At 37.9% G+C, this 144,179-nt stretch overlaps 4 protein-coding genes across 7 annotated transcripts in view; 2 read left to right on the top strand and 2 right to left on the bottom strand.

Annotated features, from left to right (window-relative positions):
- Positions 1 to 874, top strand: part of ANKRD46 (ankyrin repeat domain 46) — a 21,277-nt gene extending 20,403 nt beyond the window's left edge. For all 3 annotated transcript variants that reach the window (XM_032222627.1, XM_032222629.1, XM_032222626.1), the window contains one exon: positions 1 to 874. This exon is cut by the window's left edge and continues 1,042 nt beyond it. The gene's annotated coding sequence lies outside the window, so the exon portion shown is untranslated.
- A 56,423-nt stretch (positions 875 to 57,297) lies between these two features.
- Positions 57,298 to 95,862, top strand: RNF19A (ring finger protein 19A, RBR E3 ubiquitin protein ligase). The gene is given in 17 exon segments (XM_032222745.1): positions 57,298 to 57,546; positions 61,196 to 61,317; positions 77,501 to 78,279; positions 81,107 to 81,315; positions 82,623 to 82,767; positions 84,170 to 84,332; positions 86,218 to 86,332; positions 90,814 to 90,975; positions 92,064 to 92,274; positions 93,028 to 93,171; positions 93,745 to 93,956; positions 93,959 to 94,030; positions 94,033 to 94,095; positions 94,098 to 94,126; positions 94,128 to 94,178; positions 94,180 to 94,227; positions 94,229 to 95,862. Coding segments are annotated over 15 exon segments (2,424 nt in total). The 5' UTR covers positions 57,298 to 57,546; positions 61,196 to 61,317; positions 77,501 to 77,683; the 3' UTR covers positions 94,433 to 95,862.
- A 9,365-nt stretch (positions 95,863 to 105,227) lies between these two features.
- On the bottom strand, positions 105,228 to 135,304 carry SPAG1 (sperm associated antigen 1). Its single transcript, XM_032222987.1, is given in 37 exon segments — positions 105,228 to 106,574; positions 106,679 to 106,797; positions 106,800 to 106,843; positions 106,845 to 107,044; positions 109,094 to 109,258; positions 110,977 to 111,103; positions 111,675 to 111,696; positions 111,699 to 111,766; positions 111,768 to 111,811; positions 112,457 to 112,514; positions 112,516 to 112,632; positions 116,801 to 116,808; positions 117,197 to 117,291; positions 117,294 to 117,340; positions 119,673 to 119,715; positions 119,718 to 119,768; positions 120,239 to 120,274; positions 120,277 to 120,316; positions 120,318 to 120,410; positions 120,412 to 120,467; positions 120,470 to 120,658; positions 121,650 to 121,739; positions 121,742 to 121,802; positions 124,650 to 124,666; positions 124,669 to 124,737; positions 124,740 to 124,754; positions 127,263 to 127,389; positions 128,712 to 128,821; positions 129,520 to 129,585; positions 129,588 to 129,628; positions 129,932 to 129,980; positions 129,983 to 129,995; positions 130,542 to 130,667; positions 131,172 to 131,188; positions 131,191 to 131,326; positions 131,864 to 132,006; positions 135,117 to 135,304. Coding segments are annotated over 36 exon segments (2,817 nt in total). The 5' UTR covers positions 131,990 to 132,006; positions 135,117 to 135,304; the 3' UTR covers positions 105,228 to 106,442.
- A 1,057-nt stretch (positions 135,305 to 136,361) lies between these two features.
- On the bottom strand, positions 136,362 to 141,091 carry POLR2K (RNA polymerase II subunit K). Of its 2 annotated transcripts, none has more exons than XM_032223027.1 (4): positions 140,854 to 141,091; positions 138,592 to 138,676; positions 137,995 to 138,087; positions 136,362 to 136,494 (listed from the first exon to the last, which is right to left on the bottom strand). In XM_032223027.1, the coding sequence occupies exons 1-4, from the start codon at positions 140,857 to 140,859 to the stop codon at positions 136,472 to 136,474; spliced, it is 207 nt and encodes a 68-aa protein (XP_032078918.1). In that variant the 5' UTR covers positions 140,860 to 141,091; the 3' UTR covers positions 136,362 to 136,471. The 2 variants fall into 2 exon arrangements, with proteins under 2 accessions (XP_032078918.1, XP_032078919.1); XM_032223028.1 differs by lacking the exon at positions 140,854 to 141,091 and adding an exon at positions 138,827 to 139,003.
- Between the last annotated feature and the right edge of the window lie 3,088 nt (positions 141,092 to 144,179).

Raw genomic sequence — 144,179 nt, 5'->3', positions numbered from 1 at the left:
GAATTCATTGTCCTAATCTCTTAACATATGTATTGTTGTATATGTAAAATGAGACCTGACTTAAAACTCTACTTTGAAGTAAATTAATAATATACCTAAATATAGGATCTCATTAATAACCTCGCTAAGATTATCTAACTAAGATTGATAGTTCAGGCACTTAGTGGTGCAGGAAGTAATGTCTGGTTTTTTGCTGAACCGAAAATTCTGAAAATGGATCCAGATGTGCTGGAGCATACACTGTCTCATCGAGTTCTATTTATATCCAGGCAAGAGAGAAAATGATTGCTGACCTCTCTTCTTATATATCCAAATAAGTAATTAATAAACCATATTTAAAATTTAGAAATTGAAAGAAGTGATCGATTTGCTTATCTTACACTTTCTTCACCCTCATTCTAATGAAATATAATTTTGTGGTAAGGTGTAGTATTCTATGTAAAATGCTTTGTAATATATTTTGTAGTTCACTTAACATTGGAGGAAACATTGGAAATAGATACCCCAGTTTTAGAATCTTTTTTAATGTTAACAAAACATCCTAAACACAATCAAGCCAAAGTTCTAACTTTTTAAGGACATGTGGATTTTCAATTTAGCATTTCTTTTTTTGAAGTTTGTAGGATTTTGTTTAAAATGATAAACAGCAAATTCAATACTACAGACAGGAACAAATGAACTACTCAAAAGTGAATGCAGCAGAAATAAGATATAAACTATTAGAAGAATTATAGCCTTGGGATGTCTTTTTGTAAAAAGTAAACTTTCATGTTATGTTATTTCTTTTCTATTTTACACTGCATAATTATTAATTTAATTATTAATTGTATCCTAAGCATGCCAAGGTATTCCAAATAAACTTGTATAAACTACATGTATGTTTCTATTTATGATACAGTTTTAAATCAAGAAAACTCAAGAAAGCAAATAATAAAATCTAGTTCTTCATGGTCACTTTTTGTACAGATCCATTACAGATTTCTCATCTCTCAACATCAAATTACAGTAATTATGATTGCTTGTTAAAATTCATTTTAAGAAAACATATAATTAAATATTAATATAGCCAGTTTCATTCAGAAGGAATGCATAGCAATTTCCGAATAATATTAATTTAACTTATTTGATCCATATTATAAGCAAAATAAGACATAAAACAAAGATACCAGCAAATTCTAGGATTGCAGCTGATTTTTCCAATGAACCTGTTTTGGGTATTTACAATGTATTTGAAAGAATTGGCTATAAAAAGATTATTCTTTTTGTATTTTGTTTACATTTTGGAGAGTTAGGCAGTCTTTAAGCATAAGGCAAATATTAGCCAAGAGTAGGAAGTAAATGTACAGATACATCTACTGTCTGCTAAGGAACTTGGTGACATAGTTACTGAGCTGGTAACTGTGTGGCTGGTGAAATTTTCTGTTGCATCAGTTTTAGAGATGATTGCTTTCATTAGGCAGCAAGACAAGTACAAACGTTTAGAGCAGGATTTCTTAAGTTGACCTCACTACATACCACAAATCAGTTGAAGGACAAAGCAAGGGGAAGTCAAAAAATCAAATATTTATATTATCTTTAAGGATGTTTGTCACTTCTTTTTTGTTTTTCTTTCTAAATATTTATAATTTATAAACAGTAACACAGAGATTTTGTCATAAAGTTTAAAAAAATCATCTATTTTTAGTATTACAAAAACAATTTGATGTACTTTGTTTTGTACATTGAGCATCAGTTCTACCATCATAATTCCCTCTAAAGGGTTTATAGTGTTTGTCTTTTTTGAAAATATATTTCTGCTTTAAGTAAAAAAAAGTTTCTCAATTAGGTAATGAAATCAAAAGGCTAAAGCTGAGCCCTGATAGCAAGAGTATTCATGAGTAATCTGGACATGTTAAATTATCCCCTTTATGGAAAGAATCAGGGGAAAAGAAGGTGAGGGAATGACTCAAGGAAACATGAATTTAAAGCAATTTCTGCATTCTAAAACAAATAGCACACTAAACAATTTTAACATCTAACTGAAAAGAAAGGTTATTACCTAAACTATCATATAGCATAGTAAAGGATATAATTTCAAAGATTGAAAATGTCTTTATCATCTGCTTTTCCAGAGTGAATTATGCCCTTAATCCACATCACATTTTCAAAATACTGTCCCAGCAGGAGGATGTTTCATAATAAACTAAACAAGAAAAAGACAAAATATCAGTATTACCTGATTTGTTATCTGACCCGCATAATTCTTAGAAGGGAAAAGCTAATGACAAACCTTTATAGTTAGTGACCATAATTCTGTTTGAAACTAAGATGGGACTTTCAGAAGAAGGCTCTCCCATAGGTTATAATTTCCAAAGAGCTTCTTCATTTCTCGTGCAAAAATTCAAGTCCAGCTATGTGCATACCAATGTCACTATAATTGCATGGCACCTGTTTTACAATCAGTGTAGTTGCCGGTAAATTTCCAGATACAATTCAAATACTAGTTTTGACTTGCGAAGCGTTATATGGTTTGATGCTAAAGCACTTACAAGATCACCTCTGCATAAAGGTGATCTGTCCAATTAATCCAGGGTGAATCTCTCACTGTCACCTTTTAATGAACTTGCAGGTGGGGACACTTGCTAACAATCTTGGTTGTGAACTCCATATTATGGGACATTCTCCCTCTTGAGATTAGATTGGCACCTTCATTGCTGGCCGCCTGGGAGCACATAAAATTGACTTGCTTTAGTTCCATTGGAGATTAAATTGTAACCATCACACTTAGTGTTTTATGGTTAGTTTTTTATTAGCTTTTATATTTCTACATTGAAACTTGCCAGGAAGTATTTCTTGTTGAATCTGGCAATATATGAACACAAAGAATCAAAATATATAAAGACAGTACAGGCATCAGTTACATTAATTGTCACATGAATGACGCCACAAATCAAGTTGCTTGTTTAGTTTCTGCTTGGTGTTTAAGCAATTGAATTCTTGTTTTTAAACTATCATTTAATCCTATGTCAATCCTAAGTCAAAACTAGCTTACCACAATATGTAACCCCAGTTTTGCATTAACAGTCTTAGTGCACTTCTAGTTCTGTTTTACTGCTATATGAAATCTCAACTAGAAGAAACTAGCTGCCAGGAATGCTAAAATTTAACTGCTACTGTATATCGCATCTTCATAGCTATGTTTTAATCACTCCAATTAAGGTATCAAATGAGTATTTGTTACTATGGTAACCAAGGAATTAAATAGCCCAGTGATATATTAGGCTTTCATTTTTCCATTGAAGTAACAAACAGACCTATTAGTTTCAGCTGTAATTAAAGGGTGACTTTGCTTCATCCTTCACAGTTTTTATTATGCTGCTTCTTTTTGGATATTGTTGCCTGGCCTTTTGGCTTTGCAACCCCATTTTTGGATTCCTGAGTGTCCAAGCATCTACATTTAATTCTTTGTTTATTGCACAACAATTTCCAAGAAAATTAGGATATAGCTACCGTATTTATCGGCGTATAACACGCACCGGCGTATAACACGCATCCCCCATTTTAACACAAAAATTTGAGTAAAAATTTTTTTCATTAAAAATAAATGACTTGGAAGCTCGGAACTTAATGTTGGATTAAAATTTATAACATTAGAACATGAATTATAACATTAACTCCTCAACATAAAGTGCCTTCCTTCCTTCCCTCCCTCCCATCCCTTTCTTTATGTTTTCTTCATGCTTTCTTTTCTTTTTCCTCTGCTCTTTTTAAATCCCCCCCCCTTCTTCTCCTCCTCTACATTTAGGTTGGATTAGTTTGTACAACGGTCATCAAACTTCTGAAGTAAAAATAAATAAATAAATCATATTTAAGAAGAAGAAGAAAAAGGAAGACGTTTTTAGTTAAGTCAAACGTTTTAATAAAAGTTTCATCTTTTAAGATTTGTCCAACACATCCAATTGTAACCTTAACAGTAAAGAATATCACCCCAGCTGCTAAAGGTTCAACCAGTCTGAGAACCATTGAAAAGACAACAGTGCAAAATCCAAAAGACACAACTTCCTCACCGCCATTGCTTTGGTACCAAATCTTTGAGGAAGGGGCTCCAGAAAGAAGGAGGAGGAGGAGGAGGAGGAGGAGGAGGGGGAGGAGGAGGGAACCAAAGAGAGGCTTTTACCGAGTCTGCGCCCCACAGCCAGGACCGTCCTTGCGCCTCAAGCCGCGTTTCTTCCCCGCAAAGCCCTTCGGGCAACCCGAGAGTTCCTTTTGGCGCCAGAAGGGCTTTGCAGGAAGAAACGCTGCGTTTCTTCCTGCAAAGCCCTTCTGGCGTCAAGCGGAACTCTCGGGTTGCCCGAAGGGCTTTGCAGGAAGAAACGCGGCTGGAGGCGCCAGGACGGTCCTGGCTGTGGGGCGCAGACTCGGTAAAAGCTCTCTTTGGTTCCCTCCTCCTCCCCCTCCTTCCACAGTCTGTGTGACGCTGCCGCCAGGCTGAGAGCTGCCGCTGAAACAAGTTTGGGGAGGTCCTTTGCAGGCAGCCAGTTCTAGCTGCCTGCAAAGGACTTCCCCACGTTTGCTTTGAAAGAAACCTCTGCGCGGGGGTTTCTTGCCATGTGCGCGGCCTTAGAGGGAACAGTGGACCCGGCGTATAACACGCAGTATCGGCGTATAACACGCAGGCAGGGTTTAAGCTTCCAATTTTAGTTTTAAAACTGCGTGTTATACGCCGATAAATACGGTACTTGCTGTGGGAAGTGATTTAAATTGAGAAAATAAGCAAGAGCTATTTGAGTCAGAAAAAGAATTGTTTCAACATCAATGGGTATTAAAGGACAAATTTCCAAAGGACACTATTTTTTTAAATTTTACTTGGAAGTAAATTATAATACAATATTTCCTAGTTGGCCTTACACAAAATGTGAGCACATCACATCTTAATCCTTCCTGCTCTGATTTATGAACTTCCTGATACCTCTTCCTGTATTCCAAACATCTATATGTCATATGAAATTATAGTAATGAGTGTCTTACTTCCAGAGTTATCATAACATTCATTCATGTTTCTAGCATCCATTCTCTAAATGAGTATTTTTCAGTCTCAGCAATTTTAATATGTGTAGGCTATTGGCTGGGGAATAATGAGAGTTGAAGTCCACACATCTTAAAGTCACTGAGGCTGAAAAACACTGCCCTAAATCATAAGACCATGTTCCAAAAATTTCCAGGAACGTATTGACAACTTTTCAATTGCTTGAATTAAGAAAAGGTGAATCATGCAATTTTAAGCAATATTTTGTTTGGGGGGAAGATACTGTAGATGTAATTCATTCAAATAAATCATTTAAAAAGCTGGAGTTAATTCCTGAGGATTTTGTTCATGTAATTTTCTTTATAACAGTAGGGAAATATTTTCCACTGCCTTTTATCAGGATTTTTAAACATCCCAGTTTAGCCTCACCAATGGAATTTCGTGGGTTTTGTTCAAGTACCAGCCAGGTTAGTACTTAAGCTACCTACCTACAACCAGTTACTGTATGTACAATATATTCATTGAGAAACATTTACTTGGAATTCAATCTCATTAAGCTCACTGAGACTTTATTCTGATAGAGCTAGAAAAACGTAGTTTAGATTATTTTAGTAACCATGTTTAGGTTATATCAATAAATTCACACCATCTTGCTAACTCACTGGGTTCATTCATCATATTTGTTTACATTACAGTGTTTAATGAAAAAATCAAAACCAGATTTCAAAACTATTAAGTCAATAGAATAGTGGCTGAATTTTATATGAGATTCTAAACCAAAATCAAGCCAATTATGGCTTACCATGTATGGACCAGACTATTGTATCTGGATTTAATTTAGTAAATTGTGAAATAAAACTAATTGTTATTTATTCAACAACCTATTGTTAACCTATGTTAATATGACACATGGAATATATACAAATTACAAATGAAATGAGTTGAACATGATATTAGCCATTCAAAACATTGTTAATATTACATGGATTCACAGATACATGCAAACATACAAACACACATTTGCTATTACATTAAAAAAAACACCATTACTTCATGGAAGGTTATTTTTTAAAAAAAATATTTTTAACCATTTAGTTCAACTAACTCATCTAAATTTTCTTTTGGAATCAGTTAAATAAATTAGTATAATATAACACAGCTGAACTCTCAGCTGTAAGAACATAAAACATATTGTTGAACATGCATGTTTATTCAGGAGCAACTTTGCATCCAAAGCGGTTTATTCTATAAATATATAATTGATTACAGTGTAATCTTAACATTGTTTGAAAGCTAGTACTTTTAATATGTTCTAACTTAAAAATTAAATAGAATTGAGTAGTTCTAATTCATATTGTCAGAAAATATATGCTAGATATATGCTATATTATAGACCATTATAAAATCTTGAATGTAACCATTCCAATCATGAGATTCTTCACTTACGGAAGAAGACTTTATATAGAGATGTGCACAGAATCGGTAAATCAGAAACTTGAAACAAAACATTGCATTCTGGAAGATCTGTTTTCACATCTTAGGATGGCTTAGCAGAAACAAAACTAAATATTTGCCTGTACTATATGTAATTGTGGTGCATAAAAACCCCAAACAGTTTTAGATATTTTGACTACCAGAGATAATAGGGTTCAGAACAAGCCTCGTTGGGCACAAAGATCTGAATGACCATTAGATAGCAGCCATAAGCTATATAAAACTCTAGCTCTTCATTATCATCCTTGGTCATTCAGATTTTTGCAGCTCCCATCTGGAACCTTAGTGCTTGCATTCTTTAAACATGCAGCAAACCATTGTCATTGGTCTAAAGCTACAATATTCCAGCCGAAAGGTATGTGAAAAGAGGCAGGCTGACTTCTCTGTCAGAAATCTTGTCTTTCGATCTCACACAAGACCCAGCCTATTCAGTCATACTCCAGGGCAGTATAGCCCAAAACATTACATTAATTCTAGTCAGATCATTATGGGTTATTTTAAAAATTATTTTTAAATTAACCCTTTCAAATTCTATATTGTCTACATACAACCTTAACCTTGCTGACAAGCATGCATTGTGTCCCTCCACTCTAGAATTTGAATTGGTTGTACCTCGTTCAAATATTGTACTAACTTCTAAGCCAACATTTACAGAACAAGCTACAATTGGCTGGGCTTTCATTTCAAGCTAAAGTAAATTCATACAATTGCAAAAAGTGCTGTCACACAAGTTAAACTCATTGGTGGGATTCTAATTTTTTTTTACTACCAGTTCTGTCGGCGTGGCTTGGTGGGCATGGCAGGGGATAGTTACTGTAAAATCCCCATTCCCTCCAGGATGCAGAGAATAGATGGGCCAGTCAGAGGTGGTATTTGCCACTTCTCGGAACTACTCAAAATTTCCTCTACCAGTTCTCCAGAACTAGTCAGAACCTGCTGAATACCACCTCTGGTTAAACCACGAAAACTAACTATGCTTATAAATGTCTACATCCCATGTAAGAAGCACTTCCTAGTCACCACTGTTCCTTGCTCTGCGCTTCGGAAGGTTAATTGCTCTAATATTTTACAGCAGAGATTAAATTGTTTAAGGCAATAGTTCTCAAGTTGCCAACATTTAGAAACACTGCTTTAAAAATGGTGTCACAAGGTGTTGCTCTCGTAAGAGTTATTTCAACTCAAAAAGGTAGGAACAAAATGTCTGGATTGCTTTTGCTCAGTCAGTTTGCTATTTTCAATGCAATATCTTAATCACGGCTCTGTCTGCTAGTTATCACTGTCAGGTATTTTCAGAAGACAAACAAGGTGAGCAGAGACACAAATCTACAAGTGCAAGCCCGTTGCTGAGTGCAGAGGGGGAAAAAAGAGAAAGCTTTTTTACACTATCCTAGAATGGGAAAAGACCAAGGGAGAGAAACAGTTGGGCCACATTTTTCTGTTTGGGCCAGTTATCTTGCCAATCTCATTTCCCGTAGAGCTTTCTAAACCTTCTTCCATTTATGGTGTTTGGTATGAAGAAGCAGATGGGTGGCTGCATTTTTCAAAGGCTTCTTCATCTGGGTGAGGTTTTTTTTTTTTTTTTTGAGCAAGAAGAAATATATAGAGCTAGAACCCAAGGTTTATAAGGATACTTTTTAGATTTCATCCTCAAAACCTTTCAGAATGGTAGATGCCCACATTTTTATTTTAAAAAATGTATCTTTAAAAACAATCTGACTACTATTTATTTATTTACTCACTGGAGAAGAGCAGCGGTGGGTTGCCAATATTTTTACTACCCATTTGGGCACGCTCCCGCGCACGTGTGATGCTTCTGCGCATGTGCAGAAGCATTCGGGTGGGTGACCGGAGACTCCCGCCGCCACTAGTATTGGTTTGGCTGAACCAGGAGCAACCCACCTCTGGAGAAGAGCATAATGCTGGGAAAGATTGAGAGCAAAAGAAGAAGGGTACTGCTGTGGTCCACCAGTAGCCTGCAGAGCTGGCAGCACAGTTGGACAGTGAGGAAGTTGGGGAGGAACATGGGCCAGTCTTGGAGTCTGGGGAAGGCTCGGACGAGGGCTCTACATTGGAGACAGAGACGGGACCAGGGCCATCTGGTAGTTATGTGCTGCCTACGGAGCCTACAGAGCCTCCAGAGTCTGACATCAGCGAAGCAGAACAACAGTGTGAGCCTGTTCCCAGTGTGCTCATGCGCAGAGCTGCCAGAAGGCAAGAACAGTTAAGACAAAAAAGGCGACTGAGGAGTAAGGCTTGGAGATAATTGGCCCCTCCCATAAGACTTAAAAAAGGAGCAAACGGATGTGAGTCTTCGCAATTAGTTCATCTAGTCGGTTCAAACTCTGAGAAGTCCTGTTTGACTCTGTGCTACGTTTGGTCTTGCAAAACTTGGCTTTTTCTCTGTGTGATTAAGGAAAAAATTAGGTGAGGCCAGTTTTAGAGAGTTATTTGATATTTTTATTAACCCCAGATTTAATTTTAAAAAAATGTTTTTACATCAACATTTTACATACAAAATTGCATACAAAATATATAAAGAGTGGAGGTCCTATCGTGATATAGCTGTGTTTCGTGATTTTAACGAAAACCTCATTTGCTGTGGATATCCGACCATGAAAGCATCTTCTCTACCACTGAATTTTGTTTCTTCCCCATACGTCAATTCAATACATTCTGTATGATGGGGTTGTACAGAGCAGACGTCAAAGGTCCAGAGAGAAGGAGAGGTTAAGGAACAGCATCCTCAGCATTGACCTTAATGCCATATGGCTGCTGGCCCCTTTCCTTCATCCCTGTCAAGCATACAGCTGTGTTTTTGAGCATCAAAACAAAATTCAGGAAATAGGAATCAGGACCTGGTAAAAAAAATAGCGGAGCCTGCTTCTTCAGTTAGCATGACAAAAAGAGAAACAAGATGGAGCTACAAAGGGACTTTTGGTCAGATAGATACTAAAACGTGGACAGACAGATTACATTGCCCAGACAACTAAACTCTGCTATCTAATAAGCATCCTAGTGCAGAAGATCAAAAGTTAGGATTAAAACAGGTGCATGTCACTGATAAGGCATTTCTCTTCATTTAAATTCATAGGTCACATTGAACTATAAGTTAGTTCATTTTATTTAGACCAGGGGTGTCAAATTCAAGGCTTGGAGGCCAGGATCCCACCTGTGGGGTGCTTAGATCTGCGGGGCTGCCCTGGAAACAGCAAAGGACCAGTCTGCAATGTCTCTGCCAGCAAAAATGGAGCTCCCCGAGCTCCATTTTTGCTAGCAGAGGTTTGCAGGATGACATCGCAGCTGAAAACTGAGCTCGTGAGGACCACGGGTGGCCCTCCTGAGCTCCATTTTCATTGGTAGAAGGTTGCAGGAAGCTGTCGCAATCGAAAATGGAGCTTGGGAGCCTGTTTTCACTGGCAGAGCTCTCGGGCCATCACAGGGGCCCCCAACATGGGTGATGTCAAGCTGGCCATGCCCAGCCTGATGTGGCCCTCAATGAAATCGAGTTTGACACCCCTGATTTAGACCAAGTATATTGTGCTAACTCAACTAATTTGTCTTATAAAGGTTTTTTTCTAGCACATGGTACAAACTCAACCATTTTAAGAGTAGGTATGTAATATACCTTAAGATCTAGGATGCCATGGCATCTTTGTGCAAATAAGGTGAACTTTGTAACATGTAGCTTAATTGATGTGACATACTTAGCTTACACCATTTGCATTACCATATGTGTCAACATCATGCACATATATTTCTTGACTCATACAGAATTCCATGAGCTTGGTATTTTTACCTTGTTTGAGCTGTACAAAGTATGTGAGCTTTACTTTGTTTGATGCCTGATTCCTTTTGTAGGAAACCTCTCTTAAGGCCTCAATCAATAGCTCTTTCAGGAAGTGATGTACAATATAACTCCATTTAACATTCTTTCAACATTATCAACACATATGTGCAGTTAGAATGCCTCTCTTTTTGAGATGCAGTGCCAGTTTGTTTCTGGGCAAGATTCAAGGTGCCGGTCACTGCCATAAAGCCTCCATGGCATAAGGCCTGGTTGCTTGAGGGGCACCTATCTCTCAAAGTGTCTGCCTGGTCAGTTTGATCTAGCAGGGTTGACAAACTCTGGGTTATATTGAAGCAATGCCATCTGTCTGGACCCTGGTAGCGCACATTCTCTGTAGCAGCCCCTGCTCTCTGAAATGAAATTCTACCCTACTAGTATTTTGAAAGACTTTAAGGACTTGGAGAGGACATCTGATGCCTCTTTCTTTTCTTCTGTTCTCTGGATTTTTACATTTTTATTTTGGTCATCATTTTTTTGTCATGTGCTGTCTTCTTTGTTTTAAAATATTTTAATAGTCGTAAGCCACCCAGAATTTCTTGAGTCAGATGGCATATAAATTTAATAAAATTAACTAAATCAGAGGCAACATATCAGCCATCATCAGGCATAGCCAGAGATTCATTTGCAAGCTTTTTGTATCCAAGTCACAATAGTAACAGTACAATCAAAGCACTTTTCACTCTGTAAGACCTTTTAAAGCTTAACTTGGAAAAAATGTTCTCGAGGCAGCTTTGCATTAAAAGCCTGGATACATTTCATTTCTTTTTAATCATATAAATAATGCAACGTTATAAACCAATTGAGATTTTCAGAAAGAACTCTTAAAGTCTAGGAACATTATGGTGAAACCTGAGCGACTTTGGAAGCTAACCAAAGACTCACATGGAGGGAGATATTAATAAAGCTCCCTTAGTTATATACATCTATTTATTTCTTGTTAATATATGGTAAATTAAATGCATAACTGACCAGCAGTAGGGTGCAAGCATTGCAATCTATTATGAGTTACTAGCACAAAGCATTCTTTGTGGAACAGAATATGAGGCTTTAATACTTTAGCAGTCTCCAGATTCAACTTGTATGATATTATAGCCGCATATCTGGGGCGGAAAGTGTTCTGGAGAAACATTTGGGAAACCAGTTTGGCTCAGACAAATACAAGACTTTTTAAATATGATAGTGGTATTAGGGGAAGGAGATAAAAATAATCTGAACTGTGTTATAGGCGGACAGCAGAAGAAATGGCAGGAAATGATAGGCGAATGAAGGCAACTGTTAGATCGGGTAAAGGAGGCACAAAAGGCTTCAGTAAACAACAGCTCTTTATTGCAAGTCAAGTAAACATCCGGCTGAGGAATGGTCGGACAGCATCCCTTTTTAAAGGGATCTGTCAGACCTCTTAGTCAATGAGATTCAACCTCTGTTCCCGTCAGAACAGCAGACCTTGGTGGAAACCTCTTGCAGTCTGTCAGCAGGGTGGGGAATATCTAACAGCAACTATTCACTGAAGAATAATAATAATATTGTATGGTATGAAATATTGCTGGTATAGTGGAGTGTTCTTCCCTACCTGAATAAAACCTGCATATTCCATACTTCCTGGGAAATTTGGAAACTATAATGTCAAAAACTGAGAGCATAGGATGAACATGCGATAAAATGTTTAAGAAATTGGATTATATATTCCCTGAAGTTCTTCTTAATCTTTATCCATCGGTTAAGGGAATGCCATTGTACATAAAATAATAAAAAATGAATATATTAAATTATATTAATATGCATTAAATTATATTCCTGCTAGCTAGGAAATTCTGAGAATAGAGGGCCACACATCTTAAAGTTGCTACGTTACAGAGGTCCCCCAATCCCTGGTCCGTGGACCAGAACTGGGCCATGGAATGCCAGAAACCGGGCCGTGCAAACAAGCAAAGCCCCATCCAAAAGATGCAGGCAGCACACGAAACCACGCCCCTTCTGATCCATGGGAAAAAATCTCTCTACAGAACCAGTCCCTGGTGCCCCAAAAGTTGGAGGCCACTGTATTAGGGTTAACCATTATTGGCTTTGTTTATAGAACTGTTATAGCAATTATAATTTGACAACGTATCTGATATCTACAAAGAAGAGGGAGTCAAATTATTCTCCAAAGCACCAGAGGGCAGGGCAAGAAACAATGGCTGGAAACTAACCAAAGAGAGAAGCAACCTGGAATTAAGGACAAATTTTCTAACAGTGAATACAATTAACCAGTGGAATAGCTTCAGAAATTGTGGGTGTTCCATCACTGGATGTTTTTAAGAAGAATCTAGACAGTCACTTAACTAAAATAGTATAGGTTCTCCTGCTTGATCAGGAGCCTGGACTAGGAGACCTCCAAGGTCCCTTCTATCTCATTCATTCTATATGCTTGAAATGATTGCATAAATATAAATGTTGTTGTTTTTGATGCTGTTGCGTAAGGATTTTCTCATGCTTAGATTTGTGATCAGTTGCAGAAATGTAAGTCCCCTTGCCAACAGGATCTCTAATACTTCCAAAATAGGCTTTTGAACTCCTGGAATGTGAGGTGTCCTATGAAGAAGCACTTGGTAGAACTTCTTGTTTGGTAGATAGAAGATCACCTGTCAAACAAGAACGCCCAAATCCATTTAATTTGAGAGATACAATTTATATTTGGTGGTATGAATGGTACTTTATGAATTTGGTGGTCATATTTTATTAAGACTATAAGATAAGAACAAAAATGGTATATGATATATTTTAATATAAATAAAATAAATAAGACAAAATTCGCACAGAATAGTTATGTAATTATATTAAAGAAAAACAGCGATATGAATGCCTGCTATTTACAGTATGTATTAAAGGTTACAATTCAGTAGAAACTCTTGTAGGGACATATCAATGGTGGGATTCAAATTTTTTTACTACCAGTTCTGTGGATGTGGCATGGTGGGTATGTCATGGCTTGGTGGGCGTGGCAGGGGAAGGACACTGCAAAATCTCCACTCCATCCCCACTCCAGAGGAAGGATACTGCAAAATCCACATTTCCTCCCGATCAGCTGAGACTTTGGAGACAGAGAATAGATAGGGGCAGGGCCAGTCAGAGGTGGTATTTACTGGTTCTCCGAACTACTCAAAATTTCCATTACCGATTCTCCAGAACTGGTCAGAACCTGCTGAATACCAACTCTGGGACATATGCAGCCTAGGCTATAAGACATCCCCATATTTTGACAGTTCGATCCAAAAATTATACATAACTGAATATTCCTTTATACACAAATTTCTGCTATCAGTATAATTTGCTAATTTGTTGCCTACTTTGATATATTTCTTAATAAAGTTGTCATCAGACAAATGAGGCATGGATACAAAATAAACATAGATTTCATCTCTGTGTTTTGCATTTGATTTGCAAAAATCTTTCACTTGCAATAGCTAAAGAAAATAGTCTTATAATAATATTCAGTCTGAATTACATCATGCCGAAATAAAGAAAATGTGGGGAACTGAAGTAATGTCTGTTCAGTTCTTATTTGCACAACACATTTGGTGACTCACAATATATTTTATGGACAGATTCTGACTAATGAATATCATTGTTGTACTGAAAAATCAGTGCAGATTCCTGAATCTGGCTGCCATTTGATTATTCTTTAGTTCCTTTAAATCAAAAGCAAGAGAGGACTGAGGGACCTTTGATAGCTCAATTTTATTTAAGTTTATTGGGAGGGAAGCTCTTTGTTCAGTGGGATTTAGGTCAGTATGCAAAGGCTTCAGAAATCTTAAATAAATGAAGTATAAGGACCATATCTGTCTTATTCACCAACATTCTAAGAAAAGGACAAATAAATTCCCACTCTCAGATGTTGGGTGGGAGTGGGAGACAGGTTTCACAGGCTTAGAACAATGTGAAATAGACTGTCTCCAAGCTACGTTTTAAATAATAGAAGTAGGTCATCCAACAATAATTTGTGTTTGCTTCAAATTCACTTCTAATTTCCAAATATTTTTAGATGAAAACTTCCATTCTTTGGGCATGATGACTTGCCTTTTCAAGCTATTCTTGCCCCTGAATGTCAGATCAATACTATTTTCTGATTTCACAAAGCAGTGCTTGTATCATGATAGAAACTACTGCAGTTTTGACTTCCAATAATCTGTCCCTATTACATAATCCATCCATACATACAGGGGTAAAATCCAGCAGATTCTGACAGGTTCTGGAGAACTGGTAGCAGAAATTTTGAGTAGTTTGGAGAACCAGCAAATGCCACCTTTGGCTGGCCCAGTTGGGTAGGAATGAAGATTTTGCAGTATTCTTCCCTGCCATGCCCACCAAGCCACACCACTCCTACCAAGCCATGCCCACAGAACCGGTAGTAAAAAAATTGAATTTCACCACTGCCTACATACCTACGCAAGATCAAGGAAGCAGGAGCCTCCTTGATCTTAGTAAAGCATTTTTAGTGCTAAGTCTGGTATAGATACAGCACAGAATCTTAGAAACTTCCCTGACTTACAACAGTAATGCAGTCTGCCAATTACAATCATAAGTTGTGATAGTCATAAACCAGGCCATTATGTGATTTTTGTTTTTGCAGTGGTCATTTATTGAATTTTATTGTCATTAAACAAACTCATTGTTCAATAGAGGCTTTGTCACAAACTGAAAGCAAATGCTGGTTTTTGATGAAAATGTTGTAAATCGCAGTAATGTGATCATGGGATGCTGCAAACAGCTATTGGTTAAAGCTTGATTTAGAGTTGTCCACAACTATATACGGGAATCACTGTGAAGCAGTTGATGGGTAAGCATAGGTTGCAGATGATTGCAGTTGGGCTGAAGGGCACACCTCCCAAAGTCCAACTGTGCATTGTGAGGAGGTGTGCAACCTGTATGCAGATTGGTTGAGCTGACTTCCTGTTCTGTGCTTTGCTGTTTGAGTGGCACTTAGCCAGAATGTTACATTTGCAGAAATATAAATGCAAACGTCCCTGAACCACAGATGCATATGTTCCCTGATGTACAGAACTGGAGGTATCTGTTTGACCCTTAAATTGGGTATTAATTTTTAAAAATACAGAAGGCAATGGCAAACTACTTCTATGTGATTGTCAAGAAAACTACATGGAGATTTCTGTGAACCATCAGTACTTCAATTATATGCTGAAAACACTTTATTCTATATTGAAGTTGTGTACTTCATGAGAAAATTAATCTAGTACTTCTTTATTACCTTTGCATGTTCTACTACAGTATTTGGAGGAAAAATAAAAATCAATTTTCTGTTGACAGCCTTTATGCATAGAGACTACAAGATCTAGGGAAAGAAGCTACCTCCACGGTCCCTACATGAAGATGCAGTATATGAAGACAACAGGGGTGGATTCCAGCAGCTGCTACTTCTGCTTTACTCGTGATCTTGTTGTGCGCCCGCTTGCTTGATGTGCATTGTGCGTGCATACGCAGTACTATAAAAATACCCAAAACAAGATGGTGGCGCCTACAGCATCCCGGGGAGAACCAGTTCGGGGGCATAGCAAGCCTGGGTCGCTACCTGTTCCAGCGACCCAGGCTGCCAAACCATTACCGGTTCAGGCATACTGAGCCAAACCAGTAGGAACCCACCACTGGAAGACAACCTTCTTCAAACTAGAAATAAAATCGGGTTGAGCAATTGGCTCACTCACAGCATACCTTGCTTGGATAAGGAAGTATGGGAAATGGGAAATATAAGAGCAGCTTGGTAGTCATCATAATTTACTTTACTTCTAACTATTATATGCTATAAAACAGAAACAGAAGAGGCGCCTAGTTTTTAGTAGTGTTTTCCTTCCACTGTTTCCTGAGACTGTACCAGACTTTAAAGGAGAGTCAAATTCCTTTCCTTTTCCATTGATTCACCTGGCTCCATGCCTGGGATAAGAGCAAATTCTGCTTGCTGAGTCATACTTGTTTTGTCTTAGAGACTCTGGGGAAAGGCTCAAATAGCTTATTTGTTGACCAAGAAAGCATTTTCTTTTCCTATCTAAAAATGCCAGGCTTCTCTGTTAATGCAAATGGAGTGTAACTAGTGTAACACAGCTGAACTGAAGCAAATGGGTTTTTTTTAGGACATGCACACCTAACTGAATTAGAGGGATAACATTGGCAATCAAAACTGTTATTGGATGAGGCCTTGACCAAGATGCCAGCTTGTGATTAATTCTGAACATGAACTGTACCTCCAAAATGACATAAAACTGGTTTTTGAGCCAGTCTTCTCTGTGTCAATAGACTTCCCTTTGGGCTTAGGGAAAGATGTTGGATAAAATGCTTTAGAATCTTCCAGAAACCTTATCACCCATTTTATAACAGGATTTGGCCAGGTGATGGATGGATGGATAGAAAAATGATTGATAGGTAGGTAGATAGAGAGTTGGATAGGTAATTGATAGAAGAGGAAGATAAAAGCCAATACTTCCCTGGAGTCTATTATCAATACTTCTGTAGAGTCGATATTTCCAAGATGGTCCGGCTCCATATCTCCTTCAAAAGTTTCCAAATACCCATACATTTAAGAATCACTGTCTGAATTTATTTTATCTTTTTATCTTCCTTTTATCTTCCTGTATCAGGTTAATTTATGACCTCTGCATTGTGCAACCTTGAAGTTGGTACCTATCTTAAACACAGTTGCTAGTTAAGGATTTGTCTTGGGTAGCTTATTTCATCTTGGGCTTCCTATTTCATCTGGATTCAGATGGGTTATGCTGATCTTATTCGCTCTCATTTAGGCCTATTAATGGAGACCGGGTCTCCCTGTAATATAGTTCAGGATAGATGGGTGATGTGAAAAGGCATACCTGCCTCATCCATCCCCCACCCCTGATCCCACTGTAGGCCAACATTTTGTGAGCCACATTGAGGTTGTCATTTTTTGTCTGAATAGTAAAAAAAAGAAGACAAAAACCAAGAAATGACAGTCTCAGACGTTACTGTCACCTGATGAGGTAGGAAACAAGATGGCCGCTTCTGGATAACCAGAGCAGACCTCAATATTGTTTATTTGTCCAGCCCAGACACTGCATACGCAAGGAGGACATCAGATTCCATCCAGAATGACTTGCAGAAAAACCAGTGCTATCATATGCAGAGTAATGGTTTTGAAAGATAAAGTACTTCTTCCTTTTTCTAAAGTTTTATATTTGGTTTTGGTTTGGCTTGTTTTTTGTAATTTTGCATAGTTGGATTGATTGAATTGTGGATTAAAGAAAAACCAATCAAAACTAGCTTTCCTATTAATTAATAATCATATTAATTACATCAATGGGCATATTCCAGGCCTGATTGTGGTAGCAACCAGATGATGAAATGTTCCAGGTTGTGACCACAGCAAAATAATAATAATTTTCTTTAGACGAGAAAACATGATTACAAAGTTGAAATAGCTAGGACAAGATAAACCTACCTACCTCAGCTGGCAATGAGATGAAGGTAGCCCCATGCTTTCATAATATTAAAAAATGGTTATGGATCAGTGGTGGGATTCAAACATTTTTGCTACCTGTTCTATGGGCATGGCAGGGGAAGGTTACTGCAAAATCCCCATTTCCTCCCGATCAGCTGGGACTCGGAAAGCAGAGAATAGATGGGAGCAGGGCCAGTCAGTCCATTAAAGTGAAGCAATGTTGGAAAGCCCAAGGGACCTCTGTTAGGAATATAATCTAATGGTTGGGTTGGCAATATATAAAGCATGTAACAATGCTATACCTGTTTCTTTAAATCATACTATAAAATGTGATTGGTTGCTGTTTTCCTCAATCGGCCATAAGAGGGAGCCAGAAAGACTGTTAGCTCTCTGTTCGTTTAGAATGCTGGGCTGATCTGATCTGAGTGCCGTGAGCTATTGTAAGTTTTGCAACTGCTAGCAAACTTTGAGTTCTGAACTGATTATATGATACTGGACTATGTTATTTGGATTATCCCTTAACTGAAAGACATTGATGACTGACTGTCTTATCCGTGTATGACTTGGACTGTTTGATGGACTCTGATACCTCTATTTCCATGAAAGTAAAAGCCTATTTAAACTGCAGTGTCTCTGTATGCTGGTTTGTGTGTTCTCCAACAACACTCTCACAACGCTTCTCTGAACGTACTCGCTTTCCCAATGGGGAGCTTACCTAACACTAGTTATGGGCCCAGCACTCTTCCACTGTGCATAGATAAAACACATAGATGAAACAGATAAAAATTCACAATGTGAAGGGCAGGATTCTACTAATTTGAAAATATATGAAAGCATGGAATCTGCTTTGATAGATCCAGGGTCAAAGACTCTTCACGCTGCTCACCATCACTTATATTTTGCTACCTCCCAAGAGGACAACTGTAATATGCTCTAGAGGAGGCTACCCCCAAAGATCACTCAGAAGTTATAACTGGCCCAAAATGTACTGATGTAGCCAGTTATGGGCACACTTTGCTCTCCTCATATTGCATACTTGGTTTGTGTACTGCCCTGGCTCCCAGTGGATTTCCAGGTCCAGTTGAAGGTCACCAGTAAATCCTTCCATAGTATGAGGTTATTAAGGGGACCTCCTCTCTCCACTCATTTCTGCCCATCCCACTGGATCCAGTGCCATCTATTAAGCACTGCCATTTGGCAGGACTCAAGAAGTGTGCACCGTCTCTGTTGCAGCACCTTTCCATTGGAAGCGCAATTCTGCTAACATTTTGGAACTTCTTGAAGACTTGGACGTTCATGGAGTCTGGAATGGATGGTGAGCCTATCATTGATATTTTGTCTTTTAAGACTGAAGTTGAGTTGGGCCATCATAATTTTTCTTACCATATTTTATTTTCTTTAATAGCAATAGCAATAGCAATAGCAGTAGACTTATATACCGCTTCATAGGCCTTTCAGGCCTCTCTAAGCGGTTTACAGAGAGTCAGCATATTGCCCCCAACAATCTGGGTCCTCATTTTACCCACCTCGGAAGGATGGAAGGCTGAGTCAACCCTGAGCCGGTGAGATTTGAACCGCTGAACTGCTGATCTAGCAGTAGCCTGCAGTGCTGCATTTAACCACTGCGCCACCTTGGCTCTTTAACCTATGTGCACCATCCAGAGTTGCAATTGTGAGAAGAGTGACTATATAAATCAATTAAATAAATATTGTGCAATATCCAATAATAGTGGAACCAATTATGGAACCAATTACTCTAAGAAATGATGAGGTTCTCTTTCAATGTGTCCATAAAAACTAAATAGCCATCTGTTCAAAATGCTATTAATTTGAATTTCTGCTTGGGTAGGAAATTGGTCTTCATTGTTCTGTTCCAACTCTATAATTCTGTTCTTCTCATCATAAACCACAATCAGCTGGGTTTTACCAATACACAAGCCATAAGTCATGCCGTACAGTAGAGACTACTATAATGAATTTACATACATTGTAAAGCAAAACCAAACTACTGCATAATATACTGGACCACAGCCTGAAAGATGGACCAAGCTTTAGCATTAAGGTGCAAGCTTTCTTTGTTCATTATTTAATACAATACAATAGCAGAGTTGGAAGGGACCTTGGAGATCTTCTAGTCCAGAGGTGGGTTCCTACCTATTCGGTAGAACCGGTTCGTCAAATCTACCGAACTGGTTAGAAGAGGTTCCACCACACCTACAGAAGAGGTTCCAAAATTTTTTGAAACCCACCACTGTTTTAGTCCAACCCCCTGCCGAGGCAGGAAATCCTATACCGTTTTAGACAAATGGCTATCCAACATCTTCTTAAAGACTTCCAGTGGGGCACTCACAACTTCTGGAGGCAAGCTGTCCCACTGATTAACTGTTCTATTCGATTGAATCTTATTCTTAGAAAGCCATTTCACTCCTCCATTTTTTTCCCCTCTGGAACTGAAATTAATGGTAGCATTTTTATTTTCAGTGACTGAAATCTTTTCTCTCTGATAAATGTAACTGATACCATCCAGAGTTAGAAAAAAATATTTAGTGTAACTTGAGCTTTAATTCAATATAACTGCATTTCAATTTTCCCCCCTATTCTAGTTATTTTCATTTGGTTTCCTTCATGAACTTTCAGGATACAGCACATTCATTTTCAGTTCTAGTTTCTTTCACAGTTTGAACTATTGTTCCATAATGGGAGAGAGAATGATAAAGTTTGATTCTGTTTGGAAAGACTTAAGACATTTATTCTTCTTTTGTACATTCCAGGAAATGTCGAACTACTTTTTTTTCCCAGCTAGGAAAAGAAGACGCTATCTGTCATGTTGATTGAAGAGGGAGTTAAAGAACTCGGCTCGGGAATTCCCCCTACATAGCTCTGCTGAGAACGTATCCTTGGCCTTTGAGTTGTGCGTTATTTAGCCCATTGTGTTCAGGAATGCTTTATAATTAGTTTGTCTCTCCAAGGATAGTACGTTAAACTGCTTTCACTTGAGAATAAGAAGTACAGAAAAAAATGTAAACAGCCATTTCATGTCCTCTGAATCTGTTTCATAAGCATCTATTTATTCAAGTCCTGTCTTAAGAGTAAAAGAAGCATCGTGTTCTTTAATAGTGCTTATCTGTTCCAGTTGAATGGGTCAGTTGCCGAGTCTAAAAAATGAAATCTGCACTCTCGGCTCTGTTTCTATTTATCTTTGAGCCAAAACTGAGCCTCTAGTGTATTTTAAATAAACAAATGGGTTTATTTCTCAAGCATTAACTTCTGAGTCTATAAAGACCAAATAAAGCATGCTTGTGGGTTCAATTCTATGTGAAGCAGTCTTACCACATATGAAAGAGCAATTTTGTCAAATCCGAGAAATACACTCTAAAAAATCTTGGTCTCTGTGATGCTGTACATTATATTAAAAGGAAAGAATCCATTTGCTGCAAATTGCTTCTCAAATGAAACACTACAGTGAAGCAATTTAGCCGTAGCTATAATAGAGGCAGAAATTTCAGAATGCTTGCCCCACTCTGCTGAGGGGATATTGCCAAAAATAGCATCACTTTGGCAAGATCTCTATTCCCTACATTATAGCCTATCACAAAGTGGGGTGAAGCCATTCTTTCCCCCCAACTAAGGCCCTCAAAATGTCCATGTGCTTTACTGCTTCTCTTGTCTCTTGTTTCTTGGGAAACAAATGGAGCCCACACAGGCCTGCTGCAACAACCCACCATCCCCTCTGTTGATCGTGAAGTTGGAGGTAAGGGTGAAGAAGCTCATGTGTCAATTGATCTACCACAGTTTGGTGGGAGATTCAAAATAGCCTAGTTTGAGACGTTTGCCATTATAACTTCTCCTTTCCATGAGAAGAATCTTCCCAACATCTGGTCAAAATCTTCTCTATGGCCAGACCCAGTGGTGAGGAGTTGGCCTTCCTTGATTATTGACTGATTGATTGATTGAATTGACTGATAGATTGAATTTATATCTTGCTTCAGCATTACAATTTTCAATGGTTTATACAATATGCAGAGAGAAGAATTAAAATATCCACAACATGATAAACCAAATCATTAATTTACAATACAATAGCAGAGTTGGAAGGGACCTTGGAGATCTTCTAGTCCAACCGCCTGCCTAGGCAGGAAACCCTATACGATTTCAGACAAATAGCTATCCAACATCTTCTTAAAGACTTACAGTGTTGGGGCATTCACAACTTCTGAAGGCAAGCTGTTCCACTGATTAATTGTTCTAACTGTCAGGAAATTTCTCCTCAGTTCTAAGTTGCTTCTCTCCTTAATTAGTTTCCACCCATTGCTTCTTGTTCTGCCCTCAGGTGCTTTGGAGAATAGTTTGACTCCCTCTTCTTTGTGGCAACCCCTGAGATTTTGGAACACTGCTATTATGTCTCCTCTAGTCCTTCTTTTCATTAAACTAGACATACCCAGTTCCTGCAACCGTTCTTCATATGTTTTAGCCTCCAGTCCCCTAATCATCTTTGCTGCTCTTCTCTGCACTCTTTCTAGAGTCTCCACATATTTTTTACATCGTGGTGACCAAAACTGAATGCAGTATTCCAAGTGTGACCTTACCAATACATTATAAAGTGGTATTAACACTTCATGTGATCTTGATTCTATCCCTCTGTTTATGCAGCCTAGAACTGTGTTGGCTTTTTTGGCAGCTGCTGCGTTGCTGGCTCATATTTAAATGGTTGTCCACTAGGATTCCAAGATCCCTCTCACTATTGAGCAAGGTACCACATATACTGTACCTGTGCATTTTGTTTAGTTAAAATCCCCCGTTATTATTGTGGTGTGCTTCCTACATACCTTAGTTAGCTGACTAGCAAAAAGTTCATCTACTTTCTCTGCTTGGTTGGGTGGCCTGTAGTGTAGATCTATGGCAATGTTGTTTTCCCCCCCTCTTTAATATTGACCCAAATGCATTCAAGATAGTTCTCATCATTGTTGTGCTCTATTTCTGTAGAGATGTAGTTATTTCTTATATATAGTGCAACTCCACCTCCTCTTTTATTTGGTCTATTTCTTTTGAATAATTTAAATCCTTCTAGCCATATGTTCCAATTGTGGGTTTCATCCCACCAAGTTTTTGTAATGGCAACAATATCATATCTGCCTCATTTATTTGAATTTCTAATTCACCCTGTTTATACTTCATACTCTGTGCATAGGTGTATAGACATTTGAATCCATTTTGATTGACCCTGTGTTTACTGTCTACATAACCTGTGTTATGCCTGACTGCCCCTATTTTCTTGCCACTTGTATGATTCGTGCACATGGTTTGGCACTCACTATTAAATGCTTGGTTTTGCTTGACAGCAGGACTGATAATCTTATCCGCACAAACATCTATGTTACATGCACTGATAACCCTATGAATTTTAGATTGCTGGGGACAAAAATGTTCTGTATCAATTAATTCTCTGTGTCCACTGTTCAGTTTAAATGTTTATCCAGAAAATCTGTGAATTTAATGCTAAGTAACTCAGTCCCTTTCTTGATGGGTGCAAACCATCTCTTTTGTATAGTTTTTCATTGGACCAGCTGCAGGCCTCATGACTATTAAAACCAAAGCCTTCCCTTTTACACCACTCCTTTAGCCACACATTAAACTCTGCTACACGCTGGCCCTTCCCTTTTTGTTCCTTATATACTAGAATAACCTCTGAGAAGATAAGCCTACAACCTATTCCAAGCTCTGGAAATCATTCTGCACAGAAAGTACATCTTTTGGGGACAGATCATTTGTGCCAAGATGTATAATAGCATCAACATCACAGTCCTTATTTGCATTCTTGACTAATTTAATAAACACATATAACAGCAAAAAAAACAAAAAAAACCAAAGCACTAGAAGCACTAGAAGAAAGACTGGAATGCCCTTTGAAAATTTTTGAGCAACCCTCTGAAGGCCACCAAGGAGAGGGCAGCCTGATTTTCAAGGATACACTATTCCATAGTATCAGCATTGCCACCTAGAGCAGGGATCACCAACCTTTCGGACCTCAGGGACCACTAAATTTATAATTTTAAATCCCATGGACCACTAATATGAATTAGTGATGGGATGGGGTCCTTCAGGCACTTAGTTTGGTCGCCTGTTAGTGGAGAGAAACTCCTGTGGTCAACCCTAGGTTTGCTGTCCATTGCAGCTGGGAATCTCAATATGGCCAAGAATGAATGTTTGTCTTGTAGCCAGCCCAGGTGCTAGAACGGCCCCCTGCAAACTCTGTCTTTCGAGGAGCCCAGTTGAAGTTTCATGTACCACTCACTGAAGCGCTTGGATTCCCAGAGAGGGAGGGAGGGAAGATCTGGAGCTACTAAACAGACAACCAAGCTAAGTGCCTGAAAGACCCCCAGTCCATCAGCAAGAGTGAGTAATTGCTTCAGTAGGCCGTATCTGGCCCAGGGGCTGTAGTTTGAGGAGCCCTAATTTAGCACAATATAAAAAAATGCAAAAATGCAAAGATTTTTCTGCAGACCACCAACATTTTCTCACGGACCACCAGTTGGTGACAGTTGACAGCGCCTCTTACCTTTAGCTCCTTCCTAGAAGTCAGGAATAATGAGGGGTTTCTTCTTAATGCTCTAGTTAGGTCAGGCCAATACAGGTTGGAAGAGGCAGTATTTCAAGTACCAGAGGCCAAGCTGTTTTATAGGTTATGTAAATTGTACCCAGAATAGGGTTGGCAACATGCAAGGTGAACAGTATCAGCATAACAAGCCTTCAGTATCAGGAGCCATTAACACCCAGGATGCTATATTCTGGACCAGTTCTCGTCATTTCTGAGTAATTTTTAAAGTCAATAAAATGGATTGGAGTGGTCTATCCAAGTGATAATGAATGTTGAGTTACTATAGTCAGGTTCTCCTGCTCTAGGTAACAGGGCAAGTGGTGCACCATCTTAAGCTGAACAAAGAACCTTTCTCAAATTCCTGCTACCCAAACAGAGGGTATGAGTCCAGAAGCCCTCCCTACAAAATAATAATAATTTTTTAAAACTCTGCATTTTCTCAATTAGCATTTGCCCATACTGAGATAACACTGGTCTTACAAGAGAACCTGATGTACAAACAGCAACTAAACAGAAGGTAAAATGTCAGTCTATTGTCTTCTATCTGTTCCCTTACAACCTCTTGGCACCAAGTCAGAATATTGACAGCATCTCCCGTACAACCAGGGGTGATCACGAATAGGATGCCATTAGCAGTGGTGGGATTCAAATTTTTTTTAGTACCGGTTGTGGGTGTGGCTTGGTGGGCGTGGCAGGGGAAGGATACTGTAAAATCTCCATTCCCTCTACACCCCAGGGGAAGATTACTGCAAAATCCCCATTTCCTCCCAATCAGCTGGGCCTCAGGAGGCAGAGAATAGATGAGGGTGGGACCAGTCATAGGTTGTGTTTACCGATTCTCTGAACTACTCAAAATTTCCACTACTGGTTCTCCAGATTGGTCAGAACCTGCTGAATATCACCTCTGACTGGCCCCAGGAGCGGGGAGGAAATGGGTTTTTTGCAGTATCCTTCCCCTGCCATGCCACCAAGCCACACCCACAGAACCAGTAGTAAAAAAAAATTGAATATGGCCAAGATCATATGGACCGGATGTCTTAGACTGAATTTCTTTTAGACTGAATGTAACTCAGACTTAAAGTAAAGCTGAACCAGTGGTGGGTTTCAAAATTTTTTAGAACCTCTTCTGTAGGTGTGGCCTGCTTTGTGGGAGTGGCACCACCCATGTGATGGGTGGAAGTGGCTTGGCAGTCATGTGACTGGGTAGGCGTGACCAATTTGTAAAATGTGGTGAAACTCACTTAACAATGCTCTTGCTTAGCAACCAAAATGTTGGCTCAGAAACTCTGGCATTTGAAGCACGCAAGTCTTAAAGCTGTCAAGTTACAAGACCCTTGCACCCCTAATTCTTTAGGAAAAAAATCCAGGGGTGTTCAAACCTGACAGCTTTAAGACTTGTGGACTTCAACTCCCAGAATTCCTCCTCCAGTCATGTTGGCTCAGGAACTCTGGCATTGAAGTGTGCAAGTCTTAAAGCTGTTAAGAAACAAGACCCTTGCACCCCTAACCCTTTAGAAAAAAAATCCAGGGGTGTTCAAACTTGACAGCTTTAAGACTTGTGGACTTCAACTCCCAGAATTCCTCCTCTCGCGCTTCATAAACGGCACTGTAGATTTGTGGAACCTCTTCTATAGAAGAGGTTAGAACTGGCAGGAACCCACCCCTGAGCTGAACCCTAATCTCACAACTCCCTTTGCCAAATACAATACACCTAATAGTGACATTGGCAAGGAATCCCACTTCTTTTTAATTTGGAGCCCCAAATTAAAACCAGAGAACGGTCGATGGGGGGATTTGAAACAGGATCAGACCCATTATTAATACTAGTGGGAACACAGTAGACCTCCAGATCTGATGTTCCTCAGCAACTCACACACATACACACACCTTTTTTTTTAATCAAGGAAGGGAAAGCATGCAAAAGAAGAGCTTCTGGAACTCCTTTTACACCTCTTTTAACACTGGAAACAGGAGCCGTATGCATTTTCTTCTCTGTAGTAACAAGTTGCATCAACACAGTTATATGCATACTACTGTGGGGGGGGTGTTCATCCATATTGCTAATTAGAATGGTTACATAGGTGTGGTGCCTGTGTACATGTATTCCTGTGCTTCTCTCATGTTGCTTGGTGATGTGTCCTGGAAAGGACAAAGGTGGATGCATGTTCTCTGCTAGGAGTCCTGTGACTAGAATGGAGATGGCTGAGTATGGCGAAATCAACAATTCTGAGCAATTATCCATCTGCCTCTCCCATAGGGATGAAGTGGGAGATTTATGGCATTTTCCTCCTCAGAAGTCCTCTGCCTCTTTTTAAATTTTGTTTTCCCATTGTTTCCTCCTCCTCCTTTTCTCCCTCTTCTTCCTCCTCCTCCTCCTCCTCCCCTTTATATAATTTTTTTCCAGTGTTCTGCGATCCATTTGCTACTCCCAAGAAGGTCTAGTCTATTTTTCAACTGTATTTTTGCCTTGTTTTTAGCTGGCTTTTCTTGCCACATCAAATCATCTTCTATTCTGCACTTTTCTTGGCGAGTTATCATGCTGACCGATTGACATGGATGGACAGACTGACAAAGTCCTGAGCCATTGGACATTTTTTTGTTTCAAATTCTGTCCAGTTGTAAAGAATAAAACAGGATACCTGAATCAGCATGCATACAGTTTCAGATGCTCTGCATTACAAGTACTTCAGAATATATCAATATTTTCTGCAATAAAATGAAAAGTATTCCTAAGCAAAACATATAACTGTCTAGAGATTATTTGAATGTATTCTCAAGCCTGCCAGCAATGTTGGTTGCCAACGTTTTTTGGTTTTAAAGCTCCATGATTTTCTCATTTATTAATTATATTTATATATTTCCTTTTCATCCCCAGGGGCCAAAGATAGCATATGCAGCAGCACCTTCATTCATCTTTCATTTTACTTTATTAACAATCCTGCAAGATAAGCCAAACTAGGAAGGAGTGAACTGATCCAGTTTGCTCTATGGCCGATTAAATCTAAATTGTCCTAGACCCAGCCAACTCTTTAACTCTCAGGCATTTGTGTTTTTCCTTGAAAGCTACACAATGCTTCATTAAAGTCTATTCCTTCAAATTGGTTGCAGAGGCTTAAATCCTTATTTCTAACTCATGTCTAGATATGCATATGAATAATCTGAAAACAAATTGGATTTATCTGTCACCAGCCAGAAAGGAGTAGGCTTAAAAAAAAAACCTAAACCATGGACAAAGACTGTCCCACTATTTAGAAGCATCAGAAATATAGCAGGTCAAAGAAAATATTGGTTTGGTGAATTCTCCTCCATATAATGAACTGCTTTACAGTTGATAAAAGCTTAAGGAATGGCTATTTTTAATTAATGCAATTCATCGTAGTAGTACTCTATCCAGTTTACTTTCAGAGAATGGGAATTTAGAAAAGGTCCCTGGAGAGTGGACTTAAAGTAGAGAGTGATTTAATTTTCCAGAGAAAAGATTCCTATTGACGGAATAGCACAGTAGCAAAATACTACAGATGAAAATAATGTTGTATTAGGAAAAGAAAGAAACAAACAACAGACTCCAAGGTTGAAATGAGTGATGGACAAAACACTGCCCAAATTAAATCCACAAAGCAGTTTGCTTTAGCAAAGTTGTCTTGTTTCCTGTAAACGGTTTTCTCTTTGCTGATAAATTGACAATTCATCATAGACACACTTGAGTTGCTGGAACAGATGGCCATTGGAATAAGCAACCACAGAAATTTGGGCCTCAAACAAAACGGCAGGCTTTATTTGAGGCACATTAAACAGGCATGGTGTTATTAAGGAGGTTTGCAACCGAATTACAGACTTCTAGGAAACTCTATGCTGGCTCTTACACACCAATTACATGAGAGTGCTGGTGATTTAAGCTCTGAGTACAGAGACTGTGAACCCTGATGATCTGGCTGTGATGGATCCAATGCTTTAGCAGACTTCCTAAGAAGACTGTAACCCAATAGCAGTCTACCGAACAACACAATTTTAGCTACCATGGATGCTGAGTCTCTATACAACAATACCTCTCACAAAAATGGACTACAAACCAGAGGTGGTATTCAGCCGGTTTGGACTGGTTCACCTGAACCGGTAGCGGAAATGGGCCCACCCACCCCGGCTGTATGCCATCCTATTTATGCACGTTTTTGAGGGCAGGTGCATGCATGGAAGACGTGTGTGCGTGCGTGCGAGCAAAGCGCATGCAAGGAAGGTTGGGCAGGTGCGCATGGGAAAAACCAGTGATAACAAAATATGAAACCCACCACTGCCTCAAACCATTAGGAATATAATCACCATATTGAGTGTGACTGTATTCACTGTTACTGTTAACTTTAACACGGATATACATATGTGGTTGAGCAATTTATGAGGCACAGTACATATCTGGGGAACTAAGTACAGCCCTGCATTCTACCACAAGCTGAGTCAGTTTCTCCAAGACACTGAACCTGTTCTACAACAATAAAGAGAATATTTACAATTAACTCTATAAAGCCTTGGCATCCTGTTGGAATATATGGATGAATCACATGTTTTGTTGTATCAAGGTCCTACTCACCACCTATAAAGCGCTCCATGGTAGTGGATCTGGCTATTTGAGAGACCGCCTTCTGCCAATTACCTCCCTGCGTCCCATCAGATCGCATAGAGTTGGCCTCCTCCGTATTCCATCCACCAGTCAGTGCCAACTGGCGACTACTCGGAGGAGAGCCTTCTCTGTTGCGGCTCCGACACTATGGAACAATCTCCCCATGGAGATTCGTACCCTCACCACCGTCCAGGCCTTCCGCACAGCCCTTAAGAACTGGCTAGCCCATCAGGCCTGGGGATAAGTTTACTTTTGCCCCTCCCGAATGCTGAGTGAATGTTGAGTTTTACTGTTTAATTTACTTTTGTGCACATTTCTTTTTGTATTGTCCTACACTCCCTTTCCTTTTTGATTGTAAGCCGCCCTGAGTCCCCTCAGGGAAAAGGGCGGCCTATAAATGTCTAATAAATACCTAAAAAAAAAAATTTGATGTCTTGATAAGAATTTTCATCTATAATTAAAGGACATTACATTGAGAAAGGCTGGTCAACACTAAATCATATATTTAAGCCAGGATTTGTTTAGCTATGATTTGCTGAGTAACCTACAATCAGATGGGGTTACAAAACATGTTATGGCCTTTCCCCATATCACCTGTTCCATTATTATGGCCTATCACAACAATGATAGGAATGTCATCTTTTCACCTTCCCCTTCTCTATGGGCATATTTCTACTATCGATATTAACTAACACCGAGACATTAGTCATTGGAAAACAAAAGTGGCATGAAATCTGCAGTGGTTTAGAGCAGTGATGGCTAACCTTTTTGGTGCCAAGTGCACAAAGCGTGCGCATGCACGCGTGCAACTCAAAATGTGATGTGAGCACCCCCGCATATGCCCCAACCCCTGCATGCACCCCATCCCCCTGCATGTGTGTGTGCCCCCCATGCATGCGCCCCTCCCCCCTCACTCATTTTTGGCTTCCAGGTTGGTGCAGGAAGTTTTCCAGGCCCAAAACGGGGTGTGGGGTGTGCGCACGCATGCAAACCCCCCAAATGCAATGCGAGTGCCCCCGCACATGTGCCCTGCCCCCTGTGCATGGGTGCATGTGTCACCTACATGCGCCCCACCCTGTGCATGTGTGGCAGAGATCAAAAGAAGCATGCGTGGTGGAGCTGGGCTGGGATGACGGCTGGTGTGCCCGCAGATAGGGCTCTGCGTGCCACCTGTGGTATTCATGCCATAGATTTGCCATCATGGGTCTAGAGACTCTGTTGTCAGATATTAACAGATCCCTATACTTCTAAGATTAGGTGATAAAGCCAAACATATTATGCATATTTTGAGACTAGTCTTTGACTATGTCAGAATAAGATGGAAACATTTTAACATGGAAACAGCTAATTATGAAAGCAGGTTGTCCTTCTCTTAGGTTCGGGATGAAATGAAGGCAACTTCATGGAGACATGGCAGAAAAAAGATATTGCCATGATATATTGGGCCATGATGAGATGCAAGCATGGGCGGGATGTTTCTTTAACCAAGCTTTTCTTAAGATCAGCAATTCATTTGCTCATTTGTGCCGTTTATATGATTGGGAGAGCACAGGAGGAAGGAAGATAGATGTGCTACTGATTAATGGACGACATAGCCAATGCATACTCAGTGAGGTCAAAAGAGGCAATATCTAACAGGAGAAGCTTTTTTGCAGATTGAATTTCAGTTCTCTGCGAGAATAAACATAAATTGGCCTTGAATAATGACAGACTAATGAAATATCTCGTCCTACAATGCATTTCCCTTTCTGAGCAACATTTCCGTCAACCAATGGGATTGGCAAGATATGCAATATTTACAAGGGTTTCAAAGCAGCTTGAGACCAGTTAGGTTTACAAGATATTCTGACCCACCACCCCAAACTAGCCAGCTGTATTTGAAGTTAGCATGTCAGTCAGATCTATCTTTCGACTGTGTTCACACACCATTTATCATGGTTAACTTAATCATGGTTCATTCCACTTTTTTTTTCTGTTCACATGACACCCTTGACTGATAAATTAATAGATGGACTGGATTTGCTCAACTTGCAAATGTTGAAATGTGGTTTCCTAGTTTGTGCTTCACTATGCAATATAAAACCAGAAACAAATGTACAACAAGGCAATAGCAGATAAACAGGTCATGCAAACACAGCAATTTCATTCTGAAGGTAAAATAAGAAGAATATAGGAAATAGTTCGTAGCCAATTCATCAGAAATGCTTTTTGATGCCTAACTGAACAGAATATAAATCAAATAACTGTTAAGCCGAGGGATCTGTCATTTATGACTATTTTGGAAGTATTACAAAAGTCAATTAGCTATTCAGATGAAAATTGTTTAAGAAGACTTGAGAAGGCTCCCACCATTTGCAAAAGTTAAGTTCTGTGAATATAGGTTGTCCTCGACTTACAATGCTTCATTTAATGACCATTCAAAGTTACAAGGTGATTTATGACAGTTTTTCCACACTTATGACTGTTGCATCATCCCCTTGGTAACAGTTGGTTTTCTATGCAGTTCAGAAAGATTTCTTGCATCACAACAATTTAAAGATTAACGTAGATAAAAGAATGTATGGTATCAAACATTGTAAGACTTAATTTTCTTGGCAAGATTTCAGAAGTGGTTTACCATTGCCTGCTTCTTAGGAATGAGAGAGAGTGACTGGCCCAAGGTCACCAACTGGCTTTATGCCTAAAGCTAGACTAGAACTCATAATCTCCTGGTATCTAGCCAGCTGCCTTAACCACTACACCAAGCTCCTGGTTTTATGTTATCAGAATATATGGTTTTGTTTTGGGTTGCTATAGTAACCTGAATACAATTTTATTTATATTATTTTAAATCAAAATTATGTATTATGGAATTGTAGATCTCAATGAGCTGGCTGAGTAGTGCTATAAGAACTATAAGTTAGTAAATAAATAAATTGACTGCATATCTTGGAAGGTCTTTAAATTTCATTATTCTTTGCTTTTAATAGCAGGCCATACTTTGTTGAACCTTAGATGACTGAATAAACTCATCCTTACAATGTGCTACAAAATAGGGACCAACTTTTCCCAAAACATCAAACCAAAATCACTTTTAAGGGTTAAGAGAAGAAGCCAACATGTTTGTATATTCCATGTTACATGAACTAGGCCATAACTCTTCTCAATTAAGTGATTTGCCTATGCTTTTGTTAAACTGTGCCCTATTCATATCTCAGAATTCAGACTGTAATGATGAAGTTTTTTTTTTTAAAAAACTGTTTTACTAACAGATATTAATGTTCCTTTATTTACAAGGCTGCATTCACAACATAAGCTATTGTTTCCATAAATGAATGACTTGATTCATCGAACATATTTCACCACAAATGATGTTCATTGACCACAATGGACAGATTCATCCAAAACACTAAGCCAGAGTCAAGCCAACTACGTATTTGTAAGTGTTACATACTGACAAACAGTATGGTAGTTTCCACCAAGGTCCTCCGTTCCGGCGGGAACAGTATTCAAATCTGATTGGTTGAATGGTCTGACAGCTCCCTCTAAAAGGGCTGCTGCCAGACAGAGTCTTTGTTGGATTGTACATAGTTGTCACTTAATAAAGAGCTGTTTGTTGCTGAAGCCTGAGTCTGCCTCATCCATTCACCCGATCTAACAGCAAGTATGTGCTGGGCCCCAGCCTTATTCTTCCTAAGCATGAGGAGAAAGGAAATAATAGTGAACTGTTTTTTTTTTCCAACCAAACAAAAACAATAGCAAGTATTTTGACTGTTGGCCAGTTATTCATTCATTCATTCATTCATTCATTCATTCATTTATTCATTCATTCATTCTATCCAATCATCCATCCATCCATCTATCTCAGTGGTTCCCAAACTTGGCAACTTTAAGACTTGTGGACTTTAACCACAAGAGCTAGCTGGAGAATTCTGGGAGTTGAAGTCCACAAGTCTTAAAGTTGCCAAGTTTGGGAACCACTGATCTATCTCAACAGATCAGACAAGTGTATTTATGATTTTCCCCTTTTAGATACGTTAAAAAGTGTTTACTTGATGTTAATATCTCTTCACCATATCTCTGTGTTTCCTTATGGATTTGTAATATCAACATCTGCTGCAGCACAATTATGTTTAAATACTCAGATGGGCTATAAAATCTGATTTAATGACTCCATTATACCAGAATAGCCTGAATCCTTCTAAGTTGCTAAGTTCTCTTACCCAGATTGCCAGTTACAACTCTGATAACTCTGCACAATTCCCTTTCTCTTGAACTTTGCTTTCTTCTGCCCAATTTTTGCATCAGGCTACCTCTACATCTTGGTAAATTGTCACTGCTGGGTATAAAATATGTGAATTCACTTCGCAGTCTATTTTGAAACAGAACTCCCCACTCTCCTCCTCCTGTTATTTTCTACAAAATGCTAATATTTCACATAAGCTCTTGGTCTTCAAAGGAGATATAGGCAACATATTGCAAAATATTCCTTTTCTGGAGGCCACACATTAATGAGCTGTACCTAGTGAACCAGTTTTTGTTTCAAGATATTTCACAGACTGTAATTTCTCCTTGAGCAACACAATAGCTTGGCCGAAGAGGAAGCCTTGAGTTTTGAACAGGAAGAAAAGTCAAAGATGGAGTTTCAAGAATGGGTAGGGACACACACAAACACACACGAAGGGTGGGATTCAGTCTGTTCAGACCAGTTCAGGCAAACTGGATGTTAATTTTAATCTAGTTTGCTGAACCTGTAGTTGAAAGGACTGACTGATCTTGCCCACCCCACCCCTCCCAGGAGTCTCCACGCAGCCCATTTTGGATGCCAGGTAAGTGCAGGGCCTGCGTGGAGGCTCTGGGACAGCGAAAAACGGGTCCATTTCCGGCCTCCGGAGGGTATCCAGAGCCCGGGGGAGGGCACTTTGATCAGAATGGATGATTTCATTTAGTATTTGCTTGACTCTTTCCTAAATTATTGTAAGAAGAATTTTGTATAGTTTATAGGGCAGAGAACTGGTTGCTAAAAAAAATTCAATCCCACCCCTGCACGCAAACGCCCTGACATGAATAATTCAATTGAATATGATTCATCGGACAATATCAGCTAAATACCAGAATCACTCTTTGCATTTGGCTTTTTTATTTCCTTGTGAGGTAGTCCTCGACTTACAACAGTTCATTTAGTGACCGTTCAAAGTTACAATGGCACTGAAAAAAGTGACTTATGATCGTTTTTCACATTTACGACTGTTGCAACGCCTCCCTGGTCACATGATCAAAATTCAGACGCTTGGCATCTGGTTCATATTTATGATGGTTTCATGCGTGACCCGTCAAAACCGCGTTCCACAAAAGCGCGGTCGACGAAATCGCGTATGTGACGTCATCACAACGCGACGAAAAAGATCGAAAAATTGAAATAAAAATTAAATTACAGCAAACCGATTCACATAAAGGTAAGCGTTAGGTTAAGGGTTAGGGTTAGGGTTAGGTTAAGGGTTAGGGTTAGGTTTAGAGTGTTAGCGTTACGTTTAGCGTTAGGTTAAGGGTTAGCGTTAGCTTTTTCGTTAGGTTAAGGGTTAGGTTTAGGGTTAGGTTAAGGGTTAGGTTTAGGGTTAGGTTTAGGGTTAGGGTTAGGGTTAGGTTTGGGGGGGTTAGGGTAAGGTTTTCGCTTTATTTTTACATTTTTCGATCTTTTCCGTCGCGCTGTGATGACGTCACATACGCGCTTTCGTCGACCGCGATTTTGTCGTCCGCGGTTTTGTGGTGGAACCGGTTTCATGTGATCACCTTTTGCAACCTTTGAACAAGCCAAGTCTATGGGGGCGTCGGGTTCACTTTACACCTATGTTACTAACTTAACAATTGCAGTGATTCACTTAACAACTGTGGCAAGAAAAGTTGTATAATGGGGCAAACTCGCTTTACAAATGTTTAGCAACATAAATTATGGGCTGAATTGTGATCGTAAGTTGAGGACTACCTGCAATAATCTTTGAAGGGTAGCTGATAACTTTTTTTTAAGCTTAGAACCACTGGTGGGTTACGACCAGTACGCCCTGGTACAGACGTACCGGTGCCTGCCGGGAACACCGGGTGCCGTTCCGGTACGGTGGTCCAAAGGGCCCACCCGCCCACCCGCGCTCCTTACCAGTATTTGAGCTCTTCAGAGCTTCCGCTCACGGAGCATACGGTGCTTGCGCGATGCTCCACTGAGCAGCTGGAGCTTCGGGGAGCATCGCAGGAGGTAAGGACGCATGCATGTGCTGCACATGTGTGCGTGCATGCTGCACACATTCATGGGTGGACACCGGGCCCCGTTGCATCGTACCCATTACTGCATAGAACCCAGGGTACCAGATTCCATCAGGTTTCTTCCTGCCCCCAATTCTGTAGCTACATCTGATTTCTTATCTCAGCATTTGCTTCTTGCTTCAGAACCCTGTAAGACACAGGCAAATAATACAACAAAGCATGCTTATGAGGCAGAGAGATACTGAACAGTAATTTGTGGCTTGGGTGTATAGCATGTTGTCAGCATATTATTCTCCCCATTTTCATGTGTACAATGACCAAGGGTAAGTGACTGCTGCTGGCCACATGATTTTGTTCATAGGTGCTTCTGCTGTGATTAATTAACATTAATTATTATTCATTCATTTGGGACAAATTATGCAAGGAACAGCATGTGATCAGGCAAACATGCATTTTCATAGCTACTTTTTCCACTTTAGAACGGTTTCAATACACGATCAAAGCCGCTGTTAGTCTTTTCCTCCCCAAAAATTCTAGGGATAGGTTGATTTCAGCTGTGCCACATTTAATCTGCATTTTTATTTGCACACCAGAATTTGACACCTAGAGCCAAGTGCAAAAGGCATCTGCAGAGGATTCTGTCCCACTCCAGAAGTGCATCAATTTGTCACCTTCTGTGTATTTACATGAAGCAGAAGGACTTTAAGAACTCAATAACAGTTGAGCTTGTAAATGCCATAAAGTAAGAGGCTTAGTTTTCAAACCAGAGGAAAATGCGTGATACAGTTTACAACACTTCTGGAGGGGAGGAGGGGTGGCTTCCCATTCCCAGGATCTCCCACCTTTTTCTGTTTCTATAGTTTTCCTCTTCCAGAAGTCTTCCTTCTCCCCCTCTTGGTTTCATTTTCCATAGCCTATCATTTTCCACCAAAAGGAATGGAATAGAATAGAATTCTTTTTTGGCCAAGTGTGATTGGATACACAAGGAATTTGTCTCCAGTGCATAAGCTCTCAGTGTACATACAATCAACTAGTGATAAATCATGATCATAATCATCATAAAGAATTGATGATGATTTCATACTGTTGAGGGACGTAATATTCCTTCCTTCATGAAAGAGCAGGTATAGGTATAGAGGCCACTCTTTATTTTTCATGCCCCCCCCCTTGTGAATCTGAACAGATTGAACCAGATTGAGGAGAAGAAGATAAGGATATCTTCCAAGTCCAGTTCACCAGTGAGAAATTGTGGCTTATCATTAAAATGGCAAAGCAGGCGGCAAGGATTGCCTTTGCCCAGAAATGGAAAAACAAATTAACTCCAAGCGAAGATGAAATAATAAGAAAGGTTATGGATTGTGCTGAAATGGACAAACTAACTAAAGAAATCCAGGGAAAAGAAGAATCAGAATTCTACCAGATATGGGATAAATGGTATAGGTGGATGGAGGAAAGAAACAAGAATCAATGAAGGAATATAACAAAACTCAAAAAATAATAGTTATGAGTAAAATAAGAGGGTTAAGAACGGTGAAATCCAAATGAAATATAATAGAAGGGGAAATAATATAAGGTGAGTGATATCGATTGATAATTGCTGTTAGAAAGAACAAGAAGATTTAAGATTTAAGATTTAAGATTTAGTTTATTTGTATGCCGCCCTTCTCCGGGAGGGACTCAGGGCAGCGAACAACTCAAAGGGGGGAAAAGGGAACATAAAACACAATACACATGATTAAAATAAACAAGAATCATACAGCCATACAAGTCGAGAGGGGAGGGGAACTCATCAACCCCAGACCTGCCGGCACAGTCAGGTTTTGACGGCTTTCCGGAAGGCCTGGAGAGAGGTGAGGGTCCGAATCTCCGCAGGGAGTTCGTTCCAAAGGGCCGGAGCTGCCACAGAGAAGGCCCTCCCCTGGGTAGTAGCCAGGTGGCATTGGCTGGTGGACGGAACCCGGAGGAGGCCGACCCTGTGTGATCTAACGGGTCTTTGGGAGGTAATTGGTAGCAGGCGGTCTCTCAAGTACCCAGATCCAATACCATGAAGGGCTTGTTGAAGTTCCTGTTTGTATTGTATTGTGTAAATGTTGTGTATGTCTAGGTTTTTTGTGTGTGTATTTTACATGTTTGTTAATAAAAAAGAAAAAAAAGAAAAAAATGGCAAAGCAGCTTGGCAGCTACATGGAAGGTGCCTCAGTGTGTTTTCATATACAGTAGTATCTAAGACACAGTAGGAGCTAGCTTTGAGTAAGTTAGATGGTAACTACGTTTTGGTTTTCTTTTAACATTTGCATTCATTTTTTTAAAAATATGCTGCAATTCGTAGTCAATGCAAACTTTTTCGTGATTTATGATTCATCTCCTAGATGTCTAAAGAGAGAAAGGTGGGAGGGTAGACTAGCCACAAAAATGTCTTATAAAGCAGGAATATTTTACCATTTCGGACAAGTGACTGCCCAATCTCTTCTTAAAAACCTCCAGGGATGAAGCACCCAGAACTTCTGGAAGGCAAGCTGTTCCATTGGTTAATGGTCCTCACTGTTAGGAAGTTTCTCCCCAGGTTGCTTCTCTCCTTGATTAGTTTCCGTCCATCGTTTCTTGTCCTGCTCTCTGCTGCTTCGGAAAATAAATTAACCCCCTTCTCTTTGTGGCAGTCTCTCAAATACTAGAATACTGTTGTTATGTCCACACTAGTCCTTCTTTTCTCTAGAGTAGACTCGCCTTTCTCTGTGAACTGTTTTTAAATAATGTAAATTCCTGAAGTTGCCTTGATCTCCTCTTGAGTTTATTACAGGAACAGATTATTAAACAGTTTGTGAGCCTTTAGAAAAGAATGCATTCTTTGGCAGAAGCTAGCATAACATTAGGAAGAATAACTTTCCCCATAGAAGAGAATATATGTGACTCAGGATTAAACGCTAGAGTCCTCGATCCTCTCTGAGCTTGGCTGTTTCTTAGTTGCATATAAACAGACTCAGTAGAACTGGGGATATTACCTACTTGGGTAATGAAACGCATACAAGCAAACAACCAAACTCAGAGAACTTCCAAGACTCCACAGAATAAATCATGGCAAACTAGTTTTCTTCCTTAATAGAGCAATCACTTTAACCCACCACAGGAATGTGGTGGATGTAAACATCAGCAAAAGATTCAGTCAAATCTTATATTAATTTTTGGTAGGAAAAATGGTAAGAGAGAGGTTAGACTCTGCTACCACCGTGAAAAGAGAACTATTGAAAAATTATATTCAATTAATTTATGTTGGTGGCTTTGTGTTAAACTGGAAGCATAGGCTGAATGGTATACCCCCCCTTTTTAAGTTGTAAGCCGCCCTGAGTCCCCCCAGGGAAAAGGGCGGCATATAAATAAACTTTAAATCTAAATCTAAAAATCTACCACTCTCCATTCAGTGTTTAACACATTTATAATTGACTTTGCTGATAGATTAGAACAGGGGTCAGCTACTTGCGGCTCTGGAGCTGCATGTGGCTCTTTCATCCTTCAGCTGCAGCTCCCTGTCACTGGTCAGCTCCACAATTGATAGGTCTTTGGGTTAGAAACAAGTAGAGGAAAAAGGACGCCTGGCTAGGAGGAGACTCTATGGGGAGACTCTATGAGTTCAGCTCCAGAATTGAAGGGGAGGGGGCTCTTTGAGTGTTTAAAGTTGCCGACCCCTAGATTAGAAAATATAACATCACATTTGCAGATAACATAAACACAAAGGGGATAACAAACATCTCAGTGTGTCAAGATTTAAGAGTATCTTGACAAGCTCAGCAGAAACCAGTAAATGTAATGCAAAATCCTACATTTAGATTTAAACAATTAATAAAGTATTTTTTTCTAGATTGAATGCAGAAGCCAATGGTATGAAGCAGCTTCTGAAAACAAAATGCAGTCTTAGGCTTCATCAGCAGGAGTGTACTGTCAAACTGAGAATAAGACATTGCTCCTCTTTGTTCTGCAACAGTCAAATGACAAATATTACATGCAGTTGTAGCAGTTGTGTTCAAGGGAAAAACATAAAGAAACTCAAGAATGCCTGGAAGGTATCAGTCAAGATGAGAAGAAAAAAGGAATGGTTGGAGGCACAGGCACTGGGTATGTTTACCCTTGAGAAGATAAAACTGTGGGGAGGCAATAGCTGTCACCAAATATCTGAATGACTGTCAGGCAGTAGATAAGGCATAACTATCCAGAAACTGTTTCAGGAGGCAGGACAAGGGATCATGGGTTTAAAGGATTTAAAGAAAATGGATTTTTGTTGGATATCAGGAAAATGTTCCTAATAGTAATGGTTGTTCAGTAATGGAACAAAGTGCCGTGGAAAGCGATGGACTTTTTTTTTCTTAAGAAGTTGCCATCTGTTGAGTATGCTTTATTACAGGATTCCTACATTGACTGTTTTATTGGATGGTCTTTAAAGTCCCTTCCAGCTGCAACATTTTAGGGTTTGATGATTCTGTGAATTACTCGAGTTGTCTTCTCTAATTCTGTGCAGCAGAGGTGGGTTCCTACCAGTTCGCACCTATTCGGTAGAACCGGTTCGTCAAATCTACTGAACCGGTTAGAAGAGGTTCCACCAGTGGACCTGGAAAGCAGACCACACCTACAGAAGATGTTCCAAATTTTTTTGAAACCCACCACTGCTGTGCAGATCAATCATCCAGGTGAAATAAACAAGAGTTCTGTTTTTCTTGTTACCCCAAGCGAAGGAGATGTGGGCGGGCCCACAGGCAGCTGTCTACACTCCCCTAAACCCTGTTCCATCACACATTAAGGCATATAATTGGGGCAGTTTTTCCTACCAGTGTGACACTTGCTGGGTGGGGAAATACAGTTGGGGAATCCACTAATTACTTTCCTTAACTTATTCCATGTAAAACTGCAAGGACAGAACCACTTGCTGCTTTGTTATTGAGACAAGCAGTGCTTAGCATGCGGCTTCAAATCTTTAGAAAGTAATTAGTGTATGCTGAATGGGTCCTGTGTATATGGCAGCCTTTCCCAAGTAACTTGGACTTCAGTTACATATTGCAAAATATATGAATGAATATAATTGACCTTGTAGACTCCACTTCACAAAGTAGTACTGTAATAACTAAAAGCAACAATAATGTTTATTGGAAGACAGGGGTGAAATCCTACTGGTTCAGGCCGGTTCACAAAATGCTTAACAAAGTAAAAAAAGTTGCAATGATCAGCTGTGCTGTGGGATGGTAGGAACTTTAAAAAAACTTTTTTTTAGCATTTGGGATCCATTTTGCTCCCAGCAGGCTTCCCTGAGGCCTGCTGGGTCAAAAATGGGGTGTGTGGGGTTTGCTGTGAAAGAAAGAAAGAAAGAAAGAAAGAAAGAGGAAGGAATGAAGGAGGGAGGGAGGGGAAAAGGCAAGGGAGGAAGGATCACAAACCTGGCACTAGATGCAGCTTCAGAGGATACCTTGAAAAAGCACAGCAATCCAGGGCTGGAAGGAACCTGGAGGTTATCTAGTCAAACCCCCTGTTCCAGCAGGACATTGTTAACGTGAGTTTCTGTCTTTTGACCCCACCAGTCACATGACCCTTCCCCAAGCCACACCCACAGAACCAATAGGAAAAGTTTTTTACATTTCATCACTGGAAGATAACTAAAACCTAGAGGTGTGTCCCCCAATCCAGCAATCTATTGGAATAATTATTCTCCTTGAATGTTATATTCTGGCTGATGATAAACTCTCTCAAATTTTTCAGCTGTCATGTCAAGGATTAGCAGAATGGAGAAGGAATAAATGTCTTTCAGGTAGAAAAAAGCAATAATGTAAACAGCTGTGAAAGTAGATTACAGAATACAGGTGTGTGTGATCACACATTCAAGACACACATACAGAATAACATAATTTTTGTTTGCTTAAGTCTTTGCCTTTGATGAATGTTCCTTATAATTAAAGTTTTATTTTATTTACTATTATTTTTCAAAATTTGTATCTCTTCGTTTTGATGTTGGTCTGGCAGGTTGGGGGAAGAGAACTAGAAAAGCTCCTTTTTCTCCTCTAATTTGCACTTGCTTTTAAATTAATTTTCAATGTTAACACAGTTTATTGTACTGCATCATTTTAGAGCATTTGTTATTTTTATAAAGGAAATTCATACAGAATTGTGTTGAAAACTTGCAAAATAGTGATGGGCCTCAGGTGTTCTTTTGAACTTTCTGAATCTGAAAAAATAGCATAGATAAATATTTTGTGACAGAAAAGTGAGGTAGAGTGGAAGATGAAATATATGTTGGATTAATATATTTCTTTACCCAGTTAACCTTTCCCTTAGATTTTTTTCATACCACTATTAATTTCCTAACAGTCACTATCAATTTCATTTTCCAAAGCTTTAATACTTCCCAATGAAATGCAACTATTCAGTTTTCTTGGCATGTATATATATAGAAGTGGGTTGCCACTGACTTTTTCTGGGGATTTCATTTTGACTTCCTAATCTGTCCTGGATCCTGAGATCTCGGGGTGATTCTCCATCCAAACACTAAGTTTGCTTGTCCCAAAGGTGCTTTTTCAAGAGGCAACTGAACTTTCTTGTTTTTTCTTTGAAGTCATTTCGCTTATCATCCAAGAAGCTTCTTCAGCTCTGACAGGATAGTGGGAAATGGAAGGATTTATATTCCTTGCAGACAGCTGGTCATTTGCATCCTGTTAGAGTATTGTTGAAGCACTTGGAGGTTTATCTGTGTCCTCAGAGTCACATTGGTAGTGCTCTTGGTTCCTGTAGTATGCAATTTACAGGAGCCTATCATCCTGTTGGCTATTCCTGCCAGTTTAGTATCATCCGCAAATTTGTTAAGTTCCCCTTCTATTCCCTCATCCATGTCATTTATGAAGGTATTGAAGAATACTGGGCCTAGGACATAACCTTGTGGTACCCGACTGCTTACTTTCCTCCTTGTAGATGTAGTGCCATTACATCTTCCCTCCATGGCTTCGCTTGAAGCTTCCATGTAGGACAGTGATGGCGAACCTATGACACGCGTGTCAGTGCTGACACACATAGCCATTTGGGGTGACACGCATAGGATTTCATGCGATTCATCCTCGGCTCCTGCACGGCCGCCGAGGATGAAATAATCTGTGCTGGAGGAACGGGGGGGGCGGGACGTGTGATCTCCCCCGCCCACACTCACTTACTGTATCGCCGCCGCCCCTTTCTGAGCGCAGGGGCTACTGGTAAGGCGTGTGTGCCGTGCGCACACACGTCATCAGCGCGGCGAGGGAGGACCCGCAGGAGAGGAGCGCGGGAACAGTGCGCGCCTCTCTCCAGGCACAGAGAGTCTACTCCTGGGACTGTCGGTTACGACTGCACCACAGCAGGGAACAGCGGAGTGCCAACGGGAACTGTGAGCGCCATTAGCAGCAACTATTGGGGTGCCATGGACTTGTAATTGCCCACAATAACTGAGATAAGTGAGGGGGAGATTGTGTTAGCTTGTTAGGCTAGTTAACCCCTAATTGGCTATCTATAATTCTATCTGCTGTCACTGGCCCACTGATGGAGCACCCAAAAAATAAAAAACAAAGGTTAAGTAAAGGGAGTGGTAGTGGCAGTGGCCGACCCTTTCAAGAGACATGGAGCGAGATGTATGGCATTATAGAAAAAAATGGCAGATCATTTTGCGTTCTATGTTCTGAAACGGTAGTAAGCAGAACGTGGAATATAAATAGACATTTTGAAACTAATCATTCCCAGCTCTTGGAAAAAAGTGAGGATGAAAGAAGTTACTAAGCAGGTATGTTAAATAATTTGTTTTTGGTTTATTAAATACAATTATATATTGCAATTATACATTTTTGTAGTTTAAACTATAAATTGCGCAAAATTATGTTTTTGTCGAAGTGACACACAACGCGAGTTATGCTCGATTTTTTGCCGATTTTTGACACACCACGCCAAAAAGGTTGCCCATCACTGATGTAGGAGAAGGCTGAACTCCTTTCCCACACTAGGATTACAGTAGGCTTGCAGGTGGTTTGTTTCCTTTTGATTTAATATGAAGCAAACCATTGTGGATTGAAAGCCATCCTTTCTGACACCTGACCGAAAACCTATCTGCCACTTTCAGAAATCTCAAAAGTTCCCACAAAATTTTAATTTTTAACGTGACAGAAGAAAAAATATATATTAAAATGTGTATAATCTGTATTTAATACTTCATATTGTATTTACACATAAATGTAAATTAAATTAAATTGAGTTTAGTTTTTTACTTTATCCTTCCCACTTTAGCATACCCACATTTAATTTTTGGAATGTTGTCAGCTGCATATCATTCAAAGATCAATTGCCTGCCAATCAGAGTTCCATGCGCTTCATATATCCATGCACTGTGGATAAACAGGACACTATGACAAGATTTTCACACAACACAATGCTATTTAAAATAAATTGCCTGCATTCATACATCACACTGAGACAAATATTTCTGATTAATTTAACGTTTTGTTTTCAATTATTTGTACCACCATGGGTTGGGCCCAAGCTTAGCTTATATTTAGAAGGGCAGGAATTACTATATATGATTATAGCTTTGCTCTTCAGACAATTTTTTTAAATTATATGCCTTTTTGTTTGAGGCCATTTGATACATTTTGGGTCCTATTTTGAGTAGAGGACTCTGAGCCAAGACTATTTTGGCTTATTATTTATTTACTGCACTTTGTTACATTTATATCTCTTGGCAAAAGCTAACATGGCACTTCCAGAAAACTTCCTGAAATCAGTGGTGCACTTAGTATGTAAGCAATGACAGCCCGCCCTCTCCCACACCTCTCATAGGGCCAGAAATGATTAGAACTCTGGAGTAATATGAACATGTTGGTGTTTTTAGGACATTTGCCTCAGAATCTCTCTTATTTATTTCTTTGTTTTGGTCATTGACCAGCATAAAACTACTATTATAACGTTCACTGTACAATAGAAGTAAAAAAGAAAAAAAACCCACATAGTTCAAATAAAATAAAAATAAAACTCTTAACACAAAAATTACAAGGCACAGGGATAAAAAGAGGCTTGTCAGATGCTACATCTTTTCTATCTTGCTCTACGGCAGTGATTCCCAAACTTGGCAACTTTAAGACTTGTGGACTTCAACTCCCAGAATTCTCCAGCCAGCAGAGCTCTGCTGGCTGGAGAATTCTGGGAGTTGAAGTCCACAAGTCTTAAAGTTGCCAAGTTTGGGAATCACTGCTCTACGGAGTGGAGTGTTGGTCTCTGTCAGAAAGCCACTTGAAGAGACTAGAAGTATTTGAAATGTGGATTTACAGGCGGCTCTTGGGTTGACAAATCAGAAATGAGGAGGTGATAAGCCACCTGGGAAAGTCAAGAGAAATAATCAAAACCATAAAAAAGCGAAAGTTAGAATATTTTGGACATATGATGTGGCACCTCAAAAAATACGGCGTACTTCATTTAATCCTCCAAGGAAAGATTGAAGGCAAATGAGGCCCAGGCAGAAGAACAACATGGCTTCAAAATCTGAGGGACTGGTTTGGACAAAACTCAACAGCACTTTCTTGTGTGGCTGTTAATAAAAATAGGATTGTCAACATGATTGTCAACGTTCTATGATGGATATGGCACAAGAAGAAGAAGGGATTAAAACCTGGGAGAGATGTATAAAATTAAAGTCAATAGTCTGAATGCTACAGATAACTGATAACTATAAAGCCGTAGAAGTACTAGGATTTATAAAATACTATGATGATGTGAAGAGCTCTGCTAAATGACATTGAATCTAAAACTTGCTAAAGGCCTACTTTCTTATTTAAAAAGGCACATTATAGCTATGAATTGGCCTATTACTACATATAATGCATTTCATTGCTATTAGTTTTTTTAATGATTTTCTTCAAAACAAAGTGCTAATTTCCACTAAAATATGACTGTTTAAATGAGGAATCTTTTTAGACTACCAAGAATTATTCAGCAATACTGCTAACTGAGCCCTGCTCATACAATGCCTGTACATCTCTGACCTCAGTGACTGTTTCTCTCTCATCTATTTTCTCCTTGTCCATAATCATTTCCTTACTCATTCAGACCATGTACAGTATCTCTGAAAGGCTTATCTTTGGCCATCGTTAGATTCAATGCTGCCTGAACTCATTGTAAAGGAGACGATGCATGTAACCATCTATGTTCTACCATGGTTATCATACCTATGAATCAATAATCAGTTTTCCTATCACTTTAAACTGTGACTTGTTTTTTTTTATTTTTTTATTTTTTTTATTTTTTTATTTTTTTTTAACTTAAATATATTTTATTCATTTTCACATTCCATTTTACAATCACTTATATACAGGGTATTTGCTATAAGAAAAAAAAATAAAAAAAAAAATAAAAAAAATAAAAAAAAATAAAAAAGAAAACACAACTCATCATTCACAACCCCACCTGACACTTCCATCCTCCATACACCCCATCTACCCCCTCCAACTTTCCTTTCCTCCCTCTAACGCTCCCCTCCTACTTCCCTTTCCCCTCAAACCTTCCTTCTCCCCTTACTCCCAACACGCCCTCCTTACATTCCCCTTACTCCTTCCTTACTCCTCCCTCCTCTTTCCCTCTACCTCCCTCCTTGGTGTATTCCTTTATTCAAGTGTTATTTATTATAATCTAATAAAAAGTAAAATAAACCAAGGAAAAAAAAATTTAAAGAAAGAAAAGAGGAAAAAAAAGGAAAAAAAAAGAACAACCGTATATAAGTGCATTCTTGTTCTTATTGAGACTATGTTAACACCCACCCACCCACCCCCCATAAATCCCCATCCCTACTCCTCCCGACTTCCCAGGGCCCACACCTGGCACTGCCTTCTATCTAAAGTATCTTATGTTCGTATGGATTAAAAATAAAAGCAATATATTAAAGGAAAAAAAAAAAACCAAAAAAGAAAAAAAAAAGAAACTCTTTGTGTTAAGCTCAGCCCCCCATCTTTATATATGCTTAAATAGTGTAAGTCATTCTATCTATATTTTATTCTCGTCTCTTGCTTCTTTGTTATTTACCCCGACCTCCTGTAGACTCTCCCATTCCTCTTCCTTAACCTTGTATTCAGATAAACATTTATCCAAATTTGTATAGACATCAATATACAATCTAGCTCAAAAATAATCCCTTCTAGTAAAATTTAAGCAGCGTGGATCATTCCACATATTCAAATATTACTTTATAGAAGAATAATCAAACTTTCCCTTTCTTAACCTTAATTTCAAACAATAATTCAAAATAATCTGACCAAACTTTCCCTTCTTAGTAAAGTTTAAGCAGCGTGGATCAAGTATTACTTTACACAAAAATCAGTTTGCATTCTATCTTGAAATGATCCCGACCAGCTTTCCCTTCTAATAGGATTTAAACAACGTAAATCATTCCGCATGCATTTTGCCCTCATCCCTTGCTTCTCTGATATTTACCACTATCAAATTTATGCAGACATTAGTTTAAAATTTAGCTCAAAATAATTTCACCAAGCTTTCCCTTCTAATAAAAATTAAATAGCATAGATCATTCCACATATTCAAATAATACTTTCAACAAGAATCAGTTTACCTTCCGTTTTAAAATTATGTCATCCAGCTTTCCCTTCTAACAGAATTTAAACAACATAAATCATTCTGCATTCATTTTACATATATACATTCAGTATCACCCCACCAATATACGTAAATCATTCCGCATGCATTTTACCCTCATCCCTTGCTTCTCTAATATTTGCCACTATCAAATTTATACAAACATTAGTTTAAAATCTAGCTCAAAATAATTTCACCAAGCTTTCCCTTCTAATAAAAATTAAATAGCATAGATCATTCCACATATTCAAATAATAGTTTCAACAAGAATCAGTTTACCTTCTATTTTAAAATAATCTCTTCAAACTTTCCCTTCTAACAAGATTTAAACAACGTAAATCATTCTGCATGCATTTTACATATATACATTCAGTATCACCCCACCAATACATTCCGCTTTTTCTGCCGGAGAGAGGTCGCAAACCCCCATTCAATCCACAACTTTGGTGAATATTTTAGAATGTCTAAATCCTCAAACTCCGCTTTTCTGCTTCTCCGAGGGAGGGGGAGCTACCCCCTCCATCTTGCAGCCATGTGGTCTGTTGCTTGCCTTCTCCTTCGGCTTGTCTCTCCTCTTTTCCAAGTGAATCAGGAAGTCCCGCCTTCAAAGTCTTGTAATAGAAATCTCGAGCCTCCGAAACAGAATTGAGACGAAGTCTTTGATTCTCAAATGTGACCGTAATGCCGGCTGGGGCCTCCCATTTATATTGAATCTGATGATTTCTAAGCTCTTTAGTTAAAAAGGTATAGTCCCTTCTTGCCTTTAACATCTGGAAAGGTATTTCTTTGAAGACAGTCAAGTCCTGGCCATCAACTCTCAATCTATTATTGTAAAATTTTTGCATGATTGCGTTTCTGGATTCTTTTGTGGAGAAATATATGATTATGTCCCTCGGGAGCTGTCGCTGTTCCGCTACCAACGAATTCTGGCGATAGATTTTCCGAATCTGCCAATCAAAGTTAAGTCCCGGGCTTCCCACCGCATGGCTGAGGGCTTCAACAAAGGTCTGTTTCAGATTCTCTCGCTCCTTTTCGCGGAATCCTCTGACTCTTATTGCGAATGCCTTCTTATTAAAGTTTATCATAACGAGCTGTTCTTGGGTGTCTCTAATTTTTTGTTGTAATATTTGAATATTAGTAGTCAAATTAGAATTAGCCTCCTCCAAACTTTCCAATTTATTCTCTATTTCAGCGGTATAATCTGACAGGGCAGACACGGCTGCAAACGTATTCGCCTTCATTTGGTCAATTTTAGACTTTAAGTCACCATATAGCTCCAATACAAATTCCTTAATTTCTTGTTTAAAATCATTAAACATTTGAAAAAAAAATTCCTGTGTTAAGAATTCTCCAGTAGAGGGCGTAGGAGACAAGGGCTGCGATTCCAGTGTAAATTCTTTAAGCTCATTCACAGATTCTTTAGGCACATTTGTAGAGAGATGCTTCGATTTTGACCTGGGTGCCATTATAAATAAACAAATAAACAGCGCTTTCGCTCCCCTCTGTTTCCAAAAAAAACAAAAAAAGTTATTTTGTTAAGGAGCGGTCTGCAGGAAGGTAAAACCGGCTACGTACATCCCCTATCAGTCACCAACGGAGAGAAATCGCCATTTTGAAGTCCGTTTAAACAAAGAAGCCTCTAAGACAAATGGTGCTGGTATTTAAGATAGTAATAAAAGCATAAATCTCACAGGAGTGGGACCCGCCCGTATTAATCCTAGCTTCAAACAACTTTGCTTTGTCCTGGGGGGGGGGATCGCCTGTCTAGGGCTGCAAAAAAAGGCAGCTGAGAAGAACTGGCTGGAGATAAAAGCTCCGCTCACGCTGGATCTAATCTCTGTCCACAGCCAAAAAAAAAGAGAAAGGCTGTGAATTACGAATAGACCCTAACCACAGAGCTACTCCCTGCCCCTTTATAGCCAAAAAGGGGTGATATCTATGATCTTATTTAGATATACAGACCAGATCTCTGAGAGAGCTCGGTTGAGCCCTCCTCGGCGACAGGCTCCGCCCCCCCAACTGTGACTTGTTCAATCATCTCATGATTGTCATTATTCATCTCATGGGATGCAGAAGACATGCCTTCTCTTTTATTATTCCTGCCCTTTGGAGCAGCAGCATCCTAAAGTCCATATGTCATGATGGCAATGGTGGGATTCAATTTTTTTTACTACCCGTTTTGTGGGTGTGGCTTGGTGGACATGGCTTGGCGGGCATGGCAGGGGAAGGATACTGTAAAATCTCCATTCCCATCCTACTCCAGGGGAAGGTTACTGCAAAATCCCCATTCCCTTCCCAATCAGCTGGGACTCGGGAGGCAGAGTATAGATGGGGGCGGGGCCAGTCAGAGTTAGTATTTACCGGTTCTCCGAACTACTCAAAATTTCCGCTACCTGTTCTCCAGAACTGGTCAGAACCTGCTGAATACCACCTCTGCATAGTGGCTTTCAAGAGAACCTTAGAGACCTGACTGTTTCCACTGGCACTCAGCTGGAATGATCTGCCATTTAAGACTGTATCTATTTCCCACATTCTCCCTATGGCTCTTTAAAAAAAACACCCTCATTGTTCTTATTTTATTTTTATTAGTTTTTGCCTTCTGCAAGCCTCCTAGTGTCATAGGTGATATAACTGATATCATAAATAAATAAATAAATAAACAAACACTATTTTATTTATTACTATACTTATATACTGCCTCTTTGAAAGACTCTAGTGGCTAGCACTAAAACATTAAACCACGAGAACATTCAAACATACTCAGACAAAATAAAACACACTGACCTCTAAACTAAATGTAAAATGGGACTTCCTAGATGCATTTCCTTCCAGTGGTGTTTTTTTTAATTCTCCATCTCAAAGTCCCATTGGAACGGCATGGTCTTAACTGCTCTCTAAAATGTCAATAAGGAAGGGTCTGCTACTGAACATGGTGTTTCTGGATTCCCTCTCCCTTCAAATCTTGTGTGAGGGAATTCTCAGTCTTGTCCTCTTACCTGGCATAGACAGGAAGAATTTACTTGGACCAGATAGTCCTAAGATAACAAAGAATCTAAGTCATAAAGAGGTTTATTGTACTGTGTAATGATTAGCGCTTTGAATTTGACATGGAGGTTTACCAGCATTCATTGTGGCCCACATAATTGGTGTTATTCTGTGGTACTGGAATGATTGATCAGCAAATGGGCAGCTATATTTTGAATCGTTTGTAGCTTCCGAGTTGATTTTAAAGACAGCTCTGTTACATTTCAGCTGATTGCGTTCACACATAATGCTAATTCATAAATCAGTTTCTGAAACATCCCTCCCCCCCCCCCCGCCCAATGATTAGGTTAAGCCAAAACCAGTAAGCAAAACCCAGGATATGTTTTTTTTGTAATATAATGTGTGTGAATCAAATTATGATATTTTTTCTGGCTGACAAGATTGTGGACAGCCTCACACCCTGGGCTTTGGTGTCATGCATGCAATAATAATCACATCAGTCTGGGATCAACTTGCCCATCACCACATATCCACTGCATAATTGTCCCATGATTTAGTGCAGAATATGGGGGCTGGCTCAGAGCTGGCTTTGAACTAGTACTTAACAGTGCCAACATTTTAAAGCGGGTGCAGACACAGTATGATAGCACTAATCCATGTTACCCACAGCAAGTGTTACTGAGGAAAACAATCAAACCTGTCAGCAATCTCCCCCCACAACCCCCCTCATTTCCTGCAGAATTTTCTTCCCACACAAAGGACTGTATCCCTTTTCACTCTTAATTATAGCCCTCTAGCTAAATTTACGGATACATTTCTGGTTTCCTTCCCCCTCCTCCCCTTTACAGAACTATGTGCTTTATCTTTTGTAATGAGATTTGTTTTGGCATATTCTCATAATACTAGTGTACTGCTGGGTGTAAATATAAAAGCACAATTGATTTGATTGTTTATAGTGAAAGTGAGAGAATTAGTGAGAGATGTAAGGTTCTAAATATGGGACAGGCCAATTTTTTGTTAGTGTCAAGAGAGGGTCTTGGGAGACCATTATGGAATAAGGGGGCAAAAATTAAAAAAATAGAATAAAAATAAAATTACTGGAGAAAAAGAAAGTACAAATCCTATGTGAAAATGCAGTAAAAGACAGGTTAACCACCCAGTGGAATTAATGGAAAGTGGTCATAAGAAAAGCTTCTTAAAGAATTATGTTAGGGAATGCCATAGAAGTGTGCAGCTTTATGTTAATGGAAAATATGAAAAAGGATACTGTGTGGAATGAGCGTTAAAGAAACTGGCAATGAGACAAAAAATTGCTGTAAGAGAGAGATTATTGAAAAAAATGAGGATAAAAGGAAAAATATGGCATAAATTGTAGCGGAAGAGTTTCAAAGAATGAAATCAGTAAGAGCAAGAGACTTTTATTATTTTAAAAGGCAGTACAGAACAGTGTTTTTGTAAGTGGATAAACATGCCTTAATAAGGAGTTTCCAGCAACTCAAATGGAATTGAAAGTAAAAGTGATTAAATTATTTATGATGAAATTGAATGAACAAATGCTGGTGAAGTATTTTAGAAATTATAAGGGAATGATTGTGAGATGTGAAAAGGTTGAAATTAATGCTATAAATGTTGACCAAAAATGGATGAAAAGAAAATTATAAATAATGAAATGTTGAACAAAAATAAAATAAAACTGTAGGAGTAGATGGTGTAACTGAAGAAATGTTAAAATAAGTTTGTGGCTTTACTAATTTTTAGCATATGTATGAAACTGCTTCTTTACTGAAGACTTCATGAATTGTTTTCCACAGAAAAGGAAAGATAGCAAAGTACATGCAAAAAATAGAGATTTGTTTCTTAACGAATTAGTTAAGCTTAATTAGAAGATATTTGGCAGAATTCTGATTGAAAAGGTACAAGAGTTAACAATCAGCCAATGTTAGAAAGTGCAACATGTATAGCAGGAGTACAGACCAGGTATTTACTTTTCAAGCCACTGAGAAAGCTATGAATGTAAGAAAGATTACTATTTGGTGATTTGCAGGAAAAAACATAATGAAACGAGTAGGCAAGAAACATGATGGTTGTAGACTGTCATGTAATAGAATTCTTTCCCAAAACAGCTCATAGCAACAAAGATTAAGCAATTACCTAGTCTAGCAGTCAAACAGTCTTATGACTTTCACAGTGTGAAACCAAAATTAAACAATCCTTGTTATAGTTTAGTATGATATATGACTAAGCCAATTGTCTTTTGCACATTCGCAAACTAAACATGCTTTCAAAATTCATGGATAAATTTCATTCCTTTTGTTGGATATGTGAATGAATCACCCTTAGATCTCTCCGGGCTTCTTTTTAATCACCACTAAGGCATATGAATGAATCTAAAAAATAAGCCACTTATTTTAGTTCTTTCGATATCTAGGGCAAAAGATGCACTTCAGGATAATGAATGATTCCACCTGCACATTCTATGGATTTATTTACATTTTTGTTTACTACAAACTGCAATAAAAGCTTACGAGTCTGAATGGCAGAAATGATGCCTGTTTTTTTTTAAACAAAGCACAAGACTTGATTGAGGTGAAATAAATGAGATCTTACTTAACTGAGGCAATGTTTTGAGACAATAGCAGTGGACCTTAAAATTAATTGTTTTTTTTTATCAGATACATATTTGCGTGTGATTATGGATAACCCACATGTATCTGGGAAGTTTGTTCTTACACAAGATGTGGCATGTAATTAGCTTCACTATCTTTTAGTTTTGAACCAACATTATGTGCCATCAATTCATTTTTGACTCCTAGTGACCAGATAGAGATTTGAATAAGTGTTTCAATTTTTGCCTTTTACCCAAAGCAGAAGTGTATACGTTTGTCCTTTATATACTGTATTTCTATTAATATTTGATTAATTTATACAATGGCCAGTGCAATGTAGTCACAAGTTAATTACAAGTTGAAGGATTTCCTGTGCCCTACCCATTTTTAATTAAATGTCTTACATTGGGCTTTTTCATGTATAATTTCCTCTTATTATATTGCTATAGAAAGGTGAATTCCAAGAAGATATATATTGGAAAGCATATCTTTCCTTTTTCTAGATTCCTGCTAACATTTTTTCCTGTGAAATTACTCCAATTTAAGTAGTGTCTCATGGTAAAAAACAACACATGTGCCTTATCCTTACTCTTCTTTAGCTGCTGTGGAGAAATCAGGGGTTTATACTGTGGTAACTGAAACAAGGTGTTTTCCTTTTAAGGTTTTACATGTTTGTATGATATGAGTCATATTTTAGTTGAGTCAGGAGAAAAGGTCTTGCCCACTGCTGCCAGGGCACCTCGGTTTGTTAGAATGAAATTATCTTAGTTGCTTTAAAGTCCCACTAATTTTGTAGTAGCACTTTGGCTCACAATCCCCCCCTCCTGATATTTTTATTTTAATATTTTAAAAAATTCTATAAAACTTATAATGGTCTAATTCAGCAAATCTTATTTGGTTATTGAAAAATGACCCATAAAAATGTTGTTCCAGCTATATCTTAATCTTTGACAATAGCCTAAATGATCAAGAAGTGATGCCACTTTGTTCTCAATTTTTCCTAGTACTTTTGGTTTGATGGTATGTAAGTATTTGCCAACCATGGCAATTTCTTTCCATATAGCTCATAATGTATTTACTTGTTAAATTTTTTTTTTGAAAATTATGAGGTTACAATGGTTTTTATAATAAACTTTCTTGGACTTAATAATTGCTACTTTTGAGTAGACATGTGGTAGAATTGCACTGCCACCATGCAGTCCTGTTATCCAGAAATAAGTTATATAATGGATGCTTGGTATTGCAACAAATCTGTGAGGGCCTGTTGTATTTTCATAAAACATGCCAGTCTGATTACAAACATGAGTGAATGTTTACTTATTTTTCTGTTTTATTTGTTTCTTTACAGCTTTTCTGCAATTCAGTTTAGGATTTTACCTTTTCTTTCTCTGTAGAATGTTTTTTTTAATAGAATTTATATTGTTCTTGAGTTTCTAAAATATTGTCTGGCTTGTAATAACCTGTCTTTACACTATTGATTTGTCTTGATGATATTATTTGGGATTTCTTCTAAACCTCCTTTCATTCTTTAGAAATACAAATTTGACTAACTGCTGATTTCTATTTCAAAGTGTGATCATGCATTTTGGATGATTTTTACATTATTTACTCAAGTCTCTTATCTTGCTATTTCTCCCTTCACGTACACAATCAGCTCTAAAACAGTATATATTGATGGAATCAGTTAATTCCTATGCTTAACAACTGCTTTTAAGATATTGCAGTGAATTGAAAATTAAAATCCAACCATTACATTAGTTCTATAGTATTTTCGCCATGTGTATGATTTTTAATGTATTATTGTTTATTTCATTTGTATGTTTGTTTATTTCATTTGTATGCCGCCCTCCCCCCCCCCTAGGGGGACTCAGGGCGACTCACAACTCAAACAAGGGAAGGGGGATACAGACAATTTGACAACAACACAAAACAATACATAATTTAAAAAGCGCAACAATCATACCATTCGAGATAGGGGCACGGTTCTCAATATCATTTATTGAGAAATCTGATTTTTTAAATATTTGTTTGTTTGTTTGTTATTAAATCTGATTCTGTGGCCCAAGTAAAATCCTAAAAGAACAAACTTTCAGAACAATTCTGAAATGTGTTTTGCTTGTTTGTGGAAAAAAATTCAGAAGAATAAAAAGTTACGTATGACATGCAATCAAAATTTTAAAAAAAGGTTGGATAGTGTTGCAAGTAATTCAACTATTCTATATTTGTTTCTGTCCTCTGATGGTTGTCTGGATTAATGCAATCAGATGGAGGTGCTCTGAGTAAGAAATGTATTGCCTCACTGTAGTGCATCAATAATCAAGCCTACATTTCGGAGGACATAGAGCCATAGTCAATGATACTTTGAATTTTTGCTATCTCTGGTAATGTTGTGTTTTACAAAGAAGCTACATATTCAACATCAACATTTCTCAAAATCTACCAAAACAGCAGTAGGAGGGGTAAGGCATAATGGAGGAAAAGTTCCCTTTATTTTTAAATAGTTTGAAACAAACTAGTATAGTAAGAACGAAAATACAGCCTTTGAGTTTTATATATTAATTCTAAGCTGGCTACACGCCATCTTTAGAATCTCCTAAACTGCCTTTGCTGTTCTAGTGAAAGAAAGATCTAATTATCTTTATCATCTTATTCCATAAAAACAGCACTGACAACTAACTTTTGGGGGATTATCCAGATGACTCATTCACAATTACCGTAACTTTGAGCTGAACCACCATTTTAATTGAACTAGAGCCAAAACAGAAATTGCTTTGCCAAAGAAGAGGAAATTGGTTACCAAAAAAAAGATACATATTTCCAGAGTTTGCAAATGTTTATTGTGTATAGATGCAAATTGAGAAATAAATATAATTTACATTTAATACATTTCAACCGTTGTGGAGGAAGACAGTGACTAGATGATTTTGGTGCTTCCTTAGTCTTCTGCCTATGCTTTTAAATAGACTTCCAACAGGCCTCAAAATAGAAAATGCTGTTAAATAAAGAACAGTTCTCTAAAGACTCTCAAGCAGAGGTGTGCCTTTAGGAAAGTAGAACATATGGCTGCCTCTGGTATAGTTGAAGGGTCAAGGCAATGAAAAATGAACAAAGGAATCTTGTAACTCCATCCTTTTTAGTAGGAATAAAAACAGAAAATTTGGCAGATAATTCTGCAAATCCTATTTGTTATGCAAGATAGTTGAGGCAATATTAGAGTTCTGCTGGATATCAGATAAGAAACAGCTGATGTGCTACTTGTTATTTTAATTAATTTATATGAAGAAATTTGATGCTACCTTTCCAATACAGAATTTGATAGGTTGGTCTACAAATTGGTCTACAAAGTCAGCACAAATCCTACTGAGACTTTATTTCCAGATAAAGAATCAGATGTTCATCCTATTAGGTCCTTTGTATAGTTGATTATTCATAAATCAGAGGATCCAAATGTCTTTTCAAATCTTCAGTTCCCAGTACTGGGAATTTAGACTTGAATAGTATTCATACTTTTGTTTTGAAAATTTCTATAACACATCCCAAAATGGATGAATTACTAGTATAACAGTATAGCTAATAATTAAATAAAATACAACTACTTCAAGTGTTGAAGAGGTAGTTTATGGATTATAAATAGATCATTTTTTCTTGTTCTTGGATGAGAACAAATGATAAATAAAATAATTCAAGCTACAAGTGTTAACAAGTGATAAATAAAATAATTCATTCAAGCTGACTTGAAAGGTAAGAAAGAAAAGAGAATTATTCCAAATGTTAAGTTTTTATTAAGAGACAAGATGGTCCTTGGTATTCAGGATATCGAATCACTATGTTAATCTGCAATTGTAAAGACACTGCAGGCAGGATTGTTTATTTGTGAATACAATTATACAGAATCACACTATAAATATATTAACGTAATACAGATCAATGCCAATGTTGTGAGGGTATAAAGTGTGTGTGTGTGTGTACACACACAGACATTAAAAAGATGAACAAATTCCAATGTAGAATAAGCAGTATTAGACTTCATCTCTACTTGCATTTCACCAGAAACTGGCCGGTCAAACTATTTTTCTGTCATTTCCCCATGATCTTGCCTTCCTCTGGTCCCAACCCATGAATTACAGCAGTATCGGTTGAATTCTGGGAGTTGAAGTCCGCTTATCTTAAAATTGCTACGGGTTGAGAAACCCTGGATTAAAAGTAGTATTTTCCACAGATGCCATCTCTAAGGGCTGCCCTATGCTGCCTAAAATCTTTTAGGTTTTGTCATTCCTTGGAAGAGTATCAGGCTACCAGCAGCCCTTACTGGGATCCAAGGAAATCAAAAAGGAAGAGCAAAGGGCCCAGCAAATTACACGCAGCCAGGCGGTTCTTCCACCCTGGAGCAAATGTTACCACAATTTACTAGCGGGAAACGACCCCAAGGCCTCCGCTTCGGGGCTACTTGCTCCTTTGCGGCCCCTCTTCCTTTCCTGGGCCAAAGATTAAACGCACAAAACCTCTTTAGGTATATTTATGGGAGCGGAGACAAGACCAGCCTCGGCCTCTGGAAGGCACATTCTTCCCTGGTCTTCGCAAGGAGGGCTTTGCTCTTGTCCAGCGGCCGGTCAGGAAGCCAGAAGGGAAATACAGCCCGGACGTCTTCTGCGAGGGAGTCTCTCTCCCCTAGTCTGCTTTCTCCGGGAGAGCAAAGCGGGGCTTCTCGGGAGGAGAAGCAAAACTTTAAGAGAAAATGCCGCCCGCGCTGCCTCCCCTGCGCACCAGGCCTCCTCCTCCTCCTCCTCCTTTTTCCTCCTCGCCGCCGGACAGACACCGGGTTCAACCCTCAGGCGGCCCCGCCTCGTCTGTGAGCTCAGCGGGGGAGCGAGGCGGAAATCTCCCTCTCTGCGGGCCAAGCCCAGCCCTTCCTTGCCTGGAGCTTGGCAGCCTCTCCTTCCCCCTCCTCTTCCTCCCCCTTCCCCGCCGCTCTCCCCCCACCTTCCCTCACACGCTCGCTTTCTTCTCCCCCTCAGAGGCGCTTCCTGCGCGGCGCGGATCGGCTGAGGAGGGCCCAGCCGCTTTGGGGTTTGCCTCCGTCGGAGTTCAAGGTACCGAGAAGGGCGGCGGGAGGGATTGTGGCAACGGCGTCGGGGGGGGGAGGGGGGCCTCCTGCCGCCCGTGTCCGGGGCTGGCGGTGAAGGGAGGGGAGGGTGAGGAGTCCCGCGGAAGCCGCCTGGCGGACAGCGAAGGCGGGAGGGCTTGCTCGAGCCAACGGGCGGCGGCGGCGACTGGAAAGGAGGAACGTTTCGCTTTCGGGGCTCCCGCTCGGCTCGGCTCCCGGCCGCGGAGAGGGCATAGGCGGTGGTGGTGGCGGCGGCGGCGGCTCCTCACATTGCTGGGGAGTGAAGTCATCGTGGCCATTGTCTCCCCTTAGCTGCCCGCTGGGCGGCCAGAGGGGGGACCAGCCGCGAACCGTGGGGCCCGCCTTGTTCGCCGAAGCCGCCGGGCAGATTCCGTCCCCCCCACCCCAGACCGTCCCGAAGAGGTTGGTTCCTCAGGCTGTGGTCCGAGCCTCCCCCCCAGAGCATGCGAGGGGTCTCTTCGGGGAGAGCGAGTAGTCCCCGCGGATCGCAGGAGCACCCCGATAAGTTTTCCGGGAAAAGAACTTCTCAGCAATCGACGCCCTCTTTCCCGGCCGAGTCTCTGAGGCACCTCTCGCTTGCAGGAGGAGGAGGAGGAGGAGGAGGGCGGCGTAAAGCAGCGCCACCTTAAACCGAAGCCTCTGAGTAACTGGGAAAGAAAGCCGCGCTTCCTACAAAATAGAATGGTAACCCAGGCCAAAGAAGGAAGTCCATTCCCAAGTGACAGGGGGAATGTTTTCCACATTCAGCCTCAATTGTTAATTGGGGGCAGGGCCGAGATACAATAATCATTTATGTTTAGAAAGGCCGCTTCTCCTCCTTCCCCTAAAAATATACAATTATTTGAATTCAGGGACTTTCCCAATTAAAAAAAAACAAAAACAACCGGATGCATAACCGTCGTTGTAGTTCCTTTGGAAAACCTCTCAGGGTCATGCTTAAGTAACAATATTTTCCTGGAATTGTACAGTCACGCTTTAATTGGTAGTAAAGGAATACCAAATATTTCATTGGAAATATTTGGTATTCAAAAGGCAGATTAGACCAGCTCTTGAAATAGTTGACATTTTACCATGTTATTTGAATATTTTTTAACAGGTTTGGATGGTAACTGTGGTTTCAAATTGCCTTACAGAGACAGTCTAGCAGTCTAGCATAGGTTGAAAAGGCAAAAGAGTGGAAGCAATGTAGGAATTTTAATGCTTCTATTTACACCTAATGTAAATGCTTTTTTAAAGCTTAGGTCAAATAAAAAAGCTGTTTGTGAAGTACACAGGATGTCAGCATAAAATAAGGTGGAATTTTCCTTTCCTTTTCATTAGTCAAACAGCTGTTGACTGTTCTGCTTAATAGAATTATTGGTAGCGTCTGTGTTAGAAACCTAAGTTTAAGGAAGTACCTTCAATGATCTGGTTAGAATAATGCTGCTGTAGAAGCAAGAGTAAGTGAGAATATCCACATATAGTATTGTATAGTATAATAACCTATTGTTGGCAGATCAGCATTACCACCTTAAAATGTAAGTTTTGGTCTATTACGTCAATTCCTCAACCCAGGTCATCTTGATAGTCACTGAGAAGACAGTAAAAAAGTGAGTAAAAAAGTCGAAGGTGGTTGTTCAGGACTAGCAGTGTAGGAGTAATGGTTAATCTTAAATAGTTTTGTTTCTGTGGTTCTTTTTAAAACTGACATAAAGCATTGCTGAAAAATAGAAATAGAAAGCCTGGCTCAAACCGATTTACTAATATGAATAGTTGATTGGGAAACTTGTGGTTGGTTTGGAGACAATCTTGCAATAGTGATTGTTGCAAGATTGCTATACTAGAACTGAAGCCAAGTGCACCTCATTTCTTTATTCCAGTTCCCTGTAGAATTCATATGCTTATATAATTTAAGAGTACCAGGAGTAAACATTCTATCATGCATAATTTCTGTCTCAAACTACAAACTAGTTATTTGCACTTGTCCTAATATGGCAATGCAGTAATTAAATCAGAATTAGCATATTCATAGTATCAATTCTACATCTCAGAATCTGTGTTGTTAGTGGCATGCATAGTTCGATGGACTTTAAAAAAAACTATGTAAAAGAGGGGATAAGTTGTTGACACAAATGCCCTTGAAATTTATAAGAACAAAATGTTAACATTCTTGGAAAATTGGCTTTTTGTTCTTATGACAGTGATATTGATAGTGAGATTTAAGAAATAAAAGGTGGAGAAATACTGCCTTAAATACTTGGGATTTGCACCTAAGTCATTGTGGTCAGAATTCCGTACATAGCCTGGAAGGAAATGTAAGCAAGAAATTCTTAAGGTGGCTGTTTCTGTGCTTTGTCTTTGAAACTACATTATCAAGAACTACAATACAAAACACTTATGAAAAGAAATTAAAATATTGAAACTGTGATTGCTTAAGTTACATGTGCACTTACCTGAGCACGTTATCTCTTTTTGGAGACATATCCATTTTATTTTAAATATGTATTATCTTCTACTTGCACAATAAATCTGCTTGCACATTTATTAATTTAAAGACTTTTCCTTTAAATTAGTGGTTATGGCTAACTGTGTAACATGACTGCCCCTCCTTTAATGCTTATCTAAAAGACATGACAAAGTTAAATGAATGGGAAAGAAGGAGGGGCGGAAATGAAGCTCAGACACCAGTGTTTAATCTGTCCACATATGGAAATAGTAGGTAGCTTGTTAGAATTACTGTCCATAGGTAATAGCTTGTGGAGAAGCAAAGCTGGCTGTTTGCAATATGGAGATGATGGATAGTCTTTCTCTTTTCCTTCATTTTGCAGCCTAATCAGGTGATTGGTAAATGTGAGAGGAAGTGTAGAAAGATACAGCACATTTTCTTATCTTTTTCTGATGTGACACGTGATTGTACTGTCCACATCTGTTTATGGCCTTCTTTCTCTGAATTGTTTAGCTTTCCATGGCTGTATACAGGTATTTGCTTGGTTGGAGGAATATGGCCAACTTTGCAGAAAGTTAAAGATTATTTTTAGGCCTCATTTTCAAATTTCCATTCTTCAAAATATTGCAAGCACAATTGGTATTTTTATTAAATGCCAAGAAAAAAAAGAAAAGTTTTACTCAGTGTTTATTTGAATACCAGTCATGACTTTTCCATATTTCCAGTGTGCACTTGTCACTTTGTTTTTACAATATTGTCTGATAGAGAATTATTCAAAACTTGAATGCTTGAATGCCATTCATTAAGCTTGAACCAGACTAATAAAGATCTTCAGTATTGCTTGGATTTTTTTCTGCATCTGAGTAGATATTTTCATTTTTTGTGCAACTTGTAGTCTGGGCTTGGAAAATTAATAAGGTATATAATTAAAAAACCAAACTCTTGACATATCCAGTAACTTGACAGTTTTTTATGTCTTAAAGAAGGGTGTCAAATGCATTGTCAGCGTGGCATCATGTGATGTATTGTGACTTTCCCCCCCTTTGCTAAACTGAGCATGGGCGTGGCCAGCACGTGATGCATCTGGCCTGCAGGCTGTGAGTTTGACAGCCCTGTCTTAAAGCAGTCCAAACATTTTTGCATAATAATAGAGGGGAACTTCTATTTTATTTCTTTGTCTTCATTTCAGATCCAAGATTTGTTTTCATGTTAACTGGATAAGGTTTATTACATGGATGCACTACAAATTTGAGCATGATCTTTGAGATTCTATTGCTGGCTGGCACATGGAGGATTATTTCATTCATTAAGGTAATGTCTTGATTTATTATATGAATTACTCTTCATTTTCATGAATTTAGGAATCTGATACTTTCTGTTTTGAAATAAAGGATATATGTTAGGAGTGTCAAACTGATGGCCCATGGACTGGATGCGTCATGCACAGGCCATGCGCATCCCAGTTCCACAAAGGGAAAAATATTGTGATAATCACGTGATGGCAACATGACACACCGAGTTTGACACCTGTGATATATGTTGAATAAACAAATTATATTTAACGTAGTTTTTCTAAAATGTGACACATTCTTGTTTAAAATCTCTGTGAAATTTTTTCTTCTGTTTTTAATTTTTTAAGGTCTCTCATAATATACTAATTTATTATTATAGAATGGTATATAGGTTCTCCTGCTTGAGCAGGGGGTTGGACTAGAAGACCTCCAAGTTCCCTTCCAGCTCTATTCTGATTGACTTATACATCTCTTGCAAATCCTATGCAGGCAGTTCTTGACTTGGGACTAGTTGTTTAGCAATTGTTCAAAGTTACAATGGCCACTGAAACAGATTGTATAAAAAGTTGCTCCACCAGCCTGCTATAACATGACATTTTGGGCACTTGGCAGCTGGCTCATATCTGCAACCAATTCCCAAACAATCCCACTTGCAATCATTTGATTGCCATTTGCAATCTTCTCTGTTGGCTTTCCCAGAAAGTCAGTGGAGAAACTGGCAGGGAAAGTTGCAAGTGGAGGGGACCTGAAATCTTTCTACAAGCTACAAAATGAGTTGAAATCTTGTATGGAAGGGAAATTCTTTGGTGGTGTGCAGGATCAGTGTTGAAGTTCTGAAGATTTCAGCTCATTCCTGCAGCCCCAAGAAGGATTTCCCGTCTGTGCAGAATTGCAGGAACATTTCAGGATGAAACCCTGTGACAGGCAGCAATTTCCCGCCATCTACTTCACTGTTCAGGAGTCCTGGGATTGTGGTTGTTGAGTGAAGCAATTATGCTTAATGACTGTTTTGCTCAATGACTAAGATGCTGATTCCAATTATGTTGTTAAACAAGGACTACCTGTAATGCTACAACCAGACTTGTTAAGATCTTGGTAGGACTGAAAAGAGAAAACAGTAGATTGTCTTGACAGGTCTACTTCTTGGCTATAAATATGCTAAAACTGTTTCACTTTGTGCTATAGATAGAATGCATGAAATGACCAAGCATGATTCTTGTGAGATATAAAGGAAAGTTTGAGTACAGGCCTTAAGAATTAGAAGGGTGCTTGCTCAAAGCACCAGAGTTGCTTCTTAATCATTTAGCCTGTGAGTTGGAAATCTCCATTATGGTTCTAGACAAAGATTATGAGAAAAATAAGTGGTTGGTAAAATTTTGTTAACAATTTTATTCTCTAAATTGTGTTAGATTTATTTCAAGCAGGTGGCTGTCCAGTCTTTTCTTAAAAACCTCCAGTAATGAAACATCTATAACCGTGATGGTGAACCTATGGCACATATGCCCAAAGTAGCATACAAAGCCATGTCACCTGGCATGCATGGCATTGCCCATTCCTCTTCTGCATTTATGGCACGCATGCGCACTTGACGATCAGCTGGCATTCATGTGTGCAGCAGTGCCAGAAACTGGAAGAGGTGGTCTTCTGTTTTCCAGTGTAAACATACGCACTGGCCAGTTGATTATCGCATGTATATGCATGCCAGTAACCCGAGTGTGGCCGAAACTGGAAGTTCATTTTACAGCACACGCATGCCCCATCTTCTGGGTTGCGGCTCAGACATGCAATTCCCGAAAAGGTTTGCCATCTCTGACCTATAACTTCTGAAAGCAAGCTGTTCCATTGGTTACTAGATGTTCTCACAGTTAGGAAGTTTCTTCTTGATTCCAGGTTGCTTCTCTCCTTCATTAGTTTCTGTCCATTGTTTCTTGTCTTGCCTTCTGACGCTTTGGAAAATAAGTTGACCCCTTCTTCTTCGTGGCAGCCCCTCAGATAATGGAATAAAGTGGTACTAATACTTCACGTGATTTTGATTCTGTGCCTTTATTTATACAATCAAGCATTGTGCTAGTTTTGTTGTTGTTGTTGTTGCTGTTGCACACTGCTGGCTCATGTTTATGTGATTGTCCACCAGGACTCCCTCTCACAGTTACTGATTTTGAGCCAAGGTTCACCTAATCTATACTTGTACCTTTGGTTTTTCCTGCCTAGGTGTAAACATTGCTTTTCTCCACATTAAATTTCATTTTGTTGGATAGAACCCATTGTTTAAGTCTGTCAAGATCTTTTTGGATCCTGAGCCTGTCTTCTGGGGTGTTGACTATTCCTGCCAGTTTAGTTATCATCTGCAAGTTTGATGAGTTTCCCTTCTAAATCTCTCATCTAAATCATTTATAAAGATGCTGAAGAGTATTGGGCCTAAGATAGAACCTTGTGGTACAGCCCCCCCGCTTTTTCCCTCCATGAAGATGTTGTACCATTAAAGACGACTCATTGAGTACGAATGTTGCTGTTGCTACTTTGACAATAGCATCAGCATAGCATTTCTTCTTTCTTCTGCTGGTCAAGCATGATGGAAAGAGAAATATGTGAATATTTGTGCGGTTATCAAGCAACCACATTTTTAATCTATTACTATCTTCCAAAGATACTAATTGTTTAGCTAATCAATTAGCTGTAGAATGTCCATTTTGTAGTTATTCCCAATGATATAATAAAATTTAAAACTTGACAGTAGGCTTAAAAATATGGAGATTACTAGAATACTGCATATTTTTTATACTATGCGCTGCTTTTGCTGTGGATGAGTAGTTGTGTTATGTGGTTTTATGTTTTAAGAACCTATACAATTTATCAGTTTAGCTTTATCAATTTTTTTGCTTGAGCACCTGAAATGTTGCAATCAGAATATTTCTTTTTGATCAGTTATTACCTCATACTGTCCCAAATTTTTCAAAATGTCCATGTATACTTGTGAATTCTAGATCCCATATATCTGGAAACTGTTATATTAGAAATACTTGTATAAAAGTGAAACAACCATAAGTTCTGATTAGTTCATGGAGAATGTCCATAAAGCAGGGGTGTCAAACTCAATTTCATTGAAGGTCACCAACCCTCTGCCAGTGAAAATGGAGCTCTGGAGAGGATGGCCCTCCCGAGCTCCGTTTTCACTGGCAGACATGGCAGGAGGCCATGTAATCTGAAAATGGAGCTTGGGAGCCAGTTTCACTGGCAGAAGCACCACGGGCTGGTCCTTCGCTGTTTCCAGGATGGCCCCTCGCAGGCCAGATCTAAGTACCCCCGGGCTTTGAGTTTGACACCCTTGCCATAAATTATGCTGTGCATCAAGGAAAAGTGGAAAAGTTATGGCAAATAGACTTTGACATTGGTGATGTAACATAAAAGAGTTATATAAGTTCTCATCTGTAACCTACTGAAAATAACATCTGGGTGTTTCACGTTTGTGTTATTAATTGAAATAGTGTATATGTGTGTGGATTTTTAGATTTTTATTTTTATTTATTATTTATAGGCCGCCCTTTTCCCTGAGGGGACTCAGGGCGGCTTACAATTCATGGGAGGGGGTGTGCAAGACAAAACATAAGACAGTACGTGAATAAAAAAATAAACAATAAAACACAACTTTCATTCAACATTCGGGTGGGGCGGATTAAAATCTTTATCCCCAGGCCTGACGGGATAGCCAGATCTTGGCTGTGCGGAAGGTCTGGACGGTGGTGAGGGTGCGAATCTCCACGGGGAGATCGTTCCAAAGGGTCGGAGCTACTACTGAAAAGGCTCTCCTCCGCGTAGTCGCCAGTCGGCACTGACTGGCGGATGGAACTCGGAGGAGGCCTAATCTGTGCGATCTAATAGGTCGAAGGGAGGTAATTGGCAGGAGGCGGTCTCTCAAGTGGATGTGGATGTTTGTAAAATATATGTAAAAATAAATTTGAATATATCTTTTAGAAGACACTAGATTAGGTTCCCAGTTGTGAGATACAGAAACATGCCCATATTTACCAATCCAGTGGGATTTGGAAATTTAACACATATAATTGTGATCATTATAAACTGGAATTCTCTTATAGCAGCAAGATTAGTGCCTATACTCAGTAATTTAGAAAGAAGGAAAAGCATATATTCTTATTTTTTATATAAAATTAAGCCAGGGTTCAAATCCATCATAAAAATAATAATATTCAACATTAAATAGTTTGGATTTTGTTAGAAATATTTTATTATTGCATATTTTATCAGTTGAATTCAGGCAGTCAACATTTTCTTTATATGTTGCTTTCTCGCAATTGTGCCCAAAGCAGGACAATCTATTACAATATTTAAATATTTGTATTGCAACAGCAGCTTAGCAAAAGTTAAGGCTGGGAGACCTACAAGTTGATCATAACACTACAGTTTGATATAAATTTATAGTTTTACAACTAGAAATAATAATGACTGGGGTTGAATAGCCTTATAGTACCATCACTTTTGGAATAGTGGAGGGTAGGATAGTTTTAAATAAGAAATACTGACATTTTTACCTTTGCATTAGGAAACCATACAAATATAATAGATTAGGTTTTATGATTTTTAAAAAGGGATAACGAAATGCAGAGAGTATCTTCTCAAAAAATGGAATCTGAATAATGCTTGATAGGGATCCCAAAATTATTAAGAATTAAGCTTCTTAAGCATATTTCTTTAACTGTGTTGTTGAAGGCTATAAGATAAAGACATTTTTGTAAAATAAGTTAAACGCTTAATCATTGATTTATTGTGGAAATTTGTAAACTGCCTACTCACCAAACAAATTAACCCATAGTTCTGATTTTTTTTAAAAAAAAGTTTTATAAATTTATAAGCCTACCCATCTCTATAACTCTGGGCAGCACAATAATGAAAATAAATATGTGGCATAGTTAAAAAAAAACCACAAATGCCAGAAAGGGGGAAAAACATTAAAACTAATCCAAGCCCTGCCACCCACTTTAACCCAAGGCCTTTGGAGAGAACCAGGTTTTCAGAGCTCTTTTGGACTTGGCCAAATAGGGGCCAGATTTATCTTGGAGGGAATGATGTTCTGAAGGGCAGGTGCTTTAACAGAGAAGGCATCCTTCCTAGGCCCATTAGGTGATTCTGCTTAATGAATGGCACCTGAAGTATATTAGTTCTATCCATATAGAAAATGTAATAAAACAATTCCATATAAAATATTGTACTGTCCAACTATCTTCCCCTACTGCCAGCAACTGAGAACCTCACATTCTAAAAGCCCTACAAAAAAGAACTGTTCTGGTCACATCTAAATGAAGTTAGCAGATACCTTGGCTTTAATGGGCAGACTGTGTGAGCATGAGCAGTAGAGATAATGAGAAAGCTGTCCTTTAGGTTCTTGTTTCCTTCATGTTTTGGGTAAGTACCCACAATCTCTTTTCTGGCTTAGACCATATCAGATTGGCAGATTCCACTGATATGACATCTTTCAAAAAGGTAACAAGAACCCTAGTAATGTAAACCTGTATAGATACCCTGTTTCCCTGAAAATAAGACCTTCCCGGATAATAAGCCCAATCAGGTTTTTGAGTGCATACACTAAAATAATCCCTCCCTGAAAATAGCAGCAGCCATGAGGTGTCCACGCTCACCACCTCCTGCACCTCAAAAATAATAAGACCTCCCCCAAAATAAGGAAATAAGCTCTTATTTCAGGGGTCAAAAGACAGGGTCTTATTTTCGGGGAAACACGGTAGCCAGCAACATCTTGAATAGGACCTGGTGGTGCAGTGGTTAGAAAGCAGTATTGCAGCCTAAAACTGCTTAGGGCTATAAATCACTATGAAGCTGTATATAAATCTTAAATGCTAGTGCTAATATGCTCCCTCCAAAGCAAGGATTATTCTACTGAATTGATTAATGCAAGTTAGTAGGTGAGCAGCTGCATTTTGTGCCATTTGCAATTTCTGGGTTATCTTCAAGGGAAGTCCCATATTGAATGAATTGCATTCATCTAGCTGACCCAATGGCATGAATCACTGTCTTTTTCATGAAAAGGGACTGAGTCACTGTCTTTGTCATCTTCTGCTCCAGGACAGATTTGAAATGGCTGAGCAACTGAAGCTGCCAAGGCATCTTCTGGGCATGGCTTCCATTTGCTATTCTAGCAAGATCTGGAAATCTGAAAGGACCCCCAGATCAAAGTTCTCTTCGAGAGGAGTGCAGCCCTATTAACAGTAATAAATGGAACTTCCGTGCAGCTGGGTGGCTTTTCTCTTAATAACATATCTGTTTTGCTGAAATTCTGTATGATTCTATTCCACCCACCAATTCCTCACAATTTCCAGGGCACTGGTTTAAGATTTATGTTGCATTTTCAGATAATCCTTGTTTAGCAACCACAATTGGGACCAGAACTTGGTTGTTAAGCAAAGTGGTCACTAAATGAAACCACAGCTGTACTTATGATCTTAATTCAGCTTTCCTTCACTTTAGAGACCTATGAAGGTTGTACATGTGGGCATTGGTCATAAAGTTTATTTTTCATCACTCCTGTAACTATAAACGGTTGTTCAAGGCAGTCACTAAACAAGGACTACTTGCATTATTTACAGATTGATAATACCTAACTCAAAACAATAAATGAACTCGCCCAGAAACTTCATGTAGAGGTTAGATAGAATAAAGGAGAAATCTCCACCCTTGGGGATTCCACACTGAAGTGCCCAAGAGCTTAATTCTCTTATAAATTCCCATTGGAACTATCAGCTCAAGAAAGAGCAGAATATTGCCCCAGTCCCTAGTTTCAAAACAATCCAAATGGAGCCATGATAGATACTATCACATGCTGTTGAGAGATCTTGCAAGTCTACAAGAGTTAGGGGCTCCCATCCAAGTTCTGTCCCTTCATCCATAAATATAACCAGTGTCGTTTCTGTCTCATGCCTCAATCTATACCCTGAATAAAAAGGATGTAGATGGCTATCCAGGGCCTCTTCAGTTATTTAGATTTATATCTAAAGTAGGTTCTGTAGTCTACTATTAACACCAGGTGTGATTACTACATAAAGGAAAGAGCAAGCTACAAATTCTGCATATACATCATAACAAAAGCTGTTGAACTTGAGGCTGCCAGAGAAGTAAAAATTCTGAAGTGTAATAATACTAACAAAAAATAACTCAGAGGTTAAAAGAATACTTCAGTGACAAAGATCAGGCTTCCTCTGCTCTCATCTACTTTATTCTAGTTTTCAGATTATTTGTTTGTACTTCTAGTGAATCCCATTTTAAGCAACCTTTCAAAATTGAAAGACGAAACAATCATTAGAAATTCTGTTCACAATTAACAGCGCTATATTATTTTAAGGTATTTAAAAATGGCTGACCAGCCAGTTTCTACTCCTGGCAGCATAACAGCAGAAAAACAGGAAATGGCTCAGACTATAACTATTAAACCTAAAACATGGATTGGAAAGCATGTGATTCAGACATAAAAGGAAATTACTTTTATAAAGAAAGTGTTGATTATTAAAAAAATATAGGCAACTGATCTATGAGTTATTTACAGTCAAATGCTGCTAAATCAATAATTAGAATATTTTCAAATAGCACTATAGATTTATTTCAGTTTTGTCTTTAAACCCCTGCTCTAGAATTCTGCAGTGGGAAATATTTGAAACAATGTAGTTTCAGGTAAAAAGTGAGCAAGCTAGTGAAAGAACAATCTACCTTACCTTTGCAAATCCAATCAAATTCGCCACAGAAAAATAACATTCTCATCTAGGACAGAAGGTTATTGGTACCATTTCAGCTTTGTCAGCCCAAGCAACCTATGTAGCATATATAGATGAAGGAGACTCACATATTTTATGATCAAAAGAAAAATAAATGTGTTGTTGGAAGAAATGTCCTCCTGCGTTCAGTTCCAAATAGGGAGAAAGACACTGGAAACATGGCGGCTATTTGAAAAGATGGTTTTTAATGGTGGACAGGACCTCATGGTTTGAGGTCTTAGGGGGAAAAAGGGAAGAGATGCTGAGAGTGCCTTGGTTTTATGCCCTCTCTGGGCCCCACCCCAGAGCTTCTCGTTCCTGTGCAAGAAATGCACTCTGATTGGTGGTCAGATTCTCAGGGGCGGGGGTCTCAGCTCACTTTGTAAACTGTCTTTTGCGTCCCAAGTTGAGCTGTTGCTGGGGGATGATGTACTGAAAAGGCTTTGGAATTCCTATTATGGCTCTGCCTGAAGCAGGTAGATCTTTGTTATGCAGAATAGACTGGCTCAGGCCTTAATGGTCCATTGACAAAGGTGTGGGGGGCAGGGAGCTGCAGGGAGCTGCTTTGTCTTTAAAACATGTTTCTCCTTTTCTCATCCAAAGAAATATAATATTCTGCCTTTTGTTTGGTAAATTTTTATTTTTATTTTTGCATAAACCCAAACAAACACAAAGAATCCTTTTTCTTTGCATACTATAGAAAGTGTGTCAATTGGTTACAAAAAGCTTTTGTGCATTTCTTCCACAGTCATCATCTATAATTCATATCAAATCATATATTTTATATCAAATATATGTATAGATATTACTATCATCATACCTCAATTTTCATTTGACTATAATTGTTTTAACGTCCTTTTGCATAGAATATTCCAAAGTTTAAAACATAACCACATAATGGCATTTTGTTATCTATTTCCAATATCATTCACTAACATTAAATCCTTATGACCTATTCTAAATAAAAATCAATAATATTTAGTAACCAAGTTTCTAGTCTTCCTTTCCAAATCACTGTTTACAATTTATATCCAATTTCCTTTTATTAAGCCAATACATATATATACATTATTATCATTATCAATCATTTATTTGACTATGTCCATTATAATAACATTTTTTGACTTAATACTCAAAGTTTAACTAGATTTAATTAATTTTTTTATTATTAGCTTTTATGTCAGAACAAAATTTCTAATCTTCCTTTCATAGTCACCATTTACCATTCATATTCAATTAATTCTTATCAAACTAATACATATGTATACATTATTATTATCATTGCCAATTATTTATTTAACCATATCCATTATCACTTTATTTTTTACATAATGCTCTAAATTTAACTAAATTTAACTAATTTTTTGTTATAAACTTTCATATATAAACCTGTATCTTTCCAGTAATAATGCAATCTTATGTATTTTGCCATTTGTGGAATTAATCTTCTGATTATTTCCTTGATAATATTTGTGCCGACTTCTCTTCGCAGCTCATTGCTTATTGCATCTCTTATATAATCTCGATACCCTCCATCTGTTTCTTTAATCAGCATATCTTTGGTCATCAACAGTGCTTCTGATAAGATTTCTCTCCTTAAATCCATCAATTCTTCTCTTTCTTCCTCGTCTATACCTTGCCATCCGGGGTAGAGTTCCTGGTCATCTAGCTCCCCTTTCCATGTTCCACGCACTCCATTTCCAACCACACTCCATTCACCATAGATGTCAACAAATTTCTTGTCTTTGTGCTCATTTTTCTCTTCCATTTTTAGGACTCTAGCCTCCACTTTTTCCAATTGAAATTCTCCATCATATTTTGCTGTTATATGCTCTATGTTTTCCAGTTTCTCCTCAATTCTCTCTGATACTTCTAGTAATTTTTGAATTCCAAACATTATCTCTTGCAATATTAAAGTTTCTTTTTGATGTTGATATTGTGCCATTCTTTCAACTGGTACTGCCACTCTGGCTTTCAAAGCTTTTTATTAGATTAATCACAAATTCATTTATAGTCTCTCACAATAAGATCTTGTTTTCACTTTTCTCCAGCTGGCAATAAGGTTCAAAAGAACACCTGCATAAACACTCCGTGCTCTTCTTATCACTCTCTGTAAACAAGCTGCAAGGTCTTAAAGCGCAAAATCGAAATGATCAAAGAGAGAAGTGAAAGTACAATGTTTCCAAGGCTCAAACCTCCAGCCTCCAAGTGGCAGTGTTGCTTCCTTTCCCCCTAATGTTACAAGCCTTTTTGTACTCTTTTGTATCTTTTTTGTATTCCAGGTTTAAAAGAAGTAAAATTCTTAAATGAGGTAAAATAGAAAAAAGGAAAAAAACTCATATAGAAATGAAAAAAAGAGTTTCAATCTATAGGTTAAAAAAATAGAAAAGTAAAAGAAAAACTAATCTGTTCACTTTAAAAAGCTTTGCACAAATTCCATCCATAAAATAGCATTTAAAAAGAAAGAACACACTGTCCAATGCAATCCAATGCAGCTTAATTTCGCCGCTTATGTTTTCTGTTCTCAAATTTAATTTAGCTTTAAGGGTTTTTTTGTGGGGGCAGTCTCTTTTAAAACAGTAAAATTTCCTCACCAGCTGTACACACTTTCTCTTTCCATTTCCTTCCGTTCCGGAGCTGTCCCAACTTCATCAGCTTGTGGCTGCACTTTTGTCCCCGGCTAGAAGAACTTATCTTGGATCAATCAGGGACTTTGTGGGGTTCCTGCGATCAACAAGACGTATTCTTCCCGATCACCATCTCTGCGGGATGGTTTAGGTCTATATGGACCATTCAGCGGCAAAAGTATCGACTGCGATCTCGGGACTTTGAGATTGCAGGTCGTGTCGTCGCGATTCAGCCACTCCCCAATATTCTGCCTTTTTAATATTTCTAAAATAATTCATTTTTCTAGGAATGGGGTGGTGCTAATTTCCTACATAGTTTCTTAGGATTGTCATACCGGAATCAACACAATTAAAATGAATTCCTGCCACTGAAGAAATGGTGGCTGTTGAGGCAATCAATGATAGTGTGGGTTCTATAAAGAAATGTTGATAGCATAGCTGAAAATACAAGGCACAAACCTTCATATTTAAACTTCCTGGTCAAACTGTATGTTTTGATGAATCCCCAAGTAACAGAAGTTGACACAACTTCTTCAGAGGTGGTAGCTGACCTGGGCCAGCTCTACAAAGCTTCCAGTGTTTTCAAAACAGAATATGCATCCCCATTACATGTATAGAAAGGCAGAAGATTAGGCAGTCTCAAACAGGTAGCAAGCTTCTATCACACAGATGTGTTGGGGAGGTTACAAGAAGACCATGTATAGCTTTTGCAAGAAGAATACCATCAGATGGCATCAAATCAGTGTAGATCTAAATGAAGTGTGAAATAAAGCCTAAACATGGGGATTTGAAGAACATACAAGGTCCTTGAAATTTATCAGAGCTTTCAGGACACGGGAGTAGCCCTCTAATGCTAAGTAGCCTAGACTCATCATTAAGAAAACAGCAGGTACAGAGACAGAAACAACAGCCAGATGTAGGGCCTCCTAAGGATGTATTAAGACAAGTTCCAACAGTGAAACTAGGCAGCAGATCCCAACCAGATCTATTAACACACGAGACTTCCACTAACAGAGGGAAGAATCATCCATTTCAAAGGACTAAAATCAAGTCTATTTATTTATTTATCAAATTAAGAGACCACTGATATCACTTACAGAGCAATTCCAAATCCACTGTGAAGTTAAAACAGCCACTTAGTCCCACCTTCCATCTCTACCTCTAAATTTATTTATGATAATATAGTATTACAGGTTTCCTTAGTTCTAAATTTTAGGTTTGTAATATTTTACAAAGTATTTTATTTCCCACTTAGAGTCCCACTTTCTTTCTCTCCATTAACTGGTTATGGAAACAGCAGGTCTGGCATGTACCATTAAAATTTGGATGAGGATGGAAAGGTTCCTCTCCCTAAAATCTTCATGGCAGGATTTCATATAGATCATCACTCTCAACACTAAGGCAGGTGAGGAGTAGTGGTATCTTGTAATGGGATCTTTGGCTCAGCAAATTACCAGATATGAGATCTTATACATGCATGAAAATGGGTATTGTTGGTATCTCTTTCCTCCTTCACAAACTCCCTTCCCAAGTTCCTCAACCCTAAAAGTTCAACTTGCCCTGATATTATTGGGATTAAAACCTGGCTACTTTAACAAGCCTTGAGGGAGATTATAACACAGTGATTTCTTTTATTTAAGAATGTATGTTTATACACAGTTATTATTCCTCAGCATATACAATATATTACCTACATTGCTTATAGTTAAGCATTTATTTTGATGCTTTTGTTTATGTATGATAGGACTGCAAACTGCTGAAAATCAGTTCAATATTGAATGGGGTATAATTGGGATATAATCTTAGAAAAACAGTGGTGGTGGTGATCATCATCATCATCATCATCATCAGGTTGGTTGTAGATTCCCACAGGCTTTGGTTCTGGGGTATTTTGACCTCCCTACTTTGGGATGGGATCTGGTGTAGTGCAGGAATTTATAGCCAGTGCGGGTTTCTCCTATTTGCAGCACAGGTATGATTCATAAAGAACACACAGATAACATCTTGTCTTTGCTTTAGAATAATTAGAAGATTTAACTGATGCTGGAGCATTTTAACATTAGTCCTTTATCATAGTCTGATCACTCTAAATTTCATAGCCTCCAACAACCTTTGTAAAGGGATGGATCAATTAAGAAGGCATGCTCCAGGGACATGGATAGAGAAAATGACAAATGCAAATTTGAAAAAGAGGGTTGATACTGTCAGTCTTGAAGGAGGTATACAGCTGTTCAGAAAATGATAAATCCCACTATCCTAAACAATTTTCAAATAGTTTTTAAAGTAAAGTTTTAGAGAAACTCTTTGGATTATGCTACTGTAAGATGCTCAGATTTGGGGGGAGTCAGGTGGCTTATAAATCATATAATTAACAACAACAGAAACCTAAATAACTGAAGAGGCTCTGGATGGCCATCTACATCTTTTTTATTCAGGATATAGATTGAGGCATGAGATAGAAACGATGCTGGTTATATTTATGGATGATGGACAGAACTTGGATAGGAACCCCTAACTCTTGTAGACTTGCTCGATCTGTCAACAGCATGTGATACTATGTATCATGGCTCCATTTGGATTGTTTTGAAACTAGGGACAGGGGCAATATTCTGCTCTTTCTTGAGCTGATAGTTCCAATGGGAATTTATAAGAGAATTAAGCTCTTGGGCACTTCAGTGTGGAATCCCCAAGGGTGGAGATTTCTCCTTTACTCTATCTAACCTCTACATGAAGTTTCTGGGCGAGTTCATTTATTGTTTTGAGTTAGGTATTATCAATCTGTAAATAATGCAAGTAGTCCTTGTTTAGTGACTGCCTTGAACAACCGTTTATAGTTACAGGAGTGATGAAAAATAAACTTTATGACCAATGCCCGTATGTACAACCTTCATAGGTCTCTAAAGTGAACGAAAGCTGAATTAAAATCATAAGCACAGCTGTGGTTTCACGTAGTGACCACTTTGCTTAACAACCAAGTTCCGGTCCCAATTGTTACAAATTACTGATTTTCCTTCTGCTGCATTAAATGTGAACAGGAACATTAAAATGCAGATTCTTCTTTTATTATTATTTATTATTATTTAATTAATTTGTATGCCGCCCACTCTCAAGAGACTCAGGGCGGCTTACAAGTAAAAAAGGGGAAGGGAAGGACATACAAAAACAAGACAACATTAAAAGATCACAACATTCACAACTTAGGATGGGGCTGGACAAATTCAACAGCCCCAGGCCTGCCGGAACAGCCAAGTCTTGGTCACTTTGCGGAAGGCCGGAAGGGTAGTGAGGGTCCGGATCTCCACCGGGAGATCGTTCCATAGGGCCGGAGCAGCAACAGAGAAGGCCCTCCCACGGGGGGTTGCCAGCCGACATTGACTGGATGGAATCCGGAGGAGGCCTAATCTGTGCGATCTTATAGGCCTCAGGGAGGTAATTGGCAGGAGGCAGTCTCTCAAGTAGCCAGGTCCGATACCATGTAGGCCTTTAAAAGTAACGACTAGCACTTTGAAGCGTGTCTGGAGACTAATGGGAAGCCAATGCAGCTCACGGAGGATAGGTGTGACGTGGGTGTACCTAGGTACACCCACAATCGCTCGCGTGGCTGCGTTCTGGACTAACTGGAGTTTTCGAACACTCTTCAAATTACACTTTCATGTTAAGAATCAGAATAATTGTGTCATCCCATTTCTTTGGAAACTTTTCTGATTTTGTTGCAAGGATTCTAATGCTGTTATTAGTAATTAAATGTCAATATTAAATGTATTGTGTATGAAGGGATATTTTTAAATGCAATTTTGAATGGGGGGGATGGGGGAGGAAAAGTGCAATTTATTCCTGAAAATACAGGTGGTCCTTGATTTACGACCACAATTCAGTCCAAGATTTATGTTGCTAAATGAGACATTTGTAAAGTGTGTTTTGCCCCATTTTATGATCTTCCTTACCACAGTTAAGTGAATCACTGAAGTTGTTGAATTAGCAACATTAAGTGAAACTGGTTAAGTGGAACTGGTTAAGTGGAACTGGTTTCCCATTGACCTTGCTTGTCAGATGGTTGCAAAGGTGGATCACATGACCTGGGACAACTGTCATTAATATGAGTCAGTTGCCAACGGTCTGAATTTTGATCACGTGACTATGAGGATGCTGCAATGGTCTCAAGTGTGAAAAATGGTATGCCACTTTTTCCAGTTACGTCGTAACTTTGGATGGTCACTAAATGAACTGTTGTAAGTCAAGGATTACCTGTATAATAAGCCTCATGGCTTCCAGGCTTAAAATAAATGACCAATAGTCTTGTCTGTAATGGACATGTTCTCGCATGTTGAATCTGGTTCCTTAATTAGTTTCTTAACTGCACAAAATATAATTGATCTATTATTACCTTTTTTCTTGGCTATAGTATAACTTAGGAAGGATGTATTATGATAGTCTCTTCCCTTTATTTCTGAACTTCAATTACTACTACTGTAACAAATGACCTATTTAGAAATTTGACTTTCTTTAAGGAATTTATTAGTGCAGGGAAACATTTTTAGTTGTAAGAAATAAAGGTTAATTACTGTTTTGGATGAGAAGCATATTGTGTCTTTCTCAGAATTTCTAAATTACTTTCCTTTCTCCATATGTAGACAATTAAACTAAATGTTTATTCCTCACAAATTCATAGCTGTAGATTTTTGGTTTTGGTTTGGTTTGGAAGGAGTAATAGAAGAAATCAGTAATTTAATTTTTTTCTCTATATGATAGACATTTTAGATGTCACTATTAAGTTGATTTCCTGTTCATCTCTTTCTCCTTATAATTATAGCTTTGACCTGAAAAGCCACAACAGAAACTAAAAAGGTACATATTACTGTGTGTAAGTTTGTGGAAAATCTTTCAAGAAAGCAGCACCTAACATTATTATACTATCAAAAAAACTACTCAGTTTAGGGCACAATTTCTGGAATTCTTTCCATCTTCTTTATCAAATACATCTGCATTTTATTCTGTTACTGTGTTTGTGTCTCCATGTTTGTTTCTGGCTTCCTTTTACATTGCAAGTGTTTGCTTATATGTGGGTACTGGTAAATGGAAGATAGGCTACGCTCTGCTTTTGCCCAAGTGATGGGTTAGGCAGGTTGTAGAGGGTTTCGATTGAAACAGCCACTAGTCTTCTGGTCCATTGTTCAACCCCCTGACACATAAAAACACGTAGGATTCCCCTCCCTCCAATCTTCATTTTCTGGTTTGCACCAAGCTTGGTCCCATTGTGTTCAGTTTTGGCGAGAAAGATGTGGCAATCCATTTTCATACTATTATCAAGAATAATGCATTGGTGCAGTTACTCAGAACTGAAATCTTGAAAGGTATCTTTAACTTTAGACATATAACCAGAACACTAGATTTTTATTTTTTTATTTTAATTGGTGCTGCAAATATTTCCCATTTGTAAAGTTTAAGAAATGTCTGGATTTTTTTTCTTTTGATAGTATCAATTTTAGGATTGGCAATTCACTGGTAAAAAATCTTGAAAAAGTGATAACAGCCCTTTCTTGCAAAATAGAATAGCACCTACATATGTTGCCCCATGACTACCATTTTTTTTCTTTTAAAATGACAACTAGGAATCTGGAAATTTCATTTACTTGCTCTCTTGCTAATTGACAGAAATGCAACAGGTGCATGAAGCAAAGAAGGTGGGGTGGAGGATTAGGTAATTGTAAAATGAATAAGCAGACTAATACCAGTCCTTTGCAAATAACAATGGATCTGAATGAATGGGGCGTCATTTTTTATGTCTCTCTTCTCTCTCTTCCAGAATTGCTGAGGAGCATTTTGGGGTGGATTATATATTGTGAAGAATTTGCTGAATGAACAAGATCTGATCATGCATAACAAGACTTAAGCTATCTTTCCTTCTGTGACTTAAATATGCTGCTTTTCAATAGTGCTTTTGTCTTTAAAATGGTCATAGCTGCATATATTCTTTGATCCATTTCTGATGAATGTTGCAGCCATGAGTTTACATCGGCAAATGGGTTCTGATAGGGACCTGCAATCTACTGCCTCCTCTGTAAGCTTGCCTTCCATTAAAAAGGCACCAAAGAAAAGAAGAATTTCACTGGGATCTCTTTTTAGAAGGAAAAGGGATACGAAACATAAAGCCAAGGATGTAAATGGTGGCGTTGACGGGATTGCAAGTATTGAAACTATACACTCAGAAATATGCCCAGACAAGACCTCTATTTTATCTGCCTATATGTCATCAGACAGTGGAACGGCCATCTGTAGTAAGCAGACGGGAGACTTCATAGAATGTCCCTTGTGCCTTTTGCGGCACTCTAAGGAGAGGTTTCCGGAAATAATGACTTGTCACCATAGATCTTGTGTGGATTGCTTGCGTCAGTATCTCCGGATAGAAATCTCAGAAAGCAGAGTTAATATCAGCTGTCCAGAATGCTCTGAGCGATTTAATCCCCATGACATTCGATTAATTTTAAATGATGACATCTTGATGGAAAAATATGAAGAGTTTATGCTTAGACGATGGCTTGTTGCAGACCCTGATTGTAGGTGGTGCCCTGCTCCAGACTGTGGGTAAGTGATGTGCTTTTGTATCCAGTGCTATATTTTATCCTTTCTTGCTTGTTAACTTGCTTGTATATAATCTCTTATTTACCAGAATGTTTTTATTTTGTACTGTATTTCAGGTTTTTGTTTCCTCCTTTTGATATTCAAAAATAATTTGCTATTACTTTAATAGCAGAAAGGTAGAGAAATGAGAAACAGATTCCACTTCTATCTTCTCAAATGCTAGCATTTCACGCTGTAGAATATTAAAGGGGTTGTCAAGTTTTAATGCAGCCTCCAAAGTAGCTAGCTTTCCACGCAGATTATTAACTTGCTGCATTCTTGAAGAAGGTCTTTGTATGTTAAGCACATAGATAGAGATTTCCCTCTCCTGTACTTCATATCCTGAGTAGGTGGCCCCACTCTTATGTACCAACCAACCCTCTCATCTGTGTGGAATTCTAGCTTACCCTTAGTGCCTAAACATTTTTAACTTCATATTTTTTCTTTTTTAATAGCAAAGTTAAGAGTTTTGTGAAGAGTTGTGAGCTTTGTGAGTTGGTATAATTATAATTGGCCACAAAATTTTTCATATTACAAGAGCTGTTAGATCGGAGTAAAATTTAAGAGAGCAAAATCCACTTTTTGCTTAATGTCAGAGGAATGTTTTTAAATATTAAACATAGTTACATATTCTTGTAACTCTTTTAAATACTAAATGGCAAAGAAAATAATAAACAGTACATTTTGAGACTGAATAGGGCAATTAAATTTGGGAGCCTTTATGCATTCTTATCCACGCTGCTTGTATTTTGTATAATACGTTTCTTTCATATAATCTTATTTGTTTCAAAATATAGCAGCTAACTGCAATTACTTGTTTTTATCATTTATGTGTGGTTCTAAAACCACATGTGAATTTATTAATTCATAGAATTTCATTCACATGCACACAACTATAAAAGAACTTGTTAATTTGTTCTAAATATTGTGGTTCTTTAATACTTTATTTTGATATAACATTTAAGGCAAAATTTTGCTACTGCATGTAAACTATAATTGCTAACACATTTCAGATAAACACATTTATATATCACATAATGTTGGTTTGTTAGTATGTTGTACAATATAATATTTTCATAGAACTTTTGATTAAAGTTTAACCAATAATACCAATTATGCCTGAGGGAGAGAGACAGCAAATTTATTTCTGAATTATCACTTTCTTATTTTATTTAGCATATGGCATCTACAAGAGGTCATGCAATCACTAATATACAAATATACTGGATTGTCAGTGGCAAGGCTGAAGTTGATTGCAGACAGTCCTTGATTTATAATTGGATTTATAACTGCAACTAGAATCTGTTTCTTAGCAATGCATAAAATATGACCACATTGCTTAGCGATAACCATTCCTGAAGTCCTGGTTGCAGTTTTTCACTGAATCCCCTGGTTATTAGATGAGGCAACTTCTAGCCAGCTTCCCACAATAATAACGAGGAAGCTGGCAGCAAGTCCCAGGCCCTCCAGTAGACAAATGGCAGCTGCTGAGTGGGGGAAGGAGCCTAGGGGTGCAAGGAGATGCACAAGTGAGGCAGCGCAATCAGAGAGGAGGTGCAAAGTGAGAGGAAAGGTCAGGGTGGTTGTGATGGGGTACACAAGAGGTGCAACTTGAGTTGGTAAGCGGTGAGATGTGCAAGAGACGTGAGTCAATATGGATATAAGTGGGTGAATGAAAGATACCATGTGAGCTGGAGAAGGTGAATGCTTGTACGCAAAAGGCATGCATTGGTGAGAGGGTATGAGAAGTGCCACGTGAGTTGGTGAAGGTGTGAGGAGTATGCAAGAGGTGCTGTGTAGGCCAGAGTGGGTGCAAGGGAGGTTCAGTGGGCATCAGAAGGGGTGTATGAAGGAGTGCTTGGCTAGGACAAGTAGAAGAGCTATGGGAGGGTGTGTGAATGGGAAAGATTGTCCCAGTAACTTTATGGGGAAACCAGCAGATTGCTATCATAAGATTACAAGGCCCTTGTCAACTGATCACAAGTGCAAACAGATTATCAAGCATCCAGATTTGGGGGTTGAAACTCCAAGAACTGATCGTGGCCACCATTCATTCACTACTTGTATCTTGGAATGGTGTTGACCGTGGGTGTGTAACTTCAAGAACAGGTTGTAAGTTTTTTAGTGGCCCATCATAACTTTCAGTCATTAAGCAAAGACTATCAGTATTTCAATTTATTTTATTTGAAACAATTTCAATCTTGCAGAACAGCACAATGATGTCGAAGTTTGCTGAATTCTACCATAGAGTCCAGATCTAAAATAGCAATAACAATAGCTCTTAGACTTATATACTGCTTCACAGTCCTTTACAGCCCTCTGCAAGCTGTTACAGTGTCAGCATATTGCGCCCAACAATCTGGGACCCCAAAAATATATCCTATGAGATTAACTAGAGCTCAATAAATGTTATTGTGTTTCTACGTTTATAAAGGATGATGTTTCATAATAGCAACTCAGCTATTTAAATTGGCACTATGTAGAACTGAAAAAGTCAGTTCATATGAGAGTACTTGATGTTGACTTAGGCTGTTTTTAGTAAAAGAAAAAAGAAAAAAACTAATTAATATTTTGATAAGAGACTATAAAAATTTTTTGGTCTTACAGAAAACTAGGAATTTGTGTGTGTGGGGGGGAATCTTAGAAGAAGGCAATTACTGACTTTTTCTACATTGTTGCCAAGAAAACATGGATCTATCCACATAATTGCCAGATGTCTAGAATAATTTGAGGGAGGCTTTATCTTAGGACAGAGAATAAATACCCTTCCATCTATTTTTGAATATTTAAGGTATGCAGTCATTGCTTTTGGCTGCGCAAGCTGTCCAAAACTTATGTGTGGGCGTGAAGGCTGTGGAACTGAATTTTGCTACCACTGTAAGCAGATTTGGCATCCTAACCAGACTTGTGATGCAGCTCGTCAGGAAAGAGCACAAAGTCTACGTTTACGAACAATTCGTTCTTCATCCATTAGCTATAGTCAGGAGTCTGGAGCAGCAGGTATTTATTATTTCAAGCTAAATATTAGAAATATTTTTATATTACATCTTGAATTGCTAGATTACTCATCAGTTACTGATACCGAAAAAGGGAAGATCTGAATCTTTTCTTCAGTATGTTGATATTAGTGCAAAATTGTACAGTTGTGTAGAATGTATTGAAACAATGTGCTGCTAGTATTTGGCATGGTGGATATAATTAGCTTAGGCAATCAATGAAAAGATCTGACTACTGATAGAACTTTTGGTGTGAAATGTCTAGTAACAGACCACACACTGGCTGAGTTCAGGTGTTAGGATAAAACATGTGTTTGCTTAGTGTTGTGTAGATCCAGCACACTTTCTGATTCGGAACAAAATTTATGTTGGCTCTCAAGCACCCCTAAATTTTGCACAGCATATTAGTAATCCTATTCATAAGATGGGGCAAAGACAAAGATTCTACTTGAGAGAAGGTTTTGAGCCTTAAAATGTGTGCCTTAAATTTCTGCCAGAAGCTGAAAAGAAAGCCACTTTATAATGGAGGGATATGGATATCAGACCATTCTTTTTGCACTCTTCATTTATTATGCCATGTGAATCTAGAAAATTATGAGTTCGTAATGTCCAAACTTAGGCTTTTGTTATGGGGACATGAGTTGTTTATAAGAATATTGATTTAACTGGAATTCGAAGAGATAGAGTCTCTTATAGCTGAGATAGGGAACCACTGACATGCAGGCTTCTAATCTAGGCCCTTGATCTGTTTATAGTCCCACCTCTTGGAAAGAGGGAGTAGTTACTTTGTATATAACTCAGCAAAAGTTCCTTATGAAGAAAAAGGAAATAAGCCATTGAGAAGATCTTTTGCTCTTTTCCCTATGAAGAAAATAAGTACTCTGAAAGATGGGTAATAACCTCAACTGAAAAGAATGCTCTTCCTTCTAAAATCACTGTTAATTGATATCATATGGCTTGATTAAATATAGAATGGGAAGCATTTTTTAAAATTGTTTTTAAAGAATTTTTTTATCCTTGCACTATCATTTTGCAACTTGAGCTATATTATCTATGATAGTATGCATTTTATGCTTTTACTTTGGATATCAAAAAAAATCTCATCAGATTAATTTTGGATTAAATGATTGAGTATAATTTGAAAGCAGAATAATGTGTAAAGTTCTGTGTAATGTTTACATTATAATTTTACTTAGGTGTACTTAATTATCTTTCTGTACTGGATGTTTGTTGAATTTCAGATGTGACATACTTTTAATTTTTATTTTCCTTGGGAGCAATATTGCTATTGTACTTCTTTATTTTTAACAGCTGATGACATAAAGCCATGCCCCCGCTGTGCTGCTTATATCATAAAGATGAACGATGGAAGCTGCAATCACATGACATGTGCTGTCTGTGGTTGTGAATTCTGTTGGTTGTGTATGAAGGAGATCTCAGACTTGCATTACTTAAGGTATGTATGGGAAATTGTAGGAAATAAAAATGTTTTTTTCCTTGTAACAGAAGTTTAACATGTTTTTTATTCCAATTTATAATAGAAGCCATGCTAGGCTGGTTCAAAAGTGCTATTTTTCTGAAGTTAGATCAAGCATTTATTTAGAAAACTTTTATGGCTTTTCATTTTAATACATAACCCCAGACAGCTAACAATCAATTTATAGCTTCCCTCCCTGAGCAACCCGATTACTAAGGTTAAAATAATTCAATACCGAAGGAAAAAAATAGAGGCAACACATTTATTTAAAACATTTTGTATAGTTGTCCATTTTAGATTGACAGAAAGATACATGTATATTGGGATTTTCTAATATCCTCTCCTTAATATCTGGAGGGAAAAGCCAGGTTTTAACAGCCTACAGGAAAGTGCAAAAGGGCAGGGCCCTCTCAATCTCTTAATCTGTTTTGCATGGGCATTTAGTAAAATGAAATATGGTAGTTTTGAGGATTTTGTGTGTGTTAAAGGGCTGTATAGTATGATGAGCAAATGCAGAAAAACCCGTCTATTTATAACAGAACATACGCAAACAACTTCCTGCAGGGGAATACTGCATGTCACAATACTTTCCCTTTGAATTCCTGTTCTGCATGTTCAGATAAATCTTTTGCAAATTAGTCATTCTTCTTGTTAACAGTCTATGGAATGCTGAGATCGTGGGGTACAGCCAGTTTGGTCTAGTGGCTGAGGCGGGGGAATAGAAACTGTGAGGATATGACCTATGTTTCTGTCTAGGCACAAAACCAGCTGGATGACTTTGAGCCAGTCATTCATTCTCAACCCTAAGGAGAATGCAATGACAAACCACTTCCAGAAATTGTATCTAAAAAACTGCAAGAACTAGTCCAGGCGACTGCCAGGAATAAACACTGACTCAGGGCCCTTCTCCTCACCCTAACTCATCCCCCAACAAGCAGTATTAAAAATCTTGAGGAATAGTTGAGAATATGCCACTTTGTTTAATTAGTTAACTTTTATTTAAAATATTTTTTTTCTAAGAGTCAAATCTCAACTAACTATCCAGGTTTAAAGAGATTTTTATTTAGTTAGATTGCAAACCAGCGTGCCTAATATTGGGCGAGAGTGTTGTAAATTATAATCCCTGTGTCTTTGGACTCCAAATGGAGGAAAACTAATGAGACTAAGAAATGTATCTTTGGGCTGAATTTTGGAACTGGTGTACCTGACAAAAAGATATGATATGATGTCCCTATTTTAAAATGCTATTTGCTGAGACTGTATATATCAAGATGATACAGTATATTCACATGGCAGCATATATGTTAGTAATAGTCTAAGTTAAATGATTTGTTTACTGAAGATTGTTCACTGGTTAATCTTATATATGGAAAATTCTCAGTCCATCAGGCTGTACATTCTGGGGAAAAAAACCATGGAGCCGGAAGAAGAAAATTCTTTGGCAACTTGGGACACTTGTAGGTGCACCTGTCGGAATTGCCTTAATAGCAGGCATTGCTATTCCAGCAATGATTATTGGAATTCCTGTATATGTGGGACGTAAGGTAAGATAACTGAATTGCTTTTGAAATTTACATATTTTTCAATGGGACTTGCTTGTTATTCTGCTATAGCATACTCTGTTTATTAAAGTATTTTTTTCAAATCAATTCTTACTTGTTCTTCCTCTTCTTTTTTAAATATAAATTTCCTCTGGAGTATCAACCTGCTGGGGTTATAGCAGACGTTGAAGCAATATAAGGATGAGAGTTATTAACAATTCTAGCCAATTATTCTATAGCTGTCAATTCAATTTCCATGTCCAATTTGAACTTTCTGATTTTGACTTCTAAAAATAAAAAAATAGTGATACAGTATTTTCTTTTTTTAAAAAAAAACATTCATCCATTTATTATATCTTCTCAGTCTATCACTGAGATGGCGAATCTAGGGCATGTGTGCCACAGGTGGCATGCGGAGCCATATTTGCCAGCACGGCAGCCCTCAGATGATTTTCGTCCTTCAGGAAAGCCTCCGGAGCCTGGGGAGGGAGAAAATCCCTCCCCCCCCTGCGTGCAGGGGTCACTCATATGTGTGTTGTGGAGGGGGGTCACTCATGGATGCGCAGGTGGGAGGGTCGCTCACAGGTGGGTGGGCACTCACACACAGTTTTGGCACACCTTTAGAAAAAGATTAGCTATCACTGGTCTATCATATCCAGATGAAATTTTATTGAGGCTCCCAACATTATGAAATATGAAAGGTATTTATCATGGATGTATTCTTTTCAAGTGGTGGTTCCAAACCTTGCTGTTTCTTATCTAGGGAGGCTTATCATACCATCTCATTGCCGTTCTGATAACATGCATTTTTAATTTTATTTTAATGGGATTCACGTTATGACGATGCTGCAGTGGTGGGTTCCGGATTCTGTTCCAACCGGTATGGTTGGAACAGCCCCGGCATCACCCACGTGGAGCTCATATGCGTCATACTTGCCTGTGACACTTCCGTAAGCCTCCGTGATGCTCCAGCTGCTCGACGGAGCATCGCGCAGGTGCCATACATGCCATGCGCGTGCGCGGAAGCACCAAAAGCTTAAAGCACAGGTAAGGAGCGTAGGCGAATGGGTGGGCACTCCAAAGCACCATACCGGTACTCCGGGCAGGATCCGGTACACCCGTACTGGGCTGTACTGCCTGCAACCCACCACTGCTATGCTGTGACATAACTTCATAGCTCAGCATTAAGAAAAGAAAATTCCTTGCAGTAAAAACTGTAAAAGTCTTAACAATTGCAAACTTATCAATTTTCCTGGAAGACCAAGTGACTTCCTTAGCTGAAAATATAAAATGATTCCCATAAAGTTCTCTGGTTACAAAACGTTTTTAATCAGGGTATTCCTAGTCCTTTTCCCACAAAGAAAAGTGATTTCCCAAGAAATTAGTGATACAAATGGGATTTGAACCCAGATACCAACCATATAGGACATAGTGTTTCATAACTAAAATCAAAGAATACCATTTATATCTATGAATTTAAATTTCTGGCTTGGGACAGGAATCCATATTAAAGGAATTTACCATTGATTTCTGACCAGTGATTCCAGTATTGTTGGGAAATTGCCAGCAGGCAAAAAGGAGAGATCAAGCAGGGAATGAGCCTTGAGTCAAGAGACCTAGACAGAAGAGCCTAACCAAAGCCTGAAAGCCAAGATAGCAGAGGAAAGGTTTAAACAGGAAAGGAAAAGAAATCCAAAACTGTTTTTTTTCACATTGCTTTGTTTACTCATCTTATTTGATTATACCAATGGAATCTTTAAATGCATTAATTTAAAATGGGAAGTAAATAGATAAAGATAATTTTGATCACTCCTGTATATAATTTCTTCTACCAGTTATTAAATGGATTTTTCTCTAAAATATCTTCATTTTTCCTCTTTTTATAAAGATTCATAATCGCTATGAAGGCAAAGACATGTCAAAGCATAAGAGGAACTTAGCCATTGCAGGTGGTGTAACCTTATCTGTAATTGTTTCACCAGTTGTAGCTGCTGTCACTGTGGGTAAGTATAGTTTATAGACCAAAACTAGGAATATTTTTTTTCTTGAGTACATTACATTTACATTAAAACCATTATATTTTACTAAAAATTTACTAAAACAATATTATTGATGAGTAATCCAGGACTAACAGTGAGACTATTTTTTAAAGTTTGTGTTTGAATAGTTTGAAAAATGGAATTCTTCCTGCAAAGTTTGCTTGTTTATTTAATGATATTTGCCAATCACCACTATCAGCAGACACTTTGGGTGGCTAAGAAACCAGCAATAAATACCAGCGTAAAAGCAAGCTATGGTCACTCATCATTAATAAGAAGAAAAGACACAGTAGAATAAAATGGTTCCTTGCAGAATGAAAGGGGTGAAGAACCCAATTATGGCATTGCAGGAGGAAGATGTTCCAAAATTGTGGGGAATTCCAAAAAGGGTCGACATGGTTGATAGACACTTAACAAGTTCTCCCCAGAAGTTCAGACCAGACAAGCAGAATTCATTTTAGAAAGATAATGTATAATTGTATCCCAGTGCACTGCTAAAAGTTACCCCATAATACAGTGTTTCCCCAAAAATACAACGGGGTCTTATTTTCTTTTGCCCCGCAAAATATGGCCTTGGGCTTATTATCAGGGAGGGCTTATTGTTTTGGGGTTGCCAGGCAGCTGCTCTCTTGCAAGTGGACTCCCAAAGAGCCGGGCACAGCCTCAGGGGCGAAGCAGCCATGAGGTAACCATGCTCACAAGCAGCCGTCCGGCAAATCCCCTCTCCAACCGGGCAGAGCACCATTCACTGACCTAGAGGGTATCACTAAGGCGCCAAGCCACGTGGCGCTCTGCCCGCCCCCCAGCTCCCGCAGCTTGGCACATTCAGGATATCCCCTAGGTCAGTGCATGGCTACTTCACCCCTGAGGATGTGCCAGGGTCTTTGGGAGCCCACTTGCAAGGGAGCAGCCACCTGGCAACTCCCCCCCTCCGGCCAGGCAGAACGCCACTCCCCAACCTAGCGGTATCCCGAAGACGGCAAGCAACGTAAGCGCTTTCCCCCCCCCAGCTCCCGCGGCTTGGCACTTTTGGGATAGGTCAGTGAGCGGTGCTCTGCCCGGCCAGAGGGGGGGTTGTTCAGGGGGTTTATTTTTGGGGGTGGGCTTATATTTTTGCCACGCGAAAAATGTGGCAAGGCATTAGTTTCAGGACAGGTCGTATTTTCAGGAAAACACGGTAGCAAGGTTGTTTTACTAGCATTCTGGCTTCTGTAATAAAGACTTCTAAAGGTAGCTTTAGTAGTCTACCTGAATGGTGATTGGGATATGAATTACCATTGCCAAGTCTTCTTGCTTTAGGTAGGGATGTAACTATTATGCCATCCAGAACAAGGCAAAGTTCCTCTTGGCCACAGCGTTCATCTACATTTTAAGCAGTAGCTGCAAGTCCAAGAAAACTCAGATATGAATTATTTATTTCAAGGGAAGCATTAATCTTTCAAGAATAACTGCCAGTACCAAAGTTTTCAGGTGACCCACAGGAACTTCACCTTACGTCATCCTAACAGCCTCTAATTATTGATTTAGGATTTCTGTGGCATCTCCATCTGCATACTGACTATGCCTCACCCAAAATCGATGATCTGTTTTAGTACTTTCATACAGATATAAATAATTTGGGTAGAGTATATAATACCCCATACTAGATTGTTCAAAAGCATTCTCCTCCATGACTGCCATTTGAAACTGTCCACATTGATAGGAGTGGAACCACTAAAAAATAGTAATCCACTCTTACAGGTGATCTGGAAGGAAACTAAATAGTGCTGAATGTTGCTAAAGAATCTGTTAGTAACATGGAGGAAGAGAGCATCACTCATCAAGGTCCTAACAGAGATATTCTAATGTGACTGATACCATTTCTGTCTCATGCCTGGACCTGGACCTGCCTGGAATAAATGTGTTTCCCCTAGAATCTTTTGTAATTGATTCCCCACCAGTTTGTCAAAAACCTTCCCTCAAAAGGAAAGTCTGGAGACAATACAAGGCCTTCTCTGAGAGACAGTGCTACCAGGTAGTATATAGTATCTAAGTAGCACTAGCTACCTCCTGAATCCAAAAAATCCAGAATTTTCTTGAGGGAGATGGTCAGTCACGAAAGCTTTAACAAACGAAGCTTTAACAGACCCTGCTTGGCAGCTTGAAGAAGCCAGGAAGGCCATAGATATTTCAGGGCCCATTCTACAGGAAACTTTTCCACTTAATCATGTTTCATCACAAGATGAAATCCTAAGGAATTACTTTGCTCATCTTAGAGGACTCTGCCCAATGGGATCAAAACCAGAGAAGGTATAAGCTACTTCATCTGCAAGGAAACCTGTAAATTAATCCCAGGAGTCTTCAGGCATTTTGCTCCACCTATCCTTCCCAAGAAAGATCTGGGTAATTATGAATGAAATTGCTATGCAAGAATGTATGGCCACAATAAATATAGAAAAGAATCAATGCTTACCTCTGTCATCCCTGTCTAGGCTTGAATGTGAGTTCTTACCAGTGCTTAACTGCTTCCACTTTAGATTGTGTTCAGTTGTTCTATCTAGTCAATCACTTTATTTCCCTCAGCAAATCATTAAAGTAAGGAACTGCTTAAGGTGGAAAATTGAAGATATAAGTTCAATGTCATCTAGCAATGTGGGTGTCTACATTCCAAAAATTACCAGGCATGAGGTAGAACTCCCCACTAAATTGTCAGGGAGATATTAAGTGTCATTTGGAAACTTTCTGGATCCATTAGTTGCCTGTGTTGGACCAGGGGGGCCTTTTACCAGGTTCGCCTGGTATGTCAGTTGTGCCCCTTCCTGGATCGGGATGCTTTGTGCACAGTCACTCATGCCCTCGTCCTTTCTCGCCTGGACTACTGTAACACTCTCTACATGGGGCTGCCCTTGAAGAGCACCCGGAGGCTTCAACTGGTCCAGAATGCGGCTGCGCGGGTTATCATGGGGGCACTTAGGTGCTCCCATGTTACACCCCTTTTAGGCGGCCTGCACTGGTTGCCGGTTGTCTTCTGGGTGCGATTTAAGGTACTAATTATGACCTTTAAAGCGCTCCATGGCTTAGGCCCAGGATACCTGCGAGACCACATACTGCCACCGGTAGCCTCCCACCGTCCAGTGCGATCCCACAGAGTTGGCCTCCTCAGGGTGCCGTCGGCCAGACAGTGTTGGCTAGCGACCCCCAGGGGGAGAGCCTTCTCTGTGGGAGCGCCTTCCCTCTGGAATGAGCTACGTATAATCCCCGACCTCCGGTCCTTCTGACACGCCCTAAAATGTTGGCTTTTCCAGCAAGCCAGCCTGTCCTGAACAAAACAAAATAAATTATTGATCATTGTTAATTTTAATCAATTTTTTAAAAAAAATGTTATTAATCCTAATTGGGTTTGTTTGGGATATTCTTTTTTTTTTTTTTAACTTTTGTAATATGTGTTTTTTTAATGTTATACGCCGCCCTGAGTCCTTGGGAGAAGGGCGGCATATAAATCCAATAAACCACTTCATTCTCATAAACCCATTGTTATGATTGACCAAGATGTCATCTGGCCAAGGTAAAGGACATATTTTCAGTGTCCTCCATTTTACTTGCTCTAGCGTAAAAACAAATCAAGCATTCCCTCCCACTTTCCCATGTATATTGGAACTATAAGCATTCATGACAAGGATATAGAAGCTATGAATTGACAAACTGCCCAAGTTTCTCATCTTTAAGTCACATAAGCCCTGGGAGCTCCAACGTCAGTCCCAGATGGCATGCTTAACCAGCCCTATGTTATCTCTGCAACTATGTTTCATGCATCGTTATTTATAACCAGTCACAATCCTCCACCTAGAGTTCACTGGAGTTGGGCGGCCACAATAAGTTTGAATAAAATAGAATCTTCCCCAACCTCAGCATTGTAACTGAGGCCCAGAAGAGCACATAGCTCATTCCCACTTGTGGCCAACCAGGTCCCACTATCACACACTAACTCTGCATTTGATGGTCTCCATGGCATGGGGACATGAGATAATCTTTTGCATAGATTTTATCAACAGCAGTCTAAGACCTAAGAGCCCATCTGTTTCTGCCACCAGAGCAGATGGTTTGGGGGTAACTAGTTTCTTTGGAAAACTAGAGTTTTGTAGTGTTTAAATCTAAATATGTATCATTAATGTAATCCCAAAAGCCATGATAAAAGGTTGTGCATGCAGACCTTATTGCTCTTCAAATGAATACAGAACCAGAAGACCTCAGTGTAAAGATGAATTCTTGAGACCAGAATAAATTTGTAGAATTTGTTGACTGTCTTTTGTAGCCATGATGGAAATTATATATATGTAATAAGAATTACCTTTTGTTGTATTGTTCTATCTTTGCTAAACGGTAGACTTAAGAAATATGTAATGATTACCCAAAAAAAAAAAAAGACAGGTGTGCTAATCTCAGTATTATACTTTGTTTCCCTATAGGTATTGGAGTTCCTATTATGCTGGCCTATGTGTATGGAGTAGTTCCCATTTCTCTCTGTCGAAGTGGAGGTTGTGGAGTGTCAGCTGGCAATGGGAAGGGTGTCAGAATAGAATTTGATGATGAAAATGATATAACTGTGAGTGGAACAAATGCAGCAGCAGGTACGAAATAAGACCTTTATTTAGTTATCATATTTGCCTGGCTACCTGATACAGAAGCATTTTGCAGAAGTGTAGAGGCCTTTTTGGAGAGATATAGGAAACATTTTGAATTGGAAATATTTCAATCTTAAAATAGTTTTTTTATATCATAGGAAATATTCTTCTGTAGTTATCCTAGCAAAAAAGAGCACACCTTGAAATGAGGACTTTTAAATTTAAATATTTTGCATATTTCTGTTTTTGATAGATGCTGCCCTAGGATTTGCCAGTTACAAATGTCTATTATAATCCACAGATAGCCAAGTTGTTTCATATATACATACACAGTTCAGAATATATTTGAATGAAGTAATATTCACTATTGGTCAAATATAGTCAATATCCAGACATGTGTATTTGCAGTGTGTGCTGTGTTCTATAGTGATTTGCATAATCCCACACTTCCCAGAAAAAAATCAATTAGTAGCAGCCTTAAAGAATACATTCCTTTATTGATGATATCTTAAACTTAAATTAAATTTATTAATTATCAGGGAAGTTAATAGATAAAATCATTTTTTAGATATTGTTTCTTCTCTCAATGCTCTAATGCCATTGATTTAATATTAGTATCCCTTGCCATGCTTGTGATTTTGATTTGGTAAATTTTGATTGAAAATGGGGGATAAAATAATGTTAACTAGTGAAATGTTACTTTCCTGACAGAAAGTAGAATTGATCCAAACTGTTATCTGTTTTAGAGAACACTTTATTATTTCCCAGTACCAATTCTGGAATAACAATAGAATTAGAAAATATTAAGGATCATTACGTTGTAGTTGGCTTTCTTCTTTTTCAAGAGAAATCTGATTCTGTTTAGGAAATTATTTTATACAATTTCCTCATTACACTAGCCTAGGCCTGCGATCAAAAGATGACAGCATTTTCTCTTACTATCATAATTGTATCAATCTAAGACCAACATCCCCTCATCAGTTCTTGAAGAATTGGAAAAAAAAACTACAGTTTTTATTACTGGAGCTTCCATAAAAGCAAAGCTTTCTATAATACAAAACTTTAGTAAAAGATATTCCCTTTTCCATTTTAAGATACTACATCAGTAGCAGAGGCACGTCACAATCCTAGTATAGGGGAAGAAAGTGTTGGATTGACTGGAAGCTTAAGTGCAAGTGGCAGCCATATGGACAGAATAGGGGCCATTCGAGACAATCTGAGTGAGACAGCCAGCACCATGGCCTTGGCTGGAGCTAGCATAACAGGAAGTCTGTCAGGAAGTGCAATGGTCAACTGCTTCAACAGGTAAGATAATGCATTCCAAGTGTTAAACTCTAATTGACTATTTGTTATATAAACTATAATAAGCAATGAAATAATATGTTTAAGCTGATTGTTTAAATTCTAATATCTATCTTTTGAATACTTATGGACACATTCTGAAAACAGTGATTATATTAGTTGGATTAAAGAAGAACTTCAATTCCAATGATGGCGATATGTATAGAGAGATAGGAATTCTAGCATATATTACTTTTATATTTAGTATTGGATTATGGTTTAAGGCAGAGTTCCCTAACCTTTTCAGCTTTGTGAACTTGCAGAGGTGGGCAGGGGATGGTTCCATGTGCGCAGTAGGCACACGCACCTACCGCGCAAACATGTTCTTGTTTGCTGCTTGCACATGTGCGCTTACCCACCCCTTTGGTCCTGTCCTGAAAGGCTCAAGGCCTGGTAGCTGGCTGCGGCCTGGGGATCCCTGGTTTAGGGAAAACACACTTGCATGAAAATGAGATTGTTGTAAATGGAAAAACTTGTGATATTTTACCACACTAGAAATTAACTGCTTATATTATTTGAAAGGAAACAATTTAATTCTGGCTATTTCTTATATCTAATATTTTTAAAGATTTACTACTGTAATTTATTAAGGGATATTGTACTTAATTTGCTGTGAGAATTCTTCACTGGGGGCTGGTAAACATTTAAAAGATTTCAATATGGTACACATTGAAAAATGCAAGTTACTTATTGAGCTAATACTGAATTTTCACTAAGGTTGGAAGTCCAAGCAGATGTACAGAAGGAGAGATGCAGTTTGAGTGGTGAATCTGGCACTGTTAGCTTAGGAACAGTGAGTGACAATGCTAGCACCAAAGCAATGGCTGGGTCCATTATAAATTCCTATGTTCCATTGGACAGGTAAGTTTGAACTATATTGGTAAAATCAGTATTTATATGCTATGCAAGAAATCTTTGGTATGATTATTAATTGATTATGTGCTATCAAGTTGATGTTGACTCTTGGTGACCACAGATATATTGTTGTGATAAAAATTATAAATACCTATGTCAAGTCCAGAGTACATTTTGTTTTTTACTTTAATTTAATTGATGAGCTTCTGCCATGTGTATATCTAGGAAGGCATTTTGCCTACTGTAATAGCATGCAGAAGTTTAGGTATCTCAGATGATATTGTATGCAGATTTCAACTGTGTCAACTTCTGAAGCCAAAGCATGATTTGAAAGTCAAAACCTCTCCTAGTTTGTCTTGGTCTGATCAGATCTATAATATAGAATCCACATAGTTTCTGTAAAAGAAGTATTAAAGTAATATTGATGAATCATCCTCTTAGCAAGATAGAACATCATCTTTCAAACTTTGAATTAATTGTTGCATATGCATTTTAAAATGCTGTTTATAACCGAATTTAACCGTGAGAGTTTGCAGATGTTCTACTGTAAACGGAACTGTTATCCTTTTTCTTACTTAGAGATGGTAGCAGCATGGAGGTACAAGTAGACATTGAATCGAAACCGGCAAAATTCAGACACCACAGTGGGAGCAGCAGCGTGGATGATGGTTGTGCTGCAGGCCGCAGTACACTGGTAGTTCTTCTGCTTGTTTGTCTGATAACAATCAAGTGTCCCAAGTGGTCCAAAGAATCATCAGCAGGAAAAAAATGTAAAGGTAAACTCAGAAAAAGAATAGCACGAAGATAAATGAAACCAGAGAGGACATGGATGCTCAGTTGTTGGAGCAGCAAAGCACCAACTCCAGTGATTTGACTCTCCCTCCCTCAGTGATAGTGTCCCGTCCGTAGCTGATTCCCACTCAAGTCATTTTCTGAGTTTAGTTGTTCTGATCTGGATAGTAATGAAAACCTCGTGCAGCCATGGTTCCAGTGATTATCACACCCGCTTTAAATACGGTGAGCATTCTGCCAGAGGTCGAAAATGACCGCTTAGAAAACTCTCCCTCACCAGGGGAGCAGTTTGCTGTTTACGCCAATTGCTCCGAACTCAGAGGTTCCCCAGCTGAGTTACATTGCTGAAGAATGCACCTGCAAGGGGACTTCCAATACTGCAGGTGTGAATATTGGTGAAACACTGAAAGAAAGAAACAATAACCATTCACCCCAGGTTACGGAGTTAAGCACTTCACTTCAGACGGAGATTTAAACCTGTTATGTGCTGCAGAAATGTATTTACCACTAAAGAGCCTTGCCAGGCTACTTTAAGAAGCAAGGCTCCAATGCAATTTGTCTTTGGATATATGTCTCTATTAAGGCTTGCGTGGAACTATGTGAAGTGACATGAAGATTATAACAAGTGCATTACAATAAAACATTATATTGATGTTTTGTATTTTTGCCATAACTTTGCTGAAAGTCTGTATTTGGTGAACTTGAATGGGAAAATTGGCCACTTGTAGGCTTCATATAAACCTCAGTATGGATTCAGGTGTACAGCAGAAAAACCAACCTCTGGTCAAAATGAGTTGCTGTAACCATACCAAAAAATAAGTTCTGATAATTTTATGTGGAGAAGAAGAATATCATTATGTTAAGTGATGTTGAAACACATCTTTAAGCAAGGTTATGACATATAGCATAACTTTAAATTAAAAAGAAATTGGTACTTGATATACAATAGGTAGCAAGTGACGTCTCCTTATCAGAAAGTGGGGGTAATTTAATTATATTTGCAATTGACAGCAAAATAGAAGGTTTACGATAAAAAGGTGTATAAAGTTTTTGTACAATGTAAGAGCAATAATTTGTTATCATAGTAGAGAACCTGATACAGTCACCTTCACCAGGGGACTTCAGTTAATGCTGTTTAATTCTTTGGTGCCTTTGGGAAAAGACTGGGTTTATAAGTGCCTGGTCTGATGATTTCACTGTTAAGTTTTCCAGAATGTTGCCAGTTGCCACCTTCTTGGAATCTAGAGGAAAACCGCAGCGAATCAAGTAACGTGGTAGATTAATAGGATTCATAATACTGAGTATTAGCCTACCAAAGATTCACTCAGGCTTTTAGCAGATAACTTTTCTGACATCATTTTGCAAATCACATGCACAGGAAAAAAAAAAAAAAAAAGCACAGTGCAGAGCTTGCACGTCTCTGAAAATGGGCTCTAAAAATGGCTGGCTTGCAGGGAGTGTGTGTCACATATCCTGCTTACGGTTCAGCTGAACACGAGTTGCAGCCAACTCACTTAAGCGCCTGCACTGTTAAATGTTTGCCACACAAGTCATAATGAGGTATGCTCTCTGCCCCTCCTACAAGAGGGAGAGAGAGAGAGAGAAGAGAAATTTGGATTTTGGCATAGAAGCCTTCAGTATTTGGTTTGTGTGTGTTATGTGTGAATGAGGCATTTTTTTTGTAAGTATTGCCATTATGGTGCTACTGAAAATATATGAGAAAGAGGTTGTTAGGGGCCGCAGCCATCTTCTCTGGCCTCCTTGATTATTTCTTAATCAGCTTATAACACTAGTGGTCAGATACATTATTTGGTAATGCTTGTTATGATATTTGTATATTTGCTATTTTTTGTTTGCTCATGGAGTGTGTAACTACATACCTGAAATAAATGTCTGAGTACTATTCCACTGTCTTCTGTCCTTAGAACAAAGGGCTTTTTACGATGCTGGAAACACTTGTAGACCTTCGTTCATTATTCTGAATGACGTTCTCCTCCTCCAGAGGTCTTTCATATCTGCTTTATTGGTGTTGGAGTAGCAGAACCTCTCTACAAGAACCGGGTTTCATACTGGGAAGGACTGTACATCATACATAAGCTTTATAAAGCAAAAGATGCCAGATTCCAGTTCTTTCCAGTTAAAATTGGCTATTGTTAATGAATGTGAAGATGCCTTTTAGATGTAATCTCTGCTCAGTTTTGCCAAACTGAGTTGATCAATGCATCTACTTGTTATAAAGTATCTTCCTATGTGTGAGTCCAACAGGTGGAATTAATTGAATGTAGACTTTCCATTCTATGTAATCACCAGCCTTTCTTATGTAATTGAATTGAAATTGGTTGCAGGGAGGAGACGATCTTCACTAATTGACCATATTTCAGATCCATTCTGTTGTAAAAGGGCCACCAGTCTTATTTTAAGGCTTATATTGGTTGTCTTGATTTGGACAGTAATGTTTTTTAGAAGTTTCTTTGCTGTGGATGAAAAGTTATCAGTCATAATTTAATAGTATAAAGTGCTAAGTGCTAACTTTTTAAATATCCTACTTAATAAAGTTCTGAAACATAACATTCATTAGAATGACCACTATATTTTGCATCTCAATATACTAGGCTGCTGACACATGTTATTTTATTCAAGTTTCATTTAGAATTCAGGCTTATTATTATTTCTCTGTAACATCCCCCATATCCGAAGAAATAACTGAATCGAGTATTGAGAATTAAGACTATTTCAACAAGAAAACAAAGTAGTTCCAGTGTGTATGTTTGATATCCTTTAATTTGCATATGGAATTTACTTCATGCAACTAATTTAAATCAAATTAAGAAAACCGCCAAAGAAAATACCATTGGAATCACTAGAGGATGGGCAAAAGGGCATTATTTAGCTCTCTACCTGGAAGGCAGGTGTTCAAAATCCTTCGTATTCTAAGAAGGAAATTCCTTCCTTATATTCATGGGATACTGAGTAGGCTAGAGGACAAGATAGTCCTTGTTTAGTGAATCCCAATTGCGATTGGAACCTTAGTTGTTAAAGTGGGGCTAAGTGAAACTGCATTGTGCTTATGACTTACTTCAGCTTTACAGATCTGCAAAAGATGTAAACGGAGTGATCGCAAATTACTTTTCATCAGTTTGTAACTGAATAATTGCTAAATGAGGCAGTTGCTCAATGAGGATACCCGTTGTTCAATTTTATTGTATAAAATTACCAGCAAAAAACCATCAGAAAAAAATAGGACAACATATATAAAAATAATAAACAGAAAGGTTGAATAATGTGGATTTTTAATGTCTGCACTGATGAATTCTCTCTCCTCCTGCAGGATTAAACTGATAAGTCTATCATTGAGTGAATCAGAATGGTATATCCTGGTAAGTTCTACTACGGTTTCAGTCACCAAGATGGAATTGTCATGAAAGGAATATTCTGCAATACCACCCCTAGAGAGAGTCAGTAGAGATTAATTATGCATCTCTAGTAGACTCCAATGCATAAAAACGTTCTTAGGAATCTTACACTAAGAAGGCCAATTTGCTTGCTTGCAAATTTCTAGAGAAATCGAGAGCTCCAGCTGAATATTGACTCTCCCAATCCATCTAGTTGGCTCCCAATCAAATGTGAGATTTTATAGAAGAAAATACATATGCATCTTGCCATACCTCTATGTTGTCCTACGACAGAGTTATAAATTATTTGGATGGAGGATTAAAAAATATCACATTTGCAGATGACACAAAAATAAGATTCCAAACTTTCCTAAGGAAACTCAAGATTCAAAAGAACTTTGACAAGCTGGAACAATGGGTAGAATCCAGCAAGAGAATTTCAACAGGCCCAAAAAAATATCTTGTGTTTGGAGAGAAAAAAAGACAAGAATATGGAATGGTCAAACCATACCAGGCAGCAGTATTATAGTATGTAACAAGGGAATCTCGATTTCTTAAAGCAAGTTTTAAGTCTGTGTGTCTAATGGTATAAGGGGTTAATCTTTCCTGAAGAAATCCAGTGGAAAGGAGACACAGGGCAGATAGCAGCAATCTCCGGTCAGTGCAGGGGGCGTGGCCAGCACTGTGACATCTCGTGTACAGACACACGCTGCTCTCTCCTGCATGCCACACTTGTGCACGAATCATCATCAGGTTCTGGTTCTAGGCTTTTCACACTTTTCATTGCAATTCATGTTAGCATCGTCATTCTTCAATCGTTATGTTATGGCTCCGTGAAAGTGCATTAATTCACCAGACAGTTTCTGTTTCATCTGTGGTGAATACCAGTGTTGAAGCAAACAGCAGAATATTACAGACTTTGTGAAAAAAGTACTTTGCATACTTTGGACTAAAAATTGGAGATCAAGATAAAGTTTGGGCGCCTCATAAAGTGTGCAAAACGGTGTGTTGAGGACCTCACGGTAAGAAAAAATATTTCCATTATGGGATTCTTATGGTATGCAAGAGCAAAAGAACCATAGTGATGACTGTTACTTTGTTCATGCGATGTGAAAGGGTTAATTCCAAATGGAAGCATTCCATTTCATACCCCAATCTTCACTCAGCAATTTGGTCCCATCCCCCATGGCACAGATATACCGTACTCAAGCCCCCTGCTACCTTGGAAGAGATACCTAGCGCCAATGAAGGTGAACTCATTCTTGAAACCAGATGACAAATCAAGTTCTGACTTTAAAGACCAAATTGTTTTCCTCAGGAGGAATGATTTGGTAAGAGACTTGAATCTTCTCAAAGATGCTGCTGAGTTACTTGGATCAAGGCTGAAAGCAGGAATTTATTGTTGGCAGGAGTTCACTTCATGGTTCAGACATCGTGAAAAGGAATTCGTTCCTTACTTCGCCAAGAAGACAAAGTTGGTTTATTGCATCAATGTCGAAGATCTGATGGGTCAATTTAAAATCCAATATGATTCAGAGCAATGGCGTCTTTTTATAGATTCTTCAAAAAGAAATCTCAAAGCAGTTTTACTCTACAACAGTTTTTACGCTTCCATACTTGTAGGTCATTCCTTACACTTGAAGGAAACCTACAAGAACTTGAATTGGTTCTTCGTAAACTTAAATATGAAGACCATGGTTGGCAAGTGTGTCGGGACTTGAAGGTCTTGTGCATGCTACTCAGGCACAAGCTGGGTGTACCAAATACCCTTGTTTTCTGTGTCTATGGGATAGTCGAGACTGACAAAATCACTGGACCAAGAAGAGTTGGCAGCCAAGGGTGCTAACAAGTCGGTGAAAAAAAATGTCCTCCAAGAAACTTTGGTACCTTCCCATAAAGTTTCTTCTATCACCTCTCCACATAAAATTGGGATTGATGAAGCAATTCGTAAAATCACTTCCAAGAGATGGAGAAAGCTTCAAATACTTGATCACCAAGGTTTCCATGCCTGTCGGAGGCAAATTGAAGGAAGGTGTGTTCGTCGGACCAGACATAGAAGGCTTATAGTTGATCAAGAGTTTGTCATAACATGATGGATCCTCAAAAGAAGGGTGGATTGCATTTAAAGAAGTCGTACAGAAATTTTAGGCAATAATAAAGATCCTCACTACAAAAAGATTGTCAGAAGAATGCTGAAAGCAGTTCAAGCTTTAGGTTGCCTGATGAGTTTGAAACTGCATTTCCTCCAGTCCCACCTTAAACTACTTTCCTGAAAATTTGGGAGCTGTTAGAGAGATGGAAAGGAGATACCAGGGAAAATGGAGCATTAAAAATGAATGCAGACTACTGTTGAATGCTTCAGAGAGACATTTCAGATGCTACTCACGACCGTAAATGCCCAAGAGAGCCTCACAAGGAAGAAGAATCGAGTTTAGTGTGTGTAAGTGAGCTCATTTCAGTTCAAAAAAAGATTTTCATGAAAATATTGTAATAAAACTTTATTTTATGTGTATTTCCATTTATTGTGAGGTATTGCCTTATTTAACATAGTTACCTAAATTTTTAGGAAATGTGATGTCACAAAATGGAGGTCATTTTCAGATTCAGCGCACCAAAAAACATAAAGATTACGTGAATAACCAAAACAGCTCTCGAAATTTTTTTTTTGCAGACCTGTTTTATAATAGTGACCAGTTTTAGAACACTGAAATTTAGAATGCTCAGTAACAAACTAGAACATGTTGAATTACAAGCAAACAGATTTTGTATGGACGTAGGTTTTCTTCATGAATGATGGAATAGACTTTCTGGAAAGTGGGTAGGTTGTTTCACTAGGAAACATTGAATGGAGGATGGATGAGCTTATCTCTTCGACACATTGTAGTATGGATTTCCTACCCAAGGAAGGACTTTGGACTCAAGAATTGTCTCCAAGTTCCTTCCAAACATTCTAGCATTAGTACCGTGATTGATGTGAAGGTACAGGTTGGTGATCATCCTCTGTAAATGGATTTTTCTCTTAGTGTAAGCTTCATGAGAATTAGACTTCTGGTGTCTCTTCTGACTCCTTCCTTTTTTTCTCATTGAATACAAAGGCCGAGAGTGAAAAAGATGCAGGTAGGCAGAGGTAGCAAAAGGGCAGGATTCACTTGAGCTTCTGGATATGACTTCCTTGCCTTTCTTCTTATGTGCTCTGGAACAGCTGTTGTTCCGTTAAGTGGCTTAACATTGAGTATACTACTACTGTTGAAACTGCCTTACTTGTGGAGAAAAGATGAGGGTGAAATTTCCCATATTTTGTGTGAGTAGATGTGCCCAACACGAACTTATTTGATGGAAGCCATCAGCTGGATTGTATCTACACTCCAAAGAGGTCTCCCCAGCCCTGATCAATTCTCATATTGCCATTCTGGTGGAGAGGAAGAAGCAGAATCCATCTCCTATACTTGCTACTCCTATGCTGTCGTGCTAACCTCTGCAAACAATCCTGTTGTCAGATGGCAGGCATTATTGATTCGACTCAATGTTAACCTGGTTGTTGAGGGTCCCCTCTATTGATGTTGCCCAATGTTTCATATAGGTTGCTGGAAAGTTACTGCAGTTGATTCCATCTCCTTGACCATTGTTTTGCTTTGGTGTTCAGAAGCAGTTGCTGGAATGGTCAACTGGGCTGTTCTGTTTCGGTCAGGACGTGCAGTCACTAGAGGCAGGAGGCGGGGCCTCACCAGTCTCCTCAGGAAAAAGAATTTAAATATTTTTAAAAAATATTTACAAGCCAAGAATAGTTGCTACCAGATTCCAAGTCACAGAGGCTTGTGTCTGCTTAGTGTTAACCAAAGCAGGAGGCGAGAGAACAAGGGCCTCCTTTCATAAGGAATTTGTCACCTTCTAAAAGTTAAGAAAGAGTTAAAAGGCAAAAAAGGTTCATATGCAAAAAAGGCACTAATTCTCCCGCCTCCTGATCTGGGAGCAGCGAATCATGTCTGTTGTTGCAGTTGAGCACGCTTACGTTGGTGGGTTATTTCGGAGGGGCGCGCTTCAGAGGAGAGGAGTGGGGGAGAAGGAGAACCCTCTTCACCCCTCTCCAATTTTCCCAGGGTCCAGATTCCCTTCGCTGCAAGCCTTGCCGTCTCTTGCATCCCAAAGGTGGGTGGGTGTAGGAGCTTTGGTGGCTCCAATTCTTCTCGGGGGGGGTGTCTTCTGGGGCTGCTGGCTAGATAGACTCCCGAGGAGCAACCCCTTCCCTCCTAGTCCCCCTGTGGGTGTCTGGAAACGTCCACGTATTTCAGTTAGCCATAAAACGCTTAGCCGGGGGTTTCCTTACAAGAGCCAGGTGGGAGAACCCTCGCTTCTTTCTTGTGGAGACGGGCACTTTGCATCGCGGGAGCTGCCAAGCGCCTTTGCTGCAGACCTGGGCGCTTGGTGGCTCCCGCGATGCAAAGTGCCCCGATGCCGCCGCCCGCCCCGCTGCCCGGCCTGTGGCCGCTGCTTCTCCAGGCTCCAAGGAGGCCTGCGGCGTGGCTTCCGAGCGATCCGCCGGCTTATCCAGTTTCTGCCCAGCGCCTCCTTGCAGAAGCAGCTGCCGTGCGGCAAAGCGGCCCAAGGCGGCAGGAATGCCCCACTGGGCGCGGGGGGCGTGGTGGCGGCAGCGGCTGCTTTAAGCGCTGCCTTGTCTCGCAGCCGGGGCCACTCCGGGCGGGCGGCCGCTGGCATGCGCTCCTGCGAGAGCCTCTGCGCAGCGCCGGGAGGCCGCAGAGAAGCTTCGCTCCACTTCTCACTCAGCCTTCCCTCAGAGGCGATCCGGGACTTCCAGCGGCGGAGCCTGGAGAAGCAGCGGCCACAGGCCGGGGCAATGGGCGGGGGGCGCATCGGGGGCGGCGGGGCACTTTGCTGCAGACCCGGGCGCTTGGCTGCTCCCGCGATGGAAATTCCCCCCCCTCCGCCACCGAGGCCGACCGCTGCCCCACTGAGCTGCTTCGCAAAAGGATGCTCAGCTGAGCCTCACCAGGCATAAACCTCACCGCACGTCACTGGTTTCGGTCCATCTTGCATGCCACTTGCAACACCATTCAGGGCTTGTGATTGACAGAGTCTCCATTCCTGGCCTTCTATAGTGCTGGGTTCTTGGCATTTATGGTTTCTGCACATCTCCCACACACTTTACAAGTTGCCTGGGCTTCGCCTTTTTCTGACATCCCACAATATCTTATCTCCTGGATATGTACTTGAAATGTAATCCTGCTCCTTGGCCGCATATTTTTTTCCTGCCCTGGTCCTCAAAAGCATGGCCAGGAAGAAAACTTGCTCCTGTTAGGAGGCAGAAAGGATATGCGGTAGAAAATAGGCATTTAATGCACAATCCAGCTAAAAAGATGCCATTAATGCTTTCCCATTGCTTCTTTTGGTGATGAAGAATGATTTGGTTACTAAGGCTTAGCGTGTAATTAGACACATCTTGCTTTTCACAGGTGCCTCCTTGTGTTCAAGTAATATCCTGTCCTGATTGGTAGGTTTACTTCACAGCAAACGTAAGGAACCACATTTGTGAATCAGAAGCAGGCAATACCTAGTCTCTCCCTCACTTGAGATTGTAGTTAATTAGGATCTATGGACTATAGATTCATGTTTGTGCTAAATGACTATTGTCACCCAGTAATATATACACCTCATGTTACTGTTAAGTACTGCTAAGGGAATTGATACGTAAACTTTTCATGCTTCATATAGAATATTCTTATCATTTTAAAAGTATTTAATATTTCTATGTGACAATATGATACAATTTGAGAAAGCCTTTTAGGTACTAAGAAGAAAGTCTTATTTTGAATATATTGCAGATTGAAACTGGCCAATTGTATTACTTCCTTACCTTTCACCCAATTTCAACAAAGTTCCTTCCTCAGAGTTGTTCTACAACTTCCCTCTGCAATACCATACAAATACCTAGTCTTCTTTTTAGATAAGAAAGTCAATATATCATTTGCAAAGTTTGGAAAACAACCATGAACATTGATAAAGAACTGGTTCTTTTGACAAATTTTGGCCCATTTGGCATTTATTAGGCTATTATTTATTCCTGGTTTTGATCTTTAACTTGATATCATTAAATGTACATACCTTTTATTTTTATTAAACAAGCTTATTCTTTTATGTGACTGCAGGATCCAAGCTAGGAAAGGAAGCTGCTGCCATAATTGGAAAAAGCTTATTCTTTGTTCTTACTCTACCTCTGACGAAATGGAAGGACACGTGACTTTCTCTAGAAAGTATTGAGCCTGAAGTTGTAACTCTTGATTGTGGATGTTTTAAGCAATTATTTCCATTCCATGCTTTTCAAAGCTATACATTAAAATTGCTGTTCTGAAAATATCTTGGAATGGTAAAGTCATGTTTTAGAACAAGTACAGGTTTGGCTGATAAACTTACTCTTACTTCAATGCTGTATTTGAGCAGCCAGTATTTATATTTTATATTATCTAAAGAATCTTTAGTTTGGTTTGTGGTTGGGGTGGCATACTTTGAAAACAATTGCGAGGACGGATCTCATGTGAGCACAGCAACATTCTGTGGTTGATTAACAGAGCCTCTACTTTCCAGTTTCCGCAGCTATTTTGAGGAGTCACATCAACTGTAATAATGAATCAACTCCTTACTGTTTCTCAACTTCAAGATTCAGGGAATCCAACTCTCAGAATTTGTCACCTAGCATACTGGGGAGAGTTCTGGGAGCTCGAAGCCATGCAGCTTTGAGATGGTTGAGAAATACTGCATTTTTAAAATTGAAATGCTAACATTTGGATATTCTGATATGTAAATGAGATTATTTGTACTGTAAACTCGCAGAAAATATTCTCTCTCCCCCTCTCCGGCATTCACAGAAAACAGCACAGAGTTCTGTTCCAACAGATTAAAAATGCTATGATCATGTACCCAAATAGTCCAATAAATCAAGTAATGAGTAAAGAATATCATTGGCTATTACTGCTAGCTGTTTCAAAACCATTTTTCTCTGGGTTTTGATACTCCACTGACACTCTTGCCTGAAAGATTTAGGGATGCTGTTAAGGACAGAAATATTATTTTCAAAGCAAATCAGGACTTGTTCAGTGAAATCTCTCCATGGAGAGTGGAGATGACAGCTGCAGCAAAAACCAAAGAACCAGTGAGTAGACTGGTTTTTGGAACCTCTCTGGGCAAGGAAAAGGAGATTGCCCAGATGTGCTTTGGAGGACTCCTCCCAGGAAACCTCAGGACAGAGGGTTTCCATAGATTTGACCACCAGGAGATGTTGGGGTCTTTGAAAGGATACTACGTTTTTAACTTTGCTACTAATAAAAATTGCCTATTTAACTATCTTAATACAGTTACATCTTTGGAAAGAAAAGTTTCACAAGCCACAATGTTTAAATGTATGGAACATCAAAGATGCATTGATTTAGGAGAGGCTACTGTAGCCAAGGCCAAGTTTGAATCTCTCTTAATAGCACATATTTTGTTTTTATACTAGATTATGATGGTTCCCCTAAAACAGAGATGGGGAACTATGGCCCATTTATGATTTGTGGACTTCAACTCCCAGAAGACCTGAGCCAGCATGGCTGGGTCACGAATTCTGGGAGTTGAAGTTCACAAATCATAAAAGGGCCATAGATCCCCATCCCTGCCCTAAAAGATAAACTCCAAATTGAACTGGTACTATCAATTAAATTGAACACAGTTTGTGAAGCAAAGTTATATTGTAAATCCTTAAACACCCAAAACCAGTTTCTATGTTAGAGACCAAATATTCACCTCAGGAACCGAATAACCAGTATCCTATAAAATATTTTGGGGCACTCTGGAAACCAAGTTGTTAACAAATATAAAATATGCCCAATATCTTTCTTTTAAAATATTTATTCATTAACAAGTATTTTTATATCATCAGCTCAATACCTTATTACAAAAACTCTTCAAGGGAAACAATTCAAGTGGATAAGCTCTTAACATATTTTTTTTTTACAGTTTCTAATCCAAGAAAACATTTAATTCAAAATAGCAGAAGTACCAATAGTACTTATGTACTAGTTCCTGTAATATAATTTGGATTGCATACTATTAATAAATTAGTTTTCCAGTTTAAATATAATAACTCTATTGCTTCAAAACATTTTTTTACACATTTTGCTTCATCTTTGCTGTCCTGTAGTAAATCACTAGCTCGGAGGAATCTCCCTTTGTATATTCAATGGAGGCAATTCAGAGAAGATTCAAACATCTCCTTTTGCAACCATCTGCTAAAAGGTTCACACAGCTGTACACATTCAGAACCCTCCAGCATGTTAATTCCTGTAAGAGTAAGGCAAGAAATGATTCAGGGTTTTTCTTAAAAGCCATACTCAACGTAAGCCAGATAAATTTGGAACAGCAAATGAAAGCAAAACTGAAGTTGAAATATACTGTAGCTTGGTATGCATAGTGTCCATACTTTTCCCAGCTGCAAAAACAAAGTGCTATCACCGGGTTACACTTTCATAGTCTTCACACATGCCCACTTAAAATAAGACTCATTTCCTTATTAATGGGGCTTATTCAAGACCTTGTCATTGCAGTGTCAATCACCATGTTTGAACAGTGTTTTCTTTATGAAAAATCCCCTATACTAGAAGAAAACGAAACAAAAACAGCTACATTTGAACACTTTCCATATAAGTAGTATTGTTTAAATCCCTTCATAAAAGGATATTTTAGACTATTTCCTTGGCCTTCTGGGATTGTGTCCTTGTGACTCACGGTTCTCTTCCTTAAGGAAATACAGAGACATTTTCCATTCTTGTTCCTTTCCTATCTAAATGAGTCATTCATCTAAGTCCGTCCTACTTCTAATCTATTTGTTGATATAAGTGCAGGTGCCAAAGAGTAGGGAACATTCCCATAAATAAAATAATTGTAGAATGAAACATATACAAGGTGAGGGAGGCTGATTATCAAAGTGTATGTAAAATATGCAGCATATTAAATAACCCAGATAAAACTATTTGTTTGACTTTCCTTGGTGTAAGATGGACATACACATTATGCCTATTTGCATGGAGTACTTAAAAAAGAAGCTATTTACAGTTCAAAGGTTTTCTTAAGATTCTCAAGATCATTTGAAGAAAATGGTTGGTCTTGCACGTTGGAAAGAGAAGCCAGTAGCTGCTGAACCTGTTCTATTTCATTCTTACCAAGAAGTGTCTGCACCACCTGAGCAAAAAAAAGTATGTGCACTTAATTAGTACTTAAAATGACATTTACCTAAATACCAGTGTTATTTGAAAAATAATTTACCCTGAAGACAATCTGCTCACCTTAAATCTTTCAGCTTTACTTAGGTAGAAAAGATGTTGGTATACCAGATTAGGGTTTTGGCAGAACACATCTGACTGCAGAGCTTGAATAATGATGAGGAAAATATCTCCTTCTAATTGTTGCTTAGTAGTACTGGCAAATCTTTTGGCTCAATCATTGCTAAGCTCTGCACAAGCAGCAATGTCCTTACTGGCATTCACGATGTTGATTATCTGCCCAAATTCATAGGCATTTGATGGCTTAGAAATGGTTAGCTTTTCTGAGCTATTCAATGGCATGGTTGTTCCAAGCTCCTCTTTAGCATTGCAAGGGTTTATTGCTGTATTTGAAGAACACGTTTCTGTATCTTCCTCTTGTTCATTTACCTTCACAAAAAATAACCATGCATTTGGTCAGCCTTAATAAATACATACAAAGTAAAAAAAAATAATTACAAAACCAGGAGTCAAGCCATAAGAACTTTTGCAACCACTTAAAAGACATTTAAATGTGTCTTTGGAGAAGTTCATTCATAATGATCATATTTTCATTTATTCCTTCCTAGATTATCTTCCAAATGTTCCTGCTCATATATAAAACTTGCAGCTGATCACAGAGAGGCTGATTGAATTATTCTCTAATGCCCAATTCTCAAGAGATTGCTAATTTCATGGGAAAGTTTCATATGATTTGTCCAAAGTGATTTGGTTAGTAATCCATTATTTATAGTTCACTTTTCTCCAAAAATGTCAATCGAGGGGGCTAACAGTAATAACAATAAAAATACACAGATTAATTGAAAGCACAACTAAACTTTAAATATTATATAGCATCCATAAAATACCAAACCAGGAAATCAGCTCAGCAGTTTTGTTGCAAAGTCCTGCTCAGAGGAATAGACAAAGCATTAACAGAGATCAAAGTCTGGGTGAAATCATCAGAGGCCATCTATTATTTTTCTCTGAAATTGTTTCTCTAAGGAATAAAATAAAAACTCCCACCCATTTCTAAGATGTTAAATCTTGGGCAGATTGGCAAGTTAATAGGATATTTCAAAAGATCTGGTTCCCAACTCGTAAAAAGCACCATCAGCTTTGAATCATGCCAGATCAGAAACAAACTAGTGGCTATTTTCATCACAGAGTATAAGCTGTTTATAATTGGCTCTAGTTAGGAGTTGAGCCTGCATTATATATAAACTGAAGTTTCCCAAGGGCGGTCTTGCATGCAGTATGTTAAAACAGTGCAACTGGGATGTAAGCAGAATCTATATTGTGACTGAATCTTACATGCTCAGGAACAAACACTAGTTTTAGTGGGGGGGGGGTTTCCTGAACCCCATAAAAAATTGCCAGTGCCCAGCAGTGGTGGGTTTCGGCTCCTGTTGCAACCAGTGCGCTGCAATGGGAGCTGGGTGCACCATGGGCATGTGTGCTATGCACGCATTCGCACCCATCACCTGCGATGCTCCAGCTGCTAGGTAGATCATTGGGCAGGCGCTGTATGCTGCACGCGTGTGCGCAGATGGCCCGTTTCTTCAAATACAGGTAAGGAACGAGGGAAGGTGGTGGGCCCTCCAAAGCATCGTTCTGGACATTGGCTGCTGCTTCCGGCAGGCACCGGTATGTGCGTACCGGGGTGTACCGCCTGCAACCCACCACTGGTGCCTGGACCACAGACTCCCTAACTAAGAAAGAGATTTCAAGAGAAATACAACTTCCTCCAATAGAGGTAGAATCCTTCATGACCAGCTACACACAAATTTTGACTTATCTGGATTGGGATGCAGTTTGTTTGCGTTCCTCTTGTCCATTATTAATCTCAGCTATTGCAGTAAAATTTAGAACAGCCTCATTAATATCAGGAAAAAAAACATGGAAGTGGTTGTTGCCTTCACATGGGGCATAGCAAATCCAAAATTTATCAGTTTAAATATACATTAAACAATATCAGGGAAACAAAGGCAGTGTATTATCCTGAGAGACATCACAGACCAGTGACTAATGTATTGAAGCGATATCTTCCAGCTCCACTTTTTTGAAATCAACTTGAAGGAGGACAGTTTCTAACTTACATCTTAACAAGGTCATGAGTCAACTATTAGTGTTTCATCCAGGGATGCCTTCAAACTCTCTCCAGCTTTCTATCACTGACAATTTATTTTGGGGTTATTTCTCTATTGAAAAGTTTATACCCCTTGTGGGAACTTTATTTTGCAGTGGACAATTTTAATCTGGCACATGACCAAAGTGGGGAAGATTAAACTATAAAAGTGGAGTTCAAACTGACTTCTATATTTCATGCTGCATATGCTTACAAAAAATCTCCAAACTGCCAAATGTATTTGGAGAATGTATCAGCTAAAAATAAAGCTACAAATAAAATCTAGCAATTTAATCTAAAGCTTTTAAGCCACTGTGGTTTTTCTTAAATACCTCTTGGATTTCAATTTTTTTCCTTTGCTTTGGCTGATTGTTGGCTGTAAATTCACGTCTAAGTTTAAATAGTTGAGTTGCTTCGTCCAATTCCTTCTGTGCTTCACCAATACTGGAATCAATTAGAAGAACTTTATTCAGATCTTCAATACTAGCTTCATAGTTCTGAAAGTTAGAAAAACCAAGCATTGGCTTAAATAAGAAATTGTTGGAAAAGTTATAATATTTACTTATAGTCAGAAAAAATAACCTGGATTCTTACTTTCATGTTTTTCTATTTTTCCCCAACATTTTCTAAATGTTACTATATTTATAGCTATTTGCTGGACTAATCTTTAATCCAGCAGGGATATTCTTATGTTCTTAAGGAATCCATTACTGTGGTGAGTGATCTGCTATATAAGCTTTTGGTCATCAAAGTAAGGAGGAAGCTATGTTATCTCTGTTACCAAGACCTCATGTAATTTAAAAAAAACATATACCAGGTCTATTAGCAACTATATAAAAGATTCATTTTATTTAAGATAGGGTCCTAACAATCATTCCAAAAGCAATATAGTCCTTCACTTATGACTATTCACTTAACAATGGTTTGAATTAACAGACGTCTGCAAGGAAAAAAAAGTCATTTATGAACTGAACTCAAACTTATGGCTGTTGCCCTGTCCCCTTGGTGACAATTGCAATTTGGGCACTTGGCAACTGGTATGCATTTATCACTGATTGTAGCATCCTACTGTCATGTGATTATGATTTGCTTTTTTTGGGGGGGGGGGCGCTAGTTTTGCCAGGAAAAGGTGCCATTAGCTAAGCTGGATTTGTATTTACAACCACGTGACTCAACATACAACCATAACAACTTATAACATAGATTCCATTCCCAGTTGTGGTCATAAGTTGAGAACTACGTGTGGAGCAACACCTAAACTTGTGAAACTATAAACAATTGTTTCTCCAAATATCCCGTCACTATGCTCTCTTTTTGGCTTTTATATCCTGAGAATTATTATCTAGCATGCCTCTGTTTACACTCCAATAGTTTCCTATGAATTCCAGGTGCTGCAGTTGCAGGAGTTCTTCATTTATAAATCAGCTAAATGTATCCACTGCCTTTTAGTTTCTACTGAACTCTAGCAGTTGCGGTTCTACCACAAAACCGCGGACGACAAAATCGCGGTCGACGAAAGTGCGTATGTGACGTCATCACAGCGCGACGAAAAAGATCGAAAAATGTAAAAATAAAGCTAAAACCTTCCCCTAACCCCCCCAAACCTAACCCTAAACCTAACCCTAAACCTAACCCTAAACCTAACCCTTAACGTAACGAAAAACCTAACGCTAACCCTTAACCTAACGCTAAACGTAACGCTAACGCTCTAACCCTAACCCTAACCCTTAACCTAACCCTAACCCTAACCCTTAACCTAACCCTTACCTTTATGTGAATCGGCTTGCTGTAATTTAATTTTTATTTCAATTTTCGATCTTTTTCGTCGCGTTGTGATGACGTCACATACGCGATTTCGTCGACCGCGCTTTTGTGGAACGCGCTTTTGACGGGTCACGGCAGTTGCACCTATAATGGCTGTGCCCTCTTAAATCTGCCCTGCCAATGAAAGGGCAAGTCCTGGAGGTATCCCATGTTACCAGCTTTCCAATACTTCCTTAAAGATGTCTGCCATCTGGTTTATATTAAAATGTTTTTTATTATTTGAGTTAGTCCAATTCAGCATTTTTCATTTTGACATCCTTAAACCTTCAAGTTATGTCTACTTATTATATAATAGTGTATGTTTCATGCATCATTTTTATTTTCATAGCCATTACACACATTTGATGGGTAATATCTACAGGTTAATAGATACGATTGCCTTTGATCTTACCTCTAAACCTTTGTATGCTAGAGCTCTTCTATATAAAGCCTTGATATTAGAGCCATCAATCTGAAGAACATAATCACAATCCTTCTTGGCTTCTTCATACTTAAGTAGTTTCAAGAAACAAAGAGCCCTAATATAGTACAATAGAGACAATAAAGCGTAGATCATGTTGCAACACATCAAAACAGCTTGGTGCTTATGTTCCTTTTTTTTAAATAGTCATTTGCCAGTTCTGTAGAGCAGGAGTCTCCAATCTTGGCAACTTTAAGACCTGTGGACTTCAAAGCTGGCTGAGGAACTCTTGGAGACCCCTGCTGTAGAGTATCTCCAGCTGAAAAAATGATGGACACTAATGCCATAGTGGTATCAATATACAGAGCTATAGTAATATTAATATACACTATTGCAACAGTGCAATATAATAGTGTATTACCGTGGAGAATGAAGTCCATTCAATGGCTTTGGCTAATTATTATCTCTTACTTCACTGACCTTATAAGGGATATTAAAATGGTAAATGAATATTACTTGGAGCTCCTGCAGGAAATATAAATACAGTATCTACAACATGGGAATTATATTTCATTTATAAAAATGGTGATTACTACCAACAGCTTTTCTTCACTAAAACTAATGATAACTGCCTAACAATCTGAACAAAGCTGGCTAGGATTTGGATGCAGTATTAGATATCTTGTTACCTGTTAGTGTAGATAGTCTTTCCTGTGAATTTAGCTTTATGCACTCGTTGTATTTCATTAATGCTTCTTCATATTTACCCTTTTTCACAATTCATTCCTTGATTCTTAAATAGCTTAACTCTCTTCTGCATTGTCACCTATTTGTCAATAAAAATAAATAGATGCCCATTCATTAATAGCCAGAAGAATATACCTATTCAGAAAGCAAGTTCAAATACTTACAGAACATGTCTTTTCATTATTAATTAAGAGAGTTTCCACATGCTCTTATCAGTGTGGCTAACATGATCTCACAAGACTTCTTTGCCATGAAAAGTCAAAACTAGCACCACACTTTTAAGATATATAAAACAGATGTACATAGCCACTTGCCCCAATGCTGCATGAGGAATGTAAAACAAGATATGAACTGAAAAATAGTGTATGGTCAATCCTTGAGGCCTGCAGTAGTAAACATTTATTTCCAATGAAGGAGATATGAAGGCGATCCTCAAAAACTCTACATTTAAATGTTGTTGTATTCACCACTTGTTTAATGTCTAGTTCTAACTACTACAACATTTGGATTTTGTGGGCTCCAGGACATAGTCTTATTTTCTGAGATGCTCTTTTGTAGCATGAGAATTGTAGGGAAAGGAAAGGCTTAGGAATCTCTTAGCATAAACAATGAAATACTGCATAAACCATCTCTGTGGGTATGGAACCAACATCTCAATATACCTTTCTCCTCCATAATAAGTTCACTAATGATTCTACTGGTATACTAAAACATATGCACATACTAGAGTCTGTGACAGTTGATTTCTGCAAGTATTTGCAGTTTTCTTTTGTTTGACTCTGAAGTAAGCTTTCTCCATCCCACCAGTGCAACTGAGCAGAAACTGGGACAACAGGTATTGGTGGTAACTTCTTCTCCCTCCAATTTGGGCCATCCAAATCTATTAAGGTTCTCGTTATCCTAAAATAAAACAAGTTTTATTATATATAACAATATTTTATTTAAAATACTCACAGCACTTAGTGTTACCTCAGATCTATGCACGTACACATTTTTATTGTCCAACCTTTATTTTGTTCAGATCAGGCTATCCTTAAGACGCTTAGTGTCTTATTTCTCACTAGGTGTGAAAACATTAATAGTATCTTTAAGAAACTCTAAAAAACATCATAGGACACCAATTAAAAAAAAAACAAAACATGAAACATATTGAGATATCTAGGCCACTTCAATTTAATTAATTCTGTTTAATAAAGTCCAGAAACAAATACTTAGCAAGCTGAAAAAAGAATTACCAGCAGGAGGAAAGAGGAAGAGAAGGAAGCAGCTGAAATAAGGAGATGGGTTGCCAGGAAGAAAAGAGTAATAAGCAGTGAAGGGAAAAGTATAAATAAGACCTAGAAAGGGGAAAAAGTCACTGGGTTAAGCATGACAGACAGAAACATTTTAAATAACAAGCCAGAAACCAGAAGTACAAACCCATTCTTCATTTAGCAACCACTATTTATAAATATGACAGCAATAAAAAAAATCATTTTCTGACCAATGCATATTATTTACAACAATTTTTGTGTGCCTGACAACACACACGCCAAAATGAGAAATACTGGTGTAGCTGTAGGAAAAATATCTGAATGATTAGAGCAGGGTAGTCAACCTACCGCCCACTTTGTATCTCTGTTAGTAGTAAAATTTTCTAACCGCCCACTGGTTCCACAGTAATGAATGATTTATAAGTAGGGAAGTAACTTTACTTATAAACTTTATAAAGCAGAGTTACAGCAAACCCTACCCACCCACCATGAAAGCTGGAATGCCCACTAGTGGTCGGTAGGACCAGTTGACTACCACTGATTTAGAGCAACCAATGATCTTCAGAATGCATCTATTTATCACAGATTCACTTAGCCACCATTTGTTTAATAACCTGGTTGTTAGAATAGAACTCAGTCAATAACGAGTAGTTAGGCTATTCTGGACAATTCTGCAAAGCATGTATATTGAAATGTAAAAATAAAAAAACTTGGAAATTGTAATTCATGTTTTTCACATTGTTCAGGTTGTATCATAATGCTAGGAGATCTTACAGTAAATACTAAATTAAGCATTTCTTCTCAGTTAAAGTTCAGTCTGAAATATTTTCAAAAGGTGATAATGTAAGTAGTTCTCCCTGTATGTAGTCAATCATCAATTGTTTCATCATATTTAAGTCAAATTGTGATTTTAGGTTGTGGCATCTCAAGGCACAAGAGGTAATACTCACTGAACAACCAGAACTAAGCCCAGAATCCAAAGTTATTTCAATGTAAATTAGTTATAAGGGTTTGGAAATGCTGACTAGGCATATTTCTTTATCTACCTAATCCTTAATAGCAAGGTATGCATATTTTAAGTAAAAAAGACAGAAATATATATATTGAGCATGGAAACAGTGGAAGCCACATTCTAGTCAAGACAATTAAATCCCAAACATTCAATATGTGAAATAAGGAAAAAAATGATGTTCTGGATTTCCTTATAACAATTCTTTTAATTTTGGGGATGTGATATGTCAACTCTGAAGCTAACCTGGCTGAGCCATCTTGTGCTGCCTCATAGTTGCCACCAAGCTGAGAGGGGAAGGGGGTGGGGGGGGGGAAGTAGCCAGCCTGACTACAATCATAATAAGAAGTTTTCTTGTGAAAACCAAAGTCATTGCAAACAGGTGGCTGTTGAAGGAGGAGAAGAGCCTGCCATCCATCTTCATTGGACAATGTGACTGGTGACACCTGGGAGGGGGGGATTTTTACTGTTTTAATTAGATGAAACCACAGGCACTGTTAGAGTTGGATTTTCACCAGCTGTGCCGATATGATTATCCAATAAACATGTTCTTTGAGGAATCTACCTGCCTCGGAGTTCTGCTTTCAATGGGTGTGTTACTCGGAATGCTGACAACAATATCGATACAACTTCATATATTTGTGTATGGCAAAACAAGTAATCTGCTAGTGTGCAAATGTAAATCCTTTAAATATGACAGTCTCACATTGAAATATAATATATAATATCAATGTATTGATTATTATGTTTTGCACATTATGCTAAAGACAGGAATACTAATTCAACAAATAGAAAATTCACACATCAGTTAAATATGTAATAAATACATCAAATATAACTACCTAGCCATTCTTTTGCTTTGCTTCTCCTAACCAAATAGCCATGCAAAAATTTCTGCACACATCCCTTCCTCTCCCCCACCCATATCATTTTACATCTGTTATGAGTTATACAGATTGATTTGGGAGGGAAGATAGGGAATTGAGATCAGATGCCATGGGATGGCAAATATGATACTCCCCCCCCCCCCTTGGTCTAAAAAAGCAGATTGATGTTTATTTGTAACAAAAGAAGGCAAAACAAAAATCCAAGCGCTATCTGTCCCTTATTGTGGCCCAAGATTCAAGCTGGAAACCTACGTGAGAAAAGCTTTCCACTCTACTTAGCAATAGAATCAGAATCACATGAATCCTGTTACAAAAAAATTCAAATGTAAAAGTACTTTCACCCATATTTTCTAAAGACAGCAAAAATATATACCTAAAACATGAATTCAGGAAAAAAATCAGAATTCTGACTATTCACCAACTGATGTTTTCAAAATCCCCAGCAAATTGGATGTGATTAGCATTTGTCTAACACTGGAAACATCCACATACTCCAGAAAGTCTGTGGCTGGCACACCTACCTGATCTGTTAAACATTTTAGCTGCAAGTACCTTGAGATATTTAAGAGCAATGTTGATATGGAGAGCAATATTATATGAGAATGGATATCATTGGGATGTAGTGACACCCGATCCAATTTGCTGGATGATTACTTCAGGCTATTCTATAGCGATACTAAGTAAAATGGAGAACAACTTCTTTAAAGCAATACTTGTGAAGCTAAAAGCAGGCTACTGGTACTGTCTGCAGAATCTGTTTCAAAACGTTACTACACAATTGTTTTTCCATCCTATCTCAGCTAGACAGACAATATGATCATCAATAGTAATCAAAAGTCACCTAGAGACTCCATGGAATCACAGGAGCCATGATCCCTCTAATTCCTATGTAAGTCATCCACCAGGGAAAAGTAGGCTATCTCTGACTCAAAATCAGAGTGGAAATAAACAGACTAAGATTATTTTATTTGATACTTAATAATACCGATTATCTGTATTATCCAGGAATACCTGGGTAATATATTCTTATATCAAACCTTTACCATTTGTGGTAAACTCAATTTAAAGCCAAAATGGTCCCAAATTAGTAGTCTACAGATGGCCTTTAAGTAAAGTCTCAACATAGTATTATGCTTTTCTACTTACTTTTGATATATCTAACAAGCATTTACACTTCTAGTTCTCTGAATTGGGAAGGATGGAAAAGACTGCCTTATATCTCTACATGCCCTCTTAAACTGACATGAACTAAAAAAGTATCAAGATATAAAGAGAATGATTCAGAAATGTCTGTAATTACAGCATAATCCATCAGGGTTTTATACAACTACTGTATTTTCATCTGCTTTTCCCAGAGTCAGAATGCTAGGATTCTCATCAGTTCAACAGTTCTACAGGTCAATACTACCATTCAGAAGACTGGGGTAGAATGTGTTGCCATCCCACTCACGAAAGACTATTACCATAAAAAATGCTTCTCTGTCATAATTATAAAATCTGTTTCGTGAGAATATATAGCAATAGCACTTTAGACTTATATAGCACTTCACAGTGCTTTACATCCTTCTCTATGCCAGTTTACAGAGTCAGCCTATTGCCCCCAACAATTGGGTTCTTCATTTTATCCACCTTGGAAGGATGGAAAGCTGAGTTAACCTTGAACCTGATGAGATTGAACTGCCAAATTGCAGGCAGCCGGCACTTACACTTAAGAGTCAAGATTACTGGTAGACATGTAATTTGATAAATAGCATCAGAGGCTACTGCAATTCTGATTGTCTATTCCCGAATACTAGATTACTATTGATGCCAAAGAGGATATTGTAGCACACAAAATGGGATACTAAATAACAAAAGCATGTTCTCCCACTGGCTTGATGATACGCAAGCGTATACAAATCACGATTATACAATATTACTGATTCAACTGGCTACAACATTTCTCTTTTTATTACCAGATGTTCAGAAACTGCAAGTAATGCTCCTTGGCTAACCTTTGCAGATTAAGATGCATTAATATGTCAGTATACAGATGATAGGCATTCCCAGTTTTGTGTAAAATCAATTGCTAAGTACTTGAAATAACAACATCTAATAGTATCATTGCCCCAAGGTCACAGTATTTAGTAGGCACCCTTATAAATTTCAAAAAAAAAAAAAAAAGTAAAAACAAAATATGTCAGGACAGCTACATAAAAAAAGAAACAGCATCATTAATGAGAGTAATTATTTTAAAAATGTGTATATATAACATAGTCCTCTCAAAGTGCTCTATACTGGTGTTCTTTTAAATGTCATAAATGTTTACCTGTTACACTGTCATTTGCAACCTGGATTCCACTATCTATTTGCAATAAAGTTTTATAATCCACATATGCCTGTTGGTATCGTTCCATTGACTCATAGGCCTTGCTCGACGTAGAAGAGGCTTAATAGAATGTGGATGAAGTTCCAAAGCACTAAAGAACAAATGTTGAAATTATTACATGCAAGGATAAAAATAAAACATATTGGAAAGATGCAGAGTTTAAATTTTTTAAACATTAATTTCATCTTAATGAAAAGATTCTAATAAATAAATTTTAGGAGGGAGGGTGGATAAACATAATGATTTACCAATTTGTGTTATTACCATTTCAACTATATTCTTATTGAAATTTGTTATGCTCTATTCACAAGACAAAAACTGTTCTATGCAGAACTGCCTATGCTCATTTCAGTTATTAAAGTACTACAGCAATGATTTCTTCTTAAAATTACCAATCAAGTCCATTAAAAAAGTTTGAAGAATGGGCTGTCTGTACAGCGTTTTATATCAAAGAAACAACTTCAATATTGTAATAAAAATCTTACAGAAAATAAAGCTTAGGAATTCGAAGCAGACGAATTAACTCAAAACTCTATAGGATAAATGTTCTTTAAAAGTATTTGGCCAAGTCATCTAGATTTTCTAAAGATAAATTCTTTATGGTTATCACGTGACATGAAAATTATACTAATTGAAATTCTAGTCTGTTTGGAGAGCATATAAAGAAATGCCCCTTTCTGGCCCCATTCTGGCTAAAAGTTAGAAAGACTGGACAATAGATGTTCAGCTGTTAATGCTAATCTAGCTTTATTTCCTGGGATTTATTAAATGATAACACAGGAAATTAATTCTTTATTGCTTGCTTCCAGAGTTTCTTATAATGATACATTGGAAAAATTAAAGTAGGAAATTGCATGGCTGAAAAAATTCACACTGCAGCCAAAGAGCCTTTAAGAATCCTTTAATTAAAGATTTGGGATTCACACCTGTTTTTTCCTGTTTTAGTTACATCAGCAAAGTTGTTCTTAATAGATTACTTCACCTTTTTGGATATAAACGTGCCAAATATTTAAAATTACAAATATACAAGATTACAAAAGTACTCTTTCCCCAAATTATATTTTTCTTTTCTTTTGTTTATTTTCCATCTTTTATATTTTCCTTTTTTTGTGTTCTTTATTTTCAATATTTCTTAATTGCTGAATGATTAAATTAAATGTCCAATATATCCATAAGGCATTAGCATATATTTAAAATAAAGCATATCAGGATACATTACTGTGACTGCATTTGCACAGCACAAACAAGAATTCACATATTCTAGTTTCTATTACTCTCTCAGTTTATGAATGATATAGCAAAGCACTAAAAGTTTTCATCTTAGCAGGCCTATTGCCCTTAATAATATATGATAGAGTGTATGTAGAATGCATTACTAGTATAAAAATATATTGGGCTTACTAAGGAAAACTTATAGGAATGACTGGATATAAATTATAGCCCCTTTTTTGCAACTGACTGCAATAGATCCACTCTAAGATGATTAATTGGGATCCAATTATAAAATGTTGCAATCTGCTAAAAAAAAAGATATATGGAACTTTGACATGACAAATCTGTTTTCAAATGATTTTTTCTCTAAGAGCAGCCCAAACAGTTTCAGCAACCAAATAATTATTTGTTTTGTTCCATGTAGAATTTTTGAGATCATATTTAGCACAGTAAATCAGTATTAATCCCAAAACAATATCCTACCTTACATATTTACTTTGCTATATAATATTGATACTACATTACAATTCTCAGTTTCTCTATAGAATACCATAGTATTCTGTATGTAGTTTGTTGATTATACATCTTTTAAGTATGTATAATAATATTACACATTTGCCATCTAGTATTTTTATAGTTAATCAAAAAACTAAATAGTTTTATCTTTTTTATGTATGTCTACCTCCTAGATCTGATTCACTAGGCAACAATTAAGAACATAAAAACAGAAGACTTTTTAAAATAGCAGGAACATTGCAGGATATTCGACATAGAGGAGATATTAATGGCAATATCTTTCAAAAACAGACTTCATGGTTGCATTAGTGTCAGGAAACATTTCTACATAATTTGCAACTGTGTTGTAATTATAATACAACTCTTTGTAGATGCCCCGTACATGATTGCAGGTTTAAATATGAAACAGGAAATTCATGCATAAATACCCATCCAAATTCTATAATGACTTCCTTTAACACTAAAACCTTTCAGGCATTGTGATGCAATTTGGAAGAAATATTACTAGCTTATTCATCATCTTCTTTCCTTTGCCTTACAAAAAAAAGTTAGATGCAATAAATTCCAATGAATGTGTGATAGCATTAATACAGGGCTACACCTTTCAATTTATTAAAAAAATTATCAATTAAAAATCTAGTTCAAATATGTTGCAATTGCGAGGTTTCTTTTTCTCTGTTACAACTGTTATTTACCTGTTACAATCCTGAATACAGTCAGCGCAATTCCCTTCTTTAGGTAACACGCAGCTCTGTTTGAATACAAATACTTAATCCTCTGGAGCTTGATTCCTAGAATTACAATTATACAGAAACAATTAGTTACTGAAATGCAGCTGCCGTTTACCATAAAAATATGCTTCATTAGGTTCCCAAATTTCACTGCAGTAATATGAGTTGTGCTGAAAATGCACAACTGCAGTAATTCAGTTATTTCAAGGAAATGTATGTTTTATGCAGTTAATTTTAAAATATGCAATCCTTAATTAAGCTTCTAGGAATCTACATTACAAAAGTTCAGTTATCTATGAATTTAAATTCAGTTTTATAATTGGCTGTTACTGCAAAGGAACCTTTTAATCTGCTAGTTCCTGGAACAAAACAAAAAGGGGGAAAGATCGAAAGCTTAGTGGCATTTTAAAAATCATCTTTTGAAAAATGTTAATCATGGCATTTTACATACATACATACATACATACATACATACATACATACATAACATACATAACATACATACATACATACATACAATATGCATTTACCTGAACTGAGTACATTTTCAATTGCTCTGGAGTATTCAGCATAGCTTCTCCAAATTGCCCATTCTTAAATAATTCATTTTCCTTCAGTTTTCAGTTTGCAGCATTAAGCAGGCAGCAGAGTAGAATTGCTTTTTCCAGCTGCTGAGGATTCGACATCCTTTGGTTTTGCTTCCTCCCATTTCATTTCCATTTATACAGTTGCTCAGGTAGCCATTGATTTCCTTTTGTCATCTTGCAAAGGTTCCCGTAGCGTTTCTTCCAATCCGCCTTTCTTAACATTATTCTCTGAAGGGTCTCTGGGCTTCTGGGCTTCTTTAGGGTCTGGTTTCCAGGCACCTCCTCGACTACTGAACTTCTTTTGTACATTGCCCATGTCGGCTGGCTCGCTTGTGCTCTCCCTTCCCACCAGCACTGCAGTTTCTACAAGGAAGTGAATCAGCTGGGTTAGAGTGTGCATCATCGGAAGGAACAATTGTCAGACCAAAGCAGGGGTGGACTGAAACGTTCGTCAGAAAGTTCACAGGATATTTAGCTTGCTGAAAAGAACTGACCCCAAGATTTGTGTGTTTTATAAGTGATTATAAAAATCCACACAACTGCTATTGAAAGAAATTTAAAAACTGTCGAGTCTGCTGCTATTTCAACACTAGTGGAACCCTGTTTTTGAATGACATGCAGTTCAGCTGGAATTAACTATCTAAATACTAGGTATTCAGTGAAAAAAAAACCTCAGTAAATTATATGGAATTGACAGTCATAACTATGTTAATAAACAGACTTACTGGGTGTCATTACTGAATATATTAGATAGAAAAGACTATTTTAAAACATGTACTATTTTGTAAAAGGAAGATGTTTTTATTTCTATTGAAGAAAGTACCACTATGAATAAATTGTTTGCTTTTAAAAGCTTTATAAAGGAAAAACATTTTAAATTTCTGAAGCATCACCTTCAAACATTATTTTGCAGAAAACAATAAACTTGAATATATCAATATCATTGCTTTAAATTCTACATTTTTAGCTATTATTTAAATATGACATTGTGAACAGAATACTTTGCCTTTAGCTTTAATTTATTCCCACTTGGAAACTGTTACACATTAATTCCAAAAGTTATTCAGGCTTTTAATGTGAACAGCATCAAATGAAAACTATTGATATTGAAACTGTAAAGAGTTCAAAGAGATAACAGGCTGAAACTTAGTAAAGTAACAAAATAATACTTCACACATAGAAACATTCAGATTCAGTCCCTGATATCACTAGGTAGGGTTTAAAAGAAATTTTCAAAATCTTGGAGAGTTTTACAGTCTTTGTAAAAATCTTAAACTTGATTAACTGACAGGTGTTTAAAAAAACACAGTGCAATCTACTCACGGTTTCTGAAATGAAACATTCAATAACTTACTTCTATCTCCAGAACCATTTACAAATTCTCCTTCATTTCTCTCTTGTTCGTCTGATTCTTCGATTTCTTCAATGAATATTCTTTTCCCTTGCTTTGGGTCTGAGATATAGGTTCTGATTCTTTCAGATTCTTATCAATATCTAGTAGCTTTTTCTGTAGAATAATAGTAATGTTTTAGTTAAACAGTGTAAAATATTACAATTTGTACTTTCAAACTGTACAAATCTTATTATGGACTGGATTTAAACTTAGTTATGCTTATAAGCCCATAGAAATCCAGTTTGCATGAGTTGATATTAAAATACATTAATTTCTTTAATGGAGTTTCTTTAAGCGTAATTTAGATCTGGATCATTTATCATGAAAGAATTGTTAGTACTCCTAACTAGTTTTTCAATTTCTACAGGGCGCCTGTCCAACAACTCCTGTTTCTGTATAATCAATTTTGAATTCTCGTTTCACTTTGTCTGTCAGTCTCACGAGTTGAAGTGAGCTCTCTTTCACATTCACAAAGTTTATTTGCAACCCAAAACCAAAGCTTTGCCATCAGGAAAAGCAGTTATCAGAGTAGTTATCCAATGGAAATTTATAACCAGAAAACTCACATCTTATTTGCAGGTAGCTTTTCCTTGCATCAAACAATTGATATTTTGAACAATGGAAGTGGATATTAGCATTTATTTTTTGCTTTTTGGTGGAGCAAAGGATGGAAAAGATTTTTTGTTACTCTACCATCTTATTAGTCAAAAATACCAAAAAGAAAATAATAGAAAAATAAATAGAAAAACATCAAGTTGACTATCTCCTGTAATTTTAGCTACACGTACTCTGCCTAATAAGATATCATAGTTCCATTAATTTCTAGTATTTTACAAGAAAATATAGAGTTTCTATAATTTTTCTTACAGTATATACCATTTATTCCCTCCATAATATTTTATAATTTGATCTAGTTTGCTTTGCCTCTTTCAAAATTTGTAAAGTTTGTAACATACCCATGATAATAACACCCATTATTTGTACTTTTTGTCTTAAAAACCCATCATTTCCATTTAATTTAGGCAAAATTGCATTTGAAAGCTCCAAATCTTGTTGAAGTACAATTGTCAACATTAACCATGTTGATTGGCAATGCTAGTAGCATAAATCATCAATATCTGAAGCCAATACTGGTTTAATTAAATGACATGGAGATCCAAATGACTTATGTTACTTTGTCCCCTTTTTTTTCAAATAAAAAAAGTTGAAATATGGTCCTTTGTGTCAGTTTCTACCAGGTTACCAAAGGGACAAATCTCATTGCTTTCTTATTTATTATATTTTACCTACCTTTCCCAAATCAAAACATCTTGAAGCAGAAAACACACTTAACACATTAAAAATGCTCATATAATTATAGTAAATAAAAACATTTAATTTAAAACAGCATATAATGGCAGCTAGAGAGAAAGTATTCAGAGAAGGCTTTGACTAAAAGAAACCCTTTGAGTAGATAGAGCAATTTTATAGAAGTTTTGGTTTAGACGTGACTGTAGATGATAAGCTTTTACATCAGGAAAAGGAATATTCTATTAGCTCACTCCTCCCACATTCAAGATTCGGGTCCCAAAAACCTTTACAGCAACTATAGCTAACTTAGATTGGGTGTGGAAAGTCCTGGTCTTCTCATGTTAATTTAAATTTAAAGCAGCTAAAGCTAGTGTATATAGGATCAGGGCAGAATTTTAGTGTTGCATTCTCCTATATCCCTAACTCTTCAACTGGTCGTGACTGTAAGTCAATCAAACAGATGGAAACCAAAAATAAAGATGTTGATTCCTGATTTTGCTGTTATTGGTTGATTGCAGGGCATCCTGACATTCCCTAGGCAATTTCATAAACTAAGTATTATTGTAGTTATTGGACCAATAGGCAAAAAAAAGAAAAAAAAAGAAAGCCTGCTTTTGTTCAAAAAACACTTAAAATATACTTATCTTCAAGGATTGAGGTGAGTGGTGGAGAAAGTAAGAAAAAGGAAAGGGAGCTAATCACTGCCTGTAGTTCACAGCTAAATACAGAAGATAAACAAATGGCTAATCAGAGATAGGGAAATAATCTGGATTCCAAAGTTGAAATTAATCACAATAGCAAACACAGGTAGTCTTCTAGCCTCCAAAGAAGACATATTCTTGGATTTATGTTAGGTAGCTCAAGAAAAACATAATAGGGAACTTATTTGCTCATTCTATACCATCAAGATAGGCTTTTCTTAGATTATATCTCTTATGGCAAATTTGAGAAACTTCACAATCATTGGCCAAATATTACAGATATAAGAAAAGGAGAGCAATAAGTGTTCCCAGTATCTAGCTGATAACCTTAAGTCAAGACCAACATTTATATATTATTGCTATTATTAAGAGAAGGCGCCTTCTCTTCACTGAAATTCCTATTACATCATTTAAAGCTGAAACTAACTTTCTAAATAGATTACGAGACTTTATTTAAGAAACAACAGATGTGACAACAGATTTTATAAGATTTCTAACTGTGAGTTTCTATTCTTAGACACATTCAACAAGTTCTTATAGCCTTGACAATTATTTGGTGTCCTAATATCACTGCTATATCACTAAAAAGACAAACATTACATATTTATCAATATAGGCTGTCACTTCTCGGAAAAATGGTGGCAGTATCTTCTCAGATGCAATTTCTATAATCAATTATCAGAAGAGACTCGCTTGTTTTCCTTTCCAACAGGAATCCCCAATTAAACAGTTATCAGGCTAATAGAATTTCAAGGAGTCCTTGTCCTGTCCCTGTCTAACACATCTTGATCAGAAATCCCTGGTTCCACATTACAACAGAGTTTTGTCAAATGCCACAGCAACTAAGTTCGCAGAATTCAAAAAAAGGTTAGCACACTTGCTATGATCCTATGTCCAACTACAAACAACTGCTACACAAGTACCATTACATATTAATGCTACAACTCTCAAAATAAGTATTAATACTTACTTTAGCTATGGCATTTTTGGATCGATATGTAATACTTTCTTCAAGCCTTCAGCAGCCATTTCAAAATTCTGCAGATTACTATAAACATGGAACGACGCATAAGAGCTACAGATTAATTAACAAATATAGTTATCACTTTCTTCTGAGTAACAGATTGTAGTGCTACATATATACTGTAAATGTAAAGCAACATTACATATAATCGCCTCAATAAAAAATGTTTTTTTAAAATTGCATTTGACATAATATACGTAATCTGCAGACTATTCAGATTTCATTAAATGACTGGGGTTTCTTTGATTTGATGAATTTATAGGCCGCCCAATCCCGAAGGACTCCGGGCGCCTTCCTTGTATTTAGGTTTGGAGAAAAGAGATTTGGGGATAAGTATATCATGAGTATTTACATCTAATCTACTAATGAGGATGTCAAATAATAGATTTTTTTAAAATTTTGCAATAACACATTTTAATTAAAGAAGTATGAATGCTAATTTGCAATCTCACTATTAAATATTGGCATAAAGCTAAAGAAACCATATTTCAATCTGGCCTCAATTACTGGATGATTTAAAAAAAACTTTCTATACAGATACCAAAATGAATTTCTGATGTACCATGTGACTATTTCTTTTCCTTCCCTAGTTATCATTGTTTCAGATCAGGCATAAAATAAACTTTTGAAGTGAACATAGAATAATGATATGGAAATACTCAATATTTTTTACGCTTCCCTGCTTTTTCTCACCAAGTAAATATGTGCAGATTATGCAACCTCTTTGTAAATGCTTAAAATAATTTTCATTTAAAACTGTCTATAAATCTCATCTATTAAACAATTTCCAGTAATTCTAAATAAGAAGGCATGTAAGTTTTCTACTCTGCACATTTATGTACAGGCGGGGCATAACCTTTCCTAGGGGGTCACAGCAACACTTGTAATAACAACACAAATAATTCATACACCAGTCGAAAGCCCATCAAAAACTGAGTTTATTGACACGATTTAATAGTCAGTATGACCACCATTAGCCCTTCGAACAGCATTCAAACGAGGTGGATTGATAAACGTCGCTCCAGCATCGCGAGCCTCTCGAAAGGCAATGCATTTTATTCTGTCAATGATCCTTTGTTCTTCCGAATCGAATTTTCCAGCCATTCTTAAAGCAAATTTAACATTAATAGCTCATTCAATTCAGTTTTTTATGGGCTTTAAAATGAGATGTCGCGGAAGTTGTAAACTGCTGTCGATCTTGCTGTGACCCCTAGGAAAAGGTTATGCCCCACCCTGTAATAAATTATTGGTATTAAATATATTTTATTTGATTATAGGATTGTGCATGTTCTAGATTGGAATGCACAAGGTAATCTGGATCATTTGAGGGACAGGCATGCAGCAACTGTTGCACAATTACCATATTTTTCAGAGTATAGACGCACCAAGGTTTTGAAGAAGCATTTTTTTAAAAAGGTAGGTAGATAGAGGGATAGACAGGGAAAGAGAGAGAAATACAGTAGGTAGGTAGGGAGAGAGAGAGTAGTTAGGTAGGTAGATAAAGGGATAGAGAGAGAAATAGAGATAGATAGTGGGTGTAGGTAGGTAGGTAGAGGGATAGAAATAGAAGAGAGTATACAGTAGATAGGTAGGGAGAGAGAGAGAGTAGGTAGGTTGGTAGGTAGATTGATGAGAGAGAGAAATAGAGAGAAATACAGTACATAGGTAGGGAGAGAGAGTAGTTAGTAGTAGATAGGTAGGTAGGTAAGGGATACAGTAGAGAGAGAGAAATAGAGATAAATGCATTAGGTAGATAGGTAGAGGGATAGAGAGAGAGAAATAGAGATAGAGAGAAATACAGTAGATAGACAGGTGCTGGCACAGCACCCTGATCTGCTGGCACAGCACTTGATCAATGTAATTCTCATCAATCCATTAAGAGCTTTCCAAAAGGAAAAAAAAAGTTTTTGCACTGTGCAAACCTCCCAAAAATGTTTTTTTATGAAAATGGGCCCATTTTTTTTTTCCAAAAAAAGGCATGGATAGCCTTGTGTGAGCTTGTAAAGTGCTGCTGCGGGGGTGGGCAAAAACAAGCAAAAAACAGATTGTTTTTCAACAAAAACAGGCCCGTATTTTTTTAAAAAAAATTGCATGCATAGCCTATGGAGGCTTATAGAGTGCTGCTGGGGACTTGGGGGGAGGGAGGGAAACAACCCGTTTTTTTGCTCATTTCTGCCCTCTCCGGCTCCCAGGAGCTCTCTGAAGCCTCTATAAGGATATGCACGGCCATTTTGGTGTGGGGGATGGGCTTCAGGAGGCAAAAATGCTGTATTCAGTGTATAAGATGCACCCAGATTTTCAGCCTCCTTTTTGAGGAAAAAAGATGTATCTTATACTCGGAAAAATATGGTACATAAAAATTCATCTTTCTTGAAAAATCACCTGATAGACCCAGTGGTTGCCCTTACCTTCCCAAATCTATTGGTAAAGGCTCAAAGAGAGACAATTCAAAAACAGTTCACACTTTGTTTAAAATTGCCACATATACTGTACTAGCCATAATTATAAGGCATTTGTTTCAGCAGTTTAATGTGTTTAGAAATATATTAAATATTCTACCTTTTATATTTTCTGGTTCCATTTTTAATACAGCCTCACAATCTTGAAGCGCATTGTGCCAGTTTTGGAGTTTGATTTCTGTCTGAGCTCTGTTATTGTATGCGGCCACAGTAGGAGTGCAGATATGCTTCTTCAAAAAGCAAAATATATCATCAGATCCAGACAATCAATCTGGACACTTCAATAAATAGTTATTAGCAACTTAATGCTTGATAATTCCACTGTTGTGTCAGACGTTGTGGCCAAAACTGAGTTTAGTAGATGTAAGCAACATTATTAGAGTTTACAAATACTTACTTGAATTAGTAAGAATTAGGTCAGTTGAAAAGAACTGTTATTGCATTCCAATATAGTTTAGAAATGCAAAAGAAAGGTTTAGGCATATTGCTTTGCATAGCAATTCAAGGGCAAGATATAGTAGGAAAGAAATTAATGACACAATCAGAGCAGATGTAACCAACTCTTAAACAATTGTAAGTATAATCTTTGTTGTCATTGTACTTAAACACAACGAAATTGGTTAATAGGAAAAAAGCAAATTGAAAAGGGAACAAAAAATCTGAAGATAGAAATGACGTTCTCTTGTGATAGTGACATTTCCAACATTGGCATTTGAATAGTTCTTTATTGGCCAAGTGTGATTGGACCAGTGGTGGGTTGCAGGTGGTACACCCTGATACGGGCATACCAGTGCCTGCCCAGAGCATCAGGTACCATTCTGGTATGGTGCTCCGGAGGGCCCACCCGCCCGCCAGAGCTCCTTAGCTGTATTTGAGCTCTTTGGCGCTTCCGCACACAGAGCACATGGCTCCTGTGCGATGCTCCGCCGAGCAGCTGGAGTTTAGCTGAGCCTTGCGGAGGGATCGCAAGAGGTAACAACGCATGCTCATGCTGTGACCGTTCATGTAGTGGAACCCACCACTGGATTGGACACTTGGCCAATCACAATTGGAAGCAATTTGTCTTTGGTGCATATTCTCTCAGTGTACGTAAAGAAAAATAAAATACATTCATGAAGAATCATAAGATACAACACTTATTGAAAGTCATAGCTTACTAATAAGCAATCAAATCATTCTAGGAAACAAAACAATATAAATTGTAACGAGACAAGCAACATGGTTATACTCATAAGTGGGAAGAGATAAGAGATAATTGACTAGGCTTCATTGTTGTGTCCAACTTCAAGAGGAAAGCTGCCTGCTGCCACCTATTTTTGCACTTGGCACTTAGGAAAAAAAATACTGCCCTTTACTGAAACAATTCCCAAATCTCCCCTTAATCTTTACAGTGATTCTATCTATATATTGTGGTTTCTGAAGCCTTTATGGAACATAATAATTCTCATCTGTAAACTGATTATTTTTAAAGCAAATTAAGGTTCCTGCTTTGTTCAAGACAAATAAAATTATTTTAATAAATCAGAAAGAAAATTCAAAGAACAGTAACTTACCGACTGTAGTAGGCAATCGCTTCTTTATAATCACCTATGACAAATGCTTCATTAACCTTTTCTTTTTCACGATGAGCAGCAAATGTCTTTTCTTTTGTAGTCATCCCTAGAATAATTCTTATTGTAAATGAAAGGAATAACATTTACAGGCAAAGCGCTTACATAAAAGTATTTTAACTTTCATAGCTAGGGGTATCTTATAAAAAGTGCACTGATCTGGCAAGCAGTAATACTGCATTTCAATAACCCTATAGATTTCATATAGATTTCGATATAGATTTGCATTTGGGGCGGGGAGTTCATAGGTTTAATTCTCAGGATCCTCCAGTTAAAAGTAGCAAAGGTGGAACATATTTGTGCCTGAGACATTAGAGAACAGTGTTAACCAATAAACAACTGCATATTAGAAGCCTATGAGCTCATTCAGTATATAAGAAGGTTTGAGCCAGTCAACTCTGCCTGGACTGAAATGTCAAGATTTGATGTTGTTCTTTGTAATCTTTTATTTATTTATTTATTTATCTATATAATTTGCTACGTGGTAAAGATAATTTTTAAAATTTCATTTTCAAAATACCTGCCTTCTACTAGTAGTTAAATTACTTCAGTAGTAAAGATATACAATCAGAAACGTTTTCTTTTTGTTTTACCAGAGGGCAAAGCTGTATCTTCACAAAGCATAATAAAGTGGTAGGAACCTGTTTCAGAGAATGGGAATTTAAACATCTGATATGTACAGTTGCCATTAAGATATACAATTAACCAAAGTTCCCAAAAACTATACATTCCTTAGAGATTACTTACCTACTGTGTCTATCTCTGCTTTTGGCAATTTTATATTATTGTTAATGCTGGTTTTAGAATAGTCGTTTCCTGGTCCTCAATTTTGGAACATTCTTTTTCAACATCAAACCTTAAATTCAAAATGATTTAGTGTATGTTCGATTACAATAAGTTTCATTACAATATGATTTAAGTGCAAAACAACATCCTTTATTTGAAAGCCAGTGTTCTATCACAACCCATGTTGCCAATCAATTAAAGCAATGATCCCTCACAATCTTAGGCAGCTGTCTTTCCCAATGCAGATATTAGAAACTCTTATACCAGCAACATCAGGGATTGAATCTGGGCCTTAAGGACAGTTTACAGTTATATCCAGATGAATAAAAGCATCTCTCCATGCCAAGTAATGAGTAGAAGGTATCCAACATACTTATCCCATTCTTTGTAGTCTCTTGGTATATTTTTCTTTTTTTGCTTTATTTTACAGTTTCATTCTGTAACAAATATTATAAAAACATACTTTTTTATTTATTTTTACTATGGTTCAACACATTCACTCAACTTGAGTTCAACTCTCCTACTACATGGCTATGCTACATTACACCTGTCAGCAATTCTTGATCCAAATTAACTTGCTTTAGTGTTTAGTGTATTGGTTGAACACTGGGTAGACACTGATTCAAGTTTACTCTCCCTTGGAAGTCTTACTGAATAACTTTAAGTTAGTTGTTATCTCTTAGTGGTTAAGAAAAAAATTGGGAAGGATCCAGTGCCATATATCTTGCCTTGAACTTGTAAAGGAAAGGTATAAATATAAATCTAACCTAAATAAGCAATATATTCAACAATTGTTTCAAGATACAATTCTGGGGAATCAATGAATTTGTTTAACACTACTATTTAATACACTTGTACCAAAGAATTTAAGAGCTTTTTAAAAAAAAATTAGTATATCACATATTCTAATGAAGAATGGCACTTTTACTCTTTCTCCCCTTTTTCCCATGCAGTATAAAATTCACATATGAATATTGCATAACCTGACTTAGGGAAAGATGGTTCTCTGAACTACGAATTGGTGGTAAATTTTCCACATTTTCCTTGAAAACTTCAGTTGTAGCATATTGCGTTTTATACTCATCTTCTTTCATTTCTGTAATCCAGCTCTAAAACAAACAGATAACTTTGATTTGCTATATGTAAGAACTGCAGCCTAAAAACTCTAGGTAACAATACATTTTTACAGATTCATTAATGACTAATATTTTTAGTGCAGGTTCAGCAAAAGAGAAAGTAAAAACGTAAACCAAGTCAATACTGTGCTTGTGTATATAGTTGATGTTCTCTATACACTTTTTATCTATTCTAGACTACTGGCTAATATAGAATTTGCAATGTAAAACAGCTGGAGAGCCAATAAAAGAACATGCAACTTATTGCTATATCTCATAAGAAGCAGGATTTCAGACAAAGTGGTTTGTTTGACAATCTTAAAATTTAACATCAAGAATTATTTAAAGTTTGTAATTCACTAAGGGGATGAATTTAGTCTTCTGATGGTAGCCAGCTGAGGAAAACAGGGTGTGTGTATGTGTGTGTGTGATTCAACAGTGGACTAAATGAAACCCTAAATTAAAATTCTTACATTACACTTTGAAATTATGAATTACCGTCAAGTCATCATTAATTTTTTCCATTCTTCAGTAGTAAAATCAGAAGCATTAGCTACCGCTTTTTCTTTTCGAAGAACTCTGCTATTTGGAGCCAAAGACTCAATGCGGTTTTCACAAAATAAAATAAGTTCAGGGAAAAAGCCCTTCTTCGCCTGACCTTAAGATAAACAGGATATTAGATAACCACCAAACACATTATTATTCCAAGAATTAAAGCATAAATACCAATACCAGCATGAAATACTTATCCTTCCCTCCCAATCATTAATAAAAACCCTCAATTTGGGGAGTTTCTGTAACATCATCAGCCTTAACACACACAAACCTATCTAGTCATTATTAGTTGATTTATTATAATACATATTGCCAATTACTTTTGCTATAGTTCTTGTTTTGTACATTTTCCTTTACTTTTTAACTTAATCATACTTAGTTTCTACCTGCACTACATAAAAATAAGGCTTGTAGAAACCTAAATGTTCTTCCTACCACAAATGAGTTTAGCAAGAATTTTAAAAAATCTATGATTTTAGTGGCAAATACAAGTTTAATTATAAATTGTTATATCGTTATATGTATGTATATAAACTGCAATAATAAATAATGGTCTTTTAAAAAGGTAAAGTGTTCATTGTGTTCATTTTATTCATCTATTTTTTCTATGATAAAAATAAACATCATTTAAATGCTTACCTTAATATCTTGAGAATCTTTTCTAAATACTTACATCAGTGCATTTTCAATGAATTGTAGTCCAGATGATCAATAGGAATTTGATATGTTCTTGTCGTTTCATGGCTGAACCAGGATGACATTTGACCAGCACTTATAGCTACAAAGATAAAATTTAAGTATCTCCAATATAGTTTCTCAAAATTATTTATGAAACTGCCCAAGTTATAAAATAAAATGCTATAAACACAGTCAGATTTTTTTGGAAACTATTTTCAAATATAGAAGAAAGATGTCCATCTCAACCTTAATTTGGATCTGGATCAATTTACAACACCTGTATAATAACCCTTGGCATACGTAATTTCTCTAAATTTGAGACCATATTCTTGATTGTCACTGCTATATAGGTGTGATTAATCATCAATAACTATTTACCCAGTCAAGGAAAACAGGTGATACTGCCCCATAATCCATTCTAAATATTTCCTACTACTCCCAAATTATTCCCAGGTTTTGTTCTGGGCACGCTGCCAAGCAAAACTGCATATTTTATTCAAATATTTTCAAGAAGCCTATGTGGCTCTTAATGATACTGTATAACAGAATACCAATTCCAGGTTCTTTTGCTTCATAGTATGTTTTTTTCATTTCTTTTAATTAAAACAAAATTTAAATAAAATAATATGAGCAGGAAAAGAGAACACAGAGACACAAGACAAAATACTTTCAGATTTCCCCATGGACCTCTTTTAATACCTGCTTTTATTTGAAGTCACTCATATGGAACCATTTCTGTGACTAGAGCTATATTGATTTATGCTCGCACTTAATAGAAGAATTCACACACACACACCCAAAACCAGTAGAATGATAGATTATTTCTTACCAACTTGCCTCACTATTTCAAAGAAGCCAGAATTAAATCAGGATATACTGTACTCTATTAAGGTAATATATTAAAAGATTCTATGTTGATGCTAATAAACCGACTCTGATAGAATTCAACATAGCATGTTAGATTTTATTCAAAAATAGACAATTAACTCTGATGATATTGGTTTTTTTTTCCTGAATCTCCTAAACCTGATCTGAAGGGTCACTAAATCTTCTTGAGTAGATTTATGAATGATCAGAAAAGAAATCTGTTATATTGGCAACATCATACCTTTTCCAGATCATATTATACATGCTGTACAGATTTCATCTTATATAATGACATATATTTAATAATTTTATCAAACAATTATTTAATACTATTCTGCCTTAAACTAAGCCCAAGAGACATTATCAAAGAAAAAATTGAGAGTGAAAAATGGCCTTTTAAAATCATTTTTGCTATTTACAGATAAGTAGAGTAGCTATTATAATGAGCAACATGTTGAATTTAGGAGCTATGTAGCTTATTTTAATGTTGTTATTCTGCAAAATGTAGAGTGTTAAAAGATCCAGTTGCTCTTTGGAATTTTGTCTTTGACTGAATTTAAGTTATTCATGCCTTTCTATTTGCCTGAAGAAAAAAATACTTTCCTTTTGCCCAAAGAAAAAATCTTTGCAGAGATTTTTTATCCATAAGATAATTGCTCAGGTTTAATGGTGCACAAAAAATAAATTGTTTTAGGTTTTTATTATTTAAAGAAATGAAGAGAAAAGAAGTGTGTGTATAATTCTCATATAGCAAATACATTATGTTGAATGTATCATCAGTGTTCATGTTTCTAATTTTAATTGCATTGAGTAAAGTGCCTACGCAGCTGATTTAATTAAAAGGAGTGCTAATTCCTAGAATACATCTTTGTATATAATCCTATATATTTTGTGGCAGAACATCATGTTACAGTAGTTTTTGCCATATTAGGCAAACATACTTATTCCTCTGTAAACAAGTATTTTCTGCTACAATTTTTTAAGTTTTGTAAATGGCTACCTTGGAAATTATTTTTGGCTTTCTTTGAAATTACAGTAAAACAGATGATAAAGTGTATATATATATACTGGCCCAAAACATACCCTTCAGTCAAAAAGCAGCTAAATTGTTTCATTACAAAATGACACAATAAAGAATTAATTGGAAACCAGTGAGATCTCTTCTTTGGAATCAACCAATTTTAAAAATTCAGATTCATGGATCTTGCTGGAATTCATTCTTCTATACAATGATTTACTCAGTTTTATTTTTTTGTGAGTGAACTCTAAAGACACACAAAGAAAACAGGAGAAATGTATGAAGAATAGGAGCAAAACACCATTTTTTGTTAGGAAGGCAGTTCTTATAAATGCCCTCTGTCGTTCAAAAATAATACAGCATCCTTTTTTCAAACAATTAGCAACTGTTGCTATGTACTAAACTGAAAAATATGGCTTCCTAGGCTTTTGCAGCTTCAGTGTATCCGTGAACCTACTCCACTATTTCATAAAATGTGGATCTAAGATGCTTAGGGGTTCATCAAGACTGTAAAATTGAAATGATTTTCCAAAATGTAAATCCTATAAAACTACCATATTAAAATCCCATCAAATGATGTCAATTTTAATATGATATTGATAACATAACCCATATAAGCAAAAGTTTGTTGGAGGCCCTTCATCATTTTTAAAGTGGGAAAGTTCTGAGTAAACAAAAGATTAAGTAATGCTGATCTAACTTGTCAAAGCTGCATTCCTTTATTTGAGAGTGAATTCAGAAAATAAACTGATTTGGTACATAACAGGAGAATCACTTTTCTCCTGTGAAAGACTAAAATAGGTAGGAATCTGTCTAAAGCTGTATCTTTTTAAATTGGGCACTTTAAGATGGATGGACTTCAACTCCCAGAATTCCCCAGCTAGCACTGCATTGAATTATGCTGGCTGGAGAATTCTGGGAAATGAAGTCCACCCATCTCAAAGTTGCTGAGTTTGAAAACACTGCTATATGGTTCTTCACGCCAAGGCAAGATGAAGCCTCTTTGTTCCCCCCTCAATTACCACTCCCAACAATATCAAGAGATGCCGGGAGTTGTTTCAACTTACATCTGGGATCCAAGACACTGAAGAAAAAGTAGATGGAAATGAATGGACGGGTATTGGACCCTCAGCCTTTCCCCACCTCCCCTGCTCCTTCCGAAACCAAACCCGTGTTTACTGTGTTCACGGGAAGCCCGCCCCCCCCCCCGTCCGGGCTATCCTCTAATTGCTCCCATTGATGTCCCCACACCCCGAATCTTTCCCGCTCTCCCCAATACCTCTGCATCCCACCCCTTTTTCCTTTCTCGCTCCTTGGACGGTTACCTGTTTCAATGAAAGCCGAGCGCCTCCTCCTCCTCTTCCCTCCACTGCTTCCCAACAGTCCCGTCCTACACAAGGGATGCTGCGAGGGTCCACCCGCCGTCAGTAGCCAATTAACGCACGCGCTCGCACCTGGCAGAAGCGCCGCCGGTTAGTCTGCTCGATTCCCTCTAGGCGCGTGAGATTCAGTACCTGAGGGAGCATGCGTGGAAACCCCCGTCCCAGCCAGGAAACTCTCCATAGGAGAGGGAGGGGAGTGGCGTTGTTGGACGGTTCCCATGGCGACACTGGGAAAGACGCCGCGTGGGAGAGAACCCGCTCCCCCCCTCATTTAAAACCACTGGAAGGTCATGATATCTGATACAGAAGGAATCGATTAATATTTTACTGAGTTTATATATTCTTTTCTGTTTCTCCTTCCACGCGAAGCAGTTTAGCAAAGAAACGGAACAAGAAATTGGCTCACCAGCAAATTGCGTGGCTCAGCACAACAACATAGCTTGGAAAGGCCTTGTTATCCTTAGTAGATCCAAGAAAGATAACCAGGTTTCATATAAATGTAATGCAAAGCAGGTGGAAAATTAGATTCAGAATTCTTCCATCTCCTTATTGAAAAAATATGATATAGTATCAGACCCAATTTTTTTCAACAAGTATTCTCTATGCCATCTCTTCACTTAGAACAGTAAAACTGATTGTCCATTTGAAACTAAAGTGCAAATATTTCAAGCTTCAATAAAGTTAAACATAAGGGAAGAGACTCTTTTATTGTAATTAAAAAAAACCATAAAAATCAAGCCAAATATCTGTAAAGGAGTTCTCACTTTTAAAATTCTTGTCATTTTAGCCTTCATTTTCCAAGAAATCAAAAAAGGGCATGTACACATATTAAATTGATATATTACTTTTTCTGTACTTTGCATATTGTTTTCCCAAACTGGAACATGGGGGGTGGTGAGTATTGGGCATATATTGTTATATTTGTAACTAGTCAGTGAGATAAATAAAGCTAAAAATAAATGATTGGGCATCTATTAGTGAGCTTAATGATTAAAGCTGGCAGAATGAACCATTGTTTAATGATCCAATCCTGAACTACTTCATTCCTCCAAACCTTCCCCATTTCATTCCAAACCAAAAACAATATGGTAATTTTAATTAGTATAATTTACATTAGATAGTACAACAATCCTCTAACATGTAGGTTTAACTCTAATCAAATGTTGCTTCTATAAACAGTCAACAAAGTGCTTGAAATAAAATTTTATTGCAAGAACCAAAATTGGAGTATTTGCTTAAATAAAATCAACACAGAATGGACATGAATTCAGATCAATTAGATGCATCCTCTGTTCTCTTCATCGGGCATCAAATACAACTACTGTGACACAGTTAAGGAAATGACTGACTGGAAAATATGAAAAATGACAACTAATAAAAATTAGACAAATAATTTTATAATTTGCAATGTATAAATAAGAGTAGTTATCCCTTAGCTCATCTTCTGTCACATATATATTTTCTCATAGTTCACAAACTTATTCTTAACTGGAGGTCTATTCATGCATTCTTACTTATAATCCTTCCTATTGCTCATTTTCACTAAGAGATAAAACTGGCAAATCAAATATTTTCTAAATCAGATCTAAAAACTATTAAACTGATTTTGTCCATGTAACCTATCTCAAAAAAGTTTCTGAAAGTTTCCAGTACATGAGAAATACATAGGGCTTGGATGAGACAGTGGCCCAATGCTGTGAATTTGATTCCTCTGAAAGTATAAGTAGAAACTTCCTTCCTTACATTCTGCAATATTAAAATATTTTTATTCTATTGTATTTTTGAACAAAGCAATTGTTGAGATCTATTGTGTATGTATTTATTAAGTTTTTTTAATCTGTAGTTTCTATTTTCTACAAGAATCTCACAACTATGCTATCAACAATTATTATAAATAAATAAAAGCCCAAGTCAACATCTATTAGAATTTTCAGGCACTGTACGGAAATATGGGTGTCCTGCATGTAAAAACTCCCTAACCAGACTGTTTTGAATGTACTCCTCTTTAAGTGTCTGGAAGCCTGAGAGAAATGGATTTAAAAATGTTATGAAAGGAAACATTAAATTGGGACAGCAAATGCTGGCACAATTAAATGTGACAGATGCTGCTTTCACTAGTCACACTTACAATGTCATTTGAGAAAATAGGTTACAAAGTATGTTATATACTTTAAGCTGTGGCAAGCCTGCTTTAAAGTATTTCTAATCAGATTAAATATTTGCATATCTAATAGTGTAATAGTAAATTCTGGCATTTCATTTTATAGATAATCTTAAGGAGCTTTTAATACTATTCCAATTTTACAGTATGCTTCATCTAACTAATATACGGGTAATCTTGACTTACAGCAGTTTATTTAGTGACTGTTTAAAGTTACAGCAGCACTGAAAAAAGTGATTTATGATCGTTTTTCACACTAATGGTCCCTGCAGCAATCCATGATTAAAGAATCAGAATTTGGATTCTTGGCAACTTACTTATATTATGATGGTTGCACTGTCCCAGGGTCATGTTACCATCTTTTGTAAATTTCTGTGAAGCAAAGTCAAGGGGGAAGCCAGACATTAACCCTAACGACTGTGTTACTGTTAGCAACTATAGTGAACTGTGGCAAGTAAGGTCATAAAATGGTGCAAAAACTCATTTAACAACTTTTAGCAACAGAAATTTTGGGCACAATTGTGGTCTACCTGTATGGTATACCTGTATGAAATAAAACAGACTTGTTGGCAAATCACTGTGTAAGTGTAAAATGACATCACTGAATGAGATACTAGAAGAGATAAAAACACAAATTAAGATGCTCAAGTATAAGGATACATCTTTTTGTTCTTTTCTTATACATTATTCTGTAACCACACTCTCTGCATCTGATAGGATCTCTTGCTTTTATCTCATTTTCTTTGTGACAATCTGAAAACAATGACAATCAATAAGAGGTAAAATAAGTGATAAAATAAAAAATTAAATTAAGCATTAGGACAAACAAAACCACAGATTTTATTGGAAATAAGTAAATTTGCTAACTAGCTTTTGACTACTCTTCAGTGATATATATAAAGAACTTCTCTCCCTAGTAAAAAAATTTTTTACTAAATTATCTCATATTCTTTTTCACAGAATAATTACAGGAAGCAAACCCATAGTAGCTATAACATCTAGTTTCTTTCCTCCTCCTTCAGAATGAAGAAAAACGACACTAGCATGGAGACTCCGGAAGTTTAACTAGTGATTTTTAACTAACACACATTCTATTTAAATCTATAGCACTGTTCAGGGTTATGCTTTAAAAAATTAGGACTCAAATCAAAAGGAAAAATAACCGTAACATTGTTAATATGAAAGTCTTGTTAATAACCCCACCGCAACCCTATCCCTTAAACAGCTTTATTCTCTGTGTACTATGGCTTTACTTACCTCCACAGATGTATATCATTGGTTGCTGCTTTGGAGGGGGAGCATCTTCTTCCATAACCTGTTGAAAGCCAGCACGTTCCATATCCTGTTGTAAAAGAAAGCCAGCACGTTCAGGTTACATAATTTCCCTCCATAAATCAATCTCAGTTGAGCAAAATTAAAAGAAAAAGATACAAGAGAGCTCGTTAAGTATTGGAAACAACGCAAATGCAAATTACTCCATCCCATGACTTACCGGTCGTAGCTTGATCTATGAGGTTTTACTCCGAGCGTCAAAAGGAAATGTGAATTGAGGAAAAATATTGGGAAGGACTAAAAAAAACCGGACTAGACCTGCTCAAACGAAGTGGTTTCTTCAAAATAAACCTATAACGGCCTCTTTCCCTTACAGGATATATCTCACACGCACGACTCTGTGGCGCACGTTGATGACGTAATTAATTAAAACTCCGTCGCCTTTGTGAGAAAGCGATCTGAAGCTATAACGCAGGGATTTCAATTACATAAATTGAGTTATTCTTGATGTAATTGTATAATGTTTTATGAATGTACATATATTACTAGTTTAATAAACGAGGGCGGGGAGAGATTTCTCTTTTTCAATATGCAACGAAAACAAAATGTTTAAGGAGGTCCTGAAAGGATTTTAGGGAGCTGGAAGATTCAGAATGTATTTAGAACAGCTTCTAATGCCAACGCCTATATCTGAATAGTATTTATTATAGCTACATGTTGGTTTCAAAACAAAGGATCTGAAGATCTACAAAATGCTTTCTCTCACTGCTAAATAAAAAATCTAGAATGGACAAGTCACATCAAGTCACAGCACTGGACTGAGAGCACATTCATTGAACACAATGGGACAAACTCATGTGTTTGAATGGCCATATTTGAAAATACTGTGATTAAATTCACATATTAAAAACTCTTTGTTTAACCAAAGTTTATTAAAAAATAGTTGGCCAGAGTTTATAAGCCACAATGACTAGGTACACATTATTTAACCTAAACCAAATTGTGTAACATGGAAATTGTGCCTCCGTTGTTTATAAGGAAAATTCTTTTTTTCCTTTCAGATTAATACATAATCCTTCTGAATGCTGTACAAGCTCTGAAGAATACCACAAACGTATTTAGTAAATATCTGTAGTCCTGGGGTTCATAATGCCTAAATCTACCTACCATTCAGAGTAATAAGCATTCTATTCATAGAGGAAGGTGTTCTTATTGGTGTTTTTACATGACATTGAACTTTAGCTAACTACATTTTGGCCTAATAGGTTAGCAAACATACCCTTGTTCATTTATGATTCAATATGTTCTTGGCATTCAGAAAAGTGGGTGAATACACCATGAGTCAAGGGACTACAGTTAAGCGTGTATTGCGCATGCTAACGCATGCTACCTTTACAACCAGTCTGTACAATTAATCAATATAAATATTGATTAATTATATTCATTCCCAGCGGGAGAAGGGAGACCGCATGGGAGTGTCTTAAGTGTCTTAAATAAAAGCCGTGTATTGTATTTGTATTGTATTTATTAGGATTTATAGGCCGCTCTTTTCCCTGAGGGGACTCAGGGCGGCTTACAATCATTAGGGAGGGGGGTGCAATTCAAAAATAAACAATATGTGAACAAAGTAAAATAATAAAAACACAACTTGCATTCAACACTCAACACTCAGGTGGGGCAAATTAGAAGCTTATCCCCAGGCCTGTTGGGATAGCCAGGTCTTGAGGGCTGTGCGGAAGGCCTGGACGGTGGTGAGGGTGCGGATCTCGACGGGGAGGTCGTTCCACAGGGTCGGAGCTGCAACAGAAAAGGCTCTCCTCCGTGTAGTCGCCAGTCGACATTGACTGGCGGATGGGATTCGGAGGAGGCCCAGTCTGTGCGATCTTATCGGTCGGAGGGAGGTGTGACAAGACCTTTCATTCTCGTATCAATTTAACACATTGCGAATTCTTTTGGAACATTGTGAAACGAGACCTTTTCCATACAGAGTGACTGAGAATTCCAATCGACTTCAGCGTGAATTGCGATGGCGAGGAACAGGGGACTCCGCTTCCGTACTTAAACATAAGCAGATTTTTATACACAGTATAAAAACAAACATACAAACAAAACACAGAAAACGTCCTAACAGCAGCGGCTAAATAATGCATCCAGCAAAGCCCGGAGCAGAATTAAGGTAGAGATGGACTTGGGCGGAGATGGAGAGAGAAGTAAGACAGGGATGAAACCTGTCCAAAGGAAGCCAACCTTCATGCTGGTTTAACCGCCTTTCGCAAAAAGCCTCCCGCCGCAGTAGCTGCCTTGTTTTGCTCAGCCACTCAATCAGCCTCGTGCAGAAATAGTATATAGGGTTTCCTGCTTGTGCAGGGGGTTGGACTAGAAGACCTCCAAGGTCCCTTCCAAGTCTGTCATTCTGTTTAAAGCCCGCTCTTCCGCCTCCCTTTCGCCGAAGCGCGACGCTCGTGCGCCTGAGGGTTATCCGAGCCTCCCTCCTTGGAGCTGGCGGGGGGGGGGAGCTACAACAGTTGGGAAAGGCGGGTAGTTCAAACCGGAGCGAGGGAAACCTCAGCTGATGCACGAGAGCAGCCGGCGGCTCCTTCCTCGACGGTCCCAGGCAGAGAGAGAGAGAGAAAGAGACAGACAAGAGACACAGCTGACCCGGCTCTGGGCTGCCAAAGAGCGCTCCTCTAAATCTTCGGGCGGCGCTCGCATTGCTTCCCCAGTCTCCCTGGCTCCCCGTTGATCACCGTCCTCCCTTCCGCTCCGCCTGCTTTCCTCGCTCACCTTGACCGGAGGGGGATTGGGGAGCTCTCTTTGCCCCTCACTCCCCGGGGAATAAATCCCGCGTCTCTTTCTGTCCCACAGAAAATGGCAAGAGTGTAACACCCCCCACCTGGGGTGCAAAGGGGGGTGGTGGTTGAGCAGACCTGGATTAGTTACCTGCCATTGAGGGCTTTAAGCATACTGCTGAGGGATACACTGGGGAAAAGGGTAGGGATTCCTCCTTCCCCTCCCTGCCTTTCATCTCTCCTCCTCCTCCTCCATTCTGAATTAAATATGCAGAAAACTTCACCTGAAGGAACTTTTGCCTCTCAGACTGACTAGGTAAGTGAGGTCTGTTACCTGGTCTGGTGGAGGAAATTTCAAACGCCCAACACCCAAGACATGAAATTGGGAATGAAATTGACTTTATACACAAGGGAGGAGAGTGTAATTTAGGATTGCGGTGCTCTACACACTAATCTGGAACTTGAGGGGAAAATAAGGGTCTTACATCTGAGTAGACATGCTTAAGATGGCTGCTGTTAATGTATCTGAGGTAAATGTTGCAGGTGAACATAGCTACGTCTGTATTAGAAATGTTCCTTATTCAACGGCTTATGAAAATATCCAGTGCAGGCAACATATATTAATTAATATTAATATTTAACTTGCCTTAAATATATTCTGCAACTTCTACCCAGGATTGTAGGGACGATATGTTTTCAGTAGTGTATGCCATTCCCTGCTAAACTTTATTACTGATAGCTGTTCATTTCACACTAGAACCGAAGTAGAATATTAATTCTCTCCATTTTCTAAGCAATTGCAAAAAGATCAAAGATGTCACAGTCCTCCCTTCATGATGATCATTTGTTGTGTTCTAATAGGAGACAGGTAGTCCTGAACCTATGACCACAATTGAATCTAAAATTTTATTTTGTGCAGTAATACAGTTAAGTGAATTTTGCCCCGCTCTACGACCTTTCTTGTTGCAGTTGTTAAGTGAATCATGCAGGTGTTAAGTTAGTAATACGGTTGTTAAGTGAATCTAGCTTCCTCCATTGACTTTGCTTGTCTACTGTCAGAAGGTTGCACAAAGTGATCACATGACTCCAGGACACTGCAACCATCATAAATATGAACCAGTTGCCAAGCATCTGAATTTTGATCATGTGACCATGGGGATGCTGCAATGTCATAAGTAAAAACCGGTCTTAAGTCACTTTTTTCAGTTCTAAAACTTTGAATAGTCACTAAATGAACAGTTGTAAATCGGGACTACCTGTATATGCTGCTGAAGTACTGAAGTATCTTTGTTATATTTTGTAAAATGTAAAATGTTTCTGGTTCCTCAGCATCTTGGGTAATGCCTGTACAATTGTGGAATTTTGTGTTACCCGCAGTCGCCTTGTGAATCCACCAGAGTAAGTACCGAATTTTTGATGATCCATGTGGATCTCCATCCATGCAGACAATGTCCAGAAACTAAACTCTTCAGTGATTCTGTCTGAATGCTGTATTACAACCACTTTTAAAACTGAGTAGATTTTGAACTGTCATGTTAGTCATCTGTTTAAATAAACAATTCTATTAGATATGCCAACATTTGAGAGACTGAAAATCTTGATTTAAGATCAACAGCTTACATAAACCAATTGCCTAAATGAAGTTTCCTGTTTTGAATGTACTATATTTATTTCCGAAAACAAAAACATGAATTTATAATTAAATAGTCCTCTCTTAGAATGGATGGATGGATTGAGAAAAAGAAAGAGATTGATGCTACAGAGTTATCATAGAATCTGAGAATTTGGAAGGGACCTCAAAGATAATCCAACCCTCTTTTTGAGATAGGCCTATCTATCCAGCCTTTGTTTGAAGACTACCTTTCAAAGCAACATATCACTTGAGGCAACTTATTCCACTGGCTGACAGCTCCTGTTGTTAAGCAATGCCTCTTAATAAATCTAATTCTTCTTTTCTATAATTGATTTTAGCTCTGTTCTCCAAGGCAACAGGGAACAACCTCCATTGTCTCTTTTGTACAACCATCTGAAGACTGCTATCAATTTTATTTCTGTCAATCTTGTCTTCTACAGGCTAAATAAGCATAGTTATTTTAACTGTTCCTCACAGTACTTGGTACCTTGTTTTATCACCATCTTGACAATCCTTCTCTCAACTCATTGTAGCTTGTCAATGTCCTTTTAAAAATAAAACTAGGTACAGTATTTAATATCAGCCCTGACCAAGACAGAATGGGGCAGTTATTTCCCATACTCAGGACTCTAAGCTTCTGGTTATATCAGTTCTTCAGGGTAGACTAGATCTCGAAACACACTCTACATAAATACTAGTCTTATACTTTATTGAAATATAAACAAAGGCAAATATACATGTCTCAGGGTGTTGCAGGATCCTATGTGTGTCAGTCACCAGTACCAGAAGTTTAGTCTTCTGAGCTTTTGGACTCATGCTGGAGCCCATCTTCAGGGAACTTCTCTCTCACCAGACTGTTTATTGAGATAGGCTATAATACAGGTAATCTTTGACTTACAACCATTTGCTTAATGACCATTTGAAAATAGCAACTTATTACCATTTTTCACACAACTGGTGTAGCATGATCAAAATTTGGATGCTTGGCAACTGGCATGCATTTATGACAGTTGCAATGTCCCGGGTTCATGTGATCACCTTTTGTGACTTTTTGACAAGCAAAGACAATGGGGAAGTCAGATTCATTTAACAAGCATATCATTAACTAAAAACTGCAGTGATTCACTTAACAACTGTGGCAAGAAAGGTTG

Source organism: Thamnophis elegans, chromosome 8, assembly GCF_009769535.1.
Source record: "Thamnophis elegans isolate rThaEle1 chromosome 8, rThaEle1.pri, whole genome shotgun sequence".
NCBI lineage: Eukaryota > Metazoa > Chordata > Lepidosauria > Squamata > Colubridae > Thamnophis > Thamnophis elegans.
This window is presented reverse-complemented; position numbering and strand designations above follow the sequence as displayed.

Coding starts and splice junctions, on each gene's coding strand:
- POLR2K (XM_032223027.1), bottom strand. Junction 138,088..138,591: donor AATGATATACATCTGTGGAG/GTAAGTAAAGCC, acceptor CATTGTTTTCAG/ATTGTCACAAAGAAAATGAG. Junction 136,495..137,994: donor TAAGAAAAGAACAAAAAGAT/GTATCCTTATAC, acceptor ACTGTGTCACAG/TAGTTGTATTTGATGCCCGA.